Source organism: Pinus tabuliformis, chromosome 2_2 (assembly GCF_031772625.1).
Source record: "Pinus tabuliformis cultivar Carrire ecotype Pingquan chromosome 2_2, CPIR1, whole genome shotgun sequence".
Taxonomy (NCBI): Eukaryota; Viridiplantae; Streptophyta; class Pinopsida; order Pinales; family Pinaceae; genus Pinus; species Pinus tabuliformis.
In genome coordinates this window covers 21,486,366-21,630,544 of record NC_142300.1, presented here as the reverse complement: position 1 = coordinate 21,630,544, position 144,179 = coordinate 21,486,366, and the positions used below count along the sequence as shown (strand labels likewise).

The following is a 144,179-nucleotide window of genomic DNA, read 5'->3' as shown; positions in this document are numbered from 1 at the left end:
AGTTCCCAAGTCAAAGGAATACAAACTAGGGTTTCCCTTCTATGGGATACCTAGGGTAAGTGTTTTTATGGATGAAAACTCGAGAGATGATTCCCAAACTTTGAGGTCTTGTGGATAAGACCCTAAGCTTGAGGACTATGCTCTCAGAATCCACCAATTCCCTTTCTAATGAATTTCGCTCTATGCCTTAGCCTAACCATCCAAAGAAAGGGGACCAAAATTTTAGGAGGATAATTTATGGAGAAAAGAGAGTGTGATCACCAAATGGCTTGGCTAGTGCCTTCTCCCTTGGGTTAATGGAGTCCTAGATACTTTAGATTGGCCAAATTCGTCTTCAAGGAGGTTAAAAGTTGATGCCCTAGCTATCAAACTTCAACAATTACTTACTATTAGGATATGGAGTTTCATGAAGAAAAAAAACATTTCATCACCAGGGACATTCATTGCATGTTATACCATGAGTAACATATACAAGAGCCAACCAAATAGCTTCTAAAAAATTCTTCGACAAAATTAGGGTACAAGAGCATTTACTCTAGTTGTAGCAATTACATACGTTAGACATATTTCAAAGAAAGATTTCATCAAGAAAATAACTTACAAGATAATAATACAATATATGCATCCATATTAAAGAAATAGTTCCAAGACAAGATAAAAAATCAGCTCCAAACATCAAAGTGCATCCAAGATGCTCCAAAAATCATCGAAATGCTAGTCGAGTTGATGATGTCATGTTGATGTAGGGACATTGGAGGGTGATGTTGAGTCCTCTAGGTGCCAATATCAGAGAGGGGCTCCATAAATCACTAATTAGGGGATGGCCTATAATTCTCCATGTAAGTCATCATGTGGGGTCCCAAAGTGGTCTTTGGGCACAAGTGCCTATATGATAGAATAGCCAGTATAATGCTCCAAATGAGGGCTTTGATGTTGGTTCCTGCCCTCCCATGTCTTGAGGTGAGTCAAACTTCCTCTGGGCCTTGGATCAACTACTACTCCATAATGGTACGCTCGTTGGGCACACTGGACCAAGTGCATCATCTCATGAATAATGTGGGGAAATAAACAAACCGTTGAAGGTGCTGAGGGTGCCCATGGTGTGAAATGACGCTTTGCACATGATGGGAGTCCCATGACTCTCAACGCATCCGTTGTGGTGTTATGTTGAAATATGGCAACAAGAATATTCCAATTTAATTTGTCCTTGAATTTAATTGTGAATTAAAATCAAATTTAATCTTGACATCTACTTGGAAATAATTAATTAATTTATTTTAAATTAGTTAGTTGGAGAAATTCAAGTTAGAAGTCTTTCTGAAGTCATGCAAGAGTTATCCCTTAAATTAAGGAGATAAGATTGAGTTATATTTGAGTTTTAATCATTTAACTTAGTTTACTGAGTTAAGTCCAGTTAAATTAGTTCCAAACTATTTGAGGAACTAATAGTTAGTTAATAGTCAGTTGATGCATAATGCACTCAACTAGTGCTACTCCAGTTAACTGAAGATTCCATCATCAGAAACTCATGCATGTCTATTATGAGAAAGACCCAGTTAAGATTAATGTTCAAGGACAGTGTACTATCAGTTGCATGTGTTTTCTCATGGAGAAAACTCATGCATGCAGTCAAGGATTCATCCTTGAGGATTGCGCAGTTTTGAAGGCTTGTTTTCCACTTGGTAATAGGCTAATCATCCACAAGGAACAACAAAAGGAAATAGGAGCTTGGAGGGAAAATAGAAAGGTTTGAGAAAAGCCGAGATTGCCTGTGAGCATCTGTGAGGATTGTACTGAGAGCTGGCTAGCTGTGAGAGCTAAGGATTTGTATAATTCCTATGTATTTCCACCATGTATGATAATATAATAGTGTGGGGTTTTTATCTGAGATTTTCCCCAAAGTATTTTCATGTGCATTGTGCCATTGATTCTTCATCTTCTGGTTATATTGTTCAACTCGATCTTTAACCTTCCGGAAATTGATAGTAGAAGTAGGCTATAGTATTCTACTTTGATTTATATTGCATTATCGGGTTAACCTATCACATATTTTCTACATGTTAATAGGATCCTCTGGTGGAATTGTGCCCCAATTAAGTTGCCCAACCTATGATGAAACCACTTGCCAATTACATATAATGTCCAATGCGCCTCCTCACCTTCAAGTACAATAATTCATTAGTGCATCTAAGTGAAACAAGCTTGTTTATCAAGGGCATAATGAGGCTTGATATGGGGTTTCTCTTCCGAATTTGGGGCTTTGAGCTCGAAGTAGTGTTAACTCCCTTGGTAGGAGTGGTTAATAAACGACCCTGTTAGGTGTTCTCAATCCTTAAGGGGAAAGATAGGTCTAAGATACATCCTTCAATTGATAGGGGTCGTGTGAATAATGATGAGATGGACGGGGACACAGGGGTTTCAAGGCCATATGCCATGGGTACAAGGGTGGAAATGATGAGGAATGCCCACATATTGGGCATAAAGATGTAGGAGGGAGCAATCATGGATACATGAGTTACCCTAGCCTTTGTTTTTCCACTCTTCTTCATTTGCCTTTTTCATTTTTATTTTTTCTTTATATTACTACTCAGGGCTGCAAGAAATGAGAGCATGCAGTGTATGATGTAAGCAATTATTACCCACTTAAGGTGGGGCAATTCATCGCTCAACAGTGGTTAGAACGTGCATGTGTTCCTTCATGATGTGGGGGCCCTCGAGAAACCATGGTGATAGCCATAATGATAGGGGGTAGAGCTCATGTTTGGATTTTTCTCACGTGCTATTTAATGTCCCGACCATATTTTGCATTTTATAATATTCTTTTCTTTTGTTTCTTGCTTGTGGCCATGATATGATTTTAACTTTCTTTTCGCTGCACCAAACTTTGGGGAAACGTTTCCGGACCCGACCTAGACATGTGGACAAGGAGAGGGGGTCTACTAATGCCTTGTGGACCTAGTGGTCATGTGGACCCGGAGAGGAAAGATGATGAAATAGGGCTTGTAATGTGCAGAGGGGAGTGAAAAATGTGAAACGGGAAAAATGGGACCATGCTACTAAAATTAGGGTTTCCCAAGTAGAGCTCTTTCTAAAGCCATCGACCAATAAGGGAGATCCCATGAATCTAGGGTTGAGGATTAACCCCCCCTTTACGGTGAGGGAAGAAAAACTCATTCAAAACCCTTCCTTCTTCCAAGTCACCCAATAATCCATGTTGAAAATGCCCAATGAAAAACAAGCATAAGAACCTGATTGCACAATGAAAAACATACCTCTCGGGTTGTAATCCCACCATAAAAAATATGCTCTTGATAGATGGGTGAGTGGACATATGACTGATTCAGGGAGTAGAGATCAAATGACATAATATATCGGCTATATCAGTGGCTGTTGGTTTCCGGCTAAAGCGATATCTAGGAGATAAATTCTCTTTTGGGTTCACCCACTTTTGGTGGGTAACATGCCTTGATATCATCAAGGCCTAGAGTGTTCCCATGAACAGGGGTTACTTGACCATATTTCCAATGGTAATTTGGCTAGTGGGTTGAGTGAGTTCCTATAGCATCAGACAAGTGATTTTCTATTCAATAACATGTGGCGACATGTGGGAATGGTAAATGGGCCTAGGGTTTCACCATAGGTCATAGTTTCTGACTAGGTTCCAGGTGATGACTTAGATAATTGGTGATCCAGGACTAGTCTTGAACCCAAAAAGCCAAAAGGTATTTGGCCAATGGGACCCCAAAAGGCCTTTGGCCAATGGGTGACTTGATCCAATTAAAAAGGGGATGTGTCTAGTGGGTGACTAGATTCCTTTGCATGACGCTGATGTAGGATGATTTCCACGTGGTTTTGGTATAGAACATGAGGTGGATCTATTCATCAACATAGATAGATCTCATTGAAACTTTTCTTGGTATAGAGAATTTTTTCAAGAAGAGATCGTTTGAAAAAAGTCAAAGTGAATACCTCCCTAGCTGAGAGGGAGTGTTGAATTCTTGTAACTACAGTCCGTATTCGGTTATTGTATGAACCCTCAAAATAAAAAAGAGAAGAAAACATAAAGTTGATTTTTATGTCGACTCCAAATTAAAGAGGGAAAAGTCAAATTTGAATTTCCAAATTGCCTCCAAAAGTCAAGTCAACTCCAAGTGCTTAAGTCAGACCAACCCAAGGGACGGGCCCATTGGGGCACTCTAATCTACTATATATACACCATTCATCTTCCTCCATGGGTACCAATTCAGATAACAACATCAACATATCTTTTGTTTATACATGCGAAGGAGTTAAGGAAAGAGGTTGAGTTTCTCTAAAGAAGCCTTCTATGGTAGTCGAAGCATCTTGCTTTGATTTGTATTGACCAAAGTCCCTAAGGCATAGTTTGGCCAAATATTCTGAGGTCAGGTTGACCGAAGTTCTAAAGTTATCTCAACAGACCAAATTTTTGTGCAAGGAATTGGAGGTCTGAATTCGACCTAGTTGACCTGTGTTTACCAGCTGTGGAAGAGGCCAAAAATATCTCGGTTTTACTAACTTTGACCTGGGTTGGTTGACTAGTCACTTTGACTTTATTTGACTGAAAATATTAGATTGTATCTCTTGTTGAATTGGATAATTTCTCTAAGAAAAGGTTGCTGAGTTTTTCCATAGAAGAGGGCTTTCCAAGGGTAAAAATTTGTGTCTCTTTATGACTCTACTGCCATTATTGTTTCTAGTGTTGAAATCTTCTGTATAATTATTGAATGATAAATGTGAACAAAATAGGGATTAAATTAATAAATAATTAGAAGTAATTATCAAATTAGAAGGTATTGAAAAATCAACATGGAGTCAAAGCATGGGTGAAAGAGTAGCCTTGAAGAAGTTGTTTTGTTTCAAGTTATCCTCTAGGGCTTGTTCTGTCACTAGCCCTAGAAGCCATAGTAAAATTTTGGTTGTAAGTAGGACAAGAATATTCCAAAAGAGGCCAATATTCTCCTTTTTGTTTGTGCCCTAGAAGATCTATATTCTATTCTGCCTAAAAAGAAGACAAGTTAAAACTCTAGGCCTAAGTCTGTGATAGGAGACTGAAAAGCAGAAGTAGAACATTGGGATAATGTTAGGAATCCGTTGTATAAATTTGATAGAAATTGCAACTACTCAAGATTTCGAATTGAAAACAAGAGACACAAATTATACTCTACTAATTTGCAGAATGGAAATCATAATTTAGAACAACATTCATAGACATGCCATAAGCGAAACCAAAAATATATAGTGATTTCTAGGGGGAACCGGACTAGGAAAAACCCCTCAAGCCTCTTTGCATTAATTAGTTGAATAGAGAAACTATTACGATTGATAGCTCCAATTCTGAGCTTAACCTGCAAAATAATAATTGTTCTATATGTTGAATGAGAAATGCTAGCCAACACTTAGTGAATTATTTGCTCATCTAGCCTCCTATTTCTTTGCGCAAATCCTAACAGAATTAGCCCTAAAAGATATGAATTTCCTCCTAATTGATTGCAAAATTCCCAAGGATTGATCTCCTGACTGCATGCAACACATGTACACTTAGACTAGTATACAACTCATGTTACATTGGCCTTGTCATCTTCACTTTGGCCAAGGAACTCAAACTCCATGTATGCATTAGCTATTTTCGGTTGATTGATAAGTTAACTGGCAGATCTTTGAGTTAGAATGTTGTCCCACTGCACTATTGACCTTCAACTGACTCTATCAATAGTTAGAGGTCAGTTAAATGAATACAACTGAAAATAAATGAACTGGATTACTAAAATTCAACAATCACACATGCATAACTGAACTCTAGGCCCTCTACCTCGAATTTACTGGGTTAACTGAGTGATAAGATCCATGTCACACTAGTTAACTATCTCCAAGTTGTAACGCTAATGTGGAAATTCAATTTACTCAATTTGACTAAGGCTAAAGTCAAATTGAGCCTTTCTTGCTACGTTTTTTCAACATCCGTTAAGGCCCAAGTTTCATAAAAATCCTAAAGAGACATGCACAACAAAACCATAGTCAATGAAAGAGAGAAATAATAAGAAGGGATCAAGCTTAGTCTACAAGGATTGCATGAGAGAGGAAAAGAAACAATAGAAGGGGTCGATCAACTCACTGGAGATCTAGAGGTACAATGCAGAAGAAAATTTAGAACTAGAAGATGCCTAAAAGAAACCCAAGTCGCTACTTGAAGTGGTACTAGTTGGATTGGATCGAACCTTTCTATGCTTGACCATAAATCTTGTTGTAATTTTGCTTGCATGTGTTAATAAATTTCCTCTCATGTAGGGTGATAGCACTATGCGGGATGAGTGTGTTCCACCTCCAGAAATGACTAATGTGCATGAGGAGATATGAAAAAATTGGAACATTTGACAATCAAGGACGATTTAACACTTCCAACTAGAATCTGATAAATCAAGAGAGGAAGCCAAATATTAAACCAACGTTGGAGTGAAGAGCCATCACCATCAAAGAGCATTTATGAGATCACATGCCACATGTAAGTGCGGTAATATTGATTTTCATGATTTCCTTAGGGGGGACACATTGCAATGTCCACCCTATTGAGTCCCTGATGGGACACAATAATGCGCCCACCCCCATTTGTCACGTTCCAAACACTTAGAATATGCATTTTCTTACTATAAAACGACTTTGTAAAATGTTTGATTGTAACTATATTTATAAAGGTGTTACCATTTTCATGCTTGAGATCCTACATAAATATCCCTTTTTTTTGGCCCTTTCTAAAGATTTTTTTTCTCAATCAATGTTGATAATATGTTTTGTAGGGTTAGATATATTTGAATCATAATTAGATAATTTTCCATATTGTAAAAGTATGTGAATAAAGCTTGATTTGTGTTTGAGATTTTTAATTGATATCCATCTCCATGTCTATTTCTAGTGTTATGTGTTTTTTGGGTTGGTGTTGATTTGAAGTATTTGGATGCCTTAGGTGTATTAAGTTGTAGATTTTTTTCTTGATTAGTGTTGATAATATGTTTTGTAGAGTTAAATATATTCATATTATAATTAGATAGTTTTTCATATTGTAAAGGTGTGTGTATAACGTTTGATTTTGTGCTTGATCTTTTTGATTGATATCCATTTGCATGATTTTTTCTAGTGTTATGTGTTTTTTGGGCTAGTGTTTTTGTTTTTGTTTTTTTAGTATAGTGTGGGTCGATTGAATTCATTGTTGTATTTGATACGATTGAATTCATTGTTGTATTTGCTACTGTATACAATAGTTCAATTTTGCTAGGTGTAGTTGCTTTTTTATTTTTCTTGATAGATATGCAATGTGGATTATGGTTGTTATTTATGGGATTTCGAGTTTGACAAAGGTTGTGATCTATTTAAGGCCTTGGTGGGACACATCCACTGCACTCCCATGCTTTCTAACTTCACTATGGATGACGTGGATGTCCTCTATTAACGTTGGTATAAAGGGGACAAAATGGGTGAAACATGGAATCTCCTTGTTGAATCTAAATGCCTTTAATACTTTGAGGTGACATTCACAATCCCTTTAGGCATCAAGAGTGTTAGAACTAGAATTTATAGCCTTAGCTTTAACGACCATTGTGTATTGTACTATAAATGATATTAATGACCACTAAGAGACCATTAAATAAATATTAATCAATACAATACTAACACATCACATGATATTTAAAATGCGAATTGCTATGTTTAGGTATTATGGATGAAATATATTTAGATGAAGCTTAAATATTATGCAAATAAGAACGATCTATACTTCTTACCACATAAAAATGGGACAATTGCATGCCATTAATATTTTAGTTTGATTGAAATATTGTTAAACCTTTGTTGAAGTCATATACCGATTTAATAAATGTGTGTGTCTGTGTTTTAATTCTATACTTGCGATCACTTTAGTTTATTTTAGTATAAAAATCACATAACGATAATTGGATACTAAGATGTGAGTGATTTATAAATATCATAAAAATGGAAAGTTAACATTGAAATATCTCCTTGGTTGATTGCTCTGATGGGCTCCTGCACTGTGCCTCGCTACTAGCTTGATTTTCCCTCCATTTGCTAAACCCTCTGCTTGTCTCTGCCCTCCCCCCCGATCTGATGTCCCCCCTTCTCTCATTTGGATGGTCATTCTATCATCGCTGGGCCAGCCTAGTCTTCTGAATTCGTTGGGGAAGTAGTTGTGTTTAATGCACTGGTTGTTTTAGGCCCCAAATTTAAAAAATCAAGCTCTTCCAGATTTGTGAAGAAAGTGAAAGAAATCCTGAAGGTCGAGATAAAGGCCCCTCAGGCTCGAACCCATGCTCTTCATCTCGTAGATAGTGGACTGGTTGGGCAATTTATGGGCCTTTGGACCTCCCCTTGCACAGTTAGGTCATGTATCAAAAAGAAATGGAAGCCCCTTATCAAAGGGGAAGTGATTTCGTCATTCTGCGGTAAGGGTTTCTACACATTTTTTTTGAATTTTTTTTTGATCGAGATTTGATCTTATGGAGTGGCCTGCATTTTATGGGACCTCAAGGTATCTATTTGGATAGATGGAGCCCTAACTTCAACCCAAATTGTGACGTCCCCATCACTGTCCTATTTTCGGTAAAGTTACCCTATCTCCCATTGCACTACTGGAATGATGCAACCTTCAGGTTGATAGGGAACTCTTTAGGAAAATACATTGACTGCGCTGAGACAAAGGATGGGCTCTTTGCCTATGCCAATATCTGTGTGGAGGCAGATCTAGAAAAAGGCATGCTTGTAGTGGTTCAACTTTATATGGATAATTGGACTCATGTGCAAGAAGTGGACTACGATCAACTCCCCTTCAAGTCATGAGTATGACCACTTTGCTAAGGGCTACCAAAAAGTGCATCTTAATCAAGAACAACAACAGGGCGAGCTGAATGAGCAGTGGAAACAAGCCAAGAGGAGAAGAGGAAACAATCGCCAAAAAATCCTCCCACTGCAAATGCAATTGCCCCCCCTGAAACCAGGCCCAAGTCAAGGCAACCCTAATCCACCTTCTAGAGTCTCGAGCCAAGGAGGCATCTACGAAGGTGATGCCAATCGATACACTACCCTCTTGGGGATTCTGACAAAGGAAGAGCCCACCCAAGCTCCTCCTAAAGAAACCATGCAATCCCAAGGAACAGATCTACAAGCAACCTCTTCATTGCAGAAGGAAGTACACTCCCCAGATCGAGCCTCAAGTTGTAGCTCAAAAGATTCCTTAGAGGGGGAAATGGAAGAAGAGGACTTCGTGTTCTCCAAAGAAATGACATGCCCAACTATAAATGCAAGTTCAACAGATGAGAAGTCAGAGAGAGCAAGATCCAAAGGGATGGATAAGAAAGTTCGCCATTTGGGACACAAATCAAATAAAGAGATCAGACTGGGAAAACTGAAAAAAAAAAGAACAAGGGTATCAACATACTATCCCCAAACAAATAACGGATCACGAGAATAAAGGAGAAAAGAAAGGAAATCTAGTAGGTCCCAGGGAGGGGACATCTTCTTCTAAAAGTAAATAACGAATATCATCGGGCCTGGAATTGTAGGGGAATTGGCTTAGAAAAGAGGACTATGGATGCAAAATCCCTAATTTAGAAGGGAAAACCCTGAGTCACCTTGTTTTAGGAGAATAAGCTGGGAGAGATTGAGCTCTCCAATAAACAAAGAAAACTTTGGAATCGAAGCAACATGGTATTTGTCAGATCGCGAGGAGCCTCAGGACAACTTTGCACTATGTGGAATCCTAAGTATATGAAATTGTAAGATCTTTTAAAACCACTCACTGGATTACAACTACCTTCAACATTTTAGAAATTCACCAAATATGTATTATTGCCAATGTATATATGCCCATCCATTTCTGGGAAAAATAGGAATGTTGGAAGTCCTTAATGGATATGTGTAATACTGAATATGGAAGAAATTGCATCTTGGGAGGGGACTTCAACACAACCATTAGTCAAAAAGAAAAAAAGAGGGGGCTCAGTTGTTTGAGATGCCTCCCAAGAAGCCATGGAATATTTGATGCTCTCTCTTAGCTTGTTTGATGTCAAGCCTTCTCATTTCCTCTACACTTGGAATAATAAACGCTCTTGTCCTGGCCATATTACTGTTCTATTGGATTGTTTCCTTGCTTCTGATCTCCTTTTCTCGGAAAATTTGATACTTCAATCCTTTATCCTCCCTTGGAATGGCTCCGATCATCGACCTATCCTTCTCTCCCTTTCCCCCTCCCGGAACCTTGGCCCCATCGCCTTCTGTTTCTCCCCTTTATGGTTGGACTCCAAGGGTTTTGATTATATGGTAGAACAATCACGGTTCCATTGGGTTGATGGAATCCCAATAGGCATTTGGGAAAATAAGATCAAAAATTTGAAGAAAGACATTAAAAAATGGATCACTGAAAAGAGAGCTTAAAGGTAGTACCCTATAAAAGAGACAGAGCAACAACTCGCTTCAATACAGGAGCAAATTGAGGAGGCCCCTATCTCCCCAGAGGATCTCTAAAGAGAAGTGGATACTTTCAAGAAATTTGACTCTCTTCATAGGAAAGAAGAGGACTATTGGAGAATTAAATTCAGAAGCACATGGCTTCAGGCTGGTGATCGAAATACCAATTTTTTCCATAAGCAAGCCCGATATAAAGAAAGTAAAAATAACATCTCGTAGATCCAGTATGAGGGAAACACTATCTCAAAGTTTGAAGGCATTAAAGAAGCTGCAGTGCAACATTTCCAAGCTCTATATTAGGACGATATGCAGATGGACCAAGAGTTTGAGAATTACATGTTAGAACATGTGCCCACCCTAATCTTTGAAGAAATGAATTCTCATCTCATTGCTCCTCTCTTCTCTGATGAGATTAAGAATGTTGTCTTTTAACAATGTAAACTTTGAAACGGGAACTATAAACTCAAAACGGGAACTCTGGCCAAAAAACGCCAAAAAAACATCAAAAACAGTGCTAAAAACGAAAAGTGTGTATACTAGAACGATGGTTTTTTTTTTAGGGACAATTTTGAATATGTTTTAGAAATGGTAGTGAAAACAAAATTTTCGTGCAAAATATAGCTTGAAAACGAAAAAGTGATTATATTGGAACAATGATTTTTTTTAGGGTCAATCTTCAAAATTTAAAAAAAATGCTAGTAAAATGATCCAACAATATAAAAATAACTCATAAATTCTCATTAAATACCATATGGAAATCAAAATTTTTATTTCAAGATACGATGCATACATCAGTTAGATAAACTGTCTTAAACAATTATTCAAAATCACTCATATTTTCTTGCACACCATCATAATTCACATCTTCAGATGAGTGACTGGATGCTGATGAAGATGTTCCATATTCTTATCTTTCATCAACTAGTGCCCCATCTGAGTCCACATCCATGCCCATCATTTCAGGTTTCAAAATTCTTCTTGATCTACGACTGGTTTCAACAAACTCCCATCTCAACACTCTTCCTTCTAGTAACAACCTTTTCAGAATCTCTATCATCTTGACGCGAAGAGTTCCTCTCTTTGTTAAATTGAAGTCATAAACAAGTATGTCAACATCCTCCAATTTCAATATGTCTGTGCGGTGACGATTTATATTCGTACCCTTTCTTTTTCTCTTTCTGCCATTTTTTTTTGTCAACTACCATCTTTGGATTATACACACCATTGAATGGGTGTGTATTTGTGGCATACCAATGTACTTAAACACTTGTAACATCCTCGTTTTCTGTAAAGACCTTTATAACTTTAGCAACCCAGAATGGATAGCCATTGGGATCTCCATCTGCTAGCACTGCGATCATGCAACCCTCCTTAATATCTTGTACTGAACCCTTGTAAAGGTCTTCCATGGCTTCACGTTGTGCACGAATCTTCTGGAACCAATATACATCTCTCTTTCCTCTGCCTATGTAGAATTTATAATACCTTGAGATTGTTGTTGTTCAACAATTTTTATTTCCTCATGTGCATTCGACACATTTTGTGGCCAAACAAATGGATTTTTCAAAGGTATATCTTCATTTGTTCTTGTTGAAATGATATCACTTTGATTATTGAAAAATGACTCCCACTAGACTGAATCAACAATGTCAAAGTACTCATATGTATATCTAATACATTTTTTAATTTCTTCTAGGCAATCAGAATAATTTATATCTCTATTTTGTTTGCGTGCATTATGAACTTCACCAACTGATTGTAATAACAATATTTTTGATGCAAATATTGGATGATATGGAATGAACTTCAAAAATTGGAAACCTGATGACGGTGCCCATTCTGCGGTGGTTGAATACTTCTTGCCCCATATTAGTGTTTTCCCATCATTTTTTTGATATGAAATTGATGTTGGAAGCTAATGTCTAAAGTTGTTCAATGCATTTCCCCTCACCATATGATCCCATAATAAACCTTCGCATGTCAACAGTTTCTTCTAACACATCAAAAGTAGGCTTTGGCATGTATGATTTCTTAATACATTCAATTAATGATGGCAAGCTCCCAACTTCCTTCCTCCTCAATGTGACTGAAAAACGACAAAACATCTGATCAATATGGTCATGAGTGTGCCCAACAAGAAGGAAACCAACCTTTACCTTCTGAAAAATTCTCAATTCAATAAGCATGTTTAGATATCCAAAAACAACCTAATTTTTGTTTTCATGGCAAGTGTTGTCCAATTGTAGATACAAAACTTTAGGAAGATTACCAGACCAATAAGAAAGCACATCATGAATTATGGTTATGGTCAGATTTGCATCATTATGAATATTTGGAGTTGTGAAGTACACCTTTGGCAACATTTTCCCATTGAAGACCATACAACCAACCAAGTGATACTGAATAAAATTTTCCTCCTGTAAATTTTTGGGTGTGCGAACAAAATGTGGTAAAAGTGTTTTTTTTTTTTTTTTCTTTTCTCTGGTCCATACCATCAATTATCAAACCCAGATATTTATTCGGTTATCATAACACTTCTTTCGATGCTTGTACAACTTTTTCCTTTAATTTGTTTGTTGTTCGCGATGCTCCTGAAGTTCTTTGACAATTGAATCTACACAACATAAAAGACAGCCATTAAGAAATATGTTTTCATACTTGATGAATATACAATTTAAAAGTTAAAGTTATGAATGCCTACCTCTTTCTTACCCTTCACATTTGTCCCTTTTTGATTTAAGAGAAGCACATGTATTGCAAATCCCCATCCTTGTCTTCTTAGGAATACAGACATTGTTGAATTCTTTCTTCCATACCTTCACAAAATATTGATATGTAATAAAACGGCCATTCCCCTCAGCACCTTCTACCTATTCTTTGTATAAGTTGTAGATTTCGCGTCTTGAAAAATTATCTGGAATATGTATTGTCTCTCTATTTGGCATACACTCTCCATGCTTTGAAAATAAATCTTTCATCCATGACATTGCCGTGTTTGATAATGGCCCAAACTGTCTTTTATGACGTACTTCAGAATAAAATGTGGGATCCTTTTCCAAATTTTCTTGAATTCTCGAGGGATGAAAATTCTCAATCGAATGAAACATTTTGAAATCTTTTCTACAGATAAATAAAGTCTTAATATGACAATCATAACCTGATAATGTAGATTGCATGCACCCAACTAAATATGAATTTTGCATGCTTTTATTCATTGACAAATATCTCTTCCTGCTCTCTAATGCAAATTTGAAATCCATATGTTTCAAGTAATCTTTTTGGCAACATTCACTTGAAATGAGTGCACTGATAGAACTTCTTCTCATTAGATATTTTGTTCTACCCCTTGTATAACTAGAACATCTTGCATTAATATGAAAAGGTCTGCTCCTACTCCTCGATACAATATTTCTTGGCAACATCTCCATCATTGGATCATCATTTGTATAAGGATTTTCATCATCATTAAGAGGAATGTTATCCACACTATGATCAACTGTGCTTTTCAAATACTGACTTGGAGGATATTCTTCATCTTCCCCTTCTTCATTGCTACTGTCATAGTACATTGAATTCAGACTCAATGGAAAATTTGACTCGATGTTTATTAGATATTCTTCCTCATGTGCATTTTCAGTGTTGCTCTCACAGTCCATAGAATTAGGACTAAGTGTATCATCCTGTCCTTCATCACTGCTACCTTTATACTCATTAGAATTAGGACTAAGTGCATCATCCTATCCTTCATCACTACTACTCTCATAGTCCTTAGAATTAGGACTAAGAGGACATTGTGACACTTCATTCTTTTGAAATTCATCATCGCGCTCTTCATCACTGTTGCTGTCATCGTCCTTAGAATTAGGACTAAGTGGACACCGTGACACTCCATTCATTTGAAATTTATCATCCCGCTCTTCATCACTGCTGCTGTCATAGTCCTTAGAATTAGGAATAACTGGACACCGTGGCACTCCATACTTTTGAAATTCATCATCCCGCTCTTCATCAAAGTTGCTCTCATAGTCCTTAGAATTAGGATTATCTGGACACCATGACACTCCATACTTTTGAAATTCATCATCATGCACTTCATCGCTGCTGCTCTCATAGTCCTTAGAATTAGGACTAAGTGGACACTTTGACACTCCATTCTTTTCATATTCGTTATCATGCTCTTCATCACTGCTACTCTCATAGTCCTTAGAATTAGGACTAAGTGGACACCGTGACAATCCATTCTTTTGAAATTCATCATCATGCTCTTCAACACTGGTCCTTAGAATTAGGACTAAGTGGACACCGTGACACTCCATTCTTTTGAACTTCACCATCATTCTCTTCATCACTGCTGCTTTCATAGTCCATAGAATTAGGACTAAGTGGACACCGTGAGACTCCATTCTTTTGAAATTTGTCATCAAGCTCATTATCACTACTGCTTCCATAGTCCTTCGAAATCGGACTAAGTGGAATCTGTGACTCTTTATTTATTTGAAATTCTCCATCCCCTCTTTCATCAGTGCTGCTCTCATAGTCCTTAGAATCAGGACTAAGTGGAAGAATTGACTTTCTATTCATAGTGGAATAATTCCCGTTATATTCATCCATATGAATAGAGTTGTTACGCGATGAAGATGTTGATGCTGTATAAATCGAAACTTCACTATCAGGACAATCCATCCCTTTCAAATAGAATATTTTGAATGATACAAATGGAGAGTCTCCTAAAGGTATTATATAGCTTAAGAATGAAATTTTCCCTCCAAAAATTTCACCCCCAAAAAATTTCGCGAATATATATATATATATATATATTTATTTTATTTTATTTTATTTTTTATTTTATTTTTATTTTTTATATGAAATAAATCATTAAAGTTAAAATTGTAAACTACAACTTCTACCTAAATTATTTTAATAGTCAAAGTATATAATATTTACTAAACAATCGAATGTTGTTGTTGTTGTTGTTTTTTTTTTTTTTACATTCTGAAACAAATTAATCCACATTCACCCCATTGTAAAACAATTCCATGCTATTCACGTTATCATATTTTCATTCATTGACATAAAAAAATTAATATGTTAAAATTTATTAAAATTGATTAATCCCGCATTCACTGTACGGTAAAACATCTTTGTAATTTCACCTATATATTCCATTATCACTATTACTCACATTATATCAAGGTTTTTTGAGGTTCGTTGAAAGACTTTGAGCAAATTTGTGGAGCAACTACATTGGTATCAACAACATATTCAACGAAGAATTCTTGCAATTGAAAGGTCAGTTAATTTTTTTCCTTGAAAATTCTCATATTAAATTAGTTTAACGAAGTAAATATATTTATATATATATATATATATTAATTAATTAATTAATTTTTTTTATTTTTTTTCTAAACTTAAGATTTTTTATCAACCAAATTAACCAATATTTGTGCCGTGAGCATGGTGGGCCCGGGGCACCCCCATCCTGTAATCGACCGGCCACCCTTCCGGCCCCCTTCGCAAACTCACCCACCCCTTCCCCCCACATTCTCCCCCCTACCCCATGCCTACCCCCCTCAACCCCCATCTCACTGCACCTCCCTACCCACCCCTACCCCACGGCCTCTCCTCCCCCCTCAACCCTCATCCCACTGCACCCCCCTAACCCTCCCCCTGCCCCTCAACACCTATCCCACCGTACCCCTTACCCCCCACGGCCCCCTCACCCCTACCCGGCCCCACTACCATTCGCCGCCCCACACCCAACCCCCCCTACTCGGCCCCCCCGACCCACCTCCTACCTCGTCCCCCACCCCCTCGTTCCCCCCCCACTTACCCCTCTACCCGCACCCCCTACTCACCCGCCATGCCCTCCCCCCTTGTTCCACACCCCCTCCCTCACCCCTTACTGATTCCCCCCCCTTCCCCTTACTCGACCCCCCCTCTTCCCACCTACCCGGCCTAACCCCCCTTACCGCCCCCCTCAGCGCCCACCCCTTACCCCTACCTGTAACCCCCCTTAAACCCCCCCTCTTTACCCCTACCCGTCACCCTACCCCCCGGCCCCCTTTGCTTCACCCCCTCCCCTCCCAGCCCCCACCCCTTACCCCTACCTGCCCCCCCGCTTACCCCACCCTCCTCGGCCCCCATCCCCTCACCCCTACCCGCCCATCCCCTTACCCCTACTCGCCTGCCCCCTTACCCCACCCCCTCACCGCTACCCGTCCCCCCTCGCCACCTTACCCCCCCTCGGCCTCTACCCCCTTACCCCCCTCCCTCCCCCTCCCCCCTCGGCCGCATCCCCCTCCCTCACCTGCCCCTCTTTCCTCCCTCGCCCTCCTCCTTCGGCCCCACCTCCCTCCCCCTCCCCTCCGGCCGCCCTCCTCCCTCTCTCGCCCTTCCTCCGGCCGCCCCTCCTCCCTCCCTTCGCCCGTGCGTCCTCCCTCCCCTCCCTCCGCCGTGCGTCCTCCCTCCCCCTCCCTCCGCCCTCGGCCTCCACCACCCATCCCCCCTCCCTCCCCCACCCTCGACTCCCGCCCTCCGCCCCTCGGCTGGCTGTGTCCCTACCCTCACCACCCTGGCGGTCCTTCGGCCCGCCCGGGGTGGCCGAAGGGCCGCCAGGGTGGCGAGGGGAGGGGCATGGCCGGCCGAGGGGGCAGAGGGCGGGAGGCGGGGGTGGGGGAGGAGGAGGGAGAAGGGGCGGGCGAGCGGGGGAGGCTGAGGGCAGAGGGAGGGGCAGGGGGAGGGAGGTGGGGCCGAGGGGGAGGGGGAGAGGGCGGGGGAGGAAGGAGGGGTGGGTGACGGGGGAGGGAGAGGGAGGGGAGCTGGTAGGGGTAATGGGGGGGGTAAGGGGAGGGCGCGGGTAGGGGGTAAGGGTGGGGCGTTAGGCGGGGGCTTGGGTGGAGGTTAAGGGGGGAGTACGGGTAGGGGTAAGGGTCGAGGGTTAAGGGGGGAGCCGGGTAGGGGTGAGCGGGTAAGGGGGGGGTTAAGGGGGGAGCGCAGGTAGGGGGTAAGGGGGGGGCCTGGGTAGGGGTTTAAGGGGGGGCTCGGGTGTGGGTGAGGGGGTGGAGGGGTAAGGGGGAGGCGTGGGTAGGGGTGAGCGGGGGGGGGGAAAAGGTAAGGGGGGAGCACGGGTAGGGGTAAGGGGGGCGGGGTTAGGGTTAAGGGCGGGGCTCAGGTAGGGGTAAGGGGAGGGCTCGCGTAGGGGTGAGGGGTGGGGGCTGGGGGGGGGTGCGGTTAAGGGGTGGGGGGTAAGGGGGCGCCTAGGTAGGGGTAAGGTGGGGGGGCTGAAGGGGAGGGTAAGGGGCATGCCCGGGTAGGGGTAAGGGGTGGGGGCCGAAGGGGGGGGGGTAAGGGGAAGAGGGGGGGAAGGCTGGGTAGGGGGAAGGGGGGAGTTGGGTGGGGGTGTCGAGGGGGGTAAGGGGGTGGGGTGTAGGGTTGGGTAGGGGGGTGAGGTGGGGGTGCTAAGAGGGGTAAGAGGGTGGAGTGGGGGGGTAGGGGGGAAAGGGTGCGGTACGGGTGAAGGCCGAGTAGGGGGGTGGAGTGGAGGGGTCAAGGAGGGTAGGGGGAAGAGGTGGGTGGGGGTGCCGAGGGGTTGGGGGGTGAGCGGGGGGTAGGGAAGGGAGGTGGGAGGGAGGGCCGAGGGAGAGGGGGAGAGGGGGGTAGGAGGGAGGGTCGAGGGAGAGGGGGTAGGGGTAGGGGGGTTGAGGGGGTTGGAGGGAGGGCCGAGAGAGAGGGGGGAGGGGTTAGGGGGTCAGAGAAGGGGGGGGTTGGGTGCGCTGGGGTGGCTCGGTTGGGGGGGTGAGAAGGGGGTGGAGTGGCGTTGGGGGTTGGGGGCGGGGGGTAGGGGGTGGAGGGGGGCGTTGGGGGGGAGTGGTTTGAGGGAGGGGTGGCGTGGGGGTAGGGGGGAGGGCTGGCAGGGGGATAAGGGTGGGGTTGGATGGCCGTCCGATTGTGGGGTGGGGTGGCATGGCATGGCATGGGTCGGTTGAAGGGGAAGAGGGGTAGGGGGGGCGTGGGGGGTAGGGGGTGGTGAAATCGCCCGCCACTTCGGGGATGGACGGGGTGGTGTGAATGGGCTTCTACCATTTCTTAGTGTCAATATTTTTTTAATTTCAATTATCTGATTTTACAAATTAAAAATTTATGATATACTTTCGTTGTGGATTTAAGTTAATATGTTTTCGTTATTTGTTGATTTATGTGTTTCTATTTTTCAGGAAAATGACATCAAAGAGGATTTCTGTGAATATGTCTGGACCAAAGACATTTAAAGGTGCATCTTAAAAAAACATTGGTGAACAAGCTCCACCTGAGCTCATGGCTACAAATCTTTCAAGTGCCTCAAATGATAAGAAGATGATTTTAGACTGGAAGAATTCAAAAGAGATGAAATTCCCATCAAGAATCTGGTATGTGAAAGAAAAAGAAAGTCAAAATGTGAACATATATCTATATCTTGATATACCGAATGAAAATGGAATTTTTGAGTTGATAGGAAGAGTCATAGATATGTGTTTAGTACCGGACACTGAAGTTGTTTACATACTTTCAAAAGCTCCCAAGTCACATGAAAGGGTTAAATATCGACTAACATATTCATTGTATGACACGAGAGAGGTATCTACAAAGTTGTGTAAACAAATCGTAAATGAGATGAAACAAAACATCGTAAGTATTGTTATTTATATTTGTATTTTGCTTTCTTGAAAGTGTCTCGCTATATTTTTTTAATTTTGTTTTTATTGACATATGATATTTTGTTTGGAAGAATTTTGTTGAAAGTTGTTCAATTAGGTTGGGAGGCATTCATTTCATAGAGCATGATATCATGAAAGTTGTCAGCAATTTTTACTCAGTGTTAGAAGAAGATATGGAAAATAAGCAAAATGTAGTAATTGATGATGCTACAAAACTACATCCAAAGGATCAGAAAAAAATGCCTCTAGCGGATAAATCTAGCAAGGGTAGACAAGATACTTTTGAGGTCGATGAAGTTGAAACTGACAGTGAAGCATATGTTGCCGTTACTGAAGATGACATTGGAACTGATAAGAGTCGTAAAAGACCAAAAGTAACAATGCCCAAGAATAAATCTGTTGAGAATGTTATGACGAAGAAAAGTAAAGTCGAAGATTTTGAAGTAGTCATTACTAGCAGTCAAGAACCTAGTGAAACTTCAAAAGAAAGCAGAGAAATCATTACACCAGGAGCTGATTTAGAGGATGGAATTACCAAAACAAAACAAAATGCCATTCGACATAATTTGACAAAGAAAAACTTAATTGATGGTGGTCGTACATTTCAGCTTAATGTCAGACAATCCTATAAGGCAAGTGAAGGAAAATGTCAATATCATGTCAGAAAGCCACACCATCTACATGTTCATAACTTGAAGACATTGATGAGGTATAATCCATATGATCATGTGGTTAATTATGTGCTTCTTGTTGATCCAGTTCAAGTTCCCAACAAAGAAGCATTTGATAAGTCAAAATGTTTTGAATACAATTATTATGTGCTTGGGGGGAACCATTTTGTAGAAGCTCAAAGACAATTGATGGAGGAATATTCCAATAACCCATGTTTTGAAACAATGAAATGTATCATTTATGCTGGTCTATCGGATACAGAAGCAAAGTTAGTGGCATGGGATCATAATTCAGATAATGAATATAGGATGTCTATGACTTTCATCCAAAGGGTTAGATTTATTCATAGTGAATTTCGAGAAAAATGTGGTGGGGATAGGATTAATGTTACTGCATATTTCTGAAGGGAATGTTGTATGGAAATAGGCTATCAAATTGAAGAGAAACCCAATTCAAAAGGTCGAAAATGCAACCTTCCTAGTGATATATTCAGAGGTGTTGATAACATTTTCCAATTGGCATAGAACTGGAGATGTTTGGAAGTTGATTGATGAGATTTTTAGCATGTGGGAAAACATTGGCATTAAAAACCAGAAGGTCAAAAAGTTTAAGCCATTGATATGTGGCGGCAGTAAATCAGGTCCTGAATTGAAGCAGCTTCCAGAAGATATGACTATCACACCTTGGAGAGCAATGCAAAGAGTGAAAGATGAAAAAATTGTCAAAACAATATTATCTCGTGTGAAGTCAGGGGAATTATCATTGGAGGAAATGTTTGAGGAATTTCAAAAGTAAGTTTGTTGAATTATTTTTATTTATTTATAGATTATAATTTTCTTTTAAATAAAACATGTTGTTCTTGGTAGTATTTGTTATACATATCATTATATTGACTTTTTGTTACTTTATCTATGCAGTCACAAATTTTACATGAAAATTCAAGAACAAATGGTTAGATTGTTGAATGAAGATAGTTGGGATGATGTTGTACGCAACTATCCAGATTCAAGCTCTACATCAACATTAAAATCTTTTTATCTTGCATTTAAAAAGGTATCTTGATTTACACATTCATTTTTATTCATCTGTGTATTATTTTTAATTTATAACTTACACATATATTTTTTTATTTTATAAAAGATGAAGAAGGATGATAATGGAGCGCCAACTAGCTTCAGAACCTTTATTGAAAAAATAAAGACCGAAAGACTGAGGAAGCAATGTGCTAAGAATGTTGAACTTGATCCAACTCTTACACATTTCATTTGGAATGGGTTAGAAACTGTTCAATATCAAGTAATACAAAGCGACTGTGAAGACATTACTAAACTCATACCTAAAAGGGAGTATGCCCTAGTTATTGTAGATATTCCCCATGGTTTCAATATTCCAAATATTGACTATGATAGTGACCCTTATACTTATCAAGCTCTTAGTAAAGTGGTTGCAGGATTTGTAGAAGTCACGTCATCACCATTATGGAGATCTGTGACATTTCATTCAGACACACAATTGGCAATGATATTGTCAAGCTTCAAAGGGAAAACAAATTCAAGGATGCAGCTTACATGGTAAGACGTATAAAATGTATATTTGATTAATGTTGAAAAATTCATTTATGTACAAGTTGATTGAACTTTTACTATTTCATGTTACAGACAAAAGTCAAATCTTCTTAATTGTAACGATCAAGTATTTATAAATGATTGTGAGTTCATTCATATTGATAGTTGGGAAAAAGATGATAGCTATATGTCTATGATTTTTAATTGGGTGGACGGAAAGAGTCCTAACCAAATACTGACTTATGATGCTGTTGTGAGAAAACTAACATATGAACCCAAAGAAGCAAAAGGAGAGATAGTTAACATTTATCAAAAACCACAATTATTGATTAACTATCTTATATACATATGTTCAAATGAAGGAGATTGGGTTTTGGATTTATTTTTTGGGTTAGGTAAGTTTTATTATATAGAATTGAATTTCAATATGTTATTTTTTTAATTAATATGTCATTGTACTAATTTACTTCATTATTTATTTTGTGCTTGATAATTAGGTACAACACTAGCATGTTGCCTTCAAAAAGGAAGAAATTGCATTGCAATTGAAAAAGATCCATTTTAATGCAATTTCATTCAGCGAAGAATTAATGCTCTTCAATTTCTTCCAAATGCAATGCAAGAAATTGGGTTGAAGAAAGGGGACTTTAGTGAATCACGCGTGGCAAAAAAGGCAAAGGAACCTCAACCACCATTACATGGGATGTTTGGAAAGACATACATTGGGAGATTCGCAGACATCAAAGATCCATTAGAAGACGAAAATGAGCAAAAGGAAGCATAAAATATTGTGGAAGAAGACAATGATGAAACTATAGAGGACGAAGAGTTTGGATTACGTGACATTGCTGATTAAATTTAAGTTATGCTTGGAAATCAAGCTCATTTTTTTGTAACTTTTAAGTAGTTATACTTGCAATGTTTTGACTTTGACATTTTATGAGAAGAATATACACTCAATTAAGGTTGTTATGCGTTCAATGTTTGTAATATGTGATTTTCGCACTAATTTTTAAGTTAAACATTATTTTTTGAAAAAAAGAAAGTGATTATTATTATTTTTTTGACATGAAATTCATAAAAAAACTATTATTTAACTATTTTTAGTTAAAATTTTCGTATAAAAATTGTGATTTTCGCATGTCAATTGTAGCAAAAAATGATCAAAACGTGTAGTTTTTAAATTATATTTATGTTAAAAATGGCTATTTTTATGTCCATTGTTAAAAAATATTATTTTTTAGAAACAATTATTTTTTGTGGATTGAAAAATTAATTAACGATATATAAATACGTAGAATATCGAAAATTCAAAATATCGACCTTCTTATTTAAATATGCGAAACAATAAAAACCCCCCTACAAAAAAAAATAAAATATAAATAAAAACAAGAAAATGTGAAGAAAAAGACCACTTCAAAAATTATTAAATTTACAAAATAATTATTTACATTCCATACATTAGAAAATAAAAAAAAAAAACCTTTTAAAAAAAGGGCCTGGTGTAGAATTACCACGTTTTTAAATCAGCATAAAAAACACTACCATTATAAAATGCAATGTACATAAAAAAATTTATAGTACCAAAAACTAAACTTTAAAAAACACATGTGTGTTCTGCATAACCCATTTTCAAAACCGGGTCACTTTTTTGCTATCTCTACAAAACGGATAACAGTATGGGTTCCCGTTTCAAAGTTTACATTGTTTTTTATTTCCTCCCAGATAAAGGTTCGATCCCGGATGGTTTCTCAACTATTTTTTATCAACACTTCTGGGAGCTAATAAATAAGGATCCATGCAGAATGATAGGGTACTCCCTTAAGCACCTATGTATAGGAGGAATAAATTCCTCTTTCATGGATTTAAGCCCTAAAGAATCTAACCCTTCCTCCTTCTCAAGATTCCACCTGATTTCTCTTTGCAATGTCTCTTATAAGATCATCTTGAAGTTGCTGGCCTCCAAACTCAAGTAAGTTATTACCAATATGATTTCGGGAAATCAAGGAGGATTCATTCTTGGTATACAAATAATTGATAATATCATTCTTATCTAGGAAGTGGCGGACTCCAGTTGAAAAAGAGGATATCAAGGGATGATAATCAAGCTTGATATGGAAAATGCTTTTGACAGGGTAAGGCATGAGTTTCTATTCAAGGTAATGTAGAAAATGGGGATTGCTTCAACCTTTATCCAGTGGGTGTCCCTTTGGATTTGTCCCCCTGGATCGGTCATTTGGTCAATGGGAAAGCAACAGGTTTCTTCAAAGCGTCTAGAGGGTTGCGGAAGGGATGCCCACTCTCTCCTTTTATCTACATTATAATGGCTGACTCGCTGATCAAAATGATCAAATTTGAAAGAGAAAGATCTAACCTGGCAGGCATCTGATTCAAATTGGGGATCAAGAGCATTAATCATGGGTAGTTGACTGACGACACAATCCTACTCAGGGGAGCTTCAACTTTAATAGTTAGGAGATTTAAAACTACCTTGAGAAAATTCTTAAAATCCTCTAGGGGTGCAACGAATGATTAAAAAAGCCAAATATTCACCTAGAACACTACGACACCCAAAGCTAAGAAGATTGAAGATACTATGGGGTTTAGGATCGTGAGGCACTGAAGAAATTTAAGTATCTAGGTATCCCAATATACATAAAGTGAACATACCTTAAAACATGGCAAGGAATCTTGGACAAAATCAAAACTAAGCTTGTGAATTGGGAGTTGTCTTGGCTCAATAATGTGGGAAGAACCATCCTGGTGAAGGATGTCCTATTATCCATTCCTTTGTTTCAGTTCTTTACATTTTTGGCTCCTAAATATTTTATGCATCAACTTGGAGTTTATATAAGAAAATTCCTCTGGGAAGGTGGGAAGCAAGAAACAAAAAATCATTTGGTGAATTGGAAGACTGTCAGAGCTCCAAAGTAACATGGGGGGCTGGGAATTTGAGACCCCTCCTTGGTTAATACAATGATGGGTGTCAATCTCTTTTGGAAATACAAGAATCAGTCATATAAATGGTGGGTGTAGGTATTGCGGGCTAAATACCATCAATAGAGTATCAAGGGAGACACCAACTCTTCAACACAAGGATCTCCCATTTGGAAGCTCCTTCAATACTCTTCTTCCCTTATCCTGGAAAACTTATGCAAAATCCCTAGAAATGGCAGCGCACTTAACCTCTAGATATACTCCATTTTGGGTCACCCACATTTTGGGTTAGTATCTTCTATCACTTCTTTGAAGGAAAACCTCCTCCAGGCTGGTGTTGTCCTCTTGGAACAAATCTCGTAATGTGATGGAAAGGGCAATTGGAATGGATGGAAGTTTGAAGATATCCCAACTCACTTATCGCAAATGTTGGACATTCTAAAAAAATCACTTGAATGGATGTGCTCCTCTCAGGAAATCAACATCATATAGTTGGGGGTGGAGGAACTCTTCCTATACTGTGAAGTATGAATATTCCCTTCTCCTCTTTAATCTCCAGATCCCTCCAAAATCATCGATCTGAAGTAAGCTTTGGAAGTCAAATGTTATCCTCAAGTTAAACTTATTTTGCTAGTTACTTCTCCATAAGAAAATTCTCACTACTGATAATTTGAAGAAAATGGGAATAATAGGTCCATCTACATGCCCTCTTTGTGAGCAATCGGAAGAGAGCATATCACACTTTTTTCTCTCTTGTCCCTACTCCTGGGTACTATGGTCCTTAGCATTGGGTCCTCTTTCCTCTAAAATTCACCGATCTTTCGATATAACCTCCTTCTTCGCCTCTTGGACGAAGCATTATTTGAGCTTCCTTCAGACAAAAAGTTTTCTTAAAGAATCTTGGGTGGCGTTACCAAAATATATTTGCTGGAAAATTTGATTGTCCAGAAATAAAATAATTTTAAAATCCTCTTGGCCTCATGTCAAGATATCTTCCCTCAAAGCGCTTTCTTTCTACTTTGAGCTCAATCACCCCTCTTTGGATCCCTCCTTAGACCCGAAGGAGAGGCGATGGTTTGAACCTTGGTCCTTGCCCTAGCCTCCTCCCCCCATCCGTGTCCATAAAAATTCATGCCATGATTAGCTTCTTCGAGTGCCCCTTGACAAATTTTCTGATTTGGAAATTGACAACTCAATCTTGGATTCTCCAATTTGATGGTGCCTAAAAAAGAAACCCAGAGGTGGGAGGAGGGGGAGGATTTCTTTGCAATCCCGATCAAATAATAGTGGATAAGTACACCTTGGGTCTAGGTAAAAGGACCAATAACCAATTAAAGGTTTAGGGATTGTATATGGGGCTCCTCCTAGCCCATAAGAGGGAAGTTAACAACATTACAATTTTGGGAGACTCCTTGTAATTATAAATTTAAGAACCACCTCCCTTGCTCAAGACAATAATCTAAACCAAACGTTCCAACGTGCTCAAAGTATTATTCACTCCTTTAATAGTTCATGAGTCTGGCATATTCTTAGAAACCTAAACTCAAAGGCAAACTTGATGGAAAACATAGCTTGCCGCTTAAATGAAGGACATTTGGACATCAATGGGGTCCCTAGATTTTTTCCCATTCCCTAACTACCCCCATGCTTAGTCCCTTAATGTATCACCCCCTAACTCCACTCATCCAAGGAATTTATGGTATGTATCCCTTGATCCCAAGGCATCTAATTATTTCCCTATTGTCCGACTGGCTAATATCATTATAAGGTCATCCCATCCCTCCCTGCTCACCTGCATGATGAAGAACTCGCTCCTAACGCGCGACCCTCATTCTACCCTTCACGTGACGCTACCTGGGCTGGATCCGGAGTTAAGCGTGGGAGTCTTCTTGTCTGGTTCTTGGTTCAAGGATTATCGCAGGAATTTGAAGTTGTTCACCATGCGATCCCTCTCATCCTTCATGTTGCATTTACTGCTCTTGGCTCATACAAGATAGTCCAACAGCTTGAGATTTTGGCTGCAAGTAATTGAAGCTCTCTCTCCCCTTAGGGAAATGATGGCGCTCCATTGGGATCTTGAAGGCTCTAGTTCATCTCTGCTCCATCACATAAGGTATCTGCATGGCAATTGCTATAAATTTCATTTGGTATGTCTACAATTTCCCATTCTATTTGTTGTTTGCAGTTCAGGTTGGATTGGGTTTCATTCACTAGGTGTGAAGAACCGAGGGGAGTCTTAGAGGTGTGTGTCAACAACTTTACTTTTGGACTATGTTTCCTTACTTGGATACTCTAGCTTGTCCCAACGAGCTTTGTGGGTTTCAATACAGGACAAGCCACATCGTGAGTTGAATTTCCTCTACTCCGCCTTCTGTGTTCGCTCTGCATTACAATGGCGGTTTGAGAGGATGACTACGGGAACCTAGGGAAATCGACATGCACGTTCAGACCGGGTGGTGGAAAATGATGTGAAGAATATGGAAATGGGTCGATAACAACATATATTGTCCCCACGATTCCTGGTATGTGTCCAATGTGGCAAAGAGCTCATGAAAGTTAAAGCGGAGCTCTTTGACCTTAAGGTTTTACTGCACCAACAAAATGTGGTGGCCTGTGAAAAATATGATGTAATAAAAGCCAAATGCAATCAGGTTTCTAGGCTTGAGGATGAGGTTGGATCGTTGTGCAACATGATCGAGGATCTCCAACTCTAGGTGGCCAAGTCGAGCTCCCTCGCAGAAGAACAAAGCACCCCTTTAGAAGTCCAAAACTCGGACATTGATTTAAATTGTCTTGCTGATCTTAATGCTTAATCTTCAATTGAAATGACTGGATTTTTTTGTGTTTTTCTTCTGTCTCAATTTTTTTGGGTATACCCTAGTATAATAAATAAGTGTACTGTATCTTTTTGTAGTGAGCAGGGACAATTGTGTATGGATTATCTGTTTGTAAATGACAAAATTGAAGCCCATGGATGTATATGATTCACCTGTGTATTTTGCCTCGACCGGGCGCAAAATTAATACAAAATAGTACTCATTGTTGTTAAAAAAAATCTCATAAAAGTGAATATGTTGTTTATTTTTGCGAATATTGATAACATATCAATTATGAAGCAATTATTATAAAATTAATGGTAATTAAAAAATAGTTTGAAACATAAATCTAATGTACAAATTAATCATATTATATGTAATGTTAATATAATTGACATCCATAAACCAACTTGTACATTTTGATTGCGACTAACTATGTAAACATTTTATTGTTACCCTACGATATCATAAACTATATCAGTTATATTAGTTTGTGATTAATTATGTATAATGAAAAGCAACTGTTTTTCAATATTTTCATATTTTTAATTACTTTTATATATTTATTTATGTTAATTTTTTGGTAATAGTACAAATTTGTATTTTCATTTATTTTTTATAAAAAATATTACGTGAAAGAAATATATATATATATATATATAAATAATTTTATTCAATAATATAATTAATATTTAACTTTTATATATATAGGAAAGGTAATTTATATCTTTTAAATTCTATAATATTTTTTTAATTGTAGTTATATTATTTGCTGCAATAAAAATTATTCATATTAATTTGTTAATACATTTAAAATACTTTCAATATTATTATAAAATTTGAAACACATTATATAATAATAATATTTGAAACACATTATATAATATTTATGGTTTTATGGCAAAATAAAATATAAAAATTCCAATTCAAATGTTGTTTATATATATATATATATATAAATAAAAAGTTGAATGTTTTATTGATGATTCAAAAAATTACATAATGTTTAAGATATCTGTTCTTTTTGGCTTGTCACTTGGGAAACCAGATCAGAAGAGTATAGATGCTAAAAAACCAAATTGAATGGAAAAAACCATGACTCGTCTAGAGAACTAGGAACTGTACTGTTGGCACCAGATGAGGAAAAAAATAGTTGAATATAGTAAAAAAAGTGCAATTAAAAGTCCACAAGCTCAAGGACTATCTAAAGAACATTAAATTTGCTTTAGATATGGGGAATAAATTCCCGAGCATAATTGACATAATTTTCCATAAATTAAACATTAGAAACTGTAAGAAAAACCCATGCCTCAGGAGGAAAGAGAAGTGTCCAAGTTGATAGGCTGCTCCTCGACCTTACATGATGGTGGAATGTGAGAACTAGGAGGTGATCCCATCTCAAGTCTATCCAACCATTAGTGGATTCTTCAACTCCTCCAACCTTTGCATATTGTCCTGAGTTTGGCATCTATCCACCAAAAGATTACCAAGAAGTAGTTTAACGCACTGATAGAGATCCATGTAGGTAGTGGTTTTAATGTCCATGTGAGTTATTAATGTCCGAAACCCATGGGGCAGCCCCTTCCATGACCTATGAGTCCATAATGTCTTGTCTCTCTTAACAAATTTTGTCTTCATTGTCCTAAAATTCCTTTTGTATCATTGACATAATGTATTCCTGGTAGCTTCATGTTGAGGATTTGGCCTAGAAGCGTGCCCTGTAGCCACCCACCATGTCTCTACCTCCACCTCCACTGCGATAACAAGCTCATTGTCACGTCATGGTTATTGGAGGGAGAAAAACGCAGGTTAAAATGAGTTAGTGTGGGGCACAAAATTGGAGTAGGCACTGGTAAATGGATACAAAGAGACTATCTTACCAAGAGGATGACACATTCGAGGTGGTATGAGCGAACACCTCTCCTTCAGTAAAGGTCAACAAAGGGGAAGGGAAATCCAATGGAGAGAGATTGGTTAGCAGTGCCTAAGACATAAAGTCTCAATCAAATGTCATAGAAGGCATTGGGAGCAACATAAGGATTCCATGGCAACTTAATAGAAAGGCCAGAATGTTTCCAAGTGTTGAGAAACCTAAAGGGCTACAACTAAGATGATTTCTCTTCAACTTGATAACTACTTGTGATGTATTTTTATTTTTCTTGATTATTAGCTTCTCGTTATATTATTATGTTGTTATTATCATTGAACAATTACCAAAATAATAATATAAACAATAAACAAGAACACAAGATATAGGCTACAAGTCAGGGCCAAAAACTCTCCACTTGAGAGGAAAATGCGCAAATCTCTTATCTTCTTATAGATTCTTCAAATGACGAATTCCAAGACATTTAGACCAAGACCAATACCTATCCAAGATCAAGTATGACCTCCTTGATGATGTGCTTCCTCTGTCCAAGTCAAACCCATTCAATCTCTTCCATTTGCACAAATTCGACCCCTAGTTACAAAATTTTAGCCTCTCTTGTAGGTATGAAATGTTGGGCCCTGCAAATGTTGTTGCTTCCACACATGTGAGTCGTTTCAGGGCTTCCAAGGCTTCCCTTGACCTTTTCTTGATTTTATCCTTATTCTAGGGTATGTAGGTGATCTAATAGACCTTCCTTCAACTTTCTGCAATTTCCTCAACTTCGATCTTGCAACAACAAAACCCAAGCCTTCCTTCTTCATACATGACAGAGAGAGAGAGAGAGAAACAAACCAAACTTTCATCCTTTGTCCTTCTTCCTTATTCACTAACTTTATTTTTCTCCTTCTTTGATTGGATGATGAGAAGATGACTGTTTTTTCATAAGAGGTAGAGTTACCTCCTATATATAGGCTTCCACGGAGGACAACATGCCCTAATGAGGCTGACTTCTTAGCTGTGAGGCCGACTTGGTCTTGGAGGGTGTTTTGACACTTTTAAATATAAAAATGATTCTTTTTAAAAGTTACAATGTGCCTGATGGGGTCTTCATCATATGACAATGACTCTTTTGAATTATTGACCCTAGGACAAACCCTAGAAGCACTCAATGGGTGCTTGACCTCTAAATAAAATACCTTGAGAATGTAACCCATGCTACAAAAATAAAAACAATAATTTTTCTTTCTAATATACAATAATCAACAATACATTTCATATTTATGAAGACCAAATCTAGTTACACATTTCAACACTTCCTATTAACTAGGGAGGTATGCATAATGGTACATGGACATTCTCAAAGTGAAGAGATCTCATAAGAAGAGTCAGATTGGTAAGCCATCTCATAAGCTATCATTTCAGCTGATCTCTTTTCATCATACCAACCAACATTGTCACATAGCAAGGCCTTGACTAATAGCTCTATCTCTCCACAAGATCAAAGCACAATGCTGGAGATACCAATGACTGATAGAAACCATCATCATTATCTCTCAAGGAACATACACCACCCAGGTGTTTACATGGTATGTCATTTTAGGAAAGTTCCCATCATGGAATAGCACATCATCAAGGAATTTCCTCTTCGAATATGCTTATCTTGGATGCCCTACCTCATCCTCAAATATTATCGAAAACCAAATGCTTACCCAATCCTCCATTCTTTCTTCATGAAGTGAAGACAAGAATGACGTGTCTATCTCTCCCTCTAAACTAGGGAGCATATATATACCAATCTAAGCTTGTCTCTCAAATACACAAGCTTCTTATTAGGAAGAGATTTTGTCAAGATGTCAGCACCTGTTCATTAATGATGACATACTATAGATGCAACACTCCATCTTGAACCAACTTTCGTATGTAGTGATACTTGTTTTATGTGCTTTGTCTTTCCATGGAACACTGTGTCTTCAGAAAACCTTATACAACTGGTGTTGTCACAATGTATCACCGTAGGGTCCATTAGTCCTTCAAACAAGTTGGACAACAATTTTCTCAACCAGACAACTTCTCTTCTTACTTCATAGGCTGCAATGTACTCAACATCAAAACTAATGAAAAAAACCGATTCTTTCTTTCTACTCATCCAGGATATCATGGAGGGTCCCAAACAAAAACATCCTCCAATAGTGCTTCTCCCATCCATCTCACTGCTTCCCCAGTCGAAATCTATATATCCAATCAAGTGGACATCATTCCTTTTATCATACTTCTGGTAGCAGTGGATTGTTCCTTACAAATATCTTTGTATATGCTTGGATTCTATCCAATGATCATGCTTGGGATCTACCTGGAATTGACTGAGAATATTCGATGCAAAACAAATGTCTGGTTGAGTATTTACTGAATACATCATTGAGCCAACCCATAGTCTATACCTTGTCGGATCCACAGGGCTTGATTAAGATTTCTTAGCCTCTTAAGGTTTGTTATCATAGGGGTTGTCATAGGTTTGCAATCCATCATGTCAAACCTTTTTAGCATCTCGATCACATATTTTCCTTAACCTAGATAAACATCAAGTCCTTGCCAAAATTCCAACCCCAAATATATTGCATCAACACTAGATCCTTCATATTGAGTTTTGCTGTCAATTGCTTTTTTCACTCTTGAATATGACCTTCTACACCTATGAGAAGATGATCCACATATAGAACAATGATTACGGGCTCATCCTTCACAAACTTGATATAGAGATTCATATCAACAAAACTTTCCTAGAAGCCCAATATTTGTAGATATGTATCCATCCTTGCATATCGCATCCTTGGTGTTTGCTTAAGATCATAAATTGCCTTCTTCAACTTGCATACATAAGTCTCTATATCATTTTCTTTAAACCCCAAGGGTTGTTCTATATATACTTCTTTATCGATAGTACCATTCAAGAATGTTGTCTTGACATCCATTTAATGGATGTTCCATCCTATCGATGCTGTCAAAGAGACAAACGAGTGTATAGTTGTATACCTTGATGTAGGTGAAAATGTCTCTTCATAATCGATGCCTTCCTATTGGAAGAAGCCCCTAGCAAAAAATATTGTCTTATATTTATCAATACTTCCATCTTTTGGATGTTTGATCTTGTAGAGCCACATGGAAGTTACCACATATTTATCTTCAGGCCTAGGTACGATCTCCCAAACTCCATTCTTCATTATTGATTGATATTCTTCATTCATGGCATCTTTCCATTCTTTATGTTTGAAAACCTCTTCAAAGGAGGATGGTTATACTTCTATTAACTTCTTCATATAGGCTGCATACCCTGAATATCCTTAGGGATTCTTACTTTCCCTGAATGTTCCTTTGTCTACTCCATGTCCTTATGCATTTAGAAGAGTAGAACTCAACCAATTAGGTCTCTTTCCATTTTCAGGGATGATCACTTGTTGCAAAGGTTCACTGGGATCTTCTTCTTCATGATTTGATCCCTCCCTAGTGCATTCTTCTTCAAATATTGGAAGCTCTTCATCATCAGAGTCCATCGGGAGGTCCTTTTATTTCTTGAATGCAATACTTTCATCAAAGACCACATCCCGACTTAATTCTATTTGGAATCCTTCCTTTATGTAGATCCTATATGACTTTGAGGTGTTACTGTAGCCAACAAATATACCCTTCATGCTTGTAGGATCTAACTTCTTTCTCTTATATTTTAGAATGTGAATACATATTGAACAACCAAATATTCAGAGATGGTCTACACTTGGTTTCTTCCCAGTGAATGCTTCCTCAGGAGTCATGTTGTCTAGTGATCTATGAGGAATTCGATTTTGAGCATACACAACCATTTTTGTTGCTTCCCCACAAAAAATTAGGCAAGTATTGATCATGTAACATGGCTGTTACACTTTCCTTAATTGGTCAATTATTTCGTTCAACAAATCCACTTTTCTCAGGATTATATGGGACTATCAACTCCCTTTTACTCCTAGACTCCTTACAGAAAGCTATGAGTTCCTTTGATGTGTACTTTCCTCCATTGTCAGATCTTAGTACTTTTATCCTCCTTTTTGTAAGGTTCCCTACTTCAACTTTGAATTCTTTAGATTTGTCAAATACTTCATACTTGGATTTCAACAAATAGATCCAAGTTTTCCTTGAGTTGTCATCAATGAATGTCACATAATATATATGATCTCTAAGAGACTTTGTAGACATAGGACCACAAACATCATAATTAATGAGATCCAAAACTTCTTTTGACCTTTAAGCAACACTTCCAAATGGTGTCTTAACATTTTTACCTAATGCACATCCCTTTCATACTCCTTCACGATCCTCCTTGAGTTCAGGGATGCCATTCCCCATTTAATTTAGAGTTGGTAAGATTTTGTAGTGAATGTGTCCAAACCTTCTATGCAAAAGTTTACATGGACTTACTTCAATGTGTACCAAAGCTTGAGAGAGAGGAGTCAACAATTTGTAGAGTCTTCCTTTATGAATCCCAATTGTCTTTGCATTTTCGATGCTAAATATTTTATCCCAAACCACAAATTTTCCATCTACAAAAGCGACTCTATCCCCCTTATCTTCTAGACATGAAATAGGGAGTAAGTTATTTTGAAAACCTGGTACGAAAAAAATGTTATTGAGATGGATGTTTCTACCATTTTCTAGCTCCAACAAGGTTGATCCAATTTCTCTTACATGATAGCTCTTCTTATCACCAAGTTCAACAAAGTAGGAATATTTTCCTCTTGATAAGGTCTTTAGTTGTTTGTTCTCACCTTTCATATGTATTGATGCTCCACTTTCGATTACCAAAATATTCTCATCTTCAAAGGTGCTTGTAAGTGTTGAGAATAACCCTTCGTCCTTTGTAGAAGTCTCAGTCATAATATTCTTGATGGATAATAGGAGATTTTGCAATGCCTTGATACCTTTCTTGAGAGGAATTGCTACTGTAGAACACTACTTCAAATACTTCTTCAAGGATGTATTGATATTCATCATGCCCTTAGCCAACCTTAGCTCTATTACCATGTTGAGAAATCTAATGGGCTACAACTAAGATGCTTTCTCTTCTACTTGATAAATGCTTGTGATATATTTTTATTTTCTTGATTATTAGATTCTCCTTATATTATTATGTTGTTCTTATCATCAAACAAATACCAAAACAAGAAGATTAACAATACATAAGAACAAAGGATATAGGCTACAAGCCAGGGCCAAAACCTCTCCACTTGAGAGGAAAACCGACAAATATCTTCTCTTCTTATAGATTCTTCAAATGGCGAATTCCAAGACCTCTAGACTAATACCAATACCCTTCCAAGACAAAGTATGACCTCTTTGATTATGTGCTTCCTCTTTCCAAGTCAAACACGTTCAAATCTCTTCTAGCTGCACAACTTCAACCCCCATATACAAAATTTTGGCCTCTATTGCAGGTCTGAAAATTTTTGCCCCTGCCACAGTTGTTACTTCTACACATGTGAGAAGTTTTAGGGATTCCAACACTTCCCTTGACCTTCGCTTGAGTTTATACTTCTTTCGGGGTTTTTAGGTGGTCTGATAGACCTTCCTTGGACCTTCTTTCTTTAATTTCCTCAACTTCGACCTTGCAACATCGAAACCATAACTTTCCTTCTTCGCACGTGAGAGAGAGAGAGAGAGAGAGAGAGAACCCAAAGTTTCTTCCTTCGTCCTTCTTCCTTCGTCACTTAGATGATGAGAAGATGAGTGAGTGTCCATACGAGATCGAGTTCCCTCCTATATATAGGCTTCCAAGGACGACGACATGCCCTAGTGACGCTGATTTCTTAGCTATGAGGCCGACTTGGTCTTGGACGGTGTTTTGACACTTTTAAATATAAAAATGATTCTTTTTACAAGTTACAATGTGCCCGATGGGGTCTTCATCATATGACAATGGATATTTTAACTTATTGACCATAGGAAAAACCCTAGAATCACTCAATGGGTTCTTTACCTCTAAATAAAATACCTTGAGCATGTAACCCATGCTACAAAAATAGCAATAATAAATTTTCTTTCTAATATACAAGAATCAAAAGTATATTTCATGTTTATGAAGACGGAACCTAGTTACCACATTTCAGTACCAAGGAGGAAGAGCATAATTGCAAAGTCTCCAGATGTTATGATCCATGCAAGGAGTAAAAATTTCCGAGTGCGCTTTGCCACCTTCCTTCGTAGGCGAGGCACATTAAAGGCTGATGCACATAGGGACATGCAAAAGAGTGGGGTGATAGGAGACCCCATCCTGTGTCTTAATTAAGTAATCATTAACATCTCCATCAATGTATGAAATATATGTTACATAATTTTAATAGTTATTTATTTATTTATTTTTATTTTTTACATATTTAAATTATTTGAATTATATGTTAAGATTGAAATATATATATATATATATATATAAAATAGTACTTTTATATTATCTACTTTCCAAAGTGTATATTTAATTCTAATGACTTGATTTTGAGTGTCATCGTTTCTCCCTTAAACAAAATAAAAACTAATTCTTTATTACTTGAATATGTTATTTGCATATTTATTTTATTCATTGAAATGAATTTCATTTCTTTTTAACGAAGACAACTTTTTTGAAATTCCCTGTTATAATAGCTTATGCTAACAATTAAAAACAATTCTATTTATATTTGAGATACTTTATTCTAAATTATTATATTAACTAGCCTTTTTAGATACATATTTCCAAATCAATCTTTTCATTTATATATATATATATATATATTATTATCTTCACATGGTTGCAAAGTAGAAAATCCCTACGTTTGAGAGATTGTTGCATTGTTTGAGTTAGGGGTAATTACATATGCATGCCTGAGCTATGATACGATGTACTAATGAAATATGAAACATAACATAAACTCAGATATGAATGCTATAAATATTATTGTCTTAACTTTAAGTATTAGTAGTTCATCTGTTGTGGATACACGATCTTGATTTAGCAACCAATGAGCCTCTATAGTCTCTGTAAACAAGGGATGACAGAGACAATAATAACTTAGGTGGTGAAATTCCATAGAGTTCTTGCATTTTACATATACCATTATCTTCTTCCTCGATGGACTTGCTTAGTAGTATTTCAATGACACTAAGTGTCTTTCTTGCAATACAAAGATGACCATACCATCATTAATTAATCAAATCTAGACCTGTTAAAGATTGTTATGTGTAGAAAGAAATTAATGCGCTTTCGCCCTAAAAAATAATTTATTAAGGGAGTTTGTTGATTGGTTGTTTACTGCAATGCCTTGACTTTGGGGGATTGGATTTGTTTCAAGGAATTATCAATAATTACCTGGAATGACATGTGGTAGGAGGTATTTATTAAGATAAAACTCTTCACCCCAAGGGCCAATACTCATACTTTTCATCTCAATCACTAGAAGTAGAAATTGACCAAGTGTATGCATGTAGCAACACAAGGTACAAGGCTCAACTTTGAATGCTATTATTTTTTGCATTGGAACTAATTATTCATATAAGCCAATATGAATTAGAATTAGATGGAATATAACCAATATATATTACAAAAAAATGGAAAACATGTGACATTGAGCATTGACACACCACTGGGTGGTATGCATTCAATTTGTTAGGGTGAACCTGCAGTAGGTGCATTCATGAGTCTCATAGGATTTCAAGAATCCAATAATGTTATTAGAGCGAGAATTTATGGTAGGTACATCAGAAGATACATTTGCATTGATGAATCTTAAAGGTTTTTGGGATGAACCTAAGAACATTATAAAAATTCCATGCTTTTGCCATTGTGTTGATGAGTAGTGTCAACTGTTGGAGTAAGACAACTTGTGGTGTATTTCACTTGGAGGTTTAGGGTTCATCCTCTAGGATTTTTCCATTCTCCTTTAGAATCTACAATAGATATTCCACCAAAGGGAATATTATTCATATTTTACCTCACTTATTCCGATACTGCTATAACTCTCACCATGCTATACTCGTTGGGGGGAGAAACAAGAAATTTTTTAGTTGCAATTTTCTCTAGTCTTTAATGGGTGGGAATGGAGGGAATAAATATAATGACTACTTGCAAAGGAATTTAAATTTGGCATCTCAAAAATTCAAGTAACCAGATTTTGATGAGTTATGTGCAAGCTATTATAGGCCCTGTATGCACATGCACAATATAGACATGTTTGGAAGAAGTAAAGCATGATGTGGTGGTCATACCGACCCAATGAGATTAATGGGTTAGGTTATGGGAGGAAATATTCCTAGTAGAGGATAAGAAAGGACCATACACTTGTATAGGATCTCAAAGTAGACTCAGGCTCTTCTTTCGATGGAAGAGAGGATCAAAATATTGATTAGAACTCAAGAAAGATGAGACTAGTGCATGGAAGCAATTTGAACAAGGTTTTAAATAGGGTGATAATATTGGAATGAGGATGATGTATGCATGAAGATAAAATAACTAGTGGAGCTTGGAATGCAATGGGGGGTCATGTAGGCTTGATACAAGAAGTAGTTAAGGAGGAAGACTTTGCAAGATAAGGGAATGAGGATGGGAGAATGCTTCTGCATATTGGAATGGAAGTGAATCCATACATGCAGGGATAGAAAAGCATAATCTTCAAAATATTCTCTAGAAATTTCCTTTGATTTCTTATTCTCTTCATTGGGTGGGAATAGAGGGAGTAGCTCCAATCATTGCTTCTAGGGGAATTTCAATTTAATATTTCAAGAATTTCAGTAAACAAGTTCTGACGAGCTATGTATGAGCTAGTGGAATCCCATAATCACATGGAGAATTTCGAGAGGGGTTTTGTAATAAGTTTGGAAAAATTGAAGCATGACATGGTGGTATTATTGGCCAAATGGACTCAATGACATAAGTTATGGGAGGAAATATTCCTAATATAGGCCAAATAAATGACTAGACACTTTTCTAGGATCTTATGGCATACTCGGGCTTTGCAAACCATGGAACATAGGATCAAAATATTCATTAGAACTCAAGAAATTTGAGATCAATGCATGGAATAAAATTTGAACATGGTTTTAGCTTATTGTTATGGAATTTTGTCCCTATATTAAGGCCATAATAAGCATTGATTATTAATTTTATTGTTAAACCTTTCATGGCCTCTGGAGTTTTGGTGTTTGGAATCGATTTGCATTAGTACTACTCGTGTTAAAATATCTGGAGACATCACCTATATGCTCATAGCGTAGGAGGATACCAGAAATATGAAAGAAAGTCCCATCACCAACTCCGACCTCTATAGTTTTGGTGTTTGGAATCTATTTGCAGTAGTCCCACCCATTTTCAAATATCTGGAGGCATCATCCATATGCATGTAGAGTAGGAGGATGCAAGAAATATGAAAGAAAGTCCTATCACCAACTACGACCTCTGGAGTTTTGGTATTTGGAATCTATTTGCAGTAGTCCCATCCGTGTTCAAATCTCTTGAGGCATCACCCATATGCCTCTAGTGTAGGAGGATACAATAAATATGAAAGAAAGTCCCATCACCAACTACGACCTCTAGAGTTTTGGTGTTTGGAATCGACTTGCAGTAGTCCCACCCATGTTCAAATCTCTGGAGGCATCACTGATATGCCCGTAGTGTAGGAGGATACAAGAAATATTAAAGCAAGTCCCATCAACAACTCCGGCCTTTGGAGTTTTGGTGTTTGGAATCGATTTGCAGTAGTCCCACCCATTTTCAAATCCCTGGAGGCGTCACCCATATGCCCGTAGTGTAGGAGGATACAAGAAATATGAAATCAAGTCCCATCACCAACTTTGACCTTTGGAGTTTTGGTGTTTGGAATTGATTTGCAGTAGTCTCACCCGTGTTCAAATCTTTGGAGGCATCACCCATATGCCCGTAGTGTAGGAGGATACAAGAAATATGAAAGAAAGTGCCATCACCAACTTCGGCATCTATAGTTTTGGTGTTTGGAATCAATTTGCAGTAGTTCCACCCGTGTTAAAATCTCTAGAGGCGTCACCCATATGCGTGTTGTTGGGTGTGTGTTATATTCTTTCCACGGCTAGTCAGACATGAAGGGGGGTCATAGGGGGGGCAATATCTCCCCTGTTCGTTGAATTGGGCGCAACAGGGGGGGCACAAACCCCCTTATCAGGGGGTTTCAGGGGGGTAGTCCCCCCTATATGGGGTCTAGGGCAATGCCTCATATTTTTTTTTTGACCATATATTAGGTGGGTGGACCTACCTATGGTTTTGTGCATGGGTTTCACACATAGTTTTGGGTATGATGGTTTTTTTCCCAAGGTATTTTGTAGATCTAGTTGAGGTAACTACTATTATGTTCTAATCCAGGGTTATTGATTGGGGTTTATGAATTCTTTGGCATGTATATATATGTATTCTAACATTAAAAGGAACATAATGAAAAATCAATCTAGTAGTCCTGGTTTTGGGATCTAGGGGAAAATATCTATGTATTTGTTTTGTGTTTCTCGCCATTGTATATTTTCTGTTTTTAAGAATTCGTTTGTAGGTAATTTTTGTACAGGTTTAAAACCTACATTTGGTTTCAGAGCTGTTTCGGCTTTGAGGGGATGCCTTTGCTGCCGAGGGGTTTTTCTCAGGCCTATGGTAGAACCTGTTAAGTGGGAGATCTACGAGATTGATTCTTTTGGTGAAAGAAGTTGGTGAGCGGTGGAAAGATAAAGATTGAGAAATTTAACGGTTAGAGTTTTGAATTGTGGAAACTCAAGATGGAGGATATGTTGGTGGATAAAGATCAGTGGATCATGGTAGATCTGGGTACTAAACCAACAAAAATGTTAGCTGAAGACTGAGCGAAGTTGGATAAAAAAGAAAAGAGCACAATATGACTATGTATCTCAAATTCAATATTGTTGAATGTATCAAGGGAAGCTACATCGACGACATTGTGGGACAAATCAGGGAATTTGCACCAATCTAAGTCTTTGGCGAACAAACCGTTCCTATGGAAAAAGTTGTATAACCTAAGGATGAAGGATGGAGACTCGGTGACAGAGCATATGAATGCCTTTAATACTGTGGTAAGCCAATTTTTATTTGTTGATATTAAAATTTCAGATGAAGATAATTGCATTAGTTTGTTGTGTTCTCTACCAAATTCGTGGGATAATATGGTTGTTGCAATATGTAGCAATACAACTACCTTGAAGTTTGATGAAATAGTCTCATCCTTTTTGTCGGAGGAGATGAGACAAAAAAATATGGAGGGTAAGAATGAAGATGGCTTTTCTGTACGAGGATGGTCCCAGAACAGAAACAAAAATAAGTCCTCGAGTGGGAGATCTAAATCTCTAGGAAAACCTGTAAAGGTGTGCTGGAAATGTGGAAATGAAGTGAACTTCAAAAAGGACTGTAGATCTAAAGTTCCTAAGAAAGCAAAGGGATCTGATGATGCTCCTTATGTAGAGGTAGAAACCACCTCAGATGAAGGTGGGGATGTGTACTTGGTTTCTTCTTCAATTACACATGTAGATCATGACGCATGGTTGATTGAATCGGGTGCATCCTTTAACTTCACTCCCCACAGGGTGTGGTTCTATGAGTATGAGAAATATGATGGTGTTGATGTCTTCTTAGGGGATGTGAGGAAGACTAGAATCATCATATGCAGAAAAGTCAAGCTGAAGTTCCAAGGTGGAAGTATTAGAACACTTCCTGGTGTTCTGCATATTCCTGTCTTGGCTAGAAATATGATTTCTATAAGCAATATGGATGATGGAGGTGTAAAAATAGTGTTAAGAAATATACCAGCAAGATGGTTCAGGGAGCACTAATATTGACGCAGGGAGATCGGATTGGAACTTTGTACAAGCTTCTGGGTAGTACTTTTATTGATGGGTGCAACAATTCTGTGGTTCCTGAAAGTGGAGCAGAAAATCTAGTGGTCTCTGGAGAAAAGACTGTGCTATGGAATCAAAGGCTTGGACATATTGGAGAGAAGGGCCTTCAAATACTTCTTGGTAATGGTATGGTAGACGCTATGTTTAATTTATCTCTAGATTTCAATTTCTATGAACACTATTTATATGGGAAGCAGAATCGGGTGAGTTTCCCCTTTGGTGCTAAGAGGGCGAAAATGATATTAGAGCTTGTGCACAATGATGTGTTTGGACCTGTGTTTGTTCCATCACTAGGTAATTTTGTGTACTATATATAATTTATAGATGAATTCTCAAGGAATACATGGATATATTTCCTTAGGAAGAAATTTGAAGTCTTTGACATTTTTAAAGAATTTAAGGCTTTGGTGGAAAACTAGACGGAGGAGAAGATAAAGGTTCTAAGGAAAGATAATGGTGGAGAGTTCTACAAGAAGGAATTTGAAGAGTTCTATAAGAAGTTTGGTATAGCACGGAAGAATACTACTCCATAAACACCTCAACAAAACGTAGTTGTAAAAAGAATGAACATGACATTGATGATAAAGGCAAGAAGCATGCTTAGTGGTGCCGGGTTAGGACAAGAATTCTGGGAAGAGGAAGTGGAGATTGCATGTTACCGGGTTAATAGATCACCTTCATCAGTGTTGGAAGATAAGTCTCCACATGAGGTATGGACTGGTAAGAAAACCTATCTTTCACATATGAGGGTATTTGGCTGTGATGTATATGTACATGTTCCAAAGGAGAAAAGAACTAAGTTGGATAGTAAATATGAAAGGTGCATCTTTATTGGGTCTAAAGATGGTTTAAAAGGTTATAAGGTTTGGAGCCCAGAAACAAGGAAGATTGTGTACAACCAATATGTGGTATTTAGAGAGGTGAAAGATGTTATAAAACACGAATTCTTACCAAAGGAACCTGAGAAGATAGAGTTTGAGCTAAAGGAGGAAGAATAAGACTCTATAGTATAACAATAATTAGAAGATGAAGAGCCACAAACTCCAGATGTGAGAAGATTAGTTCGAGAAAGAAGGCAGCCAGAAAAGAGTTTTGGTGTTTGGAATCGATTTGTAGTAGTCCCACATGTGTTCAAATATCTGGAGGCGTCACCCATATGTCCATAGTGTAGGAGTGTTATAGACATTTTTGTGCCTTACAGTTCTAAGCATGAAATGTCCATAAACCAAGGGATCCTAAGTCCCTAAAAGTGTTGTTCCTACCCCTAGAGGAACAAGGTCAACCAATTACAACTTCTCCCAGAAGTTCTCCACCAGAAACTACTCAGAATCAGTCAAATCAGGATCATTTCAGCTGCTCCACTAGCTAGCTGCGTTGCATAGCACCCCAGTACACTAGCTAGGTGCGTTGCAACGCACCTAAATGCACTACCAGGGTGCACTGAGCGAGAAATGACAAATGGCAGTGTCATTCCGCGAGGTGGACAGACAATGGAAGCTTCCAGAATCTTCCCCAATGACACTTGCCTCACTGAGCTCGACCAAGGATGAGTAAGAGGCTCTCAGTCTCCAAGTGGAAGCAAGAACTGACAGAGAGAGGCCACTAGTCAAATCATAAGCTGACTCATCCTCTTTGCATACATCTATATATGGATCCCTCATCCCAGAGATCCAGAGGCTGGAATTTTGTGCATTGCAGAGAATTGCTGTTGGTTTTGAGATAGAGATCAGTGTATTGGGTGATTTATGCTTTGTTGGAGGTGAAGAGGGGATTCCTTTGCTGGGGGGTTGATGTTGGATCAGGAATCATTGGTTGTAACTCCTCCTGGACCTTCTTGTTATATCAATAAAACTATTTGAGTTTCTCCTACATGCTTGTGTATCAGTGATGTTTTGTTATATTTGCATGTTTAGCTTAAATCTGATCCTAAGCTATTTATGAACATAAATCCATGTCTTTGTGTAGTTTTCCCCTTCTGTGATCCTGCAGGAACTTGGTGAATCTGGGCAAGTAAGAGAGCAGGTAGCTGGAAGCTGTCAAAGAGGAGAGAGATTGGATCAAAGGACTAGCGCAAGACACAGGTTGGTTTATCCTATTCCTCTTCATTTATAGTTCATAAAGAAGAATACGAAAGTAGTTTTCCTTGTTTGTTTCTAAGGTACTGTCATACGTTAGTGGGATAGGGGCGTTCTGAGTAGACACTTTTCCCGTTAACAAGGAGGGTACAAGAAATATGAAAGTAAGTCCCATCACCAACTCTGGCCTCTAGAGTTTTGTGTTTGGCATCGATTTGTAGTAGTCCCGCCCGTGTTCAAATATTTGGAGGTGTCACCCATATGATGATAGTGTAGGAGGATAAAAGAAATTTGAAAGAAATTCCCATCACCGAATCCGACCTCTCGAGTTTTGGTGTTTGGAATTGATTTGTAGTAGTCCCACCCGTGTTCAAATCTCTGGAGGAATCACCCATATGCCCGTAGTCTAGGACAATACAAGAAATATGAAAGCAAGTCCTATCACCAAATCTAGCCTCTGGAGTTTTGGTGTTTGGAATCAATTTGCAGTAGTCCCACCAATGTTCAAATATCTGGAGGTGTCACCCATATGGCCATAGTGTAGGAGGATACAAGACATATGAAAGAAAGTCCCATTACCAACTCTAGGCTTTGGAGTTTTGGTATTTGGAATCTATTTGCAGTAGTCCCATCCATGTTCAAATCTATGTTGGCGTCACCCATATGCCCGTAGTGTAGGAGGATACAAGAAATATGAAAGCAAGTCCCATCACCAACTCCAGCCTCTGGAGTTTTGGTGTTTGTTATCGATTTGCAGTAGTCCCACCAATGGTCCAATTTTAATATAATTATACCCATTGTCTCCTTTATATATATATATATGTAAGGAGACCTAGTCTTAGGATCATCAAATATTTTCTTGTACATTGTATTCATTGTAAAATAAGGTTCCCCCCTCAAAGAGGATTGCAGTAATTGGTTTCTTATCTTTTTAATAATACAAGGTTCATAAAATTTGGTATCAGGGCATATGATCCTAGGGTTTTGTTTCTTCAAGCAAGTTATCTTGGCATTTTCACTATAATTGTTTTTATAGGACATTTTAGATGGTGAAATTTGGACCGTATTGAGGCTAGATACTGAGGAACACATTGTTAGATTTCTAGAGTTTGGTTCATTATACTTTTTGAGATATACTCTTTGGAAGTTAGGGTTTGTGAAGGATCTTGAAATAAGTTTCAAACAAGTGAGCTTGGAATTTCTGGTATAATTTTTGTTGGATGCTTTATATAGGGAAATTTTGAGCATATTGTGGAAATATATCTAGGAACATCTAGTTAAATTTTATATTTTGGTTCACTATACTTTTTGAGATATACTCTCCAAAAGTTAGTGTTTGTGAAGGGCCTTGAAATCAATTTCAAACAAGTGATGTTTTCATTTTCACTATAATTTTATCTGTGATACTTCAAACTATGGAATTTTCAAATATGTAAGGGGATATAAGGAATAATCTTAGGTAACAATTTTAGAATTATATTTGAATAATTGGACACGAGGCAAACTATACAAGATTTCTCTTGGGAAGAAGTAAAAAACAAACAAGCCTTGGGAAAGTTACCATAACTTTCACTTAGCACATCAAATTTTGGTCAGACATGTGGAAATTATAGAGAATAAATATTAGAGTATGTTAGACTAAATTTCAGATTCAAAAGGCCCTCAAATATTAGATATATACCAAGAAAAAGGTTAACCATTCAAATATTCTGTAAATTAAGGCTTTAAGTTACATACTTTACATACATTTGGAGTCGAAGATCCATTTTATTTTGGGTGATTGAAAGTTATGATAAAGAAGAGTATCATTGTTATTATTTTCCCGCATGCCTCCAAATAAATATCCAAAAATCTTCTACACCAATTATACCGCTTGGAGGGTCATCCATGACTCATGAAGAAATAGAAAATGGAAACTACTAAGTAACCAAGTAAGAATGTTAGTTTTTATAGTTACACGAATCAAAGAAAAGGTATATCGGAAAAAATGGAAGAAAAGGATAAGAAAATGAAACAAATGGAACAAAATACTATAGAAGCCGTAAATGTGAGGTTCCTTAAAATTAATAGTGTCCAAAGGAACTCATGAAAATAAAGGTAATATTCAAGTTGAACAACTTATCAATAATAAGTATTAACAAGTAGAATTGACTCTAATTGTGGAGATACTAATGGATGGTTGCCTAAAGGAGCCAAAATTCCCAACATTGAATTATAAAAGTTTGATGGAACAAAGGTCTTTACCTAGGTGCACCAGATAGAACAATATTTTGAATTGCATAATATCATGGATAAAAAGTGATTGATTCACATAGAAAATTCAAATTTTGAGATAAAACCATCTCAACGATATCGATGGGTAGTTAAAATGAATCCCCATTCTTATCATTAAAATTGGGGGTTTATTTACAAGAGACTTAGAAGCATACTATGGCAAATATTGGGAACAAAACTATTTTAGTCATTTGATAAGAATCAAGCAATTTTATGATATTGAAGACCATAATTTGGAATTTCAAGTTTTGTCCATAAGGGAGGATAACGTAAGTGATCAAAATTCATTAGAATCATACATGGTTGGATTAAAAGAAGTTACTAAACATGATGTTTTCCTAAAACAACTTGAAAATGTTATGGAAGCTATGAAACTTTCTTTTCATATTCAATCCAAGAATAAGGATACACACAAGTCTGCCATGGGAGCATACACAAGAAGAAAATATCATTTTGGGTTTCCTAAGACAACCCTATCTCAACCTACTACAATATCACACAAGGAAATGGAGGAAAGAAGAGAAAAATGACTATGCTTTGGTTGTAACAACAAATGGTCAAGAGGGCATAAATGTCAACAAATTAAATTGTTCACCTTGGAAAATAATAAGGAATAGGAATTGGAGGCATCCACATAAATAAGTGAGGAAGACATTATCAACTTAAAAGAGAAGGAAAAATGGATGGAAATCATGCATAAAATTTATTTAATTAGGTGTCAGATATCTGTTCATGCATTGGTAGGTTTGTGAGCTCCTCATACCCTGGTTTTTTGTTGGTTACATTAAGAAGCTATTGACAGTGCTGGACCAACCAACATTCAGGGGATCTCCCGGTATGAAGTCCCAACTAGACCTCACACCATTTGGTGTAGGAGTCCCATTTGATATGATGACCTGGTTTCCATTTTCTTAAAGTTTGCCTTAGATCTTTCTTGTCAGTACATGACAATGGTCTTCTTTGTCTTCGAAGAACGAGGTTCGCATGCCTGGTGAGTGTTTAGTGTCACTTGTGTAAAGTTTCTTTCACCGTAGAGGGAGACGGTGGAAGTGAGTCTCAAGTTGAAAGGGAATAGTCCCAACTCTATTAGATACACACAACACAACATGACATGCGAAACTTCTGGTGGAGTAGTCCACATAAATGCAACAATCACAAACATAGTGAATGGATAATGCATACAACATGAATGGAGTAGTCCACACGAGTGCGATGGTCGTTATAACAAGTTTTTGAGAATGGTTTGTCGAGTGTACCGCAGGATAGCCCACATGGGTGAGACAACGTTAATAACTTATACAACACATTTTCGTAAGCATATATATTAGAACAACCGAAATAGTTCAACTGTTTTAACACAGGTTAAAGCAACCATCCTTAAATTCAAAAAGAGTCAAGGGATCTCTACTTGAATGGTTCATGAGGCACAATACTTGCTAAGGTTTTGCAAATGGGGTAGCAAGCTAAGTGGGCTTGATTGTGGGGAAAAACTCCACAGTTAAGCGCGCTTGAGCCAGAGGAGTTCTGGGATGGGTGACCTCTTGGGAAGTCCTGGTTACCGGGTGCAAGCCCCGGAAGTGATGATTGATGCTATGTGATTCGTTCTCCACATTTCACTAGTTTCAATCCCACTTCTTCACCCCTGTGAGCATCACCCGATGCAATGAGTGCTAAGTGAACTATTCAAAAATCATGAGAAATTAGTCAGTTACGACTACCTCTCATGGAAATGGTCATACGTTTGAATGACTTACTTAACGCAGTTGAATCCCAAAAATGATATCTAATATAATGCACTGCGTAAATCCCCCATACTTAAATTCAAAAAGAGTCAAGGGATCTCTACTTGAATGGTTCATGAGGCACAATACTTGCTAAGGTTTTGCAAATGGGGTAGCAAGCTAAGTGGGCTTGATTGTGGGGAAAATCTCCACAGTTAAGCGCGCTTGAGCCAGAGGAGTTCTGGGATGGGTGACCTCTTGGGAAGTCCTGGTTACCGGGTGCAAGCCCCGAAGTGATGATTGATGCTATGTGATTCGTTCTCCACATTTCACTAGTTTCAATCCCACTTCTTCACCCCTGTGAGCATCACCCGATGCAATGAGTGCTAAGTGAACTATTCAAAAATCATGAGAAATTAGTCAGTTACGACTACCTCTCATGGAAATGGTCATACGTTTGAATGACTTACTTAACGCAGTTGAATCCCAAAAATGATATCTAATAAAATACATGTCTGAAAATGTGCTGGCCTGTTATTAGGCTTTGGAATTAAGCGAAAGTTCCAAGACACATAGATACACCATACAACACTAACCCTAATAGCGGGGCATTGGAGCCACTGCTCACTCCTCAAAGAAACGACTACAGACACTCAAGGCTATATGGGAGGAGCCAAGCTGAAAATTATTTTTGCATGTACAAATGAGGGGTGTTTATAGCTAAGGGTAAAACTGGTCCTTGTGATTGTTCGACTTCCCTCATGATTGTTTGACTTATTTGACTCTTCAACTTTACATGACTCTTCATATTACATGTGGGTCTCTTGGACTTCCACGTTACATTACATTGATTTACAACAGTATGGCCCACAGTAGTGATGTGGCCGAGATGACTCATGACACGACTCGACATGACAATGCTGGTATGTTCATGATGCTAGTGGTGTCCATGTCGAGATGGAGTGCTGCTGAGTGATGGATGTGCTCTTGGTGTATCATAGATTCACCTCCGCATGGCAAGGTGTGCGAAGTCTTCGATGGTCTTGGTGTTCACTTGATGTCGCATGTGCATGTCGCTCCTTCGCTTGTACTTTTGCATGCTTCACATGTTCGTCCGTTCGCGAAAAAATCTCCTCGCATGCATTCTTTGTTCATCCGTTTGTGAACAAATCTCCTTGCATGTGCTCTCCTTGTTCATCCCGTTCGTCATCGCGTCATGTCTCATCCATGTACCTATATCTGTAATCACTAATGACGAGACGTCATCAAATCCATAAATCTCCTAGTCTACTATGATGCATTATCTTTTGCCTTCGGAAGAAAGTGACCGGGAGAGGGGACAAGGCTGTTGAAACTACACAAGAAATATTTCAAGCCAGGATGCGGGCTCTAAGCACTGCATGTGAAAATTACGCAGAAGTCACTGGGAGATTGAGATGGAAAATCTGGATCAGTAGTGACTGTTCGCAGGATCTGGCTCAGATGGAGGGCATATATGTGCAATTTCTTGAGGGAAGCAATGAAGGCAGTAGAGAGGGTTCACAACAAAAACTACACAATTCCTCCGGGGAGCTGGCAGCGGGTTGCGGGAGGCTTTCTTGGAAAAAATGCGTAATTTTTTCAGGGAGCTGGCTGCGGGCTGCGGGAGTGCTGCTGGAAAAATTGCGCAATTGCTAGGAGGCTGACCTGCTAGACATACTTGTGCATTTTCTGAGCTGAGAGGGATGCTAGGCATTTTGGTGACTGCTCATGAAAACTGCACAGTTTTCCGGACGAGCAGCTGGTCGGCTGACTGGGTGACTGGCTGGAAAAACTGCACAATTTTTAGAGGGATATAGTGATGGACAGAGGGTGTCTATTTAGCATGTCTACGTAGTTTCTTCAGTCAGCGGAGTGAGCATGCTTTGTAGTTTTTGCGCAATTTTTTAGGGGAGTGAGTCCTAGGGTCACTGCCCGATCAAACTCTTCGGTTGACCAACTGGAGTCTTAGTTGATGTGTTTGCGGGCAATGCAGATTGTAATGGATTGCTGGGAAACTTCTACATTGTTCTGGGTGACATTTTGTCAAGTTGATTCCAGGGTTGCGCAATGCAGACTTCTTGGGAGGTAGCCTCAAGATCTACGCAATTCTGGGAAACATTACATAATCACTGAGAGATGAAACTACACAATGTAGCTCAACGAATGTCTGGCTATTGGAGGTTGGTCCGGTCGACATAGTTTCAAAAAAATGACCAAGTGTGTGAACGAGTGACTTCGTACATGCATGACCTCATGAACACACACTCAACATGACTTGATGATAAGACACCTTGAACCATCAAGATAACATACACTAAGTGTGACTGACCGATGGTGTGAGTGACAAGCACGACACTTGTGATAGATCGTCGAACAACTGAGACGATGCTTGTGTGATAGTGCATACAACCTCATGTGTGACTATGACAAATGTTTACATAGCAGAAAAAACTTATACAAACGAAGCAAGACCTTGTGCATGGCAAGAACATGGATGCAAGCATGACATTGTGACCAACATGCTAAAAGATGTCCATTGAATAGTTAAGCGGGGAGGGTGCAAAGACTCAACACGACCTCATGGGATGAGCCTGAGTGCTTGTAAAATCAAGGAAAAACCCAAGGAAGGCTTTGAAATTGAATGCAGGCCAAAATTTTGGAGGGTGTTGCAGCTGCTACAACAAAAGCAAAGGGTCACAGTTCTTATTGAATTAGGTAGTACCCATAACCTTATTGATAAAACCTTTACAAATCACCTCAATCATTTTGTATATCTAATGATATATTTTCAAGTTTTAGTTGCCTATGGAGGGAGTATTGATTTTTTGGGAAAATACCACAACATTAAAATGAATATGGGAGAATATAAATTGGTAATCTCAATGTATGCTATAAAAATTGGAGGTATAGATGTTGTTTTAGGGATTGAACGATTGAGAACATTGAGTATAATCTCTAGAAACTATAAGGAATTATTCATGAGATTTGGATTGCAAGTAGTTCAATATGATCTCAAAGGATTAAAATATAGATATTATCAAGCCATTAGCTCTCATAGAGTGGAAAAACTCCTAAAAATGGTATAAATGGAGTTTTGGTTAAACCACATTCTATGGAAGTTAAGTAGGAAGATGAAAATTTCCCAAGGAATAAAAGGAATCTTGGAAAAGCACTATAGGGTCTTCTATGAAATTTCGAAAGATCTACCTACATCTAGAGATCATGAATATTAAATTGAATTAATACTTGGAAGCACTCCTAATTCCATTTTTGTGGTCATTGATAAACTCACAAAATATGCACATTTTTGTGGAATTCAAAGTACATACACAACAATCAAGTAGCATAAATTTCATGAAAGGAATTTATAGACTTCATGGTTTTCCTAAGGTAATGGTAAGTGAAAAATATCTGAAATTTGTAAGTAATTTATGGAAATAATTATGGAAGATGAGTGGAACAACACTAGAAATGAGTCCAACATATCATCCACAAATAGATGGTCAAAAGGAAATGGTAAACAAATTTTTAGAGGGTTATCTACGATTTTATTCTTTAGATAAGAAATCTCAATGGATGAAGTGGCTTCCTTTGGAAGAATGGTTGAATAATACTACTTATACACCTACTAAAATTTGCAAATTACTCTTTATGGATATCCAACTCTTAGTATCTCATATTTTTTAAGAGATAAATCCAAATTATAAGCAATAGAATCACATATGGAGAAGACTAAAAAAACTTTGATAATTCTTAACAAAACCTTTAAATGGCAAAAAACATGATGAAGCAATAGGTAGATCAACCCTGAAGTGAAAAATAATTTGAGGAGCGTGATTAGGTATTTTTGAGACTAATCTACAAGCAAGATACACTCAATAAAAAAAATTCATAAATTAGATCCAAAATCTTATGGGCCCTACAAGATTATTCATAGGATTGGATAAGTGGCGTATGAGTTATATTTTCCTTCTTCTTGCATTCATAAGGTTTTTCATGTATCTCTCCTAAAAAAGGTTGTAGGAAAAACTATACTAGTGTAAATATAACTTCCAAGATTAGATGAAGAAGGAAAGCTAATTCTTGAACTGGAAAAGGTTATGGATCAATATGGTCTATTTCTTAAAAATAGAAACATTACGGGGTACCAAATCAAGTGGAAGAACATGCTTGTAGAAGAAGCTACTTGGGAAAATGAGCATTTCATGAAGAATCACCCTCAACTACAAGATTTGAGGGAAATGCTCTTTTAAAAGAGGGGGGATTGTGATGGCCCTTAGGCCCTATATTAAGGCCTTAATAAGTATTGATTATTATTTTGATTCCTATATTAGGATATCAACTAGAACCTCTCATGGTACCATTTTATTATAATTGTACTCCTTGTCTCACATATGTACACCAAGGAGACCTAGTCATAGGATGATCAAATATTGTCTTGTATAATGTATTCATCATAAAAGGAAGTTTCCCCCTTGTACAAGACTATAATTATTGGTTTTTTTTAATCATTTTTAAGGCGCAAGATTCAAAACACTTATAGTGACGAGACTAGAACAAAAAAGGTGTTCACATGAAGAGGAAACTACAAGTGAAGCTTAATATGCAGTGAGGGTCATGAAAGCCTGGGACGAGGAGGAAGAGTTTGCGATACAAGGGGATGGGGATGGTTGAGTCAACAATTGATCTAGTATAATAAGAAGATTATTCAATTGAATAAGCATCAGTTATAAATCCAAAATTTCTAGCGGGCGCATGGTAAAACCATGGAAGAAGATGCGTAGAAAGATGATGATCGTACAAAAAAAAACAATGGGTTAGTATTGTTTGTTCTTGGAATATATGCAAGACTTTATTGGTATGTGATTGATGTTTTTTCTTTAGTGTTTGCATATCTTTCTAATTATTTTTAATCCATTTTTCATGCGTTTGTGCTCCTTTTTCATGCTATTTGTAATGTTTCCATTTATCTTATCTATAACATATGCAATGTTGTTGATCATATCTTTAACATACACTTTTTTTTCATTTATCATATATTGATTAATTAATGACATGATTAACATGAAAATGGTAGTCTAAAACTCCGATAATTTGGTACATAACATACCATGTAAAATGGTTTAAGAACATCAATGAGAGATGTAAAATGATCTAAGAACATCAATAAGAGAGATTGTGTAATGTACCCAACTCAAATCATGAATTTTAACAACAAATTGGCTTTCCTTTCCTTGGATTACCCGAGAGGAAGAGGACATAGAGCAACAATGGGTGAATTTTCGAGTATTTGATTTGTTCTAAATTCCATTCTTAAGTTGTGTGCACATATTTTTATGCAACTTAAGTGAACTTAAGTTATTTTATGTTGGCACGCATTTTTAGGAAACCTAAGTGACTCCTAGCCAAAATAATTGCTCCCTTTTTTTATATACTTTAAGTGATTTTAAAAAGCAAGTGACAAAAGGAAAAGGGGGTGTGAGTTTTCTAGGAACATATTGGCTCATTTTTAGGGTTTTAATGTGGAGCATTGGATTAAGAGGTGGTGGACCGGGGGTTGAGATTAATTCATATCTTTAGGAGTTATTATACTCTAGGGTTATTTTAGAGATTATTCTGTTGTGAGTTTTCTATCTAATGTTGTTGGAACTTTGGATTAAGGTCTAAAACTCTTGAGTATCCCTAGTTTTAGAGAGACATATGGGATCACCCTAGTCATAAGGGTGTGTGTTTTGGTGGAAGAGATTTGGTTTAGGAGACCCTAGCACATCACATTAGGGGAATTTTAAGATCTAAAAGGGCATCATAAGGAAATTAATAAAACAAGAGAGATGAATTTTTAAAGAAAAGGGGATTTTTTTGTTTGTTTTTTTGTCTCACATCCTTATATGTCTATCAAATGTCAAGTGTCGATACCTTTTAGACGTGGAATTAAAAAATGAATTCCACATCCAATGAGTACCCACTCTGCATACTTCTGAGTAGACATACATTGAAATAAAATGAAAATACATGAAAAAAATGAGTTGAAACACACTTTTTAATGTATTTTCAATTTTTTTTCGATGTCGATCTACTTAGAAAGTATGCAAAATGGGTACTCGTTTGATGTATAATTTAATTTTGTATCTAATGGGTGTATCCACTTGAAATTTGAGTAAATCTATAAGGAGACAAGTAAAAATACAATTTAAAAATATTTTTCTTCTTTTCCCTCCAAAAGATTTACCACTTGGTATGATATCGTCATCTCGAATCCTATTGGTCCTTCGAAATTTAACTTTGTTAGTGCATTTTTTGTTTTGATGCCCATTTTGACCTAAAAATTTCCTTAATGCTTTTTATGGGATGCAATTATTTATAAAGTTTGGAGGCCAATTTAGAGATAAAATTTAGAGGATAGGTCCATATTTGTGTCTAATACAATACTAAATATTCATATTTTTGAACATTCAAGAGGATGTATAAGGTTTAAAAATAATGTCTGAGGTACATTGTTTTTAAATTTACACACTTATTTATGTTTTAACTCAAAAAAATAAAAAAAAATTCATTACATTTAATTTCTGGAATTTCTGAGCAGGAATAAAGGGATTTGCTATACTTTGGTTAATTGCATTCATGATGAGGGTGGTCATAACCTAGAAAAGATGGAACGAAATAATGGATACAAATGGCCCATCACTTCCATCAAGTGAATACGAGGCAAAACAAATGTTTATATAATTGTTAATACAACTACAAATGAACAACCTTTATTTGAATTAGATGGCTCAAAACACATCAAATGGAAGAAATATGGTTCATACAAAGGGAGTGGAAAGTGGCAAGGTTGTAGAAAACATTTAACATTTTTCTAATAAACCTTTAGGTTCGACATAATCTAGACCTTTCATGCCTACTTTTATACAAGAGGATGAGCCTACACAAGAGGAACCTATGGAGGACAATGGGGATGTTGAAACATTAGCTAAGTATCAAGATTTGGGGGTAGGTTTTCAATCAACCATATATTTTAAGGACTACTTGGACGCATGAAACCAAAGCAAAAGTAATAGAAACAACTGAAGTAAAAATATGGGCTGCTGAAGAGGTTGAGACACATATCCTTACCAAATTTTGATGGATCATACAAGTGTATAGATAGGTATTGGATTAGAAAATTGGATACTTATCTTTCCCTAAATCAGATGAAGGAGATTTAGGCCATCAAGTTTGTTACCCTTCAACTTAATGGTGTTGCACATGATTAATGTATCAGGGTTTAGTGACATAAGGACATGGTGCCGTAGTATCCTCTGATGAGTTTTGTGCTACAGTAATAGAGTGGTTTGACCACAAGGATTCAAAGGCACACTCTAAAGTATTGGATCAATTGAGATAGGTGGGGACACGATGCATATATTTCATAGTTTCAGTGCTTGTTATTTATGGTTTTTGATGTGATTGAGAAGAGATCGATTTCTTGGTTCATAGAGAGTTTTTTAGAACCTCTTAGGAGTTGGGTCAAAGATTTTTATCCTCCATCCTTGTAGGATGCTATTAAGTGTGTGAGGAATATGGAGCTATCTACACCATAAACTAGGTTTCCTAGAAAGTTTCCACATAGATCCTTGTCATAGAGTTTTCCACAAAGGGAGTACAAGAAACCATAATATAATATACCTATGGGTGATATGTCTAGTCTAGTTGGTGGCACACCTCATGATTCAAGGGATGAATTGAGATGAAAAATGATTTTATTTGACTATCATGAGTCTTGGACATATACACATAAGTGTATAAGTGGGGGAAGGTCCATTTGATTGAGGTATTTGAGGAACCTAGTGATGATGAGTTAGAAGAGACACGATTTCTTGATGAGAAACATGAGCAGATGGATGGGGAAATAGGTACATATAGGCATCAAGATGATTTGACATAAATTGATGGTGCAATCAAAACCCTCAATATCAATCTTGATTATAACACCTTTAAAGTAAGGTGTGTTATATTAAGTCAATGAGTTGTTGTACTGATTGATTGTGGGGCTACCCACAGCTTCATTGATTCTTCCTATGTGAAGAAGTCGGGTTTGAAAGTTGAGGAGCATGATAGTTTTTGAGTGCAAACAATGAGTGGAATGATGTTGCATTGTGTTAATCATGTTCCAAAATTGAGTATGACATTGGGTAATTTTATCCTTACTGATGACTTTTATGTCATTGATATTGAGGATACTGATGTTGTGTTGGGTGTTCAGTGGTTGCATTATATAAGTCCATATGTTAGAGACTTTAATATAATGAAATTGCGTTTCACAAGAGATGGTAGGAGGGCGGTATCATGGGGCTTATATTTCGATGCTCATATAGTCATTTCATCTAAGACGGTATTCAAAGGCCAAGTGGGAAGTATAGTGTTTCATTTTAGATAAATCTACTAATACATGATAACATGGATATCATGTTGATATACAAGGGTTGTTGGACACACATAGTTTGGTGTTTTCAAATCTATCTCATGGTTTACATTTAGATTTTTGTTTTGATCACGTCATTACGCTTGTGGATAGAAAGCTAATTGTTATGGATCCCTACCACCATCCTAAATGATTCAAGGATGAGATTGAGAGGACTATTCAATAGTTGTTGGATGTAGGACATATAAGACCTAGTTCTAGTCCTTTTTCGTCTTCTGTTGTCTTGGTGAAGAATAAGGGTGGTACTATGAGGATGTGAATTAATTATCATGCAATAAATAAGAAGACCATTAATAACAAGTATTCTATTATGCATATTGATGAGTTGATGTATGAGCTACATAGAGAGATCTATTTTTCCAAAATAGATATTCATTTAGGATATTTTTATATTTGAGTCCAAGTGCATGATGTGCACACAATAGAATTTAGGTGCCACTTTTGATATTTTGAGTATTTGGTGATGCATTTTGGGTTTCAACAGGGGGTTGCAAAAATTTCTGTTGGTTTTATTTGATGACATATTAGTAAAATATAAGTCATGGGAAGAGCACCTTTGATACCTTGATGAAGTGTTAAGTATCTTAGCATCTAATTCCCTTTCTATGAAATCCTCTAAGTGCGAGTCCAATATGTATGAGCTATTATATTAGGGATATGCCATTATGGAAGGTGGTGTGAAGGCAAATAGGGAGAAGACTTGAGCTATACTTGATTGGCCACCACCAAAGAACATGTCACAATTTCGGGGCTACATTGGTTTATGCACATATTATAGACAAGTTGTAAAGGGATTTTCTTCATTTTTTTTTCTATGTGGTTCACGGAACCCGAATATTGATGACCAATATGTCCACAAAATATTTGTACTAGGTAGATCCACCTAAATAGATCACTTCTTGCTGGCTAAACCACAGAGCCTGACCGCGAGGGTGTCAAGAGAATTAAATGCGTGACCTCTCAAAAGGAAAGGTACTTTAAAGACGGGGACTTGACCAATTGAGCTAAACCTCAATATTGAAGGGATTTTATTCATTAATACTCCTTTGATATATTTGACCAAGAAGGATGCTTTTGTTTGGATAGATGAGATTCAAGGAATCATGGATCCTCTTAAGAAGGCTATAAGTACTTGTCTAGTTTTTTCTTTACCAAATTTCTCTAAACCTTTTGTGCTTGAGTGTGATGCATCTAGTATTGGTATTTATAGGGTTCTTTGATGTAAGACAAGAATACAATTGCTTATGAGTGCCAAAAAATGAATGAAGTTGAAAGGTGGTTCTCCACATATGATAAGGAGATGATGGGAATCATACACACACTTGAAACGTTCATAAACGTTTTGTGGGTAGCAAGTTTACTATGAAGACTTATCAAAATAACCTCAAGTATTCCATGGTGAAAAAATAATTAAATTAAAGACAACAACATTGGGTAAGTAAGCTACAAGGGGTATGAATTTGACATTGAATTTGTCAAAAGGAAAAAATAATGTTGCTGTTGATGCATTATCTAGAAATCTTGTACTTTAAGAAATTTCAGTCCCTTGGAAGGATCACATACTAATATAATGTGTAAAAAATAAGCATGTTTGTGATATTTTAGATGATAAAATTGATGATTAAAGGTATAAAGTGTTGAATGAAATCATCTATTGCAAGGAAAAAATCTACTTAGTGCCCTAAAGTAAGTGAAAGGACAAAATTCTAACTGTCATTCATAATAATCAACTCGCTGGTCACCCTATTTATTTGAAGATATGTAGGTATATTCGTGAAATATTTTCATGGAAGGGTATGAACGATGATGTTTTCAATCATATAAGGGAATTCATAGAATGCTAAAGAAACAAGGTTGAAGTTTCTCTCCCTGTAGGGTTGTTACAACTACTTTATATTCCCAACCAAAAGTAGGAACAAATATCAATTAATTTTATTATTGGGCCACCTAAGTTAAGTGGTAAGGATTATATGTTTTTGTAGTGGAAACAATTATTAAATATGATCATTTTATGCCAATGCATTTCAAATTTAAATCCCCACAAATTGCTGGTCTATTTTTTGAACAAGTATTTAGACTTCATGGTGTGCCAAAGAGGATTATAAGTGACAGAGACCACATATTCATAAACAATTTTTTGCAAGAATTGATGAAGTTGGTTGGAACAAAACTTGATCATAGCACTAATTATCATCCTCAAACAGATGGTAAAAATGAAATTATTAATAAATGGCTTGAAGTCTACTTTAGGAACAATATGTTGGGACAAAAAAAATGTGGACAAAACGGTTACATTTGGTAAAATTTTGTTACAACACTACATATCACATGAGCATAGGTGTAACATATTCAATGCCTTAATGCTCGATTAAGGATACTGGGTATCAATTCTTTTTCTTCTTCATGAGCTTAATAATCAACTTTGATAACACTTTGTCACATACCCCTGCTAAATTTGTCCTAATAACACTTGCAAAAACTTGATTTTCATCACTTTACATGTGAATCTTTTTTCAAATACTTTGTATACAACCAATTAAGTAGTCTTTTTCTTGTAGACATTTTGTCAAACATTTTGTATGAAATGAAATAAGAAACATTTATCTAATTCCACTTGCAACATACTAACTAAAGTATATCACACAAGCATGCAACTTTTGATTTCTATATTTGATGTATTTTATCAAATAAATTGTATGCAAATTGTAATAAAGCACCTTTAACACATTTATTCAAATTCTTTGCATGTAAATAGGCATATATCAACTATAGCAGTAATATCATGCAACAATTCTAACATAAACCAATACTATCCCCACACATAAAACAACATTTTGATTGGGGTGTGTCATAAAACAATTTGTATGCAATGAAGCATTAAACTATTAAGGCATTTATAAAAACACTTTGCATGCAAACTAATATAATGAATTACTCAAGAAATATCTCCTAAGTTATAGTAGTCCAAGTTCTGAAAGATGAACCAGATGATTAGTGGTATTTCCCTTCACTATGGTCCAAGTTTTAACTTCTAGAACCTCAGAAAAGAGAAGTTATAGAAGAAATCCCAACATGACCCGTTTGATGCATGATTTTAGGAGCATCCAGAAATCTCAACTTCCTTTGATCATATATCCTAAAATGTCACGACCAATATCTAAAAGTTAGACCAAATGATCAACAAGATTTCTCCTCACTATTGTCTTCAACTTATGGAACCTCCTAGAAGAAAATTTATAGCAAAAATTCCAACATGACCTATTTAAAGAGGCATTTAGGAAGTCTGAATTCCTCTTATCATATTTCCTAAATTTTCATGACCCAAGATATGGAAATTGGGCCAAAGGATCAATGGGATTTTCCATCACTATAGTCCAAGTTTAAACTTCTAGAACCTCCTAGAAGAAAAGTTATAGCATAAATTCCAACATGACCCGTTTACCCCATAAATCACATTTTGGCTTCCACTTTTAAACTCCAAGAATGAAGCCAAAAACCTTCTTTAGATTATTTAAATCAAAGGACAATTTGGGACCTGTAGCCTGTAAAGGAAATTAAAGAAAATGAAACATGCAATTAATAGGGGAGCTGTGCAATTAACAAAATTATCATGCATTGCCCATGCATCCCAATTCATTTAGATTCCACTGCCAAGTGAATTCAAACCCACTGCACTTATCTAATTTCTGACTTTACTGTCATAAACAACACCAAGATAAATAAATCAAATGATATAAAAATAAAAAATAATCAGGTATGTCACTGAACGATCTATGTCAAAAATATCATTATCATGGAAATAAATATTTATCTATTGTAGCAAAAAAAGAAAAAGAAAATGAAGTAGGGTGAGCCACTTTCCACCCCATTATAGGCTCATTTGTGCTACAATTTTTCTCATATCTAACTACCCCCATTCTAGATATTGATGCCTTGAGGAGAACTTGACTTTGGGAATTTACAAGAAAGACTTGGTTTAACACTCAGAGCATGGATCCCACTGTCCGGTGATTTATCAACTACCCTTTAAAAAACACCAAAGTGGATTATCAATTGTACCTATAGCAAGCATCGAGGTGGTTTATCAATTGTTCCTAGTAGTAAGAACTACAATGACCCACTCTTTCCTCTGAGGTAATTCCCAAGGATTCACCGAAGGTTCAGATGGGGTAGTTCACACACTCAGATTGAGACCAAATTTTAACACTAGAAGTGAAAGCAATTATCCTTAACACATAGGAAAACTCATTAATCGACCTTTCCATCTTTGACCTAGTTCACATTCACAAAATAACATGAAAGTATACATAGCACAAGGGATTCCTTCATTGATCTCTACATTCCCTCAATCCTCCTCCCTTCAGATCTCTATGTGCCACACACAACCAAGAACATTCCTAGTCCTTAGAGCCATCTAGTCTAAAGAAAAATCATTGGTCATAAAAGGTGTCACTCACAAATTTGAACTGGTCATAAGGTTTGAACCTCTCTAGGTTCTGTCAGCAATCCTTTTCCAACTCGAATTTTATAAGAGAGAGAGAGAGATATATGTGAGAGTAATAGAAGAAATAAAAACTAGAAGCTTAAAAGCCAAGAAGAAGAACCCATTGATTGCTCCTCCTTGTTAAATTTTTTAGACCAAACATCACATTAAGAGGGGGGTGAATCAGTGTAGTGGTGAACTTATCATTTCAAAACATTTAATCAATAACGAACTATGTAGCAGTGCATCATAAAATAATTTCCATTATAACAATGAATGAAACTATGCATAAAAAAAAGGCATCATCACATCAACACAAGATAACAAATTTTTTTATGTGGAAACCCTTCTGAAAGAGAGAAAAAAAAAGAAGCTTTTTTTGTGTTCTTATTCAATTCATTTACATAGATTTGTAAGCACTGACCCCTAAGATGTGCATGCACCCACTTACAATAGGATACAACCTTATAAATGTGGAAGAATTCATTTGCAATATGATATAACATTATTGAGGCACCAAACTAGAAAGTGGGAAATATTGAACTTTCTATAGGCATCAACCTAATTTAGGTACCAACCTTAGTGGAGGCACCCACCTTGTTCTTCACTTGGTGTGGACCACTTTTCACCATATTTTAGATTGGATCCATAATATCAAATCAAAATTAAGTGAACTTGATTTTTTTTTCATATGTCAAACACTTGTTCACATTCTCATATTTTCGATAATAATGTATTCCTTGGTCTTAATACTTGTTTTCAACTTCCTTTATCAAATTAAAAATCAATCCAACCAATACTCCCTTTTCAAAATTAATTTGCACTCAATTTGACCCCCTAAACATTAGAAAAAATTAAATGTTCTACAAAATATCTCTCTCTGATGAGTGTTCTATAAATTGCTCAAGGTTCGATGGGAATTCTACAAAAGGGCTAATGTTAGTTGACTTAACAGTTTGATAGAATATGTCTCCATCTACAGTAAACTACCAAACCCTGCGATCATTGAGTGAAATCTCCGGAAGACTGATATTCCATCTTTTAGATCCCAGTCGCATAAAGGAGGTGTCATGCGAGTGGCAATAGATTTCCTTGTCGCTTCCTTATGCATGGTATGCGAGCGACTAGGGTTAGATTTGGACCGCGAAAACACTAAACCCCTAGTTGCATGGATGGAGAGTTGTCCATGCTACTAGAAGGCTCCAGTATCACATATGAGCTTCTGTGTGTGTGACTACAGTAGAATCCTTCCGTTCTATGTCTGCGACTGGGGCCCAAAACCCTAAATCAGAGGTGCGAGCTTCAGACCCTGCAATTTCACCTTAGAGCGAACTTGATCCTCTATAGATGAGCCTTAGACCTATGTAAGCCAAAAACGAGATAGAAGAGTCTCTCATCATTCTATCCAAATGAGCTAGAGGGAACTTGTATTTATAGCCTTTCAAGGTGGTCCACTTTGCTTTAGGGCTAACCTTATCAAATATTCATATGATGTATTTCCTTCAAAAGTACACTTTCCCTTATCCAATTTGAGTGATCTTTAGGTCAATTTTGGTCCTCTAAAAAAGAGGAATTCAATCCAATCATTATTTCCATTGGGTGATATTTAAAAAATGTAATTTTATTGCAATTGAATATTTTAACACTCTCTCTCAACTAGGGATAATTCCACCTGCATCATGTCATGTGTGTCCTATCATCAAATCATATCCAATATCAAATACACCATCATCTCTTATAATCAATGATTATGTTAATTCATCTCTTTCTCATTTTTATTATCTCTGGTCATAACCTGAATATTATCGAATTTAAAATAAGAAGAATTTGTCATTGGAGGGGAGCCTAAACTACCACCCTCTATTCATCAGGATACTACCCAGAATATCTATCAGCAGGTTACTACCTAGAAACATCAGCGAGGAGTCATATCTATTACCCACATCATCATCGGAGAGCATATCAACAGGGAGCATATCTCAACCTAGAACCACATCAGGGAGCTCAATCTCAACCCATAATCTGATGGGGGAGCTACTACTACAACCCCATATCGATAAATATGTGATATAGGGGAGCTACTACTCAACCCATCCTATTTCCTACTGATCTTCCCAGCAATGCCCCTCAATAGTCATGTGATAGAACACCTGCATCATAATTTGAGCTTGGACGAGATACATGAATTACCAATAGGTACACGCCTCCAAGCCTCCTCAACCCATTGGCCAGATGAGGAGGGACAATCCCAACAAGTCCTGATTGTGGGTATGATGCCAATTGGGTATACTATGAAAATAGCATGATAGGGTGAGATACTACTCCATGCCTATGGGTAACACATAGGGGTGATACTCTATTTTCAAGAGTTCCCTCAACCCCATGATCCCTCTATCTCAATTCAACACCCTAGGAGCTCAAACAGGGGAGGAAGAGTTGGCTCAATGTTCTCGATCAATCTTTCTCTCTGTAGATAAGAAATATATCGTCGTGCTCATATGTAGTAATCATCATGTCTCAATAATAACTAGCTCCTTTTCATACATTACATCAAATCAAATATCATATTAGAAAATAAATAATCATATATATCACAAAAAGGATACCATAGTCATCCTCCCTCTTAAGGAGGTTCCAACAACAAGCTTGAGCTTGTTTCGTACAACAACACTGACTCAATATATGAATGTATCTCAATCCCAACTATATACGGAATTCTCTTCCAATCAGTTCCCACTTTTTGTCATCATAACGTATCCATGTCATATCCAAATCTTGCTCAAACGACTATCCAAGGAGATTCTTCATCCTACCACATAGCTAGCCATGCTAGCAACATCGTATGCAACCTCATTCATGCTATGGGCCTCTCATCCAAGATATCATGGCATATCTCATACTAAGGAAATATCCAAACGTGTTCATTAATAATAATCTCATACATCATCAGTACATCTATATAGTCACTTATCGTAGAATGAATATCACGGATCTAATCATCCCATGCAAGTATCTCAAAGGATGCTTGGAGACAACTCATTGTATATGAAGTAGCTCAATCATGAATTCACTTAGGTACTACATCATGTATATATACATTTTAGTGTTCAAAATGGAACATCAACACTTCAATCAACTATTGGTTGCTAAGTTTAGTTCAAAAATATCTCTTCACAACTTCTTGAAATTCAATCGGAGTGTCCAAGGATTTGCATTTCCACTTCTTCAATAGCTTTGAAATATAGATTTTCTTTTCCAACTTCAAAAATCATACCATGATTCATTATTTCGATATTTAGAAGCCATCTCTCTCTTACTATGATCAGTAGAGGCTCATTTCCTGTCAAGAGTAGACTGTCAACATAGAAAACCAAAATCAAAATCATAGTCATAACTTGGAACACTTTTGAAGTAGAGGTTTGGATTAACACATCTTCTTGGCTTCACCAGATAATTGTCAATGCGGACATATCTGGATCGGGGAGCTTTCTTGACACAAATCTTTATGCAAACATAAAACTTTACCAAAGAAATATGCTTAGCCTTACATGAATCATTATTATCAGATCAAAACTAATATCAAACTCATCAATATCATTTGTATCAAATTCTTTAGACCAGGTGACAAGTAGAGCTCTCATCAAGTCATGACTTCATCTATTATCATGCCAACAAGTTGTCATAAGAAATATCAATCCAAATTTCATCATTTCATCACCATGATAATAATATAAGTCACTAGATTTAAATGCATACACCAAGAATAAGTTATGCAGGTTTTATCCATTCATGGAGATAGCTTCATACTAAATCAAAACTGTCAATACTTCAACCAATTTGCTAAGAATGAGGAGGTCAATACCAAACCATTATCGAATTATCGAATACCAATATTAGTCATTAGAATTTCATATATCATTCTCATCAAGGCAAATAATTAGTCGTCAAATCCCAAATTTTCTATCATAGAGAGATCTATAATCCATAACATAAGTCAAAGTTCTAAGTCATTATCATGTCAAAACTCCAAACACTGCTCATCTATATCAATCAAACAAATCATGTCAAACTCTTGTAGCACAAACTTTAAACATAATGACATATCTATATGCATGTCCTAGTTGCTTGCAAAAACAATTTTAGTCTATATATTCATATTATAGTAAACATTCAAACTTTCCTTCTCAAAGATCTTTCTGTTGTTTGCTCCACATCGTTAGGACTGACATCCTTTAGGTGTACTTCTGATTTTATGTAAAAAACTTCATTCTTATGTCCAACAGGCATAGTCTCACCCATAGGCATTCCTTCATGCGGTCAAGAGACTCTAGTTGCATCCTTGAACTCACTTCCACATGGCTGAGAGGCTACAGTCACATCTGTGAGCTTGCTTTCGTGCGGCTAAAGCTTAGAGCAAGGGAAAACTCTCTCTCCTTAGACCAGAACTTTGTTTCAAATCAATAATGTCATATGTTTGTCTTTTTCATGCCAATAAATCATACTTTACCAACAAATAGTATATAATGATAATAGGAGAAGGGATATTATGGATAGATTCTCCGTCTGAATGGGAATGCACTTCAGTCATCTTCATTCATGCCATAAACCTATTTATAATAATGTCATGCATCAACAGATCTATTAGATCATAAAGCTAGACTATATCCACATATTCATCATGGTCATATATGTTAGCATCAAATATGACATCATGACATCAATCTTTCATCAAGGGTTAGTGTCAAATAGCTAATAGGAGCATACTTCAAGAATTATGATCATCACATTACTTATTTGTTGCATAAATCAATCCATCAAGATATGGAATTCAATTTTACCATATGCCATAATTACTAAGCACATCAAAGCATAACCATGGTGAAAAAAAGATCATGAATATCAATCTCATTGTTACACTTATATCATCATGGCTACCATGCTTTTCACAAACAATATCAATAGTATCAAGTTACCATCTACTAGAATCAAGGTGCTATCCTTTTATGGAATATCAATATTAAGTAGGTTCATAGAGTCAAGAAATTCATCATATCGAAAAGGTAAGATACTTGTTTACTATCAAGTGCACCATTTCATTATAAGAACCATGAATCCAAATCATTTTCATATGCATGCATGAGCCATTTGAGAAGGAGACATTCTCATCATACCTTAGGGATTACCTTGCCATCCAATATTACAAATGAAACATAACATTGAAACAATATACCATGCATACCTTGTAGTGTTCAAATACCCGTGCATATTTCATTTGACATAGGCAACTTGTAGCACTTTGTCATATTTTCATCAGGTGCCTCTTTACCTTTTCCAGCTCTAGCTTTACTCTCTTGCATCTCAAATGATCCTAAAGGAGGATCCTCTTATTACAACTCATCAAGGAGATTAGAAACATCAACATAAACAAATATACATGCAGTAAGTATAAGTAATGATCAAAACAATAATTAGATCAATAAGTCTAAACAAAAGTAAGGATATAGAGAAGCATCATGAATTAGAAAGAAATTATCTCCAATGAGAGGTGATCCTCTCCCTCTTGAACCAACCTTCAAGATCCATCACTATCTATTGTCCATATGACAATGTTACCTTCACTATTTCAATCAAATTTATGAACAACCAGGCCTACTAGAGTATATCCCATCTAGGGATTCATGAAATCTGTCACAAGTGCTTGAGCATCTTCACATTGATCATGCTAGGTTTCATATCTCATATCTTTCCCATCAACCAAGGTTTCTCTCAAACCCTAACCTCATACCATCAAACCCTAATACACAAGTTGCCTAAGATTTTTCTTCAAACCCTAGAATTATTTTAGGTCTCCACCATCCTCTTCTTGCTTCCATCAATGGTGTCATCATAGTTGTGATATTCATGATTTCTCTTTAGCCCAAATATGATACCATGTTATTTTTTCATAGGTCTATATTGTTATTTTCTTTGATAATTGCATTTTTTCATTAACACATTAAGTTCACCCCATAACATCATAAAATTATTCAGGTTTACATCATTATTCAACATCATATGCAACTATGTAGAAAGAAAAATATCGTCATCATAAATGCAACAAAACATAAAGGGAATGATAGATGAAAAGCATTCACACATAGAGACATTAGGATTGGTCAGAGACTAGGGAAAAACCCACTACGGGGAAAACACTTGCAAATTATTCTTCTTATATTTTCCTCAAATGATTCAGAAAACAAGAGTACAATGATCCATATCTTCATCTATGTAGCTAACCAACAAAATAACTACAACATCCATGAAATGAACCCAACAATGTATATGCTCAAAACTTTGGTTATGAAGACTGTAATGAACTTTCACTGTCTACACTCAATTGCCGAACCCTGCAGTCACTAGGCGAAATCTTCAGAAGACTGAAATTTCATATTTTAGATCCTATTTGCATGGAGGAGGTGTCATGCAAGAGACTATAGCTTTCCCATTCGCTCCCTTAAGCATGGTATGCGAGCGAATGTAGTTTGATCTAGACTGCGGAAACCCTAAAATGACAGTCACCTGGATAGAGAGTTTCCTGTGTGATTGGAAAGCTCCAATCGCATGGATGAGCTTCTGTGCATGCGACTATAGTCAAATCCTTCATGTTTTGTGCCTACAAGTGGGACCCAAAACCCTAAATCAGAGATACGAGCTTGAGACCCTACAATTTCACAGAGAGAACTTGATCCTCCATGGATGAGCCTCATACCTATGCGAGCCAAAACAAGATAAAAGAGTGTATCATCATTTTATCCAAATGAGATAGAGGGCACTCATATTTATAGCCTTTAAAGGTGATCCACTTTTCTTTAGGTATGACCTTATAAAATATGCACATGTGAGATTTTCTTCATAAGTACACTTTCCCTTGTCCGATTTGAGTGATCTTTATGTCGATTTTGGTCCTTTCTAAAAGAGGAATTAAATTCAATCATTATCTCCATTGGGTGAGCTGTCCAAAGTGAATTTGACTACAGTATAATATTTTAACATGGACATCTTAAACTATTTCTATATACTATCTACAAATTAGCTTCTGCTCATGGAATCATTGTCTCTTCCAAAATAATATCATCCACATAGTCAATAATGATAAAAATTCCACCATTTTTAATATTTATATAAATATTTCTATTGGCGATGCCTCTTTTGAAACCCTATTATTGAAGATAACCATCCAATCTAGAGTAGCTTTCCATGGGATATTGTTCCAAGTCATACCATGCTTTCTTTAGTCTACATACCTTTGTATTCGATTAATCAAATCCATTCAATTTCTCAACATAGATTACTTTGATTTCCCATTGAAGAATGCTGAATTTGCATCCATTTGATAGACCTTGAATTCTTTTAAATAAGAAAAGGCTAGAAACTTTTTGATAGCTTCCAGCTGATATAATGGAGAAAATGTTTCATAAGAGTAAATGCCTTTAACCAATGCATAACCTTTGCATACAAGTATTTCCTTATTCCTCACAATCTATCCATCTTCATTGAGCTCATTTTTATAAACCCATTTTTCCAATTACATTTTTACCTTTAGTTCTTAGAAAACATTCCAAAGTATAGTTATTTTCAATATGATCCTACTCCTCACTCATAGCCTTAATCCAATGCTCATCCATGCTGGCTTGAGTAAGATTTTTGGGTCCCATATGAGATAAAAAGGATAGGTTTTTTTGAGATGATTCATTGACAAGTTTATTTCTAGTTTGAAATCCTAAATTTTTGTCACCCAGAATTTTATTTTCTGGATGATTCTTTTGTACATATATAGGAGTCTTTGTGTGCAAAGGCTCATCTTCCTCTCTTTGATATTCTTCAAATTATTCATCTTCATGATTATCTGATGCTAATTCTTGGAAGATAGTAGGATGAGGATAATCTTGGTGAAGAACTTCATTATGAGGCAGTGCTTCATCTACTTTCACATCAATTCTTCGAATGACTTCTCGTGTTATTTTATTATAGCACCTGTACCCCTCACTTTGATAAGCATATCTTAGGAAGTTTCCTTCATTGGATTTGGATTAAAATTTCCATAGTTTTTCTTTGTTCACTTTGATGTAACATTTGATTTCAAAAACTTTGAAATCCCTATATGTGAATGGTCTTAATTTCAATAGATCATAAGGTGTTTTAATGCTGTTTTCCTTGATTTGAGCCTTGTTCAAGATGTATACTATTGTATTTATTAATTCTCCCCAAAAATTATTTATCAATTGGGCTAAAAAAAAGAGAGATCTTGCCATATCCTGAACTTCTTGGTTCTTTTTTCTCAAACCCACCAATCTACTAAGGTGTTCTTGCAATGGAAATGTGCCTCTTGATTCCATGATTTTCCCAAAAGTATTTGAATTCATCGGAGGTGAATTATCCTCCTCTATCAATCCTTAGACACTTAATCTTAAAATCCATTTCATTTTCAACAAGGGCCTTGAAAGACTTGAATTTCTTAAAATCTTTAGATTTTTCTTTATGAAAACTCAACCAAGTCATTCTTGTTAAATCATCTAAAAACAACATGAAATACCACACATCCTGGTTGGTCCATAGAGATTCGTGTGAATGATTTCCAATGGCTTAGTTGTTGAATATTATTTTGTCTTGAATAAGACTCTAGTTTGATTTCCAAATTAATAGGCTTTGTAGATGGCTTTGTGAGGCTTTGCAATTCTGGGCATGTCCTTGACGGTTCGTGTTTTTTGAATTTCACCAAGTTGTCAAAACTGATATGTCCTAACCTTTTGTGCCATAACCAACTTTCACATATCCTTTCCACACAACATTTTTAATTTTTAGATCCATTAAATATGTATACATTTCCTTTGGTCATGTTGGCCGTTGCCACCAATTTATCAGAATATGAACTTCTAATTTCACATCTCTTAGGGTTGGGTGTGACTTCAAACCCTAATTAAACATTTGACTAATGCTAAAGATATTATGTTTCAATCCTTCCACATATAGGCAATTTTGGGCTTTAGTCCTTCCATATCAATGTTTACAATTCCCTTTTTTTGTGATTCTTATAGATGCAATATTTCCAAGAATTACCTTACCTCCATCTATCTCCTTAAGGTTGATAAACTTGTTTTGATCCCTTTTCATGTGCCATGAGAAACCACTATCAACATACCATTTATTTTCCTATTTTTGAGCATATAGCATGAGATCACACCTTTCTTTTTTATTCTTCCGTACTTTAGGGGGCTATCCTTCCTTCCTTTGGTTAATCTTTCAATCCTTGGCATTATGTCCAAAATTGTGGCACATAAAACATTCAATATGATTTTGAAGAGTTTCTTCCACTTCCATCATACATGCTTCTAGATAGGTTTCTTGAATAGTTGCAGTTACCTACCTTATGACAAAATTTATAACATATATAATAATAACCATATAAGAATTTGTGGTGTGTATATGATTCTTCCATGTTTCTCATTTTGGACTTGTGGCTTTTTCATTTTTTTTGCTGATTTTCTTGCGGCATCTATCTCTTTTCCGAGGAGGAAAATTTTACCATCCCTTTATCTTGGATTCTTTGATAGGATTTTATACAACTGTTTGAACTCTTCCAATTCAATTTATAAAAGCATGACAATATTTGCATCAGAATCCATATTTTATTCTTGATATTTTTTTTCCATGACTCCTTGGATCAAGCTTCCAATAGTTAACCCTCTTGAAGGAACCTCCTAATATAGCTGCCCTTGATTTCTCAACATGGTATCAGAGCTAAGGTGACAAGAAGAAGAGGTAGCTTGAAGATCATCCAATTGAAAAAGGATACATAAGGGCCAACACAAGAAGAGAATCAAGGAAATCAAATAATCAAGGAGAAATAAGAAGCATCAAGGAGGACTATCCATTTCATCACAAGGATCATATCATCTAGAAGGAACTCTATGAAGAAGAAATAAGACCTCAAGGACCCCACCTCCACTCAAAATACTCTACAAAATCGAATTATTCTCTTAAGCATTCTCATTCTATCCAAATGAATCAAGAAGAAGCACTTCATCATCATTAAAGGAATCAAAGTAATCTTCCTCACATTTAAGAAAATATCATCAAGAAATCATCATCATCAAGGAGGCATATTCAATTGTCAATAACAAAGGAGTAGTGGAAGTCAACATCATCAAGAAGGCATCGAGTTGAAGATATAATCATCAAAGGAGCATCTTCACTTGACAAGTAAGTATTATGTATTTAATGTCTCAATCTACAATGACTTATTTTTGCAAGGAGAACAACAAACTTGTTGGGTCATCGAATTACCTTGCATGAAAGAACAGAATAGATTTGATCCTCATAGAAAATTAATTTAGTGAATATGCCACGGGCTCAATCACCAAACCTCCTCAAGAGAAATCTAAAGCACTATCAAAGTATATTAAAGGAGAAATAAGGGCTCAAATAATCCTCATTGAGTCAATTAAGGATTCCCTCATTCCCTATGTAGAAAAGTTGAAGAAATTGAAAGAGATCTATGAAAATTTGGTGGAATTGTTCTCTGTAAGTACTGCAGGAAAAAAATTATCGTTAAGAACTGAACTATACAAGATGAAGGTATCAAAGGAAGAAGGTATAACGTCATAAATTATGAGGGTATCTCAAATAAGAGATAAACTAAATGAATTAGGAGAAGTAATGTCTGATCAAGAGATGACCACCATTGTGCTCAATGCACTACCAGATGAATGGGGAAACTTTGTATCTAGTATATATGGAAAGAAAGAAACTACCCCATTCAATGATCTATGGTCATTATGAAAAATTGAAGAGACCAGATTGAAGGCAAATAATGATGTTGGATCAAGTGAACAAAATCAAGAATATGCAACTATGGAAAGGAAGAAAGGAAAGTCTCAGAAAATATTTCAAAAGGAAATTGACATGTATAAGATTCAATGCCATGAATGTAATGAATATGGGAATTTAAAAAGGAATTGTCCTAAACTAAAGAAGGACAACAAGAAGAGAAAATAAAGAAATGAAACCTATAACAATGAAGAAGTAGAAGAACCTAAAAAGAAGAAGACAAAGAAGGAAGAAGTGTAATACCTTTACTATGACTAAGATAACATCATATACTTAGTTATTTTAAGTTTGTATAAGATAACGGTCATGATGGAAAGCATCATAAGTATGATAGGATGCATTGTAGCAGTGATTGAGATGACATAGCAAGCAACCATCATTATAGAAAGGAAATAACACATGACGTCATCATAAACATAGAAGGACAACCAGAGTAACTAGTTTATATGGTTGGATAAATCCATTTAGAAAGAATAGAAATATTAAAGGTTGTCACACCTAATCATCATTAGAAAGAAACATTTATAGAATGAGGATCATCAAGATCCTCTATTGGAATCTTTGTTAAAATGTTTACCTCTACTTAGAAAAAGAAAGTGTCTCATAGATAATCTACAGTCCACCTAGTGTGGAATATACTAGTTAAAATGATGAATGTATGGTGACAGAAGAGTGAAACATGTCGATTTGGTTGAAGCATTTTCATCTCCAAGCAAGGAAAGAAAGTTTCCAAAGGAAGTCTAGATGACCACAAGAATGAAGAGGTATGTATATATTTGGTAATAGATAGATAAAGTCATGTCATCACATAGTTACAGATGAAATGATTAGAATGCTCCATCTAATGAGCACAATGAAAGAAAAGAGAACTCTCCTTATGAAAAGATACATGAATGCGTGAATACAATGTGCCACGAACTATTCTACATGATATAATATATATGAAAATGATCTCATATATGATATGAGGTGGTGGAAAAATGATTGTTCCTATGACGAAGGAACTATGTATAGAAGATCTTGAGGAAGTGAATAAATGTGAAAGAAGAGTTTGTGAAAGATGTATCTATAGTCATGTGAGATAATATAAGTGATCAACATCTGATAACAAGAAGGATTAGCTATGACATCTCGATGGAGAAGGTATGAATACCTTGATATGTTGGAGAAGGAGAACCTTGGTAATGCATGTCTTGGAGATGGATTCATACAATATTGAAAGAATGTTGATGTTGTGAAAAGAAGATATCATTAAAAAGGACCATCATAAATAGGTAATGTTGATCTGATGTTCATTTTTTGATTTTTGAAAGAAAGCATCTCGTTGGGTTGTAACTGTTTGTGTTGGTATCTTCATCCCTCCATCAATGATCAAAATTCTCTTTTTACATGCATTTTAGGTGTCTCATCCGATCAGCTGCATTACATTAGGTCATGGATCATTTGATGGTGGTGGTTATTTGTCAATTTCCCTCATTCTTTTCATCTACTGGTCTATTTGCACATGTACAGATCATTTGTTGTCATTTATATTTCATTTTAGTTGCAAAAGTCATTTTAGGGTTTTCAAGTCTCATTAGGTCTAGGGTTTACCACCATGATCTTCAAAAGCTCAATAACAGGCCAATAGTCACATGAGGATGTTCAATAAGTTCATAAAATCACGAATTTTACTCATGATTTTCTCCATAAAGGGTTTTTACCTCAAAAATATGTTTTGAGGTAAAAACAAGGTTTTTCCATTTCTTGTACAAATTTTATGTAATTTTATTGTTTTCATATGTAATAAAGCATCATTTGCAGCCCTGGGTCACCTTGACAAACTCCTACACTCCAGCTCCTGCAAAAGAGACAAGAAAATCCAAGCATTAGTCCATCAAATGACAAAAAGAGAGCCAAACTGCAAAATATAGTTTTTAAAGAATAAAGTGAAAAGGAAAACTTTAGAAAGTGGGTTTTCTAAATGAAAAATTGAAGTCAAAAGCATATAAAGGGATCATTTGTGTTGAAGACTTCATTTGTGCTAAAAGTGAGAGAGAACAAAGCGAAAAGTGCTTTTTGAGGTGAAAAGAGGGAAATTGCAGCAAGTTTCAAAATTTCTCTTAGCGCGGCACACCTGCCTGGCGCGACGCATTGAGCACAGGATTTACATACAGTTTTTAACAGGTGCGATGCACCTGCCAGGCACGGCGCACCTGGGTGTTGGCGTGACACACCAGTCTGCCAAGCCAAAAATTCATTCAATCGACCTTGTAAAGCTCCAAAATTTTGTAAACACCATTCCTCCAAGTAAGTAAACCCATTCATTTGCCATAAAAAGAGATTTAGTCATCCTTGATGGTGTTTTGAAATGTGAAAATCAAAACCCTAAATTGCTGCACAGTTGTCTTGCAAACTGTCTAGGGTTTTGCAGTTTTTGTCATTCTTGCTGTTTGTTTACTCCTTTGCATAATTTTCCCATATCACATCCGTATTCACTACATTTCCTTAATTTTCTTCCCCTTTCCCTCTCTCATTGACACTTATCCTACCCTTTATCCCCAAACCCTAAAACCCTAACACCTAATTCCCACTATTCCCCAAACCCTAAAACCCTAACACCTAATTCCCACTATTCCCCAAACCCTAATCTTCATTCCCAAAACCCTATCACTCCCTAATAACCCTACAGCCAGCATAAAAATCCCACTCATTAGTCCCACCCATCAAATCCCAAAGAAGAAAACAACAGTCACCTATTCTTGAAATAAAATCTCTTCATACTCATTATTTTACACCATACAGTGGCAAATATGGAAACAGATTCAGCTTATGAAAGGGATGAGGAAATTGTGAGTGATTCCTCCCAAGAGATTCATGCACCAAGAAAACCACATAAGGGAGGAAAACACATCTGGGAGGAGCCCACCACACTCACAGAGTTACTAGCTTGCCCTCTTGCAGTAACATGCTTTAAACATCAGTCTTGCTACCAGTTTTGTGAGATGGTGGAGAGGGTGAAATACCACCATGAACTTGCTAGGCTATTTGTCCTTCATCTTCACAATGGCCAGGTGAACTTAGCAGGTGTTTCCTTCACTTTGACACCTGAAACTATAGTTGAAGCAACATGTATTCCAAATGTGGGTGAATAGTGGAACAAAGGACAACTTGTAGGCAAAGAGCATTATGAGCCTTATATCAAGGCTAGTTATCAAAAGCAAATCAGTAGGGTCTTTCCTTTCATATACCTACATGACACTTATGCTCCACTCATGAAGCTCATTATCAAATACTTCACCTGTGAAGGGAGATTTTCTCGCTTGTACACTTATCATGTTAGATTATTGATGCATTTCACTAGAGTGAGGATGATGAACCTCCCCTATTTCATATGCAGAAATATTGAGAAAATGGCTACATTGGTGCAAAGAAAACCTCTTCATCAATAGTTCAACAACATTTATCACTTTTCATTGATCAAAATTGTTGTGTTACATCAGCTGAGCTTGTTGGATGTTTCATGGGATACTTTCATTTCACATGAGGTTTTCAGAAGCCCTCAAGTGACATCATCAGTATTTCAGGAGGAAGGAGGGCCTTCAAATCAGCAAGAGGTTCATGAGACTCAAACTACAGGTATGCCAATATTTGTCACTTATGAAAAGGGCACAAGGAGATTATTTGCAGCTACCAAATGAGTACTATCTCCACCTGGAGTGGAAGGGGTCTCGTTTCCTTCATCAGACCACAAGCAAATGCTATCTTCACCCGGGGTGAAAGGGGCTTTGCCTTCTTCTTCAGCAAAGCAGGTACAGGATAAAGGGAAGCAACCATTGCATGAGGAAGGGTCTTCTGAAGGTCATGAGAGAGATTTTATTTTGATTCAGGAGGAGGATACTGATTTGGGCTCCCAAAACTCAAGACTCAAGAAGATCATCAAAGAATAAGAGGCTAACATCCATGCCTTATCTCTTAACCTTGGTAGGGCTAAGTGAATCATTAATTACCTTGAGCAACAGAACAAGCAATTGGAGGATAAATAGACAATTATGGAGCTGCAAACCATAAGGGAAAACAAGTAAGCAACAAAAAGGAGGAAAGTCAAATTGACACTGGTTGAGCAAGAGATTGATGCTAACAGGGAATCTTGGCTAGAGAGGGTGAATATGCACTTGGAGAAGCTACTTGATAAATCCAACAAGGAGAAAAATATGTTGCGGCACATGGCCTATCACTATTTGGCACAGAACAAGATTTGCAAAGCAAGGATAAGGTGCCTAAAAGCCAAGTTGAGGAAGACTTTGAGGAGCAAGAAAGCGCAAGGTAAGCTCAAGATCTTGGCTGAAGCTTCATTGGCCTAGCATAGTACTTGATGCAGATCACTCATGCCAAATTTCAAGAAATTTGGCAAACTTTTTGGCAATTTTTAATTTTTCAAGGAAAAAACATGTTTTTCTGGCACGTGTGTAACGCCACTTGGCACTCGCTTTTGATAGGGAGCTCCTTTGGAGGAAAAATTTGATTTTTTGGATTCCTTATGAAAAGTTATGCATACCAAGAAATTACTAGGAATTTTTGACAAGTTTTGGGCCTCCAAAAGGGTCAAAAACACCTCAAAAATGCCCTCTCTGCCACTTTTTGGCCACACAGGAAGCAGTGTTGGGAGAACTGATTTTTGGAGGGGCAAATGGACACCAAATTCAAAAATTCCACTTGTCCTAGAAAGTAGACAGATAGAAATTTCCAAAAATCCAACTTGGAGCAAATTTTGTGAAGGGTAAGGCCTCCAAATTCATATGGGAAAAAGCACTATGCACAGAAAAAGTGGCGCTACACACAGGATGAAAAAGTGCCAATTTTGCTCAAAAACTCTGTTTTTCGCCTAGTTTTCTTCTAGTTTGAATTTTACTCTCTTATGGTCAAATTCATGAGGTGTAATCATGTAAATTGATGTACTATGACGTAAAAATGATAAAAATTGACTTGATAAGGTGGATACATTAATTGTAGGTGGTTTAAAGTTGAATGAATCAGTTTCCTAGGTTTTAGAGGCAAGCTGTTCCACTTCCTATTTTTGTGTTCCTAGTTTAGATATGGTTGAAACCACCCCTCTTCTCATGGATTCGACCCCTGATGGATAGCATAGGTGGTTTTGAGGTCTATATCATGTGTTTTTTTAGTCATTTGTAAAAGGTTAGACTTTTGTGAATGTTTTGAGCACTATTGTACATCATTTCTACAGTTTGGCAAGGAAATAGACCAGGGTTTGCAGCATTTTGTGGGATTCTTGTGGCAAGGTGACTTAGTATTATTTTTCCTTCTATGATTCAAGTTATCATATGTTTATGTGTGCCATTATCTCTCTCTTTTCTGCTTAACTAAATGAATCAATTAGAAAGGTGGAAATCATTGATATTGCAGTGCTCTACCTTAGGGTTTCTTTAGTTTTACATGTTTTCTACTGTTTGAAGAGGCCTCATGAAAATTCCATGCCCTCTTCAACTCCTCACCAGTCTTAAGACTCTAAAGTACTAAAGCACTTGCCTACCTCGCCCCACAGAAACCTCTGCAAGACTGAGTTCATTCCCCAGACCCAAAACTGCCTTTCACATTTGATCCAGAAATCAACCATAAAACTCAATCAAAATCCTCTGAGCATATACCTAGCCTAAAATTAGTCTTTACATCAATCATCTCAAGCCTCACTTGTTATATTTTCTTGAGATTGCCAAGGAGAGAGCCCTCTCCCGACCTGGTACGGCTAGCTACCAGGTTAAGCGTGGTTTGATGTTACCCTAGACCTGCCTTCCTTCAACCTGAGGTAGATTTAGGCACTAACAGTAACAAGGCTACTGACAGAGGGTTGTATAAGTTCATCTACAACTAAGATTGGATGGAATATTTTGAAAGAAGAATGATTTGGAAAATGTAGCAATATAAAGGATAGCTAGATGATGAATATAAGGTTACTTTTCTATGAAGAAAAGGATGACATGAATATTGGTTCAACACTATGATTCATTGAATGGAAGTGATGTAGAAGATGGATGATGTCCTATGAAGAAGTTCTGGAAGAAGATGGATCCATGATGAAGAATTTGAAGTTCATCCATGAAATGATGATGAAAAAAGAAGGATCTCTACAAACAGCTAATAGTACCATTATCTCCACTGAAAAGCTGATATTTTATGTTGGTAACAAGTCCCTAGTTAAGAGGGAGATTGGGTATATTCCTTTTATAGGAATGAGTATATACTCCCTAGTTGAGAGGGAGAGATAAACACATTATTATTGTATTCATTATGAAGAAATAATGGAGGATTGGTTAAACGTATGAGAATGATAACGCTACTCTTTATGGTGAGGTAGAGAAAATAATAGGTAAGAGTAGTCGAAGAGGAGCTTCCTTGAGGATGTGGTAATCCAAGATAGGAATGGTCCTAGAAGGACATACCTTCTGAAAATCTAGATGGGGTATGTTCCTTGAGAGACAATGATGAAGGTGTCTATAAATCATTTGTCTCCCCAACATTGTTCTCTAATCTAGTGGAGAGATATAAATGTTAGTCAAGGCCTTGCTATGTGACAATGCTAGTTGATATGATGAGATGCACTGATATAAGTTAAGAAGATAACCTATGATATGGCTTACCAATTTGACTCTTCTTAGGAGAATTCCTCAGTATTATAATGTCCATTTACCTTGTGTGTCCTTATTTAAGAGGGAGTGTTGAAGAATGTAACTAGGTTCGGTCTTCATAATGTCTTATGTAATCATGATTTTATGTGTTTTATGTAAAGATAAAAATATATTTATTATTGTTTTTTTGTAGCATGTGTTTCATGCTCAAGGTTAATTTATTTATAGGTCAAGCAACCATTGTGTGCTTCTAGGGCTTTGTCATAAAGTCTAGGAGTAAAAGAGTCATTGTCATATGGAAAAGACCCTATTGGGCATCATGTATTAAGTAAAAGGAATTTATGTAAGTTAATTTGTGTCATAAAAACCCTCCAAGATCAAGTTACCCTAGACATAAACAAGTCATCCTACAAGAGAGCATAAGTCAACCTCATGATGAAAATTTAGCTCCAAGGAAAGCCTCTATATACAAGGTATTCAACACACTCCAAGTCATCGGGCTGAGACCAAAAATGTATCCATATCACATGCACGAGCCAATCAAGACTCTGCCATCAACACATTCCAAGTCATCAGACTAAGACCAAAATGTATCCACATCATAGGTGTGATCCCATCAAAACTGTTCCTTGGCACACTCCAAGCCATCAAATTGAGACCACACAGTATCCATGTCATAGACACGAGCCAATTAAAAATTTGACCTTGAAACACTCTAAGTCATGGGATTGAGACCATAATAGTATCCATGTCAGAAGTGTGAACCAATAAAAACCATTCCCTTGACACACTCCAAGTCATCAAACTAATACCACAACTATATCCATGTCACATGCATGAGCCAATCAAAGTTTTTCCCTTGGCACACTCTAAGTCGTTGGACTGAGACCATAACTGAACCTATGTCACAGGTGAAAGAAAATAAAAAATGTTCCCTCAACACACTCTAAGTCATTAGACTGAGACCACAATTTTATCCACATGAGCCAATCAAAACAATGCCCATGACATACTCCAAAGTTTCAATCCAATGACCAACCAAATCGTATTGCCTCAGACTAGCCACAAAGGCTAGGCCTTTTATGTTGGAAATAATACTGAGAGGGTGGGGAGGTGAATCAGTATTAGCAAATCAAACACTTTTTCATTTTCATACTCAGATTCATATACGATACTTCAGTTAAGGCAACCCACGTGTATACACAACCGTGTTTAATGCAACTAGCATATATCCAGTAACCTTATGATTCAGTTAGTTGATCTTTAATGAGTACATCAGAACATTATTAACCATGTAGACAGTAATCTGGTGCAGTAAAACAGAACAGATCATCACACATAAGAAGCACACATGAACACCATGATATAAGGTGGAAACCCAATGTGGGTGAAAACCATCTGCTACAATTCGTCTCTATCTTCTTTTAATAAGAAACTTCTTTTTACAATGTTTCTGTACTAGTGCAGTGTTATACCAGTACGCAGGCTTCTACCTGTAGAAGGCTACAACCTTCTCTCGTTCTCCAGATTCTCTTGGAAGGGAGCTACAACCCCCTTAGCTCTTATACTAGCTGATGTACTAGTATGTAGGTGTTGGCCTACAGAAGGCTACAACCTTCTCTTTTCTTCCAGGGACCATGTTTCATAAATTTTCAGACTGGATCCATAAATACAAAACAATCACCACTGCAATACAATCATTAACTCTGAATCACCCAACAACTGAATCGCTGAAATCCTGTCATCAACACACAATCACCAGAACACAGACCATAGCCTAAAACTCTGCAACAATCACTAGAACCAACAGCAACCTGAAATATCAAGTCTCATAATGTATACGCTACTTGACTGTGTCAAACCAGCGTGTATACGCCCTTTCACCAGAGAGAACCCACGTATAGATCTGAAAATAATTACTTATACTTTCGCTGCAATTTTCAACTTCAGATATACCCAAAACATAAGATATAAAGGATAAGACATGCGTCAGTATTCAGATCTATTCATGATCATACCATATAATGATAATGCATTTTAGTCTTCATGATCCCGGTCCATCAACCTTTATCAACCGCATAGGTGCCTCCTTAGTTCAGATCAAGCAACACATCACAAACCCATAACCAGCATACTAGATCTCACACTTCATCAGATATTCATCACTTGCACACTTTCACTCCTTGACCTAATGATCTTCTCCTTATACAGGTTTAGGCCTCTCTCAATACCATGGTCCAAAACCACGTAGAACCAATACCTTGGACCCAATACCTGGGGTCAACACTTCGAACCAAATACCATGGACTAATACCAAAATACCATGGACCAAATACCACAGACCAAAACTTAGATTCCCAACATGTACACGCATTTCCTTTTGTAACCGTGCGTGTGTACATATACACGTCTTTTGTTCTGCTAACCTGCGTATATACACACTTTAATCAAGGTTAACCTGCGTATACCTCTCTCTAATCATTGATTCTTTGCTCTTGACCTGCTGCATGATGATCTGTCATCTGAGTGAGTTGCCATCAAGGATAACACCTGTATCATACCTATATCATAATGCCAACATTTTACCTTGTTCATGACCTTCTCATCTCATGTATTTAATCACACACCATGCGTAAATATATACATGTTGGAGGCCCTTATTTTAGGGAATGGGACGACCTTTAGACTCCCATGGAACCATGCCAAATGAATGGGATTTAAGGGCCATTATGTGCCTGAGTGCTAATGTTATCATGTTGTCATACCCACCATGTGGATCATTCCAAGTGGGCCATGTGTCACACATAATTATACTTATTGGTCAACTAAAAGACCCATATCGACATTACCGCATGCCATAGTGAAAAAATTCCACATCATCCCCCCTTAGCCACATCATCGTCAATATCTGTGTCATATTTCATTGCCATGCCACCATCATGGGATAACCACCAAAGGCCACATTTCACTACCACCATTTTTCCACATGTTATTCATCACTACCACGTCATCGATGACTATATAGGGGGTCCACATGGAACCTGACCAAGGGATCAAATAGATCCATGCCACATGGCACAATGGGACTGGGATAGTGTGTCCTTGGTTAGGCTTTGGGAATATTGACACCTCATCTATCACACATTAGAATTTCAATAGCAAAATTCTGTAGAAGCTACATGATGTTTAACAGGTTAAACAATGTGCATGTTTATGTGACATCCACTATAGATTTCACCACAATACCATAAATCTTCCTAAAATATGCTCGCTTTTAATAAATTTGCTGTTTTTCATCCTCATTGCAATTGCCAACTTCAAACAATCATAAATTCGCATGTGGGAGGAGTATTTCCAAGTACGATATACCATTGGAAATTTCTCGTAGAGGACTATCCAACCATACCATCCATAGACTAATTAGGACACCATAACTTTGAAAAAAACTTACTAAACTTCAAACTTATTTGACTTTACTTGATGAGGGCATGTAATAGATCAACCTCACATACCGCTTACTATGATTCATGAATGGCGTTGCCTCTTCCTTAAGCATCCCATTTGACATCAATGAAACTGGTTGTCATCAATGAAAACACTATGTGAATTTTTTTTGTAATCGCACCTTGACCTTTCATCTTCCCAATGTTTTAGCTTCTTCAGAAGACTAACTATCACATCAAAGGGAAATATTCACCGAAGGTATATTTTTCCTCTTAAGTCAAGTTTTCCCCCTCCTCTAGACATCATAATTTGTTAATTGCCACCTTTATTTAGATCTATAATATTTATTAATAAAAATAAAAATTACATCATATAATAGAGTTTGACGTCATAACATTAATGCTGACACCCCAACATTTTTTGTTCTTAATTACATTACAAAATTTGGGATAGTGAAAGGGGTGTCTCAATGCATGAAAAATTTCAAAGCTTTGTATGGTTTTGAAGCTTCTATATTTGTGGATTTAGTTTTTCATGATAACAGAGCTCTAAAATATCTTGAGTGGGTTAAAGAGAACAAATTTATCCTCAAGGAATTTAGGGAGAATATTCATATTGCATAGGAACAACAAAAGAAATATGCTAGATGCCATCAAGTTGAGAGGTATTTTTAGGTGGGAGGCACGGTATTTATGCATGTTCAAACTTTTAGACAATATTCATTAAAGATAAGTGGAGTGTAAAAGCTTAAACCCATGATTTACATGCCTTTCAAGGTAACTAAGAGAATTGGTGAAGTAGCATATGAGTTGGAGCTGCATTCTACAAGCAAGATTCACAATGTATTTCATGTGTCATGCATCAAAAAGACTATTGGGTGGCATGCGAATCCTTCAATTGAATTGCCAAACATGGATGAAGAAAGTAAATTTATACTTATTCTAGAAACAATTTTGTAATTAAGGGATAAATGATTGAGGAATAAAGTAATTTTTGAATATCTCATCAAATGGAAAACCTTGCCTTTAGAGGATGAAACATGGGAAGGAGAGGATATTCCTAAGCATCCTAGTCTAGAAATGTTTGAGGACAGACATTATTTGGGTGGGGAGGACTATAATGTCCCCAACTAAAATCATGAATATTTACAACATATTGGCCTACGGTAGTTTTTGTAGCTTGGATTTCGATAGTATTGAGCATCTTCAGGTTTGTCTTTAGTGCCAATACTCAATTTTTTCTGGCCTCTTCTTCCTATTGTGGTGAATTGATTAACTTTGGATATCTTTTTTTCAATTCAGGTCATTTTGAAACCTCTTGTGGCCATTTGTACTATTTTGGGTTCTTAGTTCCCTCACTCCCCACTCAGTGGTAGCAGGTGGTTTTTGTTTCTTAATTTGAGGCCCCTCCCGCATCTCCTTCATCAATTTCGCTTCCTAGTGTTCAACCTCCTTGATCTTGAATGATGAATATTTCTTAAATTTTCACTTACCCTTTGGCATTACACCTCCTTCCATAGATTCCCTAATTACCAATAGTGCCTTGTGAAACCCCTGTGTCATTCTATGCCTATTTAACCTTATATTAGCCTCATTTGTCTCCTGGACCCCCTTTACCGTTTTGAAAAACATATCTACTAGTATTACTAGTTCTACCACCTCTAGATGTTTCGAATCTTGTAACACAAGAAGAAAGCACCGGGAGGTCCTACAAGTGGAAAATTTGGATTTAAAATGGAAAATTCATCAACATGCCAATTTCCCTAGTTTCATTGTTGAAGAACTTCGATTTGTCAAAATAAAATTCTCTCACTAGGATGATGAGCTGGATGCTATTCGATGATAGTTAAAGGATCTAAAGCTAAATGGCCAAGCCACAGGGAATCAAGTTAATGCTAGCTTTGCTTCACGCCGAGTCCCTAGTAACTTGCAATTTGACTTGGTGGAGGAAGTTGTCTTCTTTCTTCTCTAATGGGATATTTCTTCAAATTTTCCCTTCTGTTATCTCAATTTTGTCAGATATATGTATGTAAGACAGATATCAAAGTATTTTTCTTTTGATATTTTTTTCACCTGATAGTTTGCTGCTCAATAAAGGATCCTCTGAAACTAAAGCAATGTAATGAATTCCACGTGTATTTGTTGCGTCTGGGAATAAATTTAATATAATACTTACTCATTTATGTTTAAAAAAATCAATAAAATTTTATGTTATGGATCAATGATAGGTTCAATTCTAGAATTAATCAACCTTAACTTAATGCAATTTAAATAAATTATACTTCCTAGGTTTAATTCACAAAAATGGTTTCTTACCTTTGTAAGAGGTCAAATAAGGTCTCAAGGTTTATGACTATTCAAACAAAATTGTTGTAAGTATTAACTAAGATGGATACAAAGTTTAAAACGTAATTTGGGCTAAAATTTTAAATTAAATACTATGATTTTCATGTGGATATTACTATAAGGAAAGCATTGTTAGGTAAAACTTATTTTGATGAAAGATTCAAAGTTGCTCGGTCAAATAGTGATGGTTTTGGGCACATGATTTTGGTTTTCCATGGTTTTGTGCCCATGGATTGCATGTATTGAAGCTTTTAGAGGCTTGGGAAAAATTCATTGTAATGGGCTAGGGAACTGAGTAGTGAAGGTTCACTTGGCTGACTTGGCCAAGTTTTGGCCAAGGGACTAACATGACTATGTTAGCTAGTTTTTTACTTAGATTAGGTTTTTTTGGGATAAAAATTGTGCATATTGTGTTTTTATGATTTTTTTTTGATTTTAGTAAATCTATATTTCTCTAGTAATTTTAATATGGTAAATGAGGATGGATTGAACCTAGGCTCTCCAAGAAGAGTGGTCTAATGATATTAATGGATGTTTGTGTTTTATTCAACGGTTAGGAGCAATGTTGAAGCTACATTCCTATTTAGGTCTAGATAGAGTTTGAGAAATATAGAAGCCCCCATAAAGGAGCAGAGTGAACCCATGTTTTGTAGCTTGAACCGCTGGAGCATGTTGCGTAGGTATACAATATTAATCTCTTTGCAAGCAAGGTCTTGGATGGCCTACAACCAATGTAAGAAAATGGGGTTGGGATGTTTTTAAATTTAATTCTTGATCATAAGTAACAAAGAAAGGTTGTGAACCTTGGGGAGATACTCAATATTTTCATTACCGACATTATTTAGGAGATCATGTTGAGAAAGTGAGTGAAGGCCAGTGAGTTCAGTGAAGTGGAAATGAAGCTGATGGTGTTGACCAAGGCATTTAATATTGGTGAGATAGTTCAGAACAAGACATTGAGGTATTAACCTCATGCAACCATGATGTATTGAAAATCCTACCAGTAATTTGACATCGTAGTGAATTACAAATCAAAGGTTCACAAGAAAGTGTGGCTTGATCATAATATCTAATGAGATTAACATTAAGCACCCTTCATACATGATGCCTTGATACAAGTGAGTTTTCATGCATGACATGGCCAAACTCTACCCTTGCAGTGACATTTATAAATATAAAAGGGTTATTGATTATCACTTTTATGCATGTGGTGTAAACACAATTCTAGGAAAATCAAAAGGTGTTGTTGAAGCCTCCCAATCCAAGGATCAAATTTGAAAGCATAATTATATTTAATATTGAAAGGTTAAATATATTTAACCCTTCTATGTTGACAAGTTAAAATTAATTGTTCTTTTCATGTGAAGCTTGAAAATAATTCTAGATTTTTATATATAAAATTATTAAGTTGAAACTTATTAATTCTAAAACATTTAACAGTATCATTTTCAAAGTATAACTCATTATTTATAAAATTGAAGTTAAGTAATAAAAAATAACTTCAATTATTTTAACTAAACAAATATAAAGATAATAAGTTTACAAATTGATATAAAATATTGATTCATTCTTCAAAAAATTGAACATTACAGATCTTAATAAAGTATCATGATATATTGACTTCCTTGACCCAATGAAAGAGGTCGTCGTTCGTCATACTTGTCCATGTTTCATAAACACTGTTCCAATCTACTTCTTGCAATTTTTGAGGTGATAATAACGATAAAAACATCAAAATGTCTAATGTTTCTAGAGAAAGTCTATATCTATCATCGATTTTTATATGATTCAACTTAGAGAATCCTCTTTCATAACTAGCAGTGCTCGTGGGAAGAGTAAGAACAATTTGCCACAATTTGATTAAATTTGGGTAAGAGTTACTTCATTTAGGTTCTCCTCCACATTGTTACCATGCTCCAACCATGCTTTTCTTTGGATAAGCCCTATGTAGAGTAATACTGAAGCTTTCCATTTCACCTTCCCATTTTTCTGTACCATTTTTTTTAGTTTCTTTAATCTTCTTATTCAAAGTAAGATTGAGGATTGAATAGTTTTGCTACATTGAATACTAGCAAATTTGTAAACTTGTTAGCCAAACAATCAATCAAATTTTGGACAAATGCTTTACCCAAGTGAACAAAATATTTTTCTAGTTCCTGAGCCAAGCGAATTGGTATAGGTTCAAATCTTAACACATTCACATGTGAAGCACCTAAATTATCAATAAATTCCAATTTTCCAAGTTCTATTTTTTGAAGAAATATGAAACATGTTGAGAACCTGCTGCACGTACATCTTGCAAGAATATTTTATGAAGAAGTTCAATAAGCACATCTAATTACATACCAATAGATGTTATATCAATATGATCCTCTTGAAATCACTGACTTAGCTTATTTAATTCACTTAGAACATCTACAAATGAATAGAAAATTGAACTTGTAACATTGTTTCTATTTCATACATATTTTGATTATCATGTTTCTATTCCTGTAATAATGGTGGCATGATTTTGACAAGCTTGTTCAACACCTGCCCTCTAGAAAGATATAATATTTGATGAACTTGAAGTACTTGTAATTTATCAATTTGAAATATGTGAGATAAAATTTTAATTTCTCCATGCCTCTTTGAAAATTTTCCTAACCAAGAATATAATTTATTCGCCAATTTATAAATATGATTAAACTCAGGAAAATAAATTGAAGCATTAGTTATAGCTAGTGCCTCATGATGTGATACATAATGTGTTAGGTCCCTATAATACTGATGTACCTCCTTTATTGTTATTGTTAGTGTATCCCCATTACTTTTACTGTTGTTCCCATGTAACCCCCATATTTTTATCGCTGTTTTCCATAGAATCCCACTATTGTTATTGTTGTGCCCTTACATTATTATTTTTATATAGGATCTGATTATATTGTGACCCCTTAGACTCCTATATATACCAAGGAGGCCTTGTCATTTGAATCATCCAAGAATTATTCATTTATGTGATGTAAAGGAGGTTTCCCCCTCGAAGAGGCTAATTTTCAAGTCGTCGACCTATATTTTCTTATGTTTTGTGACCTGCTTGCATAACATTTGGTATCAGAGCTTTGGATTCTAGGGTTTCGCTGCTTCAAACCAGTCATCTTGGAATTTTTGCGATAACATTTTTTGTTTGAGGCTTTAAAAGCTGAAATTTTGATCACATGGAGAAGAAATCTTGGTCAAATTTGTGTAAAAGTTTGAGATCTTGGTTTGCTAAATTTTATGAGATATAGTTCGAAGAAGTTAGGGTTTCTGTATGCTCATGAGTTCAGTCTCAAACATATGACATAGGTAAAATCATCATAAATCTCTCATTGAGGATCATATTTCAACTTTTGTAAAAGTGATCGAAAGTGAGTGAATATTAATTTCTATTGTATCAATTTCAGGGCCGAAGTCTAAAACAATGACACGTGTCATCCTTTACAAGTTCGCTCTACTGAACTAGTCCATAATCCGGTCATCGTGGGAGATTTGGCATAACTTTAGCTTGAAGAATACAATCTTGGTATGACTTGTGGAATTGGAAATAAGACTCAGAGGGATACCATAACACGGAATTTCAAACCTTGGGAGGCTGAAATTATAGAGATGAAATAGTTTCAATATCGAGCTCCTAAAAGCAAGAAAAATGTGTGTATTTTTTTATTTAAATTTTGCATAATTTTGTTTGAAAAATCAGTTGTAAGTAATTCAAAGGGAATAGTGAAGCATAGATATCTTTGTTTGATTCCAAAATTCCTTGAAACAAAAAAAATGATACACCTAGTAAGCAACCATAAATCTCTACTATGACGCATGAAGAAGAGGAATAAATGCAACATGATATATTAAAATTACGAGACCAAGTGAAACAAAATTTTCTCTTGCAAAAAGTAACAAAAACTGAATTGGAAGCCATGATGAATGTTAAGATAGATGGTATAAAAACGGAGATGGTATTTTTGAATTACGATTTAAAAGTAGACATGGAAGAAATAATGAATGTCAAGATGAAAGGGTTGAAGGAAGGTTTGGAAAAGTTGCTAGAAGAAAGGCTTCCCGATGGTGACAAAGTAATCCATGAAAATCATGATGAGGAAAAAAGGAATATGAATTATGATTTTATAGACTCCAATGTTGGGTTTAAGACCCACCACATTCTAAAGATAAATAGAAGGAAGTTTGATGGTAAGGATTTTTTAACATGGATGCTTCATATGGAGTAATTCTTTGATCTACATGATGTGCCACACATACAAAAGGTACACATTGCATCTTTATAGCTAGAAAAAAATCAATTTTTTTGGTATCGATGGTTTTGTTCTTGCAAATCAATTGTCACTTGTATAATTTTGTGGAAGAATTGGTAGTGCATTATGAGGATACAAGGAGAAATACCTTCTTTATCCAATTGATAAATATCAAACAAAAGGGTTTAATGGAGGAGCACATTGAGGACTTCCAAAGATTGAATATCAAGGTAAATGATATTCTAGAGGAGCATAAGATTGATGTCTTCATAGGGACTTTAAAGGATAACATCCAACATGAGGTTCACCTTTGGGAACCTAATTCATTGAAGAAGGTATTCAAGGTGGTAAGAAAAGATGAATGCAAAATTATAGAAACAAGGAAGTCTACCACTCAGAAGTATAAATATGGAAGTGCTATTTCTCCTGGACTTCGACAAACTACAAGGTTGACACCACAAAAAATAGAGGAAAAAAAGAGAAAAAGGGATTTGTTACAGTTGTGATAGAAAATACACTAAGGTTCAAAAATGTGTTGAGAAGAAATTATTCTACGTAGATTGTGAAGAGGAGGAAGAAAAGGAACAAAAAATATCAAAAGAAGAGGATATACACTAGGAACCAAACCTAGAGGAAGAATAAAAGAATCTGACCATATATTGTAATGCATTGGTAGGAATTACCACTACTAAAACTCTCAATATAGAAGTTTATATCAAGTGCTGATCAATTCAGGTAGTACCCATAATTTTATTCATTATAAGATAGCCAAGGAATTGAATTGCTTTCTATATCCAACACCAGAGTGTCAAGTGATTGTTGCAAATGGAGGAACTATAAATTTCTCAGGGAAGTGATATAATATCAATCTAACCATGGGGTACTATGTATTGAATATTCCAATGCTTTCCATTCCAATGGGTGGTGCTAATGTTGTATTAGGAGTCTAATGGTTATAATCTTTGGGGATGATAAATTTTAATTTTCAAGAACCTTTCTTGATATTTTCTTGGGGAGGAAAGGAATTGAATTAAGGGGAACCACAGGGAAACCAAGGAAGATAATCATCTCTAATGGCATGAAAAAGATTTTGAAGAAATAACAATGAGGCATTATTGCAAAATTACACTCACTAGATGTTCAAACATTAAAATCATCTATTTTTGCATATCTCCAAAGTATCTTGGACAATCATCCAAGGTATATGAGACTCCCAAATGCCTCCCACCTATTCATGATCATGATCATTATATTGAATTGATTCCAAGAATCATTCCTCCAAACATCAGACCTTATAGATATCATCCCTATGCCCAAAAGAGTGAAATTGAACACACGGTTGGAGAAATGGTAGAGGAAAGTATAATTCAACCTAGCCAAAGTTATTTTTATACTCAAGTAGTATTGATACATAGGAAGGATGGATCATGGTGTATGTGTCTGAATTATAGGGAGCTCAACAAGCTCACTATTAAAGATAAATTTCCCATTCCTCTCATTGATGAATTGTTGGATGAATTATAAGGATCAATTTACTTCACCAAGCTGGATCTTTGTTCTGGATATCCTCAAATTAGAATGAAGACTGAAAATTTCTGAAAACAACATTCATAACTCATGAAGGTCATTATGATTTTTTTGTCATTCCTTGTGGCCTTACTAATGCACCTTCCATATTTCAAGGTTTTATGAATTTCATTTTCAAACCCTTCCTTAGAAAAATTGTGTCAGTATTTTTTGATGATATACTAATCTACAAAAATTCTTGGAAGGATCATGTTCAACATGTTCGCAAGGTGCTCAAAATATTGGAGGAGAAACAATTGTATGCAAAAACCTCCAAATATTTCTTTGGGGTATAGGAGGTGGAATATTTGGGTCATATTGTATCTAATGAGGGTGTTAAGGTATACCTTAAAAAAATTAAATCCATCAAGGAATGAAAAATACCCACAACCCTAAAGCATCTTAGAGGTTTTATCAGTTTGATAAGATATTATCGCAAGTTTGTTAAGAATTATGGGAAAATAACAACACTTCTAACAACATTACTCAAGGAAGATGCATTTTTTTGGACTCCAGAAGCAAATAATTCCTTTGAGCATCTTAAAGAGACAATGTGCCAAGATCCTATTTTAGCTACTCCAGACTTCACAAAAACCTTTATGTTGGAATGTGATTCCTCAAGAAATGGAATTGGTGCTATTTTAACGCAAGAAGTAAGAACCATTTCTTTTAAAAGACGCCAAATCAAAGGAAAGTATTTACACAAACCTATTTATGAGAACAAAATGTTGGCAATACTACATGCCCTGAAGCAATGACGCCCTTACCTAATGGTAAGACACTTGAGGGTAAAAAAATATCATGATAATATTAAATACTTTTTGGAAAAAATATTATCTTCAGAAGAGAAACATAAATGGGTCACTAAGATGTTGCGTTATGACTTTGAAATCCACTACAAAAAAGAGAAACAAAATGTTGTTGTAGATGCACTCCAAAGAAGGGATGATGATGTGAAAGCATTTCTCTATGCCATTTCTATTATCCAACCTAACTGGATAACTAAATAAAGGAAGGAATGTAAGAATGACAAAGAGGTGTGGTCACTCATTCAAAAGTTGCAGCAAGATCCCAATACATATGATACATTTATCTGGAAAAACGAATCATTATGGTACAAAGATAGTTTGTAACTATGTAAGAATTCCCAACTCAAACAAAATATTCTTTTGGAATTGCACACCTCTCATTTAGGAGGGCATTCATTATTTTTAAAAAGTTACCACAGGGACAAGAAATAAATTTTTGGGAGGGCCTTAAATTTGATTTTCAGAAGTTTGTGGCAGAATGTTTGGTTTGCCAACAAAATAAAGTTGAGATAATTTTATCATAGGTTTACCCAAGTCCAAAGGAAAGAGTGTCATCATGGTGGTAGTTGATAGAATTACCAAGTATGCACACTTTTGTGCATTATCTCATCCTTTTAAACCCAATACAATTGTTACTGCATTTATTACATGGAAACCCAAAGATGATTGTAAGTGACAGAGATCCCATTTTTCACTCGAATTTTTTGGAGGGAATTATTTTCTTTTCTTAGTACTCAATTAGCTCATGGATCATACTATCATCCTCAATTTGACAGGAAAAATGAGATAGTGAGAAAATATTTGGAAGGATATCTTCGTTGCTTTATATATGATAAATAAACAGAATGGGTTAAGTGGTTACCTTTGGCTGAATGATGGTATAACACTTCCTTCCATACTACAGTAAAAATGGCCTCATTTATGGAAGTTTATGGATATCATCCACCTTCCATCACATCATCTTTAAGAGAAAGTTATAAGGTTAAAGAAATGGAATTTCACATCGAGCATCAACAACAAGTTCTCCATATATTAAAGGATAACCTCACTCTGACATAAAATGAAATTAAACAATAGTCATATCAACATCATAGTGAAATAATTTTTGACATAGGCGACTGGGTATTTTTACGGCTACAACCATACAAACAAATGTTCCTCAAGTAAGCTAAGAAGGATAATAAATTATCACCCAAGTACTATTGTCCTTACAAGGTGTTGCAAAATATTGGTACTACAACATACAAATTGGAGCTGTCTGTATCTTATCGAGTACACCCAGTTTAAAAGAAGGTTATCAGTGACAAGCTCCCAGTTAAAACAATATTGCCAGAACTTGACGATGAAGGAAAAAAACATATTAGAGCCTGAAGTAGTCATAGAAACATAACCCGACAACTACAAAATCGATCAATTTCAGAGTATCTCATTATGTGGAAGAACTTATCCGCTGCAGATTCCACATGGGAGGATGATAATTTTATACAGAAACATCTAGAACTACTTAAGTGTTGAGGACAACACTTTTTTGAAGGAGAGGGGCAGGTTGGGTCCTGAGAATAATGTTGTACCTCCTTTATTCTTATTTTTAGTGTAGCCCCCTTATTATTAATGTTGTGCCCATGTAGCCCCCATATTGTTATTGTTGTGCCCCATAGAATCTCTCTATTGTTATTGTTGTGCCTTTACATTATTATTGTTATGTAGGCTTTGATTATATTGTGGCCCCTTAGAATCCTATATATACCAAGGGTGTATTGCAATTTGAATCATCCAAGAATGGTTAATTTATGTGATGTAAAGGAGGTTCCCCCTCAAAGAGGCTATTTTTCAAGTCGTTGATCTATATTTTGTTTTGTTTTGTGATTTGGTTGCATAACACAATGAATGCATAAAAAATGAGGCACTTCACGAAGCAACTTCGTGGAAAAACCCTCATGAATACCTCTCATAGATGAAGCTCCATTTGACCCAAATGCTACCATTTTATATTTTGATATATCCATTTCACATAATAATCTTGATAGGGATTCATACATTGATTGTGTAGTAATATCATTGTTTTTCAAAAGACGAATAGATTTTGTTGGACATGGGACTCTTACTCCTTCCAGCAGATATGTAGTATATACAATAAAGTGTTGCTCCATTGTTTTATCTATGCTTTCATCCACCAAAATAGAACAAAATGGAATAGAACAAATTTTTTCCTTTAATTTTTCCAATAAACTATTTTTACTGCTCATATGAATTCTTTTCTAGATGTAATATTAATATATGAAGAATATTCATCATTAAAAGAATAGCAGGTGTTCCCTTGTATATATGGAAGTCACATAAGTATTTGTACAACTCTAAAGGTAAATATTTTATAGCCACAAAATACATAGTTTCCATTACATTGATTATTTTGGATTTCAACTTCTAGCATAATTTCAACATGCTTAGTCATGGGTAAATATGATTTCTTTAATTCACTCTCCAATAGCTGAATTGAATGTTTATGAGCCTCAAAAAATAGGGTGACCATTTAATCCAATTAACTAAATTGTATTACTACCTTCCCTTGCATATGGGGTATCAATTTGAATTTAGTACACAATGAACATTTGATGTGTTCTTCACCATTTGAACCTATAATAAGATATGCCCATTTGTGTATTAACTTCCATCCACATTTAAAATATATTTTAGGAGCCATTCCCTTGCTTTTGCTTTTCGCTATACCTTCTTCTTCGATATTAATTTCAGCATCAAATTCAATATTTTTTTCAATAATGGGATCATCTGGCTTCAATTCGAATGCATAAACAAGTGTTATTTGTCTTCCATGTTTCTTAGGTCCACCAATTTTAGACATTTCTTTTTGATAAATTGCTTTTGAATAGTTATATCCTGAGGCGAGCTCTTTATGTAAAGATGATTTGTTGGGTTTTTTTAGGAACACACTCATGTAGTGTATATGTAGAATGAAATTTTCATCATTTTATTATGAATGGAATTACAAGTATTTTTCCCCAGGAAAAAAATAAATTGCCTTTTTTATGTAAAAAAGTAAAAAAAATAGTGAGAAATAAATAAAGCATATCATATTATATATATGATAATAACAGAAAACATAATGTATAATGTGAAGATTAAAATATTTAAAAATATTATCTACCCTACCCTATGTTAAAGATTCCACTTTTTAATTTTTTTGCTTCTCATTTTTTTGGGATCAAATTTGTCTAAAATCATTTACTTAAAAAATAAAAAAATAAAAAAATATTAATTATTAAAATTTTGAATCAAAAGTTTTTCATAACAGCAAATTTATCTCTATATTTTGTTTGGAAGAAATTTCCATGAGGGGATTAAAATCAAAATTCTAGTGGGAGAGAAATATTCCCATCGAGCCCATGAAATAAGGCCCATATATGAAGATAAGATCCCCATCTTCCCTACTTTCAAAAATAAAAACATAAAAATAATTCCACAATATATAATACTAACAAGCTCAATATTTTCCCAATTAACAAAGAACCAATCCAAAATAGAATTGTAACTCGGTAAAATACCGATAAGCTTACGAACCAATATTTTTCCTTAAGGATAAACAAGTTTTACTTCGCTGAAGGAGAAAGCCCAAATTCAAGAGAATGAACTACTTCTGATATTTTTACAAATCTTCTTGATTCAATAATTATTTTCTTTATTAAATGACAAGGAAGGGAGACATGATCTACCATGATGAACTAGGAGGGAACTTACAATAAACAAATATGGGATTCTTAAATTCAAAAATGCTAGAGGCTCACTACAACATAGAATTTGGATACAAGACCTTATCCAAATCAAGCTAGAACTCGAGGATTTAGGAGCTATAGTAGATGGATGTAAATAACAATGGATCAGATGCATAACTAGACTGAGCATGAAGCAATCTATAGTTAAAAAAAATCTTACAATCATGATTGGGAAAGTTGGCAGCTAGGGTAACCCTAGAAATAGAGGGAGCTTTGCTCTGTGCATCTCGCTATTTTGTCTTAGTCATTTCTATCTGCAATGTATTATATTGATGGATACATTTAGTTTTATTTTGTATTGATCAAGGATATTCATACCATAGGGATGATCCATATGATTGAATGCTTGGATGTCTTGCTGGTCCTAATTGGTTCCTTTGATCACAATCCCTTCCTTGTGCCACTTCTTGAGGTTCACTATATTGTAATGTATTTCAACCATCAATTTATCTTTTTCCATCATAGATTAGGAGGCATCTATTATAACCTTATTTGAAACCCTTAGGATGGAGGAGAAACCCTAATCCAACTTACCTTAGTTAGAAGGCCGAAATACCTTTCTTTAAACCCCAAGAGAGTTATATTTAGTGATTCAACACTTCAATTGACTCGCAAGAGAGTGATTAATCACTCTTCTATAGTTTTCAAAGAGGTATGAAGTCCCATCCATCACTTTAGATCCTTTAAAATAAAGCGATGAAAGGAAAACATTGTAGAAAATGTTGTTTCCATGGTGATCAATTTAACCTGGAGGCTGATGAATTGGAAATGGTCTAATAATTGATGCTTTAAGATAACTTGTCTTGGCCCTAAGTTTCCAAATGTATCCTCCCATATCTTTGAGAAGCTTATAAAAGAATATCATTCCTAGGGGAGAAGGGGATATAGATAGAGATATTGCAAGTAAATTCTAGTGAAATTCTCAAAGGAAGCCTCTTTGCATGTCCAAGTGAGCCTGTCTTTGAACTATAAAAAAAGGACGGGTCAAGAAAGGAGTGTTTTCACCAAAGGTAAAGCACTATAAGAATTCTATCTTCTTGTTGTAGTGGCTACAACCACCCTCCAAATTTTTGGCTCGCATGCAAATTTCAGATCCTACCATGGATCCTGTGATCGATCGTTCCTTGGTCACTTATTGGTAAGCTGATGATCTCAAGCCCGCCTCCTTGATCTTAAGAGATGTTCATACTCTTATCTTTATGCAACATGTGTGATCTTTGGGCATGGGGATTATTGTTTGTCATGCAAAGGGAATTTTGTTTTTCTTCAAGGGAAAATCTTGTGCACATGGGTTGTTCTCATCACATAGAAATGTTTCACACTCACTTCACGCACTCTTATCAATAAGGTTGTTGCATCAAGCAGAGTATGTTTTATATGTTTTGGATGGTCTATGTTGTATCACTAATCTTACATTTAACCAGTTTCCTGAGCAACCTAGCCTCATCCAACTTTCCAGAACTACACACTTCGCTTCTGCAACCCTCAATCTTTTTCCCTTTCTTGTTGGAACTACGCAATGAGTAGAGGCCCCAACCTCCCTTCACATCCAAAATCGTACAGTTGTTTCCTCAAGTGTCATTCCCTTAGCCAGAACCCACTGTCTCCAGAATCTGCGCAATGTTGTCTATCACCTGCCCAGTCTGTCTTGCAACCTGAAACTGTGTAGATGTGTCCTCTTGGGACCCCATCTTGCAACGATGCCTTACATTCAGAAACTACACAATATTTTCCATCAGCTGCCCAATTTGTCTTGCATTCAGAAATTACGCAAAGGTGTCCTCCTGGGACCCCATCCTGCAATAGTGTCTTGCATCTCAAAACTACGCATTGTTTTCTTAGCTTCCTAGTCTACCTTGCATTCAGAAACTATATAGATGTTCCTCTTAGGGCGCATCTCGACAACAGTCACTGGCCACTGAAACTCCACAGATCTATCTCTCAGTGGCCACAAGGAAAGATGACATGCTAGATGACTCCGTCAGATGCATAACCATCTGGAGGGTAAGTATGGTAAGTAAAGTACACCTTTTTGAAGTACATCTCTTAGTGTAGCTTGAAGGACTATTGATCATCGTCATATCATTCTCTCTTCAATAACATGCATGTTTGCAAACACTAAAAGTTATTCCATGTGTTTCCTCTACATGTCTTATTCCCTTTCACTTGTTGGACCAATTGTCATCTTTGGCATATTGATCACTGTGCCATGGTTGCATATTTTTCTGGTGATGTCGAAGGTTTGTCTTTGTGTGTTTAGGTTGTCTTATTGTTGGCTTGAGGGGGCCTGACCCAGGTTCAACGTTAATTAGCCAAACAAATCCCTGCACTACTGGCCCTTTAGGAATCAGCTCGTGGAGCGCGGACTGAGGTGAGACCTTTCGGCATCAGCCCACAGAGCGTGGACCAAAGTCTCACTCGAAGTAGTATGGGGGGATGCTGGAACCAAGTTTCCGCACCCTGAGATGGTTGTGATGTCATTTTATTCCTTTTATTCCTGCCTTCGCGCAGGTCACTTCGCTCTAGGGCTTGCAAGATGAGCCCTCTATTTCATATTTTCGTACCATCACGAGAGGGTACGATCGACCTTCGTGTAGCCCTAATCTACTGCTTAGGTACTTTCACGCTACTATGGCAGCATGCCGTGTAGATTCCCAATTAGCCTAAGTGATTTGATTATCTCATTAAATACTTAAAGTTAACACCGCGTAAGCAGATATTCGTAATTGCGTTCAATTATTCAATGTAATTGCATTCATTTGCGCATCATATAAGCATAATAAAGGAAATTCATACATAAAATAACCAATCGTATCACAGAAAAAATACGCAAAAATTGCATAATATTGCCTTTTATTAGTATCTTTCAAGTGTTACAACCTCTATCCGCCCTGCACACAAAGCTATAGGGGTCCACGCACTTAGCTGTGGACTTCTATCCTAGGCCTCTGCACACTCAGATTCAGAGCCTCTACCTACATTACAACCCAAGACATAGACTTCTTCTTCAAAGCTATCACTCTATTACATGATCTACCATTCTATTGATGCCTAAACTACTTAGAGCTTAGCTCTTTTTATACAATCTCATGGTCCGCGGAGCATGGGTAGATCTCTTACAACCAACTTTACTTTACAAAAATAAGGGCGGACTACCCTTTTTGACACATACACCTTCGCACTCCGCGGCCACAAAATGCAGAGTCTTTAGAACTATATTACAAAAATTGACTTAAACATGGGCTTTTAGGCTCAAAATTGCCCTTGGGGGATCCCGCGCCCAATAGGCCCCCAACACAAACATCATGACTTTCCCTTGAGTCACTCAGTAGGTGCGGAGATTTTTGCCGGAAGCCCATCCAACTCGACCCGAATGACTGCAACCTTGGCCATGCATTGAGTTGCTGCCTGCTTCGCATCTTCAACTGTCTTCTCGGTTACTGCTCATGTGCTGTCAGCCTGAAGCCTTTTTTGCGTCGCTTGTAGAGTCGCAAGCTTGCCTTCAATGTTTCCTATGACTGCATAAGCTTCCTCCAGCCAGGGCTTTAGTCACACCTTCAACATTGCTTCCTTATGCAGCGCTACGTCCACCTGTTCCTTTATCTGCTTCCCTTCCTGTAGCTTGGCTAACATTTGCATTAGCGTGATGGTTCGCGCTGTGCCCTTAACTTCGTCATAGAGCTGTTGGAGTTCATGTGCTTTTATCTCTAGTTTATGGATGTTTGGGTCCTCCTGCAAGTTGGTCAGGACCTCAAACGATTGCTCAAACAACTATGTGCAGTCTGCTACTGCACTCTCCACTACTGCGATTGCTTCTGTGACAGCGGTCACCCGCTGTTTCGTTACCTCTGATGGTGTTGAAGTCTGGGCCGTCAACTGGAGCTCTATAATATGTAGGTTTAGTTCCAACTGAACCTGTGCAATCTTTGTCTGAGTTTCGTGCACCCGTGTGGCCAATTTGCAAATGTGGACCTTGACTGGCTCCTTCTCTGGAATGGTCAACTCTAGGACCATTCTGCATGCCTCCTCCACGACCTGCATGATCTTCTTGCTTTGTTTGGTTGTCTTGGCCTCAATAGCGATGGCAACATTTCTATGTAGGGCCATCTGTTCGTTGTTTATCCTTTGTTTGCTGATCACCTGGAGGGCGTGGTGCTCACGGGCCCTTATCTCTACAATTACTCCATCCTATAAGAGGTGGAGTGCTTCATGTAGAAGTGCTACCAGGTTCAGTCCAACTCCCTTCAAGGCGCTGACAGTGGACTTGTCAGCCTCATTTTCCATGGTCAGTGCTCCATCTGGCAGCACTAGTGCACTGGAAGCCTTCATGTGCAGCATATCGACAGCCTTTGACGTGCCGATAGCCAAGCTAGTAGACACCATACCAGCTTGCAACGCGCGGGTCTGCAACTCCTGCAACCTGGTTTGGATGGCCCCTAGTATGATCTACTGCTGCTTCTCAAATTGCTGCAGGACCTCTGCGGTGACATCTCTGACTGTGTCACCGATGTCATCTAAGTCACCCTCTGTTAATGCGATAGGGTCTAGTGAGGTCTTGGTTTCTTTGGATTTATTTCTAGACCCTCCCTTCTCCAGCTCTCTTGGGCACTTAATGAGGGAAAACATCGCCTGAGGGTCCGCACCATGCTACTCTGTATCCTCCTTTTCGATCTTAGGTGAAAGTGACCACGTGCCTTTGTCAGAGCCCCGCTCTGTGCCACCTGTCTGTTTTCTTGCCTCTTCTCCCACCTATTCCATGTGGGCCTTCTCAGTGGCCTCCTTTTTCATCTTTTCGACCAGCTGCGCCATCTTTAGCTTGGCCTCTTCCTTCTTCTTTTGTGTAGTGAAATTGCTTCCACCCATAACCAAGTCTGTGGTAGTGCATCACTCCGCCGACCATTTATCAAGCACCGCATCGATGGAATCATCTGTGGCCAGGTACGACAAGTCATACCACTTTTGTGTAGGGTCCTTCCTTGTCCTGATTGATATTATATGGAAATCAACTTTAAACTCAGCATAGCTTTGCAGGTTAGCGTATACCATGGGTGAAAATCGTGGCTTGTGATTGATGGCCATTCTGATATTCATTTCCATCAAGATCCAGAAGATCTTGCTGTCCTGAACTCGCTCCGCGTCCTTGGTCGCCCATAGCGAAGCGTACTTCGCTACTTCAGGAAGGTTTGGCATGATTGAAGGGAACTGGATCTCCTCTAGTAGCTCCCATGCTACCAGCACAATCGACAACAAGAGCCACACATATTGGAATGTCTTGCTTTGATCTTGCGCTTCACAGCAGTTTGCCAGGAACTCTCCACGAAGGTAGTCTGACCATTTAAACTGGACTCCTTTTGTGCACCACTGTGCGAGTGTAACGATAGGCACCGGTACCTCATCAGCATGGCACTTCCACATCACCTTCCCTGCAAGGATCTACATTTACACCTTCACAGTGGGGTCACAGATGCTAGAGATAGCGTACCTGCATGACTTCTTCACCATCTTGAATTTCTCCTTCATTGACTATGCGAGTGCCTGCTCTCCACCCTTGCTGCCAAAGATCATAGCTTGATTTTCACCTGTATACGGTAGGTGCGTTATTCGATGGATTAACATATCTGTGATGGGTATCGCCTCCTACAGCCACAAACATCCATCATGCACCAAGCACAACAGCTGCTTGATGACCAAAACTATCATCGAGGTGCGGTTATAGTGCGACACCTAGAGAAGGTTCAACAATCCTGCCTTCTCTACCCCCTTGAGCCACTTTTATGGCTCCAACATGGTCATTCCCGTATTTTTGTCTATGATGTCGCACATCAGCTGCTCAGTCGCCAGGTGCGGGAACTTCTCGTGGTCCACCAAGTCTTAGTCTTCAAGCTTTATTATGGGAACTCGGGCCAAGCATGAGCCGTCAAGAGTAATTTCATCCAGTAGTAGAGGGGTTTGTAGGGGAGTCTTACTCTCATCAATTTCCTTTGGGACCTTGGACTTAGGCTTGCATGGACGGACATACTTCGGCAACCATGTAATGGTATCTACTCCCTGGGTTTCAACCTCCTCTACTCCCACTCCCACATCCTCATCGTTCATCAGATTTCTTTGATATCCTCCTCCTCTACTTCTAGGTTTATAGCCTTGCCTTTCTCCTATGCAGTGGGATTTTGTGGGTTTCGTCTTGGAGAGGCGTGCACCGGTATGGCAGGATTTTTTCCCTTCTTGTCCTTCACGGTTTCCTTGGTCAGGCTTGGCTTCGGTCTCGGCATTCTCGGGGATTTAGGGACCTCCACCAATATTTTGGCCACTTTCGAGGCAACTACCTCTGGAGCAGATACTTCGGCCTCCATATCGATTTCCTGCACATTCTCTGCAACTGTCACTTCTTTGGTGTTCATAGCTTCTGTGTGTGTCGATATGATTCTATTCACTAGTTCCTCCTTTGACAATTGTTTTAACTCTAGACTCACTACCAGATCTTAAAACAATTCACAGTTCATGTGCACCTGAGAGCGCAACAACTCAATTCTCAAAATGCCAAGTGTTTTTTGGTGGATAACCACTTGTAATTTATATCACATTTTGAATTCAAATCCGACCGTTCCCCCCAAGATCGGTTCATTAATGTGGGACTGGTGGCAGATTTTCAAGGATATAAGCCATAAATTTCATCTTAAATGCTAGCCACCTGCTCCATTCTGCCTCACTTTTGTCATCTTTTCATGAACAATGACTTTAATGGTCACTTTTTGGCCGACCCGCGCGATTTCAACCTAGGTAGCGTAGCTCCCTTTGCATTGCTGCGGACCCAGTGACACGTCCTTGCTTCACATCATCTTCCAATCGCGTAACTGCCCAACCCGGGTAGTGCAGTTTATAGTCCTGTGCCTCCTTTCAGCTGCCTAGAGCATTAAGACTGTGTTACCTTCATTTAATCACATGGCCAGACTGCCGGTGTATGGCTTCAGGTGACTTCCATTCACCTTTCCAAGGAAGGGCTCTCAATTCAATTTGACTAGCTGTACCACTCCTCCGTCGTTAATATCCTTAATAACATAAGGCCCTAACCAGTGCATCTTGAACTTCCCTGGAAATTTATCAAACTTACTATCATATAGAAAAACTAGGTCATTTACCTATAATGAGTGCAGCTTAATGTGTCGATCATGCCATGCCTTTTTGCGCCACTTCTGGACCTGTTGGTGAAATCCTGCTAAAAATATTTCTTCCTCCAATTCATCCAGCTGTGCGAGCCTCCCCTCTAGGGCTTCATGATCTGTCATACTTGTGAGCGCTGCTATGTGTAGGCTAGGCACAATATACTCCATAGGCATTACCACTTCCACACCATAGACAAGCCTAAAAGGGGTTTGTCCAGTCAACTTCTTGCATGTCGTTTGATAAGGCCACAGTACTACAGGTATGCGTAGGTCCCAATCACTTCGATAAGCATTGCAAACCTTGGTCAACGCATTTTTGAGCATTTTGTTGAACATTTCCACCATCCCGTTAGCCTGCGGGTGATAATGGTGTACTTTTTCGGTGGTATACTTGAAATTCCTCCGTCAGCGTGTTGATCGTCTCATTAAGGAAGTGCGTACCATGATCACTCATCAAGATCTTCGGATAACTAAATTGCATCAGTACATGTTCAAATAGGAACTTCGCTGTAGTTGCACCTGTACAATCCTTCACCAGCTGTGTTTCTGCCCAACAAGTCAAATACTCCGTCGCGGTGATAATATACCTTGCTCCTGTCTTTCCTTGTGGCTGAATGGGTCCTACAAAATATATTGCCCACTTTTCAAAGGGTTGTAATGTCATTTGTGGATTCAAAGGCATCTCATCCCTCATGATGGTTTTCCAGTCCTTTGACACACATCACACGCCTTGTAATATGCTTTTGAGTCCCGATGAAGGGTTGGCCACCATGACCTTGTGCATAGAATATTCTGCACTGTTTCTCTCCCTGCATAATGTCCTCCAACAACACCCCCATGAGCATCCATGAGGATGCTACTTCTTTCGAACTCAGGTACATACCGTCGCAATATCTCATCAGTCCCCATCTTGTACAGATGCCCAGCAATGATAGAAACGTCTGTTGCATGCACCACTAATTCCTTCTTTTGCTGGATAGTGTACCCTTCTGGCTCAGTTCCTATTGTTAGGAAGTGCATTATATCCTCAAAATGACCATCTGCGACACACATTGCAAATAGTTGCACATCAGGCAATCCTTCTTCCAAGTTAGTAGGTTCCTCCCCTGTTTTGATGCGCGACAGATGGTCTGGTCCCGCATTCAATCATCCAGGATTCACAACCACTTCAAAATCATACTCCTAGAACAATAAGAGCCACCTGCAGATTCTCCCCCCCAACACAGGCTTATTGACCAGGTACTTCAGCGCAGAGTGATCCATATACATCTTAAAATGGCCTCCATGCAAGTAGTGCCTATACTTCTGGAGCGCATACACCATAGATAGTCCTTCGCACTCGGTGGTGGAATTATTCTTCTCTACTTTGGATAACCTTTGGATTGCGAACGCGATAGGATGGTCCAAGCCTTCTCTGCCAGCCTATATTAGTATTGCTCCAAGTGCTATACATGATGCATCGACATGCACATGAAACTCTTTCTTCCTGTCCAGAAAGACTAGAATCGGCGTGGTAACCATATTTTCCTTCAATATATCCAAGCTCTTATTATAGTCATCGTTCTAGCAGAATGTGACATCCTTCTTCAACAATTTCTCCATAGGCACGGTGATCTGGGCATAGCCCTTGATAAACTTTATGTAATATCCCGTATGTCCCAAGGTAGCGCACAACTATTTCACACTTCTCGGCACTTCCAAGTTTAGTATCACTGTGATCTTCGTAGGGTCTACCATCAATCCCTGTCTGCAAACCACATGCCCCAACAAGTTTCCAAAAGGAACACAAAACAAACACTTCTTGAGATTGAGTGCAATCTGGTATCTTTGATAGGTATCCAACATCAGGTGCAAGCTTTCTACATGGCACTGAACCAACCCAAATACAGTCTAGTCATCAAAATATACCTCCAGGAACTTATGAATAAATTCCTTAAACGTCGCAACAGCCACGCGTAAGAAGATCGCAGGCTCATTCTTCAATCCAAATGACATTACTATGTACTGAAAACAGCCCCACTCAGTCGCGAAGGTTGACTTGCTCCTATCCTCCGGCACGATTTTGATTTGGTGGTACCCAGAGAACCCATCAATAAAGGAATATGCTTCCTGGCCACCTGCATTGTCCAACACTTCATCAAGGAACAGAGTCAGGAAAGGATCATTCACACAAGCGTCATTTAGTTTTCTGAGATCCACGCATATCCTCATCTCATCCTTCTACATCTTCTCTTGTACCACCATTGGGCTTACCCAGTCAGATTCTTCCACAGGCTTGTTGATACCTGCTGCGAGCATCTTGTCTAGTTCTAAGAGGACCTTCTCCTTATATTTTGGACTAAGACGGTAAGGCCTTTGCTTAACTAGCTTCACATTGGGTTTCAACGTGATCTTCATCATTCGTAGGTCCCCGATTATCCCTTTCAGATCCATAAACTTGGTAGGGAATAAGTCCTGATATTCATGGAGCAATTCAGCGACCTTATGCACCGTCGCGTTGTCCCAGTAGTATCCAATCTTCGCAATTTGGGTTATGATTTCGTACTAATGTTCACTTGTTTCGTTTTCAGTGGCGCATTTATATCAAGGTTCTCAATTTGCAGTCCCTGAACCTCGCGGTGACCTTCTGTTTCCGGAATGTTAATCTTCCACGGATCCTCATCCTCTTCTTCAGCAGTTACATTATAACATTCTAGTGCGCGACTCAGCTGAGTAGCCCAGTCAGGCTGAATCAAGTCTAAAGGATCCTGTGGTGTCCTAAAGATCATTGCTTTCACCTCTTGTAGCACTTCATCAATACAGTCAAACCCGTCCTCAAAACTGAATGTCATCATGAATCCCTCATGCAGGATATTCCATTCACTTGTCCCATGGTGGAGCTTTGTTTCTACTTACCAATTCATGGGGACAACATGTAGGGTATGATAGAACAAGTGCACCCACTCAGGTTGGGGCTTTTCTCCATAAGCCTAGGTCCATTTGGCCAGATGCGAGTGTCAAGGTTAATTTTAGGGGCGAATAATAGCCCAAAGGCGAAATTTAAGGCTTTTTATATTTTAATGGGGCGAATTTTTAATTAAAATAATAATTTTTTTTATATATAATTAGCCCATATTTTAATTAAAAATTAATTTATTTTTTTATTTTAGCCCAGGGCGGATAAACTAACCGAATCGTATTTGATCAAAATCGCCCCATTTTGATATTTGCGGAATCGTATTTGATCAAAATCGCCCCCATTTTGATTTACAGTTTGGGTTTTCTGGTCTGGGAGTGGTTTGTGAAGGTCGATTTGGTCCCGGGAGTGGTTTGTGAGGGTCGATTTGGTCATGGGATGTTAGATTTATTTTGAAATGGAGGGCGGAGCGAGGGCGGCTCCCTGTTTTGACGGATTCAGCCCGCTGTTTTGGTGTATATGGCTCCCTGGGTCCCTGTATAAAAATGGTTTTGAAATAGGTTTTTTCATCCTAGTTCACAAATCTAGCAGCAGCAGTTTCGGTGGGATATTCTTGCATTTTCAGATTTCAATCCGCTTATTCTTCTCTGGTTTCGGTATCCATTGTTTCTTGGATTTGAACGGATCATGCCACTGCAGCAGCAACAACAACAGTCGGTACTTGACCGAATTGTTGGCTGAGCGCGAGAAATTAGGCCCCTTTATTCTCATGTTCGTGTAAAAGGTATATTAACTCTGCTGATATTCAAGCATGGGATAAGTAGCCGTGATCTGCTTACTCTTTTTATGATTGTCTGTGTCCTCCCTTTTGTTGTGTTGTTGAGCTGGAAAGTTATCAGTACTTACCCTAAATATTACAGCATTTGGATGTTTGCAGTCTGCCAGTATCCCAAGATGAATATTGTGATGGAGAAGGCAACTTCCTGCTTTTGATTCCCATGTATTGTTCGTGTTGGAAAGATCTAGGCAATGATTGTTGTATTGTTCATATTTTTCATTCAGCTTGATCTCGGTACAATTGTCTCAAATGTCTTTTATGGTGAGAGGGAGCGTTATAGTCATGTTGCCAAGTATGGGCTGGTTCATAGGGTTGAGTGGGGGAATTGGGTGTTTTCTTGCCTGAGTCATGGGTCAGTTAGCACTATTTATATCAAATGTGGCCTGAATGCTGTTTGAAACTGGAGATACTGATGACCTCAATGATGTGAAAAATTGGAGATACCGTATGGCCTCAATGGTGTTTGTAATCAAAATCTGGATTGAACACAGTGTCTGTATAGACTGTAGTTCAAGTTTTGTATAGACCTTTTGAAAAGTTTTCGAGGCAAGAAATCTGTTGTATTAATATTGTCTGATTTGTAATAGAGAAACTGCTATGAGGTGCTTTGGACTACTTGGGAATGAATTTTTGTCTCAGATGTCGATAGTCTGTACTGTGGTAGACAATAAGATGATTTCTTTTCTCAGGGATTGCAATTGCTTTCCGGAAGATGGGGTATACCTGTTCATGGTACTTCTTTCGACATCAAGTTGATAAACCTTCCCTTAGACTTGAGTTTTGTTTGGTTCTTGTTCGTTGGGTGATGATAAAAAATGTAATATTCATTTGTATTTGTTGATTTTATACTCATGGAACTTGTTTCTTATTGTACTCAGTTCTTTTGATGCAAGAAAGAACAACAGACTAGTTTGAGCTTGAGGTACTTGAAGCGGCAGCAGCTCTCTTCTCAAGCAGTATGTGTTCTAGTTCTCAAGTGTAATATGAGTAAATTTAGAATGTACTGCCGTTTGACAATACTTGTAAGCACTTTGAAGAAAATGTGGCCTGAATGCTGTTTGAAACTAGAGATACTGATGACCTCAATGATGTGAAAAATTGGAGATACCGTATGGCCTCAATGGTGTTTGTAATCAAAATCTGGATTGAACACAGTGTCTGTATAGACTGTAGTTCAAGTTTTGTATAGACCTTTTGAAAAGTTTTCATAAGAGGTACTTGAAGTGGCAGCAGCTCTCTTCTCAAGCGGTATGTGTTCTAGTTCTCAAGTGTAATATGAGTAAATTTAGAATGTACTACCTTAGTTGTCATTTCATCATCCAACAACAACTCTAATGTGTTCAAAAAACTTGGCTACCTCCACCATCGTTGCCCGATGAGAGATAATCCTTCTCCCTTCTCCTCTTCATTTGGTTATCCTTTGCCATCATACTAGAATACAATCTCCTCCACAATTGTAGTCTTCATCTCAAGGACTTCACATGACAAATGAGTCTCTCTTTGTGGTTAATTGTACTATACCTTGGGTGCCAACATTCATAATTCTTGTTGTTGAACCAAGCTCTCCAGTTGCAGCAATAAGCTTGACACCTTCGTCTTATTGATTGCATTCTTTGAACAATGTTACTCAAGTCAATCCTTAAACCTTGGATTGATCAACCGATCTCTAAAGAACATTGCATCATGATGTTGTTCATCCCCTCTTCTACAATTTCTCTCTTATAGATGCATTCTTTGATTGTTCAAGGCCTCCTCCTTAATGACATTTGAGGGATAATTTTGCCTCCTTCCTTGTCTTAACATAAACTTGGTTTTGTTATCCATCTTTCACATGGCTGCTAGGATCCATGGTCACTTCTGAAAATTGCTTGCAAGGTTATCTTGGCTTCATTACGCATTGTTTTTTCCTTTTGGAAACTCATCCTTCCTTGAGGATTGTCTAGCATCTACTACCTCAATTTGGATTTCTTGGATCAATTTAGTGCTCTCGTTCTCCTTTTGGACCAGTTGTCCATTCTCCTCACATGCAAAGCATGCATTCACATAAAATTCACCAATTTTAAAAATAAAAGGTTACCTGGCCTCTTCTGATGCCTCCAACATCAAATTTTGTCTTCCTTCCATGCTTTAGGAAGGTACTCCTTCTCTTTCGTCTATTCTTATGACAACTATGAATGATTGTCCCTCTTGAAAATCCTTATCATCTGCATCTATACACATAGCATCAGTATCATAATCACCAAGCTCTTTAGCCCCATATGGTATATATGTTACGAGCACTTCTAGCTAACCTCCCATGAGACTTTCATTTATTGTCTCATCGACATCCTCTTTGTGTAGCTCCCTCTACTGTTATGATGCTTTTTCCACCATATCTTCTATCAACAAATCCATATGTTGATTTGAACTCTTTATGCAGTCCATGAGACTCTCTGATAGTCTCTCTTCAACATCTTCCTCATCATCAAGGACTATTCCCTGCTCTGGTTCAAAATAGTGAACTAATTCAACTTTAGGCTCAACAGGTGCTTCATCTTCCTCCCTAGCTTTCTAGCTTTAGGGGGCTTCCTCTTAAAATCTTTTTTCTGACAAGTAATTTGGTCTTCTTCCTTAGGTCCCATCTCTACCTTTGGTATTCTCTTTCAAGCCTCATTTTGACTATGTTGAATCTCTCCTTCAACTCATAAATCTCCTTTTCAATTTCTTCTTTACTCATGCCATTTTCCTTGGCATGCTTCTCCCTTTTGTTATGGCCTCTCTTTGAATTATGTCCATTCCAAGCCCCTTTAACAATTCTTCTCCATCACTTGTTACCCAATATCTCACCCACTTCACCTCAACCTAGGCTTTTGGTATTCCTCTGGTTCCCTCCTCTGGAACCCACTTGAGCATGCTCTGGTCTTCTATGGCTTCTACACTTTTCTCACCTTTTGAGAACTCCACTTGTTCTCTTCTCTTTGAGGACCTCAGCTAGAAACCTTCTATGTTTTGTTTTGTAGCCTATTTGTCGTAAGTTTCTTGCCATACACTTTAAGAACTTTATTGGTCCTCTGTTACCACTCCTTCTACTATTACCACTGTAAGGATTAACTCCTTGTATACATTTAAAAAAAAATACAAAACAGTTACCTACTAGTTCCTTAACCTCTGAGGTCTCAATATCTCAGTTCTTCCTAGCTCTACACTTGGTTGGTACTTCTTTAATATGCTCCAATCCTGTATTCCGTTCTCAATCTCTTTCTCTCCTCACTTTTTTTCTTAGGTTCCTCTTGCCCAAAATTTTCTTGGTTTCTTTGTCTCAACTTTGATGTCTCTTCTTCACGAGCAATCTTATAAATCTTTTTGGTTCACTGCAAAAACCTCCTCAATCACTTGTCAATCCCCAAGAGCATCAATATTTCTCTAGTACCACTTAATGCATACCTTTTGGCTACTCTCATATTTCCATCATTCAACGTAGTCCATCTCATTCATTCACCTTCCCATTTTTGGCTCTTCCGGTCCCTTTTTCTAGCAGCCTTAACTGTGGAACCTTACGTTATGACCCACTAGTCAATTGCTCTATTCCTTTGACCTTTGACATAACAAACAATCTTGATTTTCCCAGATTTTCCACAAGTTCTTTCTCACAGTGACTATACTTGCCCCTGTCTTGCATTCTAAACCTCCCTACTACCTTCAACACAACCACCCTTAATAAATATCTTCGCATAACCCACTTAGTTGTTCTAGGTCACTAGACAGTTCTCAACCTCCTTAGTTGAAGATTTGTTCCCACTGTGCCTTGAAACCTCACAGAATCTGCTTAAAGTGTGTAATAATTCTCCCAGGCCAAACTTGAAGTCAACACACACACCTGTCTCCTGGTATTTGAAAGCACTCAATCTCAATAATAAAGGTGCTTAGGCCTAACTTTACTCATATTACACTTGAGGTACTTGAAGCGGCAACAGCTCTCTTCTCAAGCGGTATGTGTTCTAGTTCTCAAGTGTAATATGAGTAAATTTAGAATGTACTGCCGTTTGACAATACTTGTAAGCACTTTGAAGCAAATGTGGCCTGAATGTTGTTTGAAACTGGAGATACTGATGACCTCAATGATGTGAAAAATTGGAGATACCGTATGGCCTCAATGGTGTTTGTAATCAAAATCTGGATTGAACACAGTGTCTGTATAGACTGTTGTATAGACTGTAGTCTAATTATGTATAGACTGTTGGTCTTAAGAGCATGCGATCATTGATCAAGCCATCATGACCCATGGCAGCTTTGAAGGGATAAAAGGAAGATGTGTTGAAGCCAATGCTGCCATTGGAGTTTGATTCTTGAATATCATGGAGATTAAGAAGAATTATGTTCCATGCTCAAGGTTAATTACAGTAACGTTTTATGTGCTTACTCTACAAATGAATTTGAACAAGTTTTTCATGGAAACCTTTCGAAAAGAGAAAAAAGACCTTGCATTTATTGGTGGATTCCTATATTTTCTTGGTTGTTGTTACATGTTGACTATTGGAAGATCTGTTTATATTACTGAGAATCTTTCACCTGAAAATGGAGCAGTAAAGGACATATTAACTGTTATACGCTTTTGATTTTTCTGCCTTTGAGAACCTTGTGAGTTGTATGTCATTGAAGGGTGACTTGGTTTGAATAGTTAACTTTGGAGAGCAGTTAGAGGAAGAAATAACTCAAACGCAAACTCAACAATGGAATTTTTATCAATGTGTCCATTCCAATAGATTATTATTCTAAATCTAGATGATGTGGCAACAATAATTATATATTTTTTGGAATGTACCTCAGTGAATGATCACCTTTTGTAATATTTTAAGTGCCGCTACATAGAGATGTTATTTCTATGCTTAATTAATTGCATTGATGTGCCATAGAGCAATGCAATGCATCTGGATACTTGAAGTCTTGGAATTGCAGAGCAGCATTTGCTTGATTCCTTGGTAGCTGTTTGAAGATCCTAACCAAACTGATGTTTCTTTCAGAATTGTGGTTCTTTGTCATAGTAGTATAGTACGCTGTTCCTGAGATTACCTTTGGTTCTGTTCTGAGATCTGTAGAGAATTGTTGAGCAAGGGGGAGGATAGCTTCATCTTAATTTTAAAGCATCCCTCTACCCAACGTTAAGCTTGATGGGAAGAATTATCCTATCTTCAAGTGAAGGGTGCTAAACATATAATTGAAGAATTGATTGTTAAGACTTGTGGAGGGTAAGAAGACAAATTGCACTGTTGCTAAAGAATTAGTAAAGCTTTTGGCGCACAATGAAGATGTGCAGTACATTATAAGTTTTACTATTGCAGATCATATTGGTCCTCAAATTAGAAGTTTGATTAGTTCTTGTAAGATTTGGACTAGGATTCTCTAACAGAACAAGGATTCTCTATTCTAGGAAATGACTGTATGCATTTTAAATGATTGGTTGTGTATATCACTGTTTATACGATACGTATTCAGGATGTGCAAGATCAATTTGGAGCAGTTGATGATAGAATTGATCCTAAAGTTCGTAGTGCCACTGTTCCAATGGTTGAAAAAAATGTTTCAGCCATTTGTGACCAGTGTGAATGCCACTGATAAAGTGGCTAACTTTCTTGGTGGAATGTTACTGCAGAAAGAACATTGCTGGAACAGATTCACTTAAAAGAGTGTATACCGAGCACTTACACTGAAATCACTAAGAAGAAAGGGAAGAAGTCTGCATAGAAAAGTTTAAAGGAAACTTCACAAAAAACCCTTGAAAAATGATGTTGTATCAAGCAGGGCCATTATTGCAGAGATTGTGTCAAGGCCCATTACCACAGTAAATATATATTATTTAGAACTATGTTGTAATTTTTGTCAGGGTTCATGTTTAGGTTCAACTATCACTGGCTACCCTATTCTAGAAGAGCTTTTGCTCTCCTGAAGACATCTTGATCTAACTCTTCATTCTTTGTTTTCACCTCCATAAAAAATCTCTAGTGGATTCATAAATTTTCCTTTTATTGTGACAGACTATTTTATGTGGTATTGTTGGCATACCTCCTTCAAATGGTGTTATTCCTGAATCTCCAATGCACATGAAAGGCTTAACTACCCTCAAACATCAGGTACTAATATATTGGAATTATCAATTGCAGCTTCTCAGGGAAAAGACACAATTCAGACATTTTATAGACGAGTAACTTACAAGTACTTTTGTTACAGTTGGTGCTTAGCAAGTTAGTGACAACAATCTGGAAAAGTATGCAGAAAAATTCAACCTTAGGGCAATTATACAGAAACATGCAAGAAGCTTATGAGCAAATGCAGACCCCAATGGTTTATCAGCCTCCACCTGCCTTGGTAATGGTCTTATTTTTGAGTTTGGGTGTTTCATTTTATCTAATTTTCCTCTCCCTTTATTTATTTGTCTTGTCATGTCCCAACCATTTATGCAGGCACTTAAGGAATTGAAAGAGTCCACAATTCAGTTGGCCGCAAGTACTGGGAATATGGATGCCCCAGTTGATGAATCAATTTTTAATGTTGACAAGGACGTGGATGACCTGCTTCTTGTTGAGGTGAAAGAACAACAATTGAGTAATTTGTTTCAATCTCTGATGGTGGTTGGCTGCCTTGCAGTAATGCCCATCATTAGAAAGATCCCAACTTCTGTGCTTTGGGGTTACTTTGCCTTCATGGCCATAGAGAGTTTGCCAGGAAATCAATTTTGGGAAAGGCTATTGTTTCTTTTCACTGCTCCAAGCCGTAGATACAAGTATGAACTTTATTCAAACTATAATGTGATTGAATTTAATGCTTGTAATATAGTTTTCAAAGCTGATCAATGTTGAACTGATGGTTACAGAGAACTTTAGGAGTATCATGCTACATTTCTTGAAACGGTGCCTTTCAAGACAATTGCCAATTTCACCATTTTCCAGACATGTTATTTGTTGGCATGTTTTGGTATCACATGGGTGCCTATAGATGGTGTTCTCTTCCCACTACTAATCATGTTGTAACTTGTTAGTCCCAGCGAGGCAGTATATCCTTCCCAAGTTTTTCAAAGGAGCACATCTTCAAGAATTGGATGCAGCAGAGTATGAAGAAGCCCCTGGAATGCCATGCAATATAACAGTGAGTGCAAGACACATATCAAACAAATTTTAAAAATATTACTCAATTCTATTTCATAAGCCCTGCAACATGAACAATAATAAATTGAACTGTAACATATATTGATTGCAGGAAGCTGGAATTCAGGGGTTCGGACTAGGAAGCATGGGAACAGGTGCAAATGATGGCGAAGTTTTGGATGAGATGATTACATGAAGTCGCGGTGAGGTCAAACACACATATAGTCCACGGATAACTAGCTTGAGTGATTGCACACCAATTCATGGATCCGAGTCTGCATTAAGTCCCCAAGTTGCAGAAGCTAAACAAATATATAGCCCCCGTATAAGTGAGATCAGACAGACACATAGCCCTCACAGAGGGGAAAAGCATTCGGGCATTCCCCTGGTTAGTCAAGGAAAAAATATGAGTCCAAGTGCATTTGGTTTGAGGCCACATAAACCAACTTCCAATTAGGTGTTTGGAGTATAAATCCTCGGCTAGTAATCTTTCCCTTGAGTGAGCATATCTTATGTTTAATAGTACATATTTTGTTGGCTTATCATTATTTAATCATTGTTCCATAAATCACTCGGTTGTATTTGGTGTGTCTTCACAAAGAACCTCTGTCCATCTCAGAGGACAGGGTAGACCATATAGTGCGTGTAAAAAAATGTAATGGAAGTCAAGCTTGAAGTATTTCTGTTTTCTTGAAGCATGAAATCTATTATGTCAGTCTTGTGGTTTTGTAGACCCCGTGGTATTAAAGGGTCCTGTGAGTGGTTTGAGCTTCATAGAAAGTCATCCTTATTCTACCAGTTGGATCATAACCACAAAGTTTGCAGCCTTTAATGTTTCATTGAAATAAAAAATGTGGAAATTAAACTTGACAAATGAAAAGGAAATGGTAAGGCTTACAATATTAGAACTTCTGTAAATGTTTTCCCTTGGTTAGTTTTTAAAGGTAATGGCTAAACCAGCAATTACCTTTAAAAAGATCCAATTCATTTCTCAGAGTGGTGCAAGTATTGCACTAGGCCCTCTTTATTTTGCATGGCCACATTTTTGTTCAGGCTAAAGTTGGATTTTTGATCTTCTTTTTTTGGTTTTTTCTTTCTTCTTGTTAACCCGTAACAGGGTTTCTGCAATAGAAGAGGGGCTGTGTATTCTTCCTGACCAGTTGGCCATTGCAGTGGCACATTGATGACAACCAATCTATGTTCTGAAGGACACAATTACATTATATACCACCTCTATGCCATTTTTGTAGATCAAAGTGCCAGACATTATGCACAGATTGAAGTCAAGGACCATGTAGGCTGGTGCCACTTGTTCGAGATTCAACTCTTGGGAAGAACACCATTTCCAAGGTCCTCCAAACTTGTAAGCAACGGCCTACATTTCAACTCTTCATTTAGTTGAACAACACTGTTGGTGGACCATCCTTAGCATTAACCATTTTCTTACAGTGAGCTACTTGGTTCTTGATATTCCTGACAAGTAGAGCTACCCTTACTAGCACTCAACTGTGTAAAGCGCCTTTTCCAATTTTTCCTGAATCATTGCCATGTTAACTCTGTCCATTGAAGGAATGCATGCAGAAGTTTTTATATCCTTTGTTTTATGTTAAAGTGTTTGGATCAAACAGTAAACATGCAGGTATCCTCCTCTTTTTGTTAAGGGCTTTGTAGTCCCTCATACCCTAGTCTACCCAGATTGTGGAACATGTAGTTTAAGGGGTTAATTACTCTGCCTAGTGAGGCATTTTGTTGGCAACAAAGCTTGAGGTTTGGCAGTCTCAGACTTCAGTAATACATTTTAATAGAAAAATAGAGAGGCAGCATAATGTTTCAACATTAATAGAAGTCTAGTTTCCAATGAAAAGTGTTGAACAAAGAAAGGATTAAACATTCATAGCACAATTTGCCGAATATGAACTTGCCAACTTAACAAAGATTCAAATAGGTGAGATGAGATGATGAAGAGATATTCTAAAAATGTACATACACTGGCCTCACAAAGAAAGTAGGAGAGAGAATAGGAGAATTATATTAAGATTTTCAGAATGAATGTACAGAAGATTCGATGCCTATATCTATGTGCCATCCTCTTACATATTGAAGAATCAATTATGATTGAACTACATAAATAGTAATAGGTTAACAATAATATATGTATGACCAATAACATAAGAGATTATATATGAATGACTAGAATAAAACGCTGAAATAAACTAAATACAAACTGTCAATATCCAATTAACATAAAATGATATCATGAGTAGAATTATTTTTATACGGATAGAGAGAAATGCTATCCTCTTCAAGTAACAAGTAGCCCCTATTTTATCCTAAGATAACAGCTATAATTCAAATCATGTTTTGCTAGATTCAATACCCTAGATTTAGAAATAAATGACTAAATACTACAAGGAAATAACATTACCCCATAAGCTTTTTCAGATGCAACAATATGCTCCTTTTGTGGTTCATTGTTGGCTCCTTCATCCACTATATCATGTTACATACAGGCACTCTTGCTAGCTCATGTTGAGATGGAAATATATATTTTTCATGACAGTAAAACATTTAGATAATGGAAATAAAGAATATGTGCATTCAAGTTAAATCAGATTTATCTTGAATGGTTGGGAAGATTTGTTATTATCTTTAATAATTTAAGTCTTGTAAAACAAATTCAGAAGGAATAATTTAAGTCTTGTAAAGCAACAAACTTGAAGAAAAACAAAGAATATGAAGCCATATACAAGGAATATGAAGCCTGTGTGTTATGTTAATTTATCAGCAGTTTTATGCTCTGCAGTATAATCTGTGAGAAAATTGGCTACAATATTCAATAGACAGGACATTATGAGTTTCTCAATTTGTGCTATTATATGCTATGGATTTTCTAACCGATATCTTGAAAACGCGGTCTGCACTTGCCATCTATGCCTGAGTTCTGCAGCGGTTTGTTACTTTCAAGCCATGCCTAATGTCATATTGTTTGTTGCAACTTTAATGTAGACAGCTAACCAGGAAGGCATTGGGTCATTCATAGAGGATGCTTAGGCATGATTCCAGGATTTTGAAAATAATTGTGATTTCCATCACTAGTCATAGAACTTGATAGAAAGTTGGGATATTCATGAGTGTGAATTTATGTTTGTGTGTTTACATACTTTCTTATGAATTAACTAATGCTCAGTAGCAGTAGACATTGGACAAGTATATTTGTATACTTCTGTTTTAAACTGAAACAAATCCAGGGCTAAAAGGAATGGATTGATTGCACTAGTCATCCTTCTATAACTTTCCAACATAGGCTGGAGTAAATAGATTGTAATTTGGGTAATTTTTCTAACTGCAAACAGGAACATACTTGTGTATTGGAAGGGAAGCTATGATGGCCATTATGTCAGGCCAGGTGATCGCACTCCCTTGATCGTGAGCACGATTGTGATCAAGATGGAAGACTTCATAGTCTAGATTGATTGTTTAGCAGTGATAGTTAGTGGGCTCATTCACAAAAGCTTCTATTTCACTAATCCTTTTTATAGAGTTGTTAGATTCAATTTCCAAAGGTTTTAAGTACACTATAGAGTTGAGTTCTGAGAGAGTTGTGATTCACAGTGTTAAGTATAGCAGCTATGACACTTGAATGAAGACAAGCATAATAGAGGTATCAGACTCTGTTATAAGCTTACCTACATATTATAAGGGACTTGGTTGGTTTTTTTATAATTTTATAGACAAGTTCCATGTCGTGGAAATGTGAAAAAAAATAGTGATATTGCCACCATGTGGTTCTTATCATATATGGTTTTATACTTCTTCAAAAAATTCTCTAAGAGTTCACAATGCTAAAATTCACTAGGACTTTACAAAGTTTTATTATTTAGTGAAAGACTTGCCAAGTTCTTACAAGATTTTATAATTGAGTAAAATATTCGCCATGCCTGGTGAGAGATTCGCTAGAAAATTATATATACATATTATATTATTGATAAAATCGCCTTCCATTTTTCCTATAAACCATGGAGATTCGCCCAATTATTATATTTATAAATTTGGGGGGGGGGGGGTTCTTAAAATTTTCCCTGGCGAGCGTGGTGTAGAATTTTCTCTATAAATCAGCTAGTTCACTGATATCATGTAGAAATCTCACCTGCAGATCAACCTGATATATGCAATGTACTAAGGCATAATACTAGATCTACATCTACCATAAACTTTGCGGAAGCTTAATTGAACATGAGCAACATCAAGCATGAACAGATATAACTGAGAATGAGAAGTAATCAACCATAACACAAAAGATATAACATGGGGAGCACCTGCCTAAAACCCCATCTCTATATTATCAATCAAGTGGAAATCCTCAACAACATACAAAAAGAATCAGCTCAAAAGCTATCCCGCTCTCTCTGTACTATGATGATTCAGCTCATGGACTATCTAGGCCTGTATATATAGGCTCCACAAGTCCTCCAAGCCCCTATTTCCTTGCGCAGTTTTGTTTGGGGTCCAATTACATAACATGTGTGAATTGGCCAAATCATACCTGCTGTCACCTCAGGTCCAACTACACAGTACTAGAAGGAATAATATTCCTTCCTCATGTAAGGAATATTCACTAGGAATATCCTAGCAACTAATAGTACACTGTCCCTCATCTGATCTCAACTGGATCTCTGTCTGAACTGCCATGCATCAGTTATCCATGAGTGAATACTCAGTTATCTGAAAATACCAGCTGTCACATGCATGCAAGCATCAACAAACTGAATCTCATTAATTTAACAACTTGTTAAATTAATCTAATTGGACTTGAATGAGTTAAACTAACTCAACTGATCCTATCAATATAGAAATCATCTTTAATTCCTCAATCAGTGGAGCAAATCAAGGACACATTCCCCAATCAGTGGAGAAAATATTGCATGTTCTCACAAAGACTTCAAGTTCATAATTCCTTAACTAATTAACTCAAACTGAATTAATTAATTAATTTACAAACTGCTGTTAATATCAAATTCGAATTTTACTTCCTATTTCAAGTCCAACGATTGACTAAAATAGGAATCCACAAGTTCTCTTTTTAGCACTTCCATTTTTCATTCCTTGTTGCCCAATCCAGCACTGGTACCCAAACTGCTATTTTTAGCACTTCTATTTTTAGTAATTTCTTGTTGCCATTTTCAACACTCCCTCTCAAAAAGAAAGGCTTCCTCTCGAACTTGATCCTGTACCTTCAGAATGTTCTGCATGCAACACTTCTGCCAAGTGTGGTTGCTCCAGCAACTCTCGGAACAAAAAAAACTCCCAATTGACCTCTCTGTTGGGCTAGAAACATACTCTGATGCTGAAGCTCTACCTACTGCTGACAAGTGCTTCCTCTCTGACCTCTAAGTTGCTGCAACACTCCATGCATCTTGCACCGTTGCAAACCTCTCTGTGCTACCCTGCACTAGTGCAACACACTTGTGCCTCTCGCATTGCTGCAACCTGCTAGCTCTATGCTGTCCTGGGATTCCCTACACTGTAGCTCTCTCTGCCACTCCATCTGCATCTGTCTCTACCCAATCAGTCAGTTCTACTACTCCTCATCGGGGCTCTCGTATAAAATTCAAATCAAAAAGGTTGGGTACCTCAAGGATCCTGTCCCTCCTCCTTGGGATGATCACTCCACATCACCCCACCTCCTACCTAGAGGTATGGCTGCATGTGATCCCTCTGCCCACCTGTCTCAAAGTTTCCCCCTACTAGATGTCTCTGCATGAGTAGATGTCTCTACTCGATCTCCACTCATCTTCCCTTGTTGTGGCTGCTCCACAATCTCCTGAAGCCGTTGCACCAATCGTGGCTCCTCCACAATCATCTAAGACTTCTTCTGGCGCTGCATGTTGAGAGGTAATATACCCTCCCTCTCAACCACCAAGTCTCCATCAGTTGCCTTGCTTCTCAAGGCTTTGCATGCATGTTGAACCTTAAGAGCATACAGGTTCTTGACTCGTGAACTGATCTGCTTCACCTGTCTAGTGATGATGTGTCTAAGGAAAACCTTTTCCTTACTGAAGACTACATCATAGCCTTTATCTTCCAACATCGTGATCCACACCAAGTTTCTCTTCAGTCCTGGTACATACATGACATTGGTCAAGGTAAGGTGAGCTCCATGCTCCCTCTGAAAAATAACCGTGCCTACACCTGAGACACTATAATTTTCATCATTACCCATTGCTATGAGTATCTGGAGATCTTTCTCCTCCAAAGTATTGAACAAACTCTTGTCGCTGGTCATGTGGAAAGAAGCTCCACTGTCAAGAAACCAACCACTTCCCACCATGGATGAGACCATGCATGTGAAGAGTGTGAAATCCAACTTGAACTGTGAAGCAAGTGCCTCACCTTCAGATCCTTCCCCGGATCCCTTCTTGGATTTCCTCAATGGAAAATTTCTAACAAAATGGCCCACCTCATGACAACGAAAGCATCACACTTTTTGTTTTTCAAACTTCTTCCCACCATGGGCAGAAATGGACTCAGAAAGACAAACCTTCTCCTTCCCCTTCTTTGCCTTACTCGCTAAGGCACAATTTTCTTCATTGTCCATGGATGAAGAACCATCTCTGGTGCTTTTTTTTATCTTCTCCTGCATCAAATCCGACCAAATTTGTTCCCAATCTAGCAGTTTCTCTCTTCCATTAACCAAGTCCTAGTAGCTATGCCGGCTCTTAGGAAGGCCAAGGAGTGCAAGACTCACCATGTCAACATCAGCTATCACGATCCATACACTTCCAAGCTCATCCTTGCATGAGGTGAGCTTGTTCAGATACATAGAGATCATGTCATCCTTTTCACACTTGATCTTTCGAAGTTTGTCCTTCAGTGCCAGCTTCCTCTCATCACTGCTATTTTGATAAAGATATTTCAAAGTTTTCCACATTGAAAATGGAGTCTCCTTCCCATGGAGGCTCGAGACAATGTGATATTGAACTCCCTCCAAGAGGATTCTCCTAGCTCTAGCCACACACTTCTTCCATTCCGCTAGTTGAGTAGCATCAGTTGGCTTCAGGAATTCTTGATCAATGAAGTCCTTAAGGCCATTATATTCTAATACTGCCTCCATGTGATCCTTCCACGCTATATAATTCAAACTGCCATTAAGGGAATATTCGAGTCTCAAACCATAGAATGCCATCGGTGAAATAGATGTGATAAGAACTCAATTCAATATTCAGAAATCACAAACTTCAACTTCTCCCTTATTGTATATTGTCCTTCCTTGATCACATGTGCTCTGATACCATGTAGAATTTTCTCTACAAATCAGCAAGCTCACTGATATCATGTAGAAATTTCACTTGCAGATCAACTTGATATATGCAATGTACTAAAGCATAATACTAGATCTACATCTACCATAAACTTTGCGGAAGCTTAATTGAACATGAGAAACATCAAACATGAACAGAAATAACTGAGAATGAGAAGTAATCAACCATAACACAGAAGATATAACCTGGGGAAAGCACCAGTCTAAAACCCCATCCCTGTATTATCAATCAAGTGGAAATCCTCAACAACATACAAAAAGAATAAGCTCAAAAGCTATCCTGCTTTCTCTGTACTATGATGATTTAGCTCATGGACTATCTAGGCCTATATATATAGGCTCCACAAGTCCTCCAAGCCCCTATTTCCTTGTGTAGTTTTGATTGGGATCCAATTAAATAACATGTGTGAATTGGCCAAATCATACCTGCTGTCACCTCAGGTCCAACTACGCAGTACTAGAAGGAATAATATTCATTCCTCATGTAAGGAATATTCACTAGGAATATCCTAGCAACTAATAGTACATTGTCCCTCATCTGATCTCAACCGGGTCTCTATCTGAACTACCATGCATTAGTTATCCATGAGTGAATACTCAGTTATCTAAAAATACTAGTTGTCACAGGCATGCAAGCATTAAAAAACTGAATCTCATTAATTTAACAACTTGTTAAATTAATCTAATTGGACTTGACTAAGTTAAACTAAGTCAACTGATCCTCTCAATATAGAACTCATCCTTAATTCCTCAATCAGTGGAGCAAATCAAGGACACATTCCCCAGTCAGTGGAGAAAATATTGCACGTTCTCACAAAGACTTCAAGTTCATAATTCCTTAACTAATTAACTCAAACTGAATTAATTAATTAATTACAACTGTTGTTAATATCAAATTCGAATTTTACTTCCTATTTCTAGGTCAGGGACTAACTAAAATAGGAATCTACACTGAATTGCTAAAAATAGAACTTCTATTTTTAGCACTTCCATTTTTCATTCCCTGTTGCCCAATCCAGCACCGGTACCCAAACTGCTATTTTTAGCAGTGCTATTTTTAGCAATTTCTTGTAGCCATTTTCAACACGTGGATCATCTTTCTCATCATACTTGTCTATCAGTCGCATCTTAGGTTTCCTAAATCATGTTCTCATCATCCTCATACATTCGCGCCAATCATAAAAGATTCCTTTATGTGAAGCCCACCATCTTATAGGCATAGCGCGCAGTGCCCAGGCTAATGCCTTGAAGAGTTGCTTTTCTGGTACCTCCCTTTCAAATACATCCAAAAAGATATCTACCTCATTCTACCATCATAAGTAGGTATATTTCTTATCTCTGAGGACACAGAGTGCAGCGATTGGGTCATCATGTTGCAATTCAACGTAGTTACTTCATGTAACCGATTCTGCCAGCGTTCTATTTCTTCATTGAAGTCTGAAGTGTAGGAACTCTAAAAATCCCATGTAATCTATCCATCTGCGGTGGGATTCACCTAATCTTAGTCTCGTGTTGTTATCTTATAGATATAGTCCAGATCGTCATCACTTTCATAATCACGGACTGGTTCTGTATAACACGATCCTTCAACAGGATCAAGGGGTAATATTACGCGCAACAATTTCTTCTCAAAGATCATCTTTCACTTCTTCAGATTGATTACCCCGTTCATATTAGTATCCCAGTCAATTCCCAGGAGTGTAGGATAGGGATTGCTATCATCCACTATCTCTATTACTTCAAAATTAGCCAGCGTGCTTTCTTCCTCAATATCCATAGTCACCCCCTATAGCTGCCCCATGGGGATGATATTTTGCTGATTTTCCATCCTTAGCTGAATGAGAGACCATTTCAGGGCAGGTCTCCCTATTTGTTCCCAAGTCTGCTTCGGTAGGATGTTCGCGTCTGACCCCATGTCCAAACTAACTTGATCCATTTCATACTCTCCTATCTGTGCGGTTAGTCTCATCTCCCGTCCCGTCCTTGTTTTAAGCTTGCCAATCTTTCATACTACACATGGCTCACCTAGCGCAGTCCTGATGCATCTATTGGTGAGCTCTTGTAACCCTTTCACAACCTTACCATTGCATAGTAACTTCATATGGGTCTCCAGGAAAGTTGTGAGCATAAAGGGGTCCATCTCCTACTCAGGTTTATCCTTGATTCCTGAGGTGAAGGTGATATGAAATGATCATAAACTAAATAATGATGTAGAATTGATTAACCATTAATGATTTGAATCTTAGCTGAAGCACACAAATCGAGGAAAAATTACTTGAAGAGAACACTTTACAATAGCTGATTAAACATAAAATTAATGCATAACAGAAGTGCAAATAGTAAAAATACAATGATACCAGACAACAAATTAATGACGGAGTTCATCCCTGATGGACTACGTCTCCGGGTCCGCTTTCAAGATGGGCAACCATTTTTATTAGGAATGAAAAGAAAGGAGTCAATTACACAGTGATTTAGTTAGATTGAAATTTCACATAGGTAATTTTTACCTCTGTTATCAGATAGCCCTCTGAACAAACTTTCCAATGCTGCTTACAGTTTCCTAAACCGACCCCGGATGCTCCCGAAACATTGAAAACAAAATTGACTCTATCCCTTCAGAACCTGCATATGAAACTCAAAAAAACCACTCCCTTTTCCTCCATGGAAAAAACTGCTTCTTACATGCCTGTGGATACATTGAAACCACCTCTAACTGCATTTGAGGTGAATGAGCTGACTTTAGGGTTCGATTTAGGGTTTTGGTTATGAGTTTTGATGTTATTAGGTCTTAGGTGTAACCAATACTCCAAAATGACACATAAAACCTATAAATAAACTTTGGAATAGCCCGAATCTGTTAGCGGTTAGCTAACCAGGCAAAGGAGGAGACAACGCATGTGCACAGGTGGATAAACCCTGATGGTTTGGGCTCTGACAGTTCCACTGATTGTTTTATGAAAAGGTGATGGTTGGCAGTTACCCTAACCCGTTTACATGTGATAACTCTGCTATGGTTGATGCGATTTCTTCGCGTGGTTTCCAAACCTGACGGTCAAGCCTATACTGTTAACCCTGATGGTTTATCCGTTCACATGTGCTCTTGTTCGTTGCAGTGTTCTCCTCGTAGGGTTAGAGCTGCTGTTAACTTCCAAGCATGTGGTTACCTCTGCTCACATGATCTCACTGTAGTTAAAGTTTTCGCACCGTCTATCTCTGGCGGTTAAGACTGATTTATGGTTTTTTTGTAATGCTTTTACAATTTGCAAAGGCCGATAGAAGGTTTAGGCTTAGGGTTTATGTTCCTATGTGTAAGTTAAGATTTGTCCACCATGGATATGTAGTGCTAGGTGTTAGGCTTAGGTTTAATGCATTTAAAATACATTTGATTTGTACCATAACTATTTTTAGGGCTAGGACTTATGTTTTAGCATTTTCATTAAAAAAACCCATTTACATTCAATTGTCACAAAGTGACATTCATGATAATCGTCACAACCCCACGTCGACACAAAATCTTGGGGAACTGTAGATGAACTCATGTCGAAAACTAGGTGCTGAACCATATCAACTGAACACCAGGAAAACCTCTTACCTGAACAACCTGATCTATAACCAACACTGTCGAAATGTCAACGCTGAACTGAAGTGAGGATGACACTGAACACTGATGGCGACACTTTGAACACCTGTGCAATTGAATCAACAGATCCTCCTGGATCATTCCTCTCCACTTGAAAGCTTTTGGAACATAAAATTTTGACTAAACAAATAGTCGTTGAGGGTAGAAATCCCTCTCTTTCCACCTTGACCTGACGATGTACCAATACATTCAATCAATCACCTGTAAGTGATGACCCTGATGATGTTGACCATGGCACTATTTGATTCGGTGACCTGTTTCTTCCATCCACAGTATGAACAACTTGTGACGATGGGAAAACAACCTATTATCAACATGGCAATTGAATTCTTTCCATGAAGAATCATGAGTTAGTGATTCAAAAACATCTTTGAAAACAATATTTGAAGAAATTTGTTCAACACATTTGATGGGTGTTAACAATCTACTTTCTGGAATAACTGAAATATTCAAAGACTCCTTTGATTTTGACTTCATATCAATTACTTGACTTGATTTACTTTCCTGTTGACTGATTACTAAGTGAACTTGCTGCACAGAACTCATCCAACTGTGATGTAAAGACTACTGCAACTTAGTTTTACTTTGAAAGTATCTAAGTAATTGTTGATTTACTTGAATCACTATTTCTTCATCTATTAACTGATATCTCCATTGACTAACACTTTCACTTAATGCATTATTTTTCGAATTATGATAAGGAAACTTTACATCTGCTTTCAAAAATGCTTTGTCATGAAAACTTATAGACTTCCTCTCCACTTGAAAAGAGGCTTCATTACTTTTTAAAGCATGAAATGATGATGCAATACCAAATAAATGTAACACTGACTTTCCCCAATATTGACCTACACCCCTAAAATTGAAAATAAACATACCAACTGAAACAAGTCCCTGATTAGACTCACATGTACCATTCCCTACAATACATTGCTAATGATGATAGTTTCTAGAATTCAGTTGAATGAATGAGTTGAGAGTCATTCTCTCTTTAAGAATATGTTCATAGGACATGAAATGTATCTCATGTTGCTTATCCTATTTATGAATAAGATTTCTTGGAAAAGAATTAGCCACATGGACCAATTTATCTATAAACTGAATCTCGCATTCCGAACAATCATCCTTATGTTGTTCCTTAATAAACATGAGTACATATTTACTTGAACTTATTAACTTCTTAACTTGGTTTGTAACAATTAAATCCAAGTTTGATTTGACTTTATGTGCCCTAACAATAAATTCAACCCCTTCTTCTTTAGGTGATATTTATGTTCTTTTCTCTAAAACACTGCATCTCTATCATAAAGATAAGGACTTCCTAAGACAACTCCACATATGTCTACTGGGACCACATCTAAATCCACATCATCAATGTACTTAGATGTAATTGCAAATTTTAACTGACACTGCTCTGTGACATGTATATGAGTTGATTTATTAATCCAACCTAATGGGTATGGTCTTGGATGATTCCGTGTCTCCAATCCCAACTGATTAACTGTATGTTCAGTTATTAAATTTGCTTGTGATCCACTTTCAAACATTGTGTCAATCTTTGTATGCTTAGAAGTTATCCTTATGTGGAAGAGTTCAACTCTTTTATCCTCATGTGAAGGTTTTATGTATGAAGAAGATACATTAGTTTTCGAACTTTAACCAGTGTCAGAAGTTTTACTTGTCGTAACCATAGTGGTTATCCTCCTTTCATCACCTAAATCTGAACCCAGATCTTGCTGTACTACTGCAATGGCCTTCTTTTCATCCTTCACCTTAAGGAACTTTTTGGGCTTAAGTTCTGGATGAAGTTTCCAACACTTCGATTCATCATGACCGATTCTTTGGTAGTGAGAACAAGTATGTCTTTCCTTCTGAACAATCGCTGATTTCTTTCTCCTCAAATTGTTCTTCCCCTTACTGTCACTGGAATCCTTGGTTTCCAACTCTTTGGATGAGTGAGATGAAAAATTGAATGGTCTGCCACCTGATTCAATATGTATGGCCTGAACACACACCTCATCAAAATCATCAGGATTAAACATCAATAAAGTATGCTGAAAATATGAATGTAAACTACTAATTTATTTTAACAAAGTTTCACATGTATCCAATGAAATACCAAGCACCAATGCTTTCTTTCTGAACTCTTGAGTAAACTCTTGAACACTCTGCCCTTTACCTTGTCTCAGATGCTGCCAATCAATAACAACTTGCTGCATGTATCCTAAAGGATAGAATTGTTTCCTAAGAGCTTTTAAAAACTTAGACAATGACGAGATGACTTTTCCTTTACGCTTTACATCTATCTGAGTTTTACTTTCCCACCAGATTAAAGCTTTCCCCCCCATTCTAAGTGTAGCTAATTGAATTTTAGTTTTATCACTAGAAGTGTTTTGAATGCGACAATACACTTCTAACTGTTTTATCCAGTTATCTAGCTTTTCAGGATTCATTTCGCCATCATAAACAGGTAACATAAGTTTCACATCAAGTTTCAAAAGAGACGTTTTCTTAGGTTTCTTTTCCATTTTAGATTCTACAATGGAAGAAGAAGAAGAAGAAGAGGATGATGGAGATGATGGAGGTGAAGGTGGTTTATCAGCCTTGCCTTTACCTTTGTCCTTCTTCGATGGCTTTGAAGAAGATGCATCTCTCGCCTTCTTATCTTCGTAAAATTATCCCAACATTTGTTGCATAGTTAAGAACACATGTTGAAACTGTTCTTCATTCATCTTCGTTTCAGTGTTTTCACCTGCATCAGGTCCTGACATGGTTGATTTCTGAACGACTCATTGCTTTCCAATCGCTAGATTGATCTACTCAAGGATTCCTTCTCCTCGTTGCGACTTTGACCTGTTTAAAATTCAATGGCACATTCTACAGACTCAACCTTCTCTAATACCAAATTATATGATATAAAATGATCATAAACTAAATACTGATGTAGAATTGATTAACCATTAATGATTTGAATGTTAGCTAAAGCACACACACCAAGGAAAAATTGCTTGAAGAAACACTTTAGGATAGTTGATTAAACATAAAATTGATGCATAAAAGAAGTGCAAACAGTAAAAACACACCGATACCAGATAGAAAATTAATGATAGAGTTCGTCCCTCATGGACTACGTCTCTGGGTCTGCTTTCAAGATGGGCGACCGTTTTTATTAGGAATGAGAAGAAAGGAGTCGATTACACAGTGATTTAGTCAGACTGAACTTGCACACAAGAAATTATGACCTATTTCATCAGATAGCCCTCTGAACCAGCTTTCCAACGCTGCTTACGGTTTCCAAAACCGACCTCGGATGCTCCCGAAACACTGAAAATAAAATTGACTCTATCCCTCTAGAACCTACATATGAAACAAAAAAAAACCACCCCTTTTTCCTCCATGGACAAACCTACCTCTTATAGGCCTGTGGATACATTGAAACCACCTCTGACTGCATTTGAGGTGAGTGAGCTGACTTTAGGGTTCAATTTAGGGTTTTGGTTATGAGTTTTGATGTTATTAGGTCTTAAGTGTAACCAATATTCCAAAATAACACATAAAACCTACAAATAAACTTTGGAATAGCCCGAATCCGTTAGCGGTTAAATAACTAGGTGGAAGAGGAGACAATTCATGTACGCAGGTGGATAAACCCCGACGGTTTGGGTTCCGACGGTTCCACTGACTGTTTTCTGAAATGGTGACGATTGGCAGTTACCCTGGTACGTTCACATGCAATAACTATACTATTAATGCAATTTCTCCGCGTGGTTTCCAAACCTGATGGTGAAGCCTTATACTGTTAACCCTGATGGTTTATCCGCTCACATGTGCTCTTGTCCATTGCAGTCTTCTCCTCACGCAGTTAGAACTGCGCTTAACTTCTAAGCATGTGGTTACCTCTGCTCACATTATCCCGCCACGGTTAAAGTTTCCGCGCTGTCTATCTCTAGCAGTTAAGACTGATATATGGTTTTTTTGTAATGTTTTTACAATTTTCAAAGGCCGAGAGAAGGTTTAGGCTTAGGGCTTAGGTTCCTAGATGTAAGTTAAGATTTTTCCACCATGGATATGTAGTGCTAGGTGTTAGGCTTAGGTTTAATGCATTTAAAATACATTTGATTTGTACCATAGCTATTTTTAGGGCTAGGACTTAGGTTTTAGCATTTTCATCAAAAAAACCCATTTACAATCAATTGTCACAAAGTGACATTCATGATAATCATCACAAACCCATGTCAACACCAAATCTTGGGGAACTGTCGATGAACTCATGTTGACAACCAGGTGCTGAACCATATCAACCAAACACCAGGAAAACCTATTACCTGAAAAACCTGATCTATAACCAACACTGTCAAAGTGTCGAAGCCGAACTGAAGTGACGAAGACACTAAACACTGATGGCAACACTTTGAACACCTATGCAATTGAATCAATGGATCCTCCTGGATCATTCATCTCCACTTGAAAGCTTTTGGACCACAAAATTTTGACTAAACAAATAGTCATTGAGGGTAGAACTCCCTCTCTTTCCACCTTGACCTGATGGTGTACCAATACATTCGATCAATCACTTGCAAGTGATGACCCTGATGATGCTGACCATGGAAATTTTTGATTCGGTGACCTACTTCTTCAATCCGAAGTATGAAAAACTTGTGACGATGGGCAAACAACCTGTTATCAACATGGCAATTGAATTCTTTCCACGAAGAATCATGAGTTAGTGATTCAAAAACATCTTTGAAAACAATATTTGTAAAACTTTGTTCAATACATCTGATGGGTATTAACAATCTACTTTCTGAAATGACTGAAATAGTCAAAGAATCCTTTGATTTTGACTTCATATCAATTACTTGACTTGATTTACTTTCCTGTTGACTGATTACTAAGTGAACTTGCTGCACAAAACTCATCTAACTGTGATGTAAAGACTGCTGCAACTTAGTTTGACTTTGAAAGTATCTAAGTAATTGTTGATTTAATTGAATCACTATTTCTTCATCTATTAACTGATATCTCTATTGACTAACACTTTCACTTAATGTATTAGTCTTCAAATCACGATAAAGAAACTTTAGACTTGCTTTCGAAAATTCTTTGTCATGAAAACTTACAGACTTCCTCTCCACTTGAAAAGAGGCTTCATTACTTTTTAAAGCATGAAATGATGATGCAATACCAAAGAAATGTAACACTAACTTTCCCCAATACTGACCTGCACCCTTGAAAATGAAAATAAACATACCAACTGAAACAAGTACCTGATTAGACTCACATGTACCATTCCCTACAATACATTGCTGATGATGATAGCTTCTAGAATTCAGTTGAATGAATGAGTTGAGAGTCAATCTCTCTTTAAGAAGATGTTCATAGGACATTAAATGTATCTCATGTTTCTTATCCCATTTATGAATAATATTTCTGGGAAAAGAATTAACCACCTTGACCAGTTGATCTAGAAACTGAATCTCGCACTCCGAACAATCATCCTTATGTTGTTCTTTAATAAACATGAGTACATATTTACTTGAACTTATTAACTGCTTAACTTGATTTGTAACAATTAAATCCAAGTTTGATTTGACTTTATGTGCTCTAACAATAAATTCAACCCCTTCTTTCTTTAGGTGATATTTATGTTCTCTTTTGTAAAACACTGCATCTCTATCATAAAGATAAGGACTTCCTAAGACAACTCCACATATGTCTACTGGGACCACATCTAACTCCACTTCATCAATGTACTTAGATGTAATTGCAAATTTTAATCGACACTGCTTTGTGACATGTATCTGAGTTGATTTATTAATCCAACCTAATGGGTATGGTCTTGGATTATTCTGTGTCTCCAATCCCAATTGATTAACTATATGTTCAAATATTAAGTTTTCTTGCGATCCACTGTCAAACATTGTGTCAATATTTGTATGCTTAGAAGTTATCCTTATGTGGAAGAGTTCAACTCTTTTATCCTCATGTGAAGGATTTATGTTTGAAGAAGATACAATAGTTTTTGAACTTGAACCAACATTAGAAGTTTTACCTGTCATAACCATAGCGGTTATCCTCCTTTCATCACCTGAATCTAAACCCAGATCTTGCTGGAATGCTGCAATGGCATTCTTTTCATCCTTCACCTTAAGGAACTTTTTGGGCTTAAGTTCTGGATGAAGTTTCCAGCACTTCGATTCATCATGATTGATTCTCTAGTAATGAGAACAAGTAGGTCTTTCCTTCTAAACGATCGCTGATTTCTTTCTCTTCAAATTGTTCTTCCCCTTACTGTCACTGGAATCTTTGGTTTCCAAGTTTTTGGATGATTGAGATGAAAAATTGAATGGTCTGCCACCTAATTCAATATGGATGGCCTGAACACACACTTCATCCAAATCATCAGGATTAAACATCAATAAAGTATGTTGCAAATATGAATGTAAATTGATGATGTATTTTAACAAAGTTTCATGTGTATCCACTGAAATACCAAGTGCCAATGCTTTCTTTATGAACTCCTGAGTAAACTCCTGAACACTCCGCCCTTTACCTTGCCTCATATGCTTCCAATAAATAACAACTTGCTGCATGTATCCTAAAGGATAGAACTGCTTCCTAAGAGATTTTAAAAACTTAGACCGTGACGAGATGACTTTTCCTTTACGCTTTACATCTATCTGAGTTTTAATTTCCCACCAGATTAAGGCTATTCCCCCCATTCTAAGTGTAGCTAACTAAATTTTAGTTTTATCGCTAGAAATGTTCTGAATGCAACAATACACTTCTAATTGCTTTATCCAGTTATCTAGATTTTCAGGATTCATTTCGCCATCATGAACAGGTAACTCAAATTTCACATCAAGTTTCAAAAGAGATGTTTTCTTAGGTTTGTTTTCCATTTCATATTCTACACTAGAAGAAGAAGTAGAAGAAGAGGATGATGGAGATGATGGAGATGATGGAAGTGAAGGTAGTTTATCAGCCTTGCCTTTACCTTTGTCCTTCTTCGATGGCTTTGAAGAAGATGCATCTCTCACCTTCTTATCTTTGTACAATTATCCCAACATTTTCTACATAGTTAAGAATGCCTGCTAAAACTATTCTTCACTCATCTTAGTTTCAATGTTTTCACCTACATCAGGCCCTGACATGGTCGATTTCTAAACGACTCGTCACTTTCCAATCTTTGGATTGATCTGCTCAAGGATTCCTTCTCCTCATTGCAACTTTGACCTAATTAACATTCAATGGCACATCTAAAAACGTAACCTACTCTGATACCAAATTATATGATCTGAAATGATCATAAACTAAATACTGATGTAGAATTGATTAACCATTAATGATTTGAATGTTAGCTGAAGCATGCAAACCAAGGAAAAACTGCTTGAAGAGAACACTTTACGACAACTGACTAAACATAAAATCAATGCATAAAAGAAATGAAAATAGTAAAAACACATCGATACCAGATAGCAAATTGATGACGAAGTTCGTCCCTGTTGGACTACATCTCCAGGTCCACTTTCAAGATGGGCGACCATTTTTATTAGGAATCAGAAGAAAGGAGTCGATTACACAGTGATTTAGTCAGACTGAACTTGCACACAGGCAATTATGACTCCTGTCATCAGATATCCCTCTGAACCAGCTTTCAAACGCTGCTTACAGTTTCCAAAACTGACCTCAGATGCTCTCGAAACACTAAAAACAAAATTGACTTTATCCCTCCAGAACCTGCATATGAAACTCAAAAAACCACTACCTTTTCCTCCATGGAAAAAACAACCTCTTATATGCATGTGGATACATTGAAACCACCTCTGACTACATTTCAGGTGAATGAGCTGACTTTAGGGTTCTATTTAGGGTTTTTGTTATGGTTTTTGATGTTATTAGGTCTTAGGTGTAACCAATACTCCAAAATAACACATAAAACCTACAAATAAACTTTGGAATAACCTGAATCCATTAGCGGTTAGCTAACTAGGTGGAGGAGGAGACAACACACGTGCGTAGGTGGATAAACCCTGGTGGTTTGGGTTCCGGCGGTTCCACAGACCATTTTCCTAAACAGTGACGGTTGGCGGTTACCCTGGCCCATTCACATGCGATAATTCTGCTACTGTTAATGTGTTTTCTCCACGTAGTTTCCAAACCTGACGGTCAAGATTTATACCATTAACCTTGACAGTTTATCCGCTAACATGTGCTCTTGTCTGTTGTGGTCTTCTCCCCGCGCGGTTAGAGCCGCTGTTAACTTCCAAGCATGCGGTTACCTCTGCTCACATGATCCCACTGCGTTAAAGTTTCCGCGCGGTCTATCTCTGGCGGTGAAGACTGATATATGGTTTTTTTTGTAATGTTTTTACAATTTGCAAAGGCCGAGAGAAGGTTTAGGCTTAATGTTTAGGTTCCTAGGTGTAATTTAAGATTTGTCCACCATGGATATGTAGTGCTAGGTGTTAGGCTTAGGTTTAATGCATTTAAAATACATTTGATTTGTACCATAGCTATTTTTAGGGCTAGGACTTAGGTTTTAGCATTTTCATCAAAAAAACCCATTTACAATCAATTGTCACAAAGTGACATTCACGATAATCATCACAAACCCACGTCGACACCAAATCCTAGGGAACTGTCGATGAACTCATGTCGAAAACCAGGTGCTGAACCATATCAACTGAACACCAGGAAAACCTATTACCTGAAAAACCTGATCTATAACCAACACTATCAAATTGTCGAAGCCGAACTGAAGTGACGACGACACTAAACACTGATGGTGACACTTTGAACACCTGTGCAATTGAATCAATGAATCCTCCTAGACCAGGAGGCCTCAACAAAGCTCTTCTTAGCTTCCATGAAGGTTTCACATGCACGCTCCAAATAAAACTCAGCCTCCTTCGCCGGAGCTTTGCGAACCCATGTAATATCTTCTGGTTGTTTCCCATTGTCATCTCCTATCGTGATTCCACTCCTGAGCACTATATTTATGTTTGGATCTTCCTCATGTGGCTCAGATCTCATCATCTGCAGGTTCTTAGTTGGTGGGAGTCGCAACGCCCCTTTGTCACGTATCCTATCTATCAGTGTAGGACAATCTTCCATTTCGTGATCAAACAACGTGCAATACTTGCATGACGGACGTGTTGGATTAGTGCAATCACGGGCATAGTGTCTTGGTCCTCTGCAATTTTAGTAAATCAACTATCCTCGACCTCTACCAGGTCTTCCTCCACCTCGACCTCATTTGCGACTTTGAAATCTGGTCCACACCATTCCTGTGCTCTAGTCAAGGGGTCGCGTTTTGGCCTGAACCCTATAGGCAGGAGTTCTATGCATCATCAATTCATAGCTGCTTCAATTACGCTCATCATGCCTTACCGACCTGCAAAAGTTGTAGAATAGCTGTTGTGGTGTCTGTACAAACTTCTGTAGCAAGTGAAAGTTATTCGTGGCATGTTTTCTGGCTACCTGACAGATAGCGCACCATAATGTAGGCCCCATGCTAGGTATTTCTTGAGCTTCCGGCCTTAAAGGCATCGGTCCTACTCCTGCAATATAGTTCAAAAAGTCCAGGCATTAGTCTTTGTCATGACCCTGACTCTTGCATTTCAAGCACCATACCTCCTCATGCACCTCTCGTTGAGTCGTCCTGTCCTGCTTCAAAGTTTGCATCTCAAGGCACAGATTCTTCAGCTACACATGGATCTATTGAACTCCTAGATTTGTATCTTGCATCAGAGTTTCATGTAGTCTCGTGGAAATCTCCAAGGCCTCCACCTGAGTGGTTATATTTTGCTGTGATAGTGCACTCCTTAAGTGTGGTAGTGGCGAAGCTACAAACCACTCGCGATGCTATCCATCTGTCAAATTCATGTTGGCTTTGCGGATTGTACACTTCAACGTCTAATCTAATTCCCAAGGCGTCTCACCTGGTTGCATCACAATTTCTTTGAATCCCACAATCGACTGCATCTCAAATTTAGGCCTACTAAATTCTCTATTCAGTGCTACTTGGATGTTTGCCACTCTAGCATTCAGGTTATCAATAGAGTACTTAATATACAAGGTTAGCATGTGATCTTGCAAAGCAATGACCAATGTCACCTTCTTTATATGATCATTTGTAATAGCTTGAGCTTCCCATACAACCCTCACAATGAACCATAATTGGTCCGGGTCCTCGTTTCCCAAGCCTTTAAACAAAGGAAACTTCACTATATTTTCCATACTGAACTATGGTGGAGGTGGAGGTGGTATGGTTGAAGTTGGAGGTGAGGATGGTGAAGTCGGAGGTGGTGTGGGCAGGGGTGGTATTCACGAGAATTCTTGTCTTATTAACTGAATAGAATTTTTTGGAGAAACCTTCGCTATCCCTTCTTCGTCACCTTGCAGAGGTGAAATCAAGGAACTATACTCCAGACCCTTTTTTCCTTTGTTCCTGTAAGTTTTTTCACTTCATGTAGTCCTGAACATCAAGGTAGCTACATAACCCGTTTTTTTCACAATAGCATTTTAATCCAGGTATTCAAATATTTTACCTACTTACCTCGCGGTCCTTTGAAAAAGTGTCGCTTCGCCTCGTTGTAGCTGACTGAGGTGTCGACTGTGAATTCAGTCACAAATCCTCCTATGACACAATCAAGCCAAGGATCGACAACTCGAGCAATATTATCCTCCAATGCTTCCATCCTTCTCACTAGATCCAGGGTCCACACAATAGGATCGTCAATTTTCCACCTTCCTTGGCTATCTGCTAGCTTCGCAATCCACTCGTATAGCTCAATAGGGAAGGAGAAGAAACAGATCTCATGGATCTCTATATATAGGTATCTGTCCAACCACTGTTCCTTTGTCAGTCATGGGTTTCTGTTTTCTTGTGTTGTGAATTCGTGGATATTTCTATCCAACCAGTCTCTGATATCCTTCTGTACTGGATTCTAGTGATACGACATCACACATCACTTATGCATATTTCGGTCCCGGCAAAGAAACCATTTGCTGGATTGAGGGGGCCTAACCAAGGTTCAACATTAATTAGCCAACAAATCCCTACACTTCTGGCCCTTTCGACATCAGCCCGCAGAGCACGGACCGAAGTCTCACCCGAAGCAGTATGGGGGGATGCTGGAACCAAGTTTCCATACCTTGAGATGGTTGTGATGTCGTTTGATTCCTTCTATTCTTGCCTTCATGTAGGTCACTTTGCTCTAGGGCTTGCAAGATGAGCCCTCTATTCCGTCCTTCTGTACCACTGCGAGAGGGTACGATTGACCTTCGCACAACCCTAACCTGCTGCTTAGGTACTTTTGCGCTGCTATGGTAGCGTGCCGTGTAGATTCCCAATTAGTCTAAGTGATTTTATTATCTCATTAAATACTTAAAGTTAACACCGTGTAAGCAGATATTTGTAATTGCGTTTAATTATTCAATGTAATTGCATTCATTCATGCATCATATAAGCATAATAAAGGAAATGCATACATAAAATAACCAATCATATCACAGAACAAAGACGCAAAATTGCAGAACATATCCTTTTATTAGTATCTTTCAAGTGTTACAACCTCTATCCTCTTTGCGCACAAAGCTGTAGGGGTCCACGCACTCAGATGCAGATCCTTTACCTATGCTACAACCCAAGACTTAGATTTCTTCTTTAGAGCTATCACTCTATTACATGATCTGCCATTCTATTGATGCCTAAACTACTTAGAGCTTAACTCTTTTTATACAATCCCATTGTCCGCGGACCATGGGTAGATCTCTTACAGCCGAATTTACTTTACAAAACTAAGGGCGGACTACCCTTTTTGACACATATATCTTCACGTTTGCGACCACAAAATGTGGAGTCTTTAGATTATATTACAAAAGTTGACTTAAACATGGGATTTTAGCCCAAAAAATACCCTTGGGGGATCCCGCTCCCAACAATTATCTATGTGAACACTCATTGCACTCACACACAATGTTGTAAACACTATCACGCAAGTGTCGTCATGGTCATATGAAGGTCTACCCCAAGTGTCGTACTTGTCACTTTCACCATTAGACACTCACACAGAGGGTCATGCTTTGCTATGTTGTCACGGTGGTTAGTGTCATCGTGTTTTCAAAGCATGCTAAGTGTATGATCACAATGTCAGTCAGCACAAACTTACTTGCTTTTGACACTTAGCCAGTTTCTTGAAAAAATGCTCCACTGAGCAACCTCCTTCTGCTAGACCCCGATTGAGCTACATTATGCAGTCTCAGCCCTTAGTGACCCTGCTCTGCTACCTAGAAATACACAATGCTTGAGACTGTTCTCTAGGTTAGATGCACAACGTAATCATGGAAGTGAGCAGTTTGTCTACCTTCCAGAATTATGCAGAAGTTTCCTCCAAGCCTGATCCAAACTACTTCCTACAAGATTAGTTGTCAAGCCTCCCTCTGGACTGCTAGAAACCTGCACTGCACTGAGACCTGGGGTTTCACTACTCTCCAAAACTACGCAGACATTCCCAACTGATTCCCTTGTTTCCTGCCCCGCAATGCCTTTAGAAACTACACAGAAATGATCAACAAGGTCTTTGCTGCCTTGCTCTCTAATGTCTCTAGAAATTGCACAAGCCTGTCCCGCAGGTCCTTTGTTGGCTTGCTCTGGATTGCCTCAGGAAACTACATAGAATTCCCAGTTTCTCTCCTTGTGGCCTATCTTGTCTTCCTTTTGAAAATTGTGCAATAGTTCCCATGCACTTTGCCCTATCTTCCTCCTAGGAATTGCACAAAACTAATGTCTTCCCTTCTGAAATTGCATAGAAATTCCTAGCAGCTTTGGTCTGTCTTTCCTCTAGAAACTGCGAAAATCTACCTAGCAGTCCCTCTGCAGCTCCACTTTGTCCTCCCTCTGGAAACTACGCATAAACTGTTCGCCTCTGGGTCCCGTCTTGCAGCTGACACTGGTAAATTTCACTGGGAAATTATGGGTCCCAGTGATTGATCACTGCAAATTTTTTCCCAACAATGCAGACCGAGCTCCAGAATCCCTCATCCCATCCTGAGATGTGCTTTGTGTAGTTTTAGTCTCCTATCCTCTCGCTTGGTCACCTGGACCCGAACACGGAAAACAATGCATCATGCTAGACTAGGAGATTTTCAGATTTGATGTCGTCTTGTCATGAGTGAATGGCAAGAATAGGTACATTGATGGAACATGGCGTGACGAAAAACGAGATGAAGAAGGAGCACCTGCTAGAAGACTTGCTTGCAGCTAGACAAACGTACGAAGCACATCGAGTAGCAAGTGGAAGGAGTACATTCATGGAACCATTTTGCAAGACCAAGACCATTGGAGACCCACAACACCAAGCTATGCAGAGGTGAAGACAAAGCACGTCCAAGAACACATCTATGACCCTCCATAGTCAACCAGTACATGTCGAATTGTGTCATGAGTTGTCTCGACCACATCACTACTATGGGACATACTTGTTGTAATCAAATGTAATGTAAAGTGAAATTCCAAGTGTCATTAGTGGAATGCAAACAACCATATGTAATGTAAAGAGTTACATGTAATGAAATTGAAGAGTCATGAGGGTAATCCAAGAGTCAAAGGGGAATTTCAAGGGTCAACCCACCCTTTGCTATATATATAACCTCATAGCTCATACAACATGCTTTTGGGGAGCCAAGGTTTTAGCTAGGAATTTCTTAGAGAAGACTTAGAGAGTATTGCGATGAGCCTTGGTTTCTCCACAGTACAAAGTGAGTACATCTCTTTGGAGGAGTAGGCGGTGTTAACTGTAATGTTCCACTATTGGGGCTAGTGGTTGTCAATGGTGTATGTATGGAGGGAAATTTCAATATATATATATGTATATATATATCTATATATATATATATATATATATATATATATATATATATATATATATATATATATATATATATATATATATATATATATATATATATATAACAAAGCCAACATGTCTTCATGCATATGTTGTTATTGTAGTTCGAATATTCTGGTTACTTTAGCAATATATGTTGTTTAATTTATGCATTTGTGTAAAAAATAATTTGTATACAATTGTATGAATCCTGTTGAAGTCGTGTTGTTGGTTTAACCCATCACTTTGGATTGTCGACTATTATGCTTTCCAACCCGTGATGTCTTTCTACTCGTGTGTTCGTTTCAGGCTGTGTACTATTACAGGCTTCTAAGGGACACACTTCCTTTCCCCCCTTCATGTGTTAAAACCGCCATGCATCTCACTTGACTCGCTGCAAGATCACACACTTGCTTCAGAAAAAGATATCTTGCTTACCTATGCGTGCTATCGCAGCCAAGACATAGTTTTACTACACACTGCTGGGAATCCTACTCCAAACAGTCTGAGGTCTAGTTGGGACTTCTTACCGTGGAGATCCCCTGACATGTTGGCGGGTCCAACATCATCAACACTTCTATAATTTGAATCTTAATATATTTCCCTCAATTCTTATGATCATTTGAATGCCTTTCCTTGGATTTGTATTTACTTGGAAATTCTAATATATATATAGTGATTACTCTAATAGATACTTGGTAGGAGAGAAAATATGAGTTCCTTATTTGTGATGTGTGTAGGATTTAGGTGTGAGAAGCTAGGACATGATCTCTAGGATATGCAGCAAGATTGCCAACAACTATATCAACTAGGATCTACATCAACCTTCAAGGTTAAAGTTATGCAAGCCACTTTTCCCACCTATCAATATATCAATGTATAAAAGAATCTATACCTTGGGAATCGTTGGGCAGTGGAGCCCCTGTAGTGAGTTTTTGGGGCTTAAACCCCGAGTTTTGGTCCATATAATATAAGGACCCCGCAAAATGCGGGCGTGGAGGGGAGAAGTCTAGGGTAGTCTACCCTAAAATATTGTAAATTTGTTATAGAGTGTGTTGGCCTACCCACGGTTTGTAGACCATGGGATTGTATAAATAGAGCAAGGCTCTAAGGGTAGAGGGAGTCAGAAGTCTTATGAAGTTCTTAGGAAAAGAAACAGCTCTGAGTCTGTAAGTCCGAGTATTGGGATATAATAGAGGGTAGATGCTTTGCAGCAGAGTGTGCAGAGGCCTAGTAGAGTCTGCAGCTGAGTGCGCAGACCCCTGCAGCTGTGTGCGTAGGAAGGAGTCGAGTCTGTATTGAGTCAAGCTCTAAAGATACTAATAGTAAAGATCAGTTTATTGTTATATCGTGCCTCTGATTTATAAATCTGCAATTGAATGATATATGTTGATGATACTTGCTTCTTTATCTGTGCGCACTTATATGTATGTCTATAATTAAGGATCATCTTAGTAATTAATGAACAAACCTTAACTAAGGAGGAACAGGGTAATAAACCTAGATCGCACAGCGGTTAAGACTGGGCGGTTCCATAGAAGCTGTTGAGTACGTGTAATCCAGTGAGCGTGAAGGCTGGATCGGGCACCGATCTTCCACATCAAGACATCCCTAGGGTGCAGAAACCTGGTTCCAACACCCTCCCATACTACCTCGGGTGAGACCTCAGTTCGCGCTTAATGAACTATTTCCGAAAGGGACAGTAGTACCGGGATTTGCTTGGCTAAACTCACTGCTGAACCTGGATCAAGGCCCAAGTAGCCAACAAATGGTTCCATTGCCAGGATCAGGATCTGCCTAAGGGATGTCTGATGTCGGAACACTAGAATCCCATGAAGAAGGAAATTGAAGAGTGGTTGGATCAGAAGATTCACGAGTTTGTGACACAAGAAAACAGAACTCCACAGCTATTTGAGAAAAGGTGGCTGGATCGCTATGTATATACGAAAATCCATGATATTTTCTTTGCATCCTTTCCAACAGAACTGTATGATTGGATCATGAGATTAGCTGATAGTCAAGGAAGGTACAAGCTTGACCAACCAATAGTGTGGACTCCAGAGTTGGTGCGCAGATTGGAAGCATCGACAGACAAGATAGCGAGGGCTGTGGACCACTGGCTCAACCGAATAGTGGGAGGATTCATCACTGAGCTCGCGATTGACACAACTGTGAGTTACAACAAAGTAGAGCGACGGTTTCTCAAGGGACCGCGAGGTAAGTACATTAAATCATTGAATACCTGGATTAAGATGCTATTATGTGAAAATAGGGTTATGTGAATACATTGATGTTTGGGACAACGCAGAGCAGAAAGATCTACAAAAGCAACGAGGAATTAGAAAACAGTCCTCTGATTTCACCGTTGCAAGAAAGTGAGGAAGACCTCACTCGGTTCTCTTCGAGAAGTGTGGTCTGGTTGATAAAGTAGTGTATTCTGTAGTTACCACCCCCATCCACGCCACCCCCCATTTCACCTTCCTCACCTCCATCTTCACCCACTCCACCTCCATGAACCTCGCAGTTCAACATGGCGAGCGTGGTCAAGCTACCCGTATTCAGAGTAGGAAATGAGGACCCAGATTAGTTATGGTTCGTGGTAAGAGCAGTGTGGGAAGCACAAGGGGTCACGGATGATAACATTAAGAAGGCTACATTGGTGAGCGTGTTGCAGGATCGTGCCTTGACATGGTATATCAAGCACTTTGGTGATCACCCAAACGCAAGGATAGCAGAGATCCAGAATGCGTTGAACAAAGAATTTAGCCGGCTGAAATCCAAAATGCAATTGATCATTGGGTTCAAAGAGATTGCGATGCTCCTGGGTGAGACCCACTGGGATCTAGATCAGCAACTAAAGAGTACGATCCATGAAGCTAATATGACGCTCACAGATGCGCAACACCATGCATAGTTTGTGGCATCCCTGACACTGCACCTGAGGATGGCACTGTCACAACAAAAGCTTTCAACCCGGGCTTCAGAAGCATTAGAAATGCGGATGAGGTTGCATGAAACTCCAATACAAGATCCTAGGTTGGGAGTTCAACAAATCCACGTGCAATTACAGAACCTATGCTTGGAGATGTAGAGTTTGAAGTAGGACAGGGCACCAAGACCAAAAACGCGTGAAGAGGTATGGTGCATAAAATGTAAAGACTAGGGCTGGTAGGAGGGGGGCCAATGCCATTGAGACCTGAAGCACAGGTAGGACCGAGTGCGACCCCTGTGTTATGGTGCGCGATTTTTCAAGTAGGAGGAAAACACACAACATACAATTGTCACTTGTTGCTGAAGTATACCCACACCCCACAACAACTGTTTTGTAAGTTCTGTAGTTCGGTAGGACACGACGAGTGCACTTGCCGCAGCTCCGAGCTAATGATGGATCAGACTCTGGCCTATAGAATGCAAACAGAAATGAGAGGCCTCGACCCAATTGCAAGGATGGTGCGCGCAGTATTTCAGGGCCGAGGTCGAGGACAAGGAGGAATGGGACTAGGAAGGGGATGCAGACAATTGATTTTTTACAATTGCGGAGGACCAGGGCCACTACGCCCGCGATTACACCAATCCAACAAGGATATGTTTTTCATATTGCGACCAGTTTGATCATGAAATGATAGGTTTTCCTACGTTGATCACACAAATGCGCGAGAAAGGGGTCCTTCTGTCTCCTCTGCCTCAGAATATCCAGATGATGAAATCTTAACCCCGCGATGAAGATTCCAACATCAACATTATGCTCAAAAGTTGCGCGACCACGGGGGAAGATAAGGGGAAGCAGCCTGAGGAAGATACATGGGTTTGTAAGGCTCCTGCAGAGGAACCAAAGTTTGATTTGGAACGTGTAAAGGAGACATTTATGGAAGCCAAGAAGAGCTTCACAAAAGTCTCCACTTTAGGTAGTAAGGACCACCTAGAGCCAGGGCTAGATCCCTCCATGCTTACTGCCTTTCTGGAGACCTGCATGAAGCTGTTAAGTGACAATAAGGCAGTTGAAGGACTACAAGAGTTGATCACTCGGTGTGTGGGGTTAGGAGAGCCGCGCGTAGTCTGGAAACTAGGAAAGCATGCATTGCACACTTGGAGGGAGATGAGACTGACGACACAGATTGGTGAATACGAAATGGATCAGGTTATCCTGGATCTGGGGTTGGACGTGAATGTGTTACCCAAGAAAACCTGGGAATGCATGGGCAGGCCCGTGCTATAGTGGTCCCCTATACAACTGTGAATGGAAAACTAACAAAAGATTGTGCCCATGGGAAGGTTGAAAGGAGTAACATTTGATATTGAAGGCGCGAGCACACACACAGACTTTGAAGTAATAGAAATTTTTGATGACAGCAATCCTTATCCCACGTTGTTAGGAATCGACTGGGCAACGGATATGAATGGAGTCATCAATCTGAAAAAGAGAAAGATGGTATTCGAGAACAAGTTCTTACGCGTAGTAGTTCCCCTAGACCCCGTTGAAGGAGCCCGATACACTGAACCTGTGCGTGACGATGGAAGTGAAAATGAGCTGGATTGTATTTACCAGATAACTACACGTGATCAGGATTGGGTGAATCCAACTGTAGATGGACAAATCTCGTGGGAACGCGCAGGTTCCTACACCTCCGATTCAGACGAAGAAGATGTGCGCTGGCACAATCGGTTGAATGAGGTAACAACATTGAACTGCAACACGATGATTAGATCCTTGTGTTGTGTAACAACACAGGTACGTGATCTTCCAACATATGATGGACTGACAGTGGTAGATGAATTCTTGAACAGGTTTGAGAGAGTGGTACAAGAACAACAGCGGTTCGATGCGTTGAAGTGGGCGCTGCACGCAACACCTGTGCGTTGGTGGGGAACACACCAAGGAAGTTTTGAGAATTGGCGCGGATGTAAAAGGATGATGCACCTACAGGTTGGGAAACTGCAACTACGGTTAGAAGATAAGTACGACGAACGAGATGACCCACGCACACAGCTCGCGAAATGGACCAAGGCCTACGGAGAGGAACCACAGCCTGAATGGGTAAATTTGTTCTACAACATGGTATGAGCAAGTGGGATATCTTGCATGAGGGATTTTTGCTAACATTCACATTTGAAGACCGGTGGTCAGATATTGTTGACGATGCATTGCAAGCAGTAAAAGCTGCCATCTTCATAATACCGCCGGAGCCAATGGAAGTGTTTCAAACAACATGGACGAACCAATTAAGTAATGCCCTAAAATGTTATAACATGCAGGTAGAAGAGGACAAGGACGAACCATGAAAGGTTAATATTCCAAAAACTGAAGGTTGTCGCGAGGTTTGAGGACCATCAATTGAGGATCCTGACGTCACTGTGCCACTCAAAATGCAACAGGTAAACATTGGCACAGAAGTGCAACCAAAGTACGCGATGCTTGGAGACTATTGGGACGATGCTACAGTAGATAAGGTCGTCGAGTTACTCCATGAGTATCAAGACTTGTTCCCGACCAAAATCACAGTCTTAAAGGGATCATTGGCGGCTTAGGGGTGATGCGGATCACCCTGAAACTAGACGCAAAGTCGGTGAAGCAACGACCTTACCGCTTGAATCCAAAGTATAAAGAAAAGGTTTGTGAAGAATTAGACAAAATTCTCACGGCTGGGATTATTGAACCTGTTAGTGTCAGTATCTTCATCCCTCCATCAGAGATCAAATCCTCTTGTTGCATTTCATATTAGGTGTCCCACCCAGTCATCTGCATTCCATTAGGCGCATAGATCATCTGAAGGTAGTGGCATTCTTATAGTTTCCCTCATGTTATCTACCTGCTGGCTCATGTTCGTTCATTAAAAAGCATATACAGTCTTCTTTTTATCTTAAAGATTGCAAAGGTTGTCTTTAGGGTTTCATTGTCAATTAGGTCTAGGGTTTCATTAGGGTTTAGTCAAAAAATGTTTCAAAGTGTCCAATAATTACCGGCAGGACATGAGGAGGTTTCAACATCAATAAATTTCAATGCAAGTGTTCGAAAATGTGTTTTTCCTCAAAACTCTGTTTTGAGGAAAAAACAGAGCATTTAGCTTTTATTGTACAAAAATCATGAAAATTTTGTTTTCCTCACTGTAAATTCCTTCATCTGTAATCCTGGTTTCTTTCCTTAGCCCTAGAAGCTCCAACACCTGCAAAACAAGCAAAGCTCAGGGCATTTAGTTCATCAGAAAACTTAAAAGAAGTGAAAAAGTTCAAAAAACAGAGTTTGAAGATAAAGTCATTTGCAAAACATTATGAAAGTGGGTTTGGCAAAAATAAAATTTAAAAGCTCCATGCATAAATCATTTCTCCAAATGTTTGAAGTTCATTTGTACTCCAAGAGCAAAGAGAAGCAAGGCAAAATGATTTTGGTGAGTGAGTGTGAAGCTTGGGTGAAAATCGCTGTAAGTTTCTGGCGCGACACCTTGGGCAGGAGGCGCGGCGCACTCACCAGGCATGGTGCAGTGGGCCTTAGAATCCTGTGTTATTTTGCAAGGGTTCGGCGCATACACTGGGCGCGGCGCATTGGGTTGTATGCGTGGCGCACATAGCCAGAGAGCTCGAATAGTGCCCAAACTCGCTCCAATCGCCCCAAATCACATGGATCGGTCTTGATACAAGTAGGTAGAGCCTTCAATGCTATTTTCTATCCAAGTTTGATGATTGTTTGATGGTGTGTGTTACATGGTGAGTGTTTAAAAAAATCAAACCTTGCCATTTGAAATTCCTCAAAGAAACTTGCTGCTAGGGTTTTGATTGACTGTTTTGCCACCAAGTTCACTCCCTTATCACATTTTTCCATTGATTTCATTATTTCGTAAGTTCCCCTACCCCCTAAATTCACTAATCCCCTATCCCAAGTTCCCTTTCCCAAAATTCCAATTGTAAATCCCCAAATGCTAGTCCTATACAAAAACTCCCAAAAAATCCCATATTTCCCTAATTAAAATATATCCCAACAGTCCCTAAATTCCACACTATTTTTCCCTCCCCTTACAGTCCCTCATTTCACTGTTTTCCCTTGGTGGCAAAGGTCAAACACATCATCAAAAAATAGTTCAAGACAGTTTGACATATCAGCACCTACTTCTCCAAGGAAATTTGTCTACCAGCAGCTATGGCTTCTGATCCTTCATATGATTATGAAGAGGAAACCCAAAGTGACTCACCCATAGAGGGACATGCACCTAGGAGGCATCATAGAAGTGGCAAACATATCAGAGAAGAACCAACCACTCTTGCTGAATTATAGGCCTGCCCTCTTGCCATCTTTTGTTTCCAACATCAGTCATGTTATGAATTTTGTGAGAAGGTTGCTAGCATTCAGTTTCATCATGAGTTGGCCCACTTATTTGTGTTGCATTTACATGGTGATCAAGCCACTCTTGCTGGTGTCACTTTCACATTAACACCAGAATCCATTTCATTAGCAACCGGCATACCTAACATTGGAGAGCCATGGAACAAGAGGCAGAAAATTGACCAGCAGCATTATGAACCATACATCAAGCCTGACTTTTTGAGGCATCTCAAGAGAGTGTTTCCTTTTCCGTACCTCAAAGATGAATATGCTCCTCTAATGAAACTCATCATGAAGTATTTCA

General features: G+C 37.8%; 1 long non-coding RNA gene across 2 annotated transcripts; it reads left to right on the top strand.

Moving 5' to 3' along the window:
- Positions 1–111,192: 111,192 nt before the first annotated feature.
- LOC149191333 (uncharacterized) lies at positions 111,193–112,245 on the top strand. Of its 2 annotated transcripts, none has more exons than XR_016254817.1 (3): positions 111,193–111,349; positions 111,605–111,711; positions 111,823–112,245. It is a non-coding gene; the product is annotated as an uncharacterized LOC149191333 (long non-coding RNA). The 2 variants fall into 2 exon arrangements; XR_016254816.1 differs by having other exon boundaries at positions 111,440–111,711.
- The last annotated feature ends 31,934 nt before the right edge of the window (positions 112,246–144,179 follow it).